Source organism: Ictidomys tridecemlineatus, chromosome 13 (genome assembly GCF_052094955.1).
Source record: "Ictidomys tridecemlineatus isolate mIctTri1 chromosome 13, mIctTri1.hap1, whole genome shotgun sequence".
Classification (NCBI taxonomy): Eukaryota; Metazoa; Chordata; class Mammalia; order Rodentia; family Sciuridae; genus Ictidomys; species Ictidomys tridecemlineatus.
Genome location: NC_135489.1, coordinates 88,800,679 through 88,942,045, shown reverse-complemented (window position 1 = coordinate 88,942,045; position 141,367 = coordinate 88,800,679). Strand labels below are relative to the sequence as shown.

The window sequence follows — 141,367 nt, the reverse complement described above, 5'->3', positions numbered from 1 at the left end:
GTTCTGAAGTCTCCATCCTTGTCAAGGTCACGCACAGGTTTGAAGTGTTTGGAGGTCATTGATTAGCCAGCAAAGTGTACGTTTGGGGCAAATGAGGGCTGGGGACCTAAAGTCTGACCGTCATTGCTACTGGAGAGTGGCCAGGGAGCCCTGCTGGCCTGACACTGAGAGGTTTCTTGGTTAAGAGACTTTTCATTTTAAAGACAGGACTCCTGCCCTGATTTTCTTGAATAAAAGTAGCAACCCTGCATTCAGCTGGCGATTGCTGCTGCCCGTGGCCAGCTGGCTGTGCTGGGCAGCACCCTGCAGCACACAGAGCTGTCCTTTGTGTGGACTCCCTATGTCCTGGCTCTGGCCCAGCAAGACTAGTTCTGCAGGTGACACGGTGCTCATCCAGGGCAGGGAAGGTGGTGCCTGCTGGTAAGTGACCAGCCCGAGATGGACACACGCAAACACGCAGAGCCAAGGCTTGGTGTGTTCTCTCCACTACCCCCAGCTCCACAGGCTCTGGGCACTCAGAATTCTAGTCCTCAAGTCATCAGAGCATTGAATATTGAAAGCAGCCTGTCCTAAGAAGAAAACCCCAACGCTTCCTTCTTACCGCTGACTCTCATCCCATTAGAGCCCGAGGCAGAGCTGCCCCTTGGGCAGATGGGGAAGCCCTGCAGAGGCCATGGATGGCCTCGCAGGACATGGCTCTCCGGGAGCTTCCTCGGGCCTGCTGAGGCTGAGATGGGCCTCCACGAGGCCTAGAGGGCCCAGCTCCCTGCTCTCTGCCCCTTCTGGATGCAAGCTCGGGAGCTTTGGGCTTTTGAGATCACTCAGCCCAGCTCTGGGAGAGGGACTGGCAGGTCCCAGGGAAGGGCTGGGAAGGAAAGAGGGCTGTAAAGGAAAGAGGGCAGCTCGTCCAGGGAAGGTGCAGAGGGCGGAGAAGCGTGCCTCGCTGCAGAGACGCTCCCTGGGGTGTGCACCCACTGGGCCCTGCAGATGCTCCCCAAGGTGTGCACCCCACTGGGCTCTGCAGAGATGCTCCCCAGGGTGTGCACCCCACTGGCTCTGCAGATGTTCCTCAAAGTGTGCACCCACTAGGCCCCACAAAGCTCCCCAAGGCATGCACCCCACTGGGCTCCACAGAGACGTTCCCCAGAGTGTGCACCCATTGGGCCCTACAGAGATGCTCCCAGGGGTGTGCACCCACTGGGCCCCACAGAGATGCTCCCCGGGGTGTGCACCCACTGGGCCCTGCAGAGATGCTCCCTGGGGTGTGCACCCACTGGGCCCTGCAGAGACGCTCCCTGGGGTGTGCACCCACTGGGCTCTACAGAGACTACAGAGACGCTCCCCAAGGTGTGCACCCCACTGGGCCCCACAAAGATGCTCCCCAAGGCATGCACCCCACTGGGCTCCACAGAGACCCTCCCCCGGGGTGCACATCCCACTGATCCCTGCAGAGACGCTCCCCAAGGTGTGCACCCCACTGACCCTTGCGGCCTCCCGCATCCTCCACACTGGCCCTGGAGGCATGCGCCTCTGACTCTGATGACCCAAGAACAGGCGCCCAGGCATGTGCGTGGTGTTGACGTCAGAGTTACACAGACTGGAGATGGTTCCAGAGGGGCCTAGACAGGGCCAGCTCTGCCCTGCTGGTGCCAGGACTGACGAGCAGGTGTGGATAGAGGTTAAGTGGCCCCACCGAGGAGGCCGCTGCCCTCCTGGCAGAGCTGGGGTGAATCCACAGGCCTGCAGGGCTGTCCAGAGAGGCTGTGTCAGGGGGACTTGCCTTTCTACAGGGAGGAAGAGATTCTCCCTCAAGCTGGCCGCAGGGTGAGGACAGGTTTTCAGGGTTCCCAAGAGAGAGCGGGAAGGCGGGGTGGGGATGGTGAGAGGAGAGGACGAGGGCTTGTTAAGAGGAGAATGAGGACAGGAGTGGGTTCAGGAGACCATGGCAGAGGCCGAGGAGGATAGCACTGAGGGTCCTTTCTCCCACCTGGCGGCTCAGGGGTCGGGGAAGCCCATAGACACCTGCTGCTCCTGGGAGACACGGTGTGGCACTCAGGTGCTCCTGAGCTTACCCCCTTGGAGGACCCAGGGGTGGGGAGACCTCGCAGCTCCTCTTTCAGTGATGTCGGCCGGGAGGAGGGTTTGGTCTGAGATGTGTTCTGAGCATTTTCTGTTGTGTTTAGGTCACCAGTGGGTGGCCTCTGGTGATTGAGGGGACTTTCTCTTCTTTTGCTGTACAAGGTTTTTGGGTTCCGTAGCAGGTAATGTAGGTGTGGTACCTGGAAACCTGGGACGGCAAAGTGATTCTGGTTGTTCAACAAGTGGAAATTCTACTAATAGAAACTCCTGTTTTTCTGAGCACAGATTAAACCAGCCTGGCCATTTCCTACAGGGGGAAAGTGGGGAGAGGGTTAGAAACGAGGGGGAGAAGCAGAATTCTGACAGCAAAGAAGTCTCGGAGGGCAGCCTCGTCCACCCCCAGGTCTTCCTTCATCTCACCTGACGCTGGCTGCAGAGAGAAAGGACTGAGGCCCCCTGACCCTCTCAGCTGGACAGGCCTGGGGGCAGGAGTCCACAGCCATGGCTCCACCCCACCCAGCCCAGGCCCCGCTTAGCCAGCTTCTCATTGCTGACAGACGACCCAGAAAAACAAGTGAAAGGAGACGAGGTCCACTTCAGCCAGTTCCAGAGGTTCAAGTCCATGTCGTCCTGCACCCAGCTGCAAGCGAGGAGGGAGGAGCAGGTGGCAGGAGGGCAGGGCCAGGGACAGCGCCCACTCCATGATGGCCACGGGAGGAGAAAGGAAGGTGTCGGGGAGGTGACAGAGAGGGGAGGAGGAGGGGAGGGGAGAGATGCCAGGGTCAAGGTGCAGCCCTGAGGGCCGGCTCCCAAGGGCCCACTCCCTCCACCAACCTCCCCCGTCCATCACTGAATCCTTCATGGACTATCCACTGGTGAGGTCCAAGCCCTCCTTGTCCATCACTTCCCCACTCTGAACACTGCTGCCCTGGGGACAAGGCCTTCAGCACGTGAGCCTCTGGGCACATTCCAGATCCAGGCCAGAGCAGGACTGCGCTGGTTCAAGGGTCTGTGGTGGCTCTCCTGTGGACGGTCAGCCCCCTTGTGCCAACAGGTGGCTCTCCTGTGGACGATCAGCTGGCAGTGCTCCAACAGGTGTTGGAGGTGGTGGGAGGGGAGGGAGTGAGGCCACAGAAGCATGTCCCTGAAGGGGACAGTGGGCCCAGTCCTTCCTCTCTCCCACCACAGGCTGAACAGCTTTCTCTGCCCCACATCTGGCCACCATGTCCTGCCTCTCTTCCCAGGCCCGAAGCAATGGGCCCCAGCAACCAAGGACCGCATCCTCCAGAACTGTGAGCTGGGTTGATAACCTCTCCTTTTCAGCTGATTGGCCTCAGACACGTGCTATATTAATGGAGCGCTCCCTGAGGTGCACTTGTACCCCACTGTTCCCAACAATGGGGAGAAGCCCGTCTCTTTATTGGGGTGTGGTAGCTACCCAGAGAACGGAGGGTTCTCGTGGAGAAGCGTTCTGCTAGAGAATGGGAAATGTACTCGGGGCTGGTTAGAGTCGCCGTGAAGATGCGTTAGACAATTTTGGTGATGATTTCTTGGACCACAGGCAGAGCGAGGAAGCCCAGACTCACAGATACTGGTAATTTGTAGTTTCCTCTCAACAAATCAACCAGTTCCTTGTGTTTCGGATGCTGCTTTGTTTTCTTAGATGTTCTAGAGCAGAGGAAAGTGGCCAGAACGAAGAAGCAGCTTTGTTTTAGCTCAGTCTTGGAAATGAGCAAAAAACAAAACAAAACAAAACAAAAACGAGCCGTGTACAGAACAGAGAACAGGGCTCTAAGCTCCATGTCCCTGGAAATCCCTCCCCAGCTGGGTGCTGGGTGTCCAAGGGGTGGGCAGGGGAGCAGGACCTTGTCTGCACTCTTCCAGGAAAGTCCCTGGCTGCTCCGTGGGGACTTGTGTCTTTCTCCACCCTCACACTGGCCTCCAGTGTGCCCAAGAATGGTGGTTCAGAAAGCCCTGGGCTGCGGGGTGGGTCTGTGTGGCCACTCCAACTGGAGCAAACTTGGAAACTTGGGGCCCAGAAAGTTGGTCTGTCCAGGCTCTGGTCTGAACTTCTGTCCTCCCTCCCCACTCAGGAGCAAATGTGAGCACGTCTCTAGTCCTGGCCCAGAGATTCTTCCAACAACCCACAGCCTTCGTGTGCAGCTTGGTGCAAATATAAATGAAGGCGACCGCAGTGCAAGCACCTTCAGGATGGGAGGGGAGCAGCGTTGGGGAGAAAGAGACAGTGAATCAGCTCCTTGGAAGTTCCAGAGGTCAAGGGGAGGCGGGCCTGCCTCGCAGAGTCCAGAACAGTCGGGCTCTGTGGGGAGTGGGATTCACGTCTGGGTCCCTGCCTGGCCAGGCGCCCACAGAACTCACCCCTTCTGCAGGCTGTGGACTCTGGCTCCCTGCTCTTGGCTTCACACCTCCAAGGTGGCTCTCGACCCACAAGGAAGAGGACAGGGCCTCAACTCTGAAGAGCAAGGTACAAACTCATCCAGAGAGGGTGTCAGACCCCGGCCCTAAACCAGCCCGGATCTGGGAGTGGTGGTCAGGCTCTTGGTGTGGTCTTTCCTGTTCCACATTCCAACACCTTCAACAAAGTTGGCCCTTTCCATGGAAATTCAGAAGGATAAAAGAGGAAGAGGCTTCTTTTCCCTTCTGCAGTGAGGCTAGGAGGCCATGCACATTTTCTTGGGGAAAAGTAACAGGATTCACATGACATGCTTTAATCCCCAGAGAGCACTGAGCCAAGAAAGGGTACCAGCCTTCCAGAGAGTGGTGGATGGTATTTGCTCATGACTGTGTCTCACCTCTGACTGGCAGGGCCCGAGTTCAGCCCCTCGGCATCTCCTGAGTGCCATCTAGACCCAGGCACTGGATGGAGGCTGAGATGAGCAGAGGTGGTGTGGGATCTCCTGTTAGACAGACCAAGAGACCGGGATCCTGCCTTGGTAAACAAACCACAGCTTTTAATTTTTAGTCAATCTGACTTTCTGATCCTGAAATCTAAAATCTAAAATCATTTTAGACTCTGATCCTGAGTCTAAAATGATTCTTAGCAACTTCCTCATGTGACAGTGGCAACCCACAGGCTGCTACAAAGGAAATGTGAGTGGTTTTGGTGGGTGGACCGCCAATCAGCTGGGGCAGGATGGACACTTGCTCCCATCAGCCCCAGGCCCCTCCCTCCTAAAGCCTTTTACAATCTTGCATCCTTCAGAAAAGAAAATGAGCTCTTCCCCCTTCTGCCTGGCACGTGGAGACTTTTCTAGGTTTGTGGAATGTCACAGGAGAGTGCCTTCCGAGCTGGCTGGTGTCACAGACAGAGCAAGGCCTGAGTAGGTGGAGACCCCTTCAACAGCACGAAGCCCCAGCAGCCGCTGATCCAGCAGGGGGCATTGGTGCCTGGGGCCAGTGGCACCCTGGGCTACGCTGGGCCCTTTTTGCACCAACTCAAGGTCCGAGGAAAGGCAGCAGTTTATGGATTTCAAGGTCGGAGACAGATGCACAGGCATCACACATCACGCACACGCACTGGCGCAGACACACGCACACGCCTTTATTCTTACAAAGGAAAGGGGAAATGGGAGCAGCAGCGCCGTCTCCACCTCTGCGTCCTCGGAGGGGAAGCAAGGCCCACGTTGACTTAAAGGATTTGAAATAGTAATTTCGTTTTCTTAAAATTACTCAAGTTCTTAAAGTGGAAATCAATTTAAAGGTCAGGTGGGACCAAAGAGGAAATGACTTAGGTATCTGTTTCTCCTTCCTATGAGTCAACGTCTCCGCGTCCGTGTTCTATTATGTCTTTGGAAATCAGAGCCCTGGAGGTTTATTTTCTTTTTATTTGTTTGTCGACTTATTTTTTGGCTGCGCCCTGGCAATTCAGAGGCGCTCAGCTCGGGCTGCAGGAAGGGCCAGGGGGAGGGCTGTTTGCTTTCTGGGTCTGAGTGAATATCTGCCAGAAGCTCACAGCCCCAGCCAGGCTCTTGTTTTTAGAGCGTGATTATTATTTTTCAGACACCTTGGTCACCGTCAGCCTTCAGCCTGAGAGGCTGGTGGCTCTCCTCATCCACACAGAGTGGCCCAATGGACTCAGTGCCCTCGATAGCGTCTCTTCTGCTGGTCCCGGGCCTCTGGGCTGATCCCGATTGGGTGATGGCAGTGGCTGTAACTGAGTGCCACTCTGGTTTCCAAGGATGGAAGGAAAGGTACAGGGACCCTCTTCCCAGAGAGGCTGTGCTCTGGGCTTTGTCCCCAGGACTCAAAACTAAATCACAGCAGGATGGACACTGTCCGGGGACAGCCCTGCACAGGCTAGCTGCCTGTGAGCACGCTGAGCCCTCACCAAGTGGGAAGGGCTTATCTGCCTTAGCAGGGCTCTCGGTCCCTTCAAATGGGAGTTAAAAGCAGTGCTCTAAGTGGATTAGGCCAGGAGATTAACTTGAGTATCCTGTGCTGAAAGGCCTGGATTTCACTCTCTCCCGAGACCTTGCCTTGGACTAAGGACCTGCCTCTCCACAACTCCCCCAGCAGCTGCCGCAGGCACCCTGCGGTTGACAGCTGGGGAGGGGAAGAGGGGCGATCCTTCCCTCTGACTGCCCCTCCAGAGCCAGCCGTCCCAGAGGGTCAGCGGGGAGGGGCTGGCATGTGAATCCTGGCCGGCACCTTCCCAGGCCAGCAGCTTCCCTACAAGAGGACAGCTGCCCGGGTCCTGAGAAAGGTGCCCCTGACCTGCGGTTCTGAAGGGCCAGGGGCTTGGCTGCTGAGAAAGCTGGTGCCCCCAGCGTTGGGTGGAAAGTTGGAGAGAGTCGTTTGATGTAGGATCAGAATAAACTGTGGGCTCTGTGAGGTCCCATGGCTCTCAGTGCCCGTGGTCACTGCCAGGGGGCTGGATGGACAAGAGGGGAAGTCACCCCCAGGGGCTCCCACAGTGAGACTTCCTCAGGGTGTCTCTTTCCTGGTAAAAACCAGGAGAGGAAGGAAGTGGTGTCTTGTCCCCAGGGAGGGGACATGCCTGAGGACAGATGCCCCTTGCCATGTGCCGAGGGTGGAAGAGCCCACTCTAGAAGCTTCCCCTCTGCCGTTCCTGCTGGCAGGGCAGGGCGTGGGATCACGCCTCGCATTCCCCAGGACCCATTGGGATTTACGCATTATAGGGCTTCTCATGCCATCAGCCACGTGTCCTCACAGCAGCAGAGGACGTTGACTCCATTTAGCAGATGATGGCATCTCAATCAAGAGGACTCCAGGAACTTGCTTCAGATCACAGACAACAGGTGACAGGGCAGCATTTGCACCCAGGACTGTCGGATTCTACCCAGGACGGGCTGGCACATCCCCCAGACTCAGCAGAGGGTTTTCCACTTCAGCTGTGGACTCCACCTTGGGCTCAGGAGAAGCCTGGCTCCTCCCCCTCCCTGCCCTGCACATGGCGGCCAGCTGTGGCTCCCGCCTGGGGTGGAGATGGAGCAGGGCCAGCAGCACACATCAAAGGCCAGGGGGGAGCGTGCGCTGCTCCTTCCTGGCTCTGGCCGCCAGTGCATGTTTTCTGGGCTGCATAAAATTAACCATGGAAAAAGGATTGGGGGATCTCGTTGCAGAGACAAAAACTGTTTTCCCAGCTTAGCGCAATCCAATTACGACTGGTGGCGGGTAGGTGGGCAGGTCGAGCACGGGGGAAGCTCGGGAGGGTCCTTTACATGAGGTCTTGTGGATTTCATAGGAAATGAATGAGTCCTAGAGCAAGAGTTAAAACTGCCTAAAACAAGAAGCAGTGACAAAAGGGCATACACTGTGAGTCATTCAGCTACATCACATGAAGGGATAACTTGACCAATTTACCAAAGAATCATAACAGTGTAAACTACACTTTAAAACTTTCTACAGAGCCAGGTGGTGGCGCATGCCTGCAATCCCAGCAGCTCAGGAGGCTGAAGCAGAAGGATTGCAAGTTCAAAGTCAGACTCAGCAACTCAGTAAGGCCCTGTCTATAAATGGAATCTAAAAAAGGGCGGGGATATGGCTCGTGGTTAAGGGCGCCTGGGTTCAATCCCCAGAACAACAACAAAAAATTTTTAACGAGAGAATACAATCACTCAGAAACAAACCTACTGAGTATCCACACCGTGCTCCGCATGAAGCTGCCCAGGGCTGCAGAGAGCTTCCAGTGCAGGGGGGATACAGATGTCAGAGCCATCCCAGTCCCAAGCAGGACCACAGCTGGAGAGTACAAAGTGCTGCCGAAATAAAGAAGAGGGGTCAAGCTGGACTTCCCCAGGGTCAGGATGTCTTAGCTGAATGCTGAGGGACGTCAGGTTGTCAGCAGGCAGAACACAGAGAAAAAGGTGTTTCAAGCTGAGAGAGAGAGAGAGAGAGAGAGAGAGGTGCAAAATTGTGAAAGCAGGAGTCCTGGCGTGTCAGGAACTGGCTGCGGGGCCATCGTCCTGGGCACCAACCATCACTGCTCATTGTATGTTGTGCAAAATTCCAATTTGTTAAATGATGCCACAAGTCTTCCCGGGGGTGTTAGGACACATAGCCTTTGGATTAAAAAAAAAAAAAACGAGTTAGAATTGTGACTCTTTCATCCTGTTCATCTGTCTGTCCCTCCGTCCACCGCCCGCTCACATCCACTGCCAGTAGTAGGTGGGTCCAGGACATACAGAAATGAGCTAAAACCCAGTAGCTGCCTGCAGAGATCTGATCACTGTGGACTCGAGGGATTTGTAGGAGGATGAAGGTGGGGTGTTCATGGAGCCCGAATGGATCAGGTGGTGGAGTCCAGTGACAAGGACAGACTTGGTGGGGAAATGGCCCCTGATGGGAGTTGTAAAGGTGAGTGAGAGCTGGCAGGTCTGAGGAGGTGGCAGAGGGGAGAGAAAGTTCCGGGTGGAGGGACAGCTCTGCAGAGGGTGATGGCGGGTAAGGGTGCCTGTGCTCCTGCGGGCCAGACTTGAGTATGCAGCTGCAGCAGGCGATGGACCACCCCTGGGCCAGGTGGAGCCTGTGTGGCCTGTGGAGAACCTGCTCTGCAGGGGCCATCCACCCCAGCTGCCCCCTGCAGTCACCCTATGTTCGTGCCCACAGGGAGCTGACCAGTCCAAGAGCTGCTGGCCACACAGTGGTGGCTGTTGGCTTCCCACTCAGGGCTGAGAACCGCGTGGGTGCTGGCGAGCCACGGGAGGGTCCTCAGTGAAGGCACAGCCGCCTGGGACCTACCTCAAGGGCTATTCCCATTGAAGTCTGGAGGAGGGGTTGAGTGTGGGAATTTGCAACAGAAAAAATGGGAAACAATTAGAAAACCAATGTCCATCCAGGAGGAGCTGGGCCTGAATCAGGGCAGCGGCTGGAGGAATGGAGATGGAAGGAGGCAGAATCAACAGGAAGTGATGCAGCTGCCAAGGAGGTGGAGGATCCAAAGACGCTCCCGGCCTGCATCTCCAGTAGGACTGCCAAATAAAGCAAGAGGCTCAGTTAAGCTGGCACTTGAGCTGGACGGTGGTGACATCTTTCAGCGTAAGTACATCCCATGCACTATTTAAGCAAACTTACACACATAAAACGATTTCCCCCTAAAACTGACAACCCTCGCCCCTGGGTTTAGGTGGGGACATTGCCTAAGCAGAGAATAAAGGAGCAGGCCACCCTGGATGGTGGGTGACTCCAGATCTGGACTGGTTTCTCTGCAACCTGCACTTGGAGGGATGGGCCGGCAGTGAGGTACAGAAGTCCGAAGCCTGCCTGGGCTCTCCAGGCCGAAGTCGCCGTGAGTTTCCAGAGGAGTTGGAACAGGGAACGAGGAGGGATTTCCTCAGAACCACTGCGTGCAGGGAGAGAGAAGGGGCTGCCCAGGTGGAACCCAGATTTCTGGGTGACTTCGAGCAAGTCATTTACGTTCTCGGAGCTTTAGTCCTCCATCGGTTAAATGCAAAATAATAAAGTCTATGTCACTTATTCAGGAGTCATGTCAGGTGAAGGACCCTGGGTGTTATGTTCCTTGTTCTGACACCATGGTGACCACTGCCCTTACTGTTACCATTGTCAATAGACATCACACGGACCCTCAAGCAGAGACATCAGTGTCTATGAAGATGAATGCATCAAAATATTAGCAGAATGATATTCTTATTAAGAAACAAAGACAAATGACAATGAAAATAACCACAAATCTAAAAACAGAGATTATGTCCTACAGTTCAAATAGCAAGAGAAGCCAGAGGATAAATCTTCTATGGCAATAATCTTATTTATTAACATATATTCTATCTATATATATTCTATAATATATTATAGAATAAAATTATATTTTATTAATCATATTTATTAATTATATTCACCAAACTATGAAGAAATTTGTTTTTTTTTAACACCCCTAATGTCACCTCATGGATTATTATCTTGAGAAAAGAGTTTACTTTTGCCTTTTCTTTTGCCTTTCTGGGAAGCACGTTTGAAGCTCTATGTGATATTCACTTTGCCTAGCAGGAAAGAGAATGCTGATAGCTCACAGGGGCCCACGGTGTGTGTAATGCCCAGACGGACCCGCACACACACCCGATCCCCTCCAAGTTTCCCTGGACATGTGTCACTGTCATGTACATACAGTCAGAAGCAGGGCCACCGCGGCATTTCTGACCTCCACAACAGGTTTAGAAAAATCCGTCTTTGCTTATCTCAAATGCTTAGGTCAAATTTCTACTTGATATATATTTTCCATTTGTACTTTGAACAAGTCACATCCCTCACCCATTCTGTCAGTCAACTTGCTAGAATGTATTAAATAACCTCGGCATATCCAAGTGTCTAGCAGTCTTGTAACAAACAGCTATCAAGAAACAGAGAAGAAAATACCTGACTCAGGTCCAGGCTCCGAGCATCTAAGATGGAGAGACAGGGGGGTGGAGGTGAAGGAAAGAGCCCCATTTTAACATGTGAAAACAGTTTCAAGATCCTTCCCTGAGAGATTGGAGGTGGGGGAACCGGTAGCAGAGGCTCATTCCCAGATCACTTGATATTCACTCGATACCAGCTGGCTTTGAAGACCAAGCAGGCGTTGGGTCCTGGGAGGCAGACGGGTAGAGTGCCAGCTTCCTATTCTACAGCGGGATGGGGCCTAACTTAATGAAAAGAACAAAGTGCTCGGAGAAGACCCGTGGATTTATTCTGCCTGGGTGGGTACCAGAAGGCTTATCCTGAATTTTCCAGTTGGTTGCTCATATAGTCTTGAATTAAGAGGATTTTGGAAAAAGAAAAAAAAATAAAAAGACCCAAGGAACCATCGCCTGATTTGTCAGGGTTCAGTGCCCCCTGGCAGAGCGGGTCCTGTAGCCCCCTCCTGTGTCCCAGCTCCCTTTGGCTGAGTTCCTTTGTATCTATCAGCAAGGAAGCTGCCTAAACCAGGGGTCTTCCCCATCCTGGCTCCCAGCACGGGCACAAGGCACACAGCAGGTGTCTCTTCCCCTCTTCCTGCCTGAGGGGGCAAATGTCACTGTGGGGCTCCTGGGGAAAACAGGGGTCCTGGGCAACATGGTGGTCCCTGGGGCAGGGATTCTTCCTCTCGCCTCTGCCCCCAGCCACACCTGCTCTTTTTGAACAAGGAGCAGCCAAGGTACCTGGAAGTCTTAGGGCCAGAATATTTGATGCCATCCGTTGCTGGCAGCTTGTTTTTCTGGAGAGGAGGAGCGGGGTGCATCAACCACAGGACAGCAGTCCGGGGGATGAGGAGCTCTGCAGGCGGGTCTGATCTCAAGCTACCGAGCGATAGGTCATTGCAGGAAGACTCGGCCCACTGCCAGTTCTCAGCATATGACCCGCTCCGTCACTAGGTGACCATCACGGAAGCCGGGAGGGCGTGAGGTGGCTCCTATGCTCTCCCTGTGGCCTCTTCCTCTACATGTTTTTTTAAAATTTTTGGAACAGGACAAACAAGTAAGCAAACGAAGGCTGCAATAATAAAGCGAGCAGCATTCCGTAAGGCCCGTGGAAAGGCAAAAGCAAGCACAAAACCCAGCTTTCTCTTTACATGTTCTGGTTTAGGGAAGCCCACTCTGAGGCAGCCTTCGGGCTCTTTGATCACGTGTCCACCATCTTTCACTCTGTTTAGCAGAGAAACCAAGCACCTGCTCTTCTGGATTGATCAGTCAAGCCACGTGGAGGAAGGCGGGATGCAGACCATGGCCGCCGCCTCTCTGGGTAACTTGGGGCTTCACTTCTCCGCTTCTGCAGTGCCCGTCTGTGGGCCAAGGCCATGTCCGGACACCCCAGACCAGAACGTCATTCTGAAGTCCAGATACCATTATCTTTTTCTCTTTCTTGCAGAGCTCAGCTTGGCCAGGTGTTTCCAGCCTCCAGACACAATCAAACTACCCTGTGCAGAGAGGGAGGATGAGGTCCACCGTGTGGTGTGTCTGACCTTCCCGGCCTCACGGACCAGGGCGAGGACTCCCTGCTCGGGCCAGGCCCTCAGCACCAACCTCTTTACACCTCCAGACACTCCACCTGCCCTCCTGTGCTCTTCTTCCACATTGAATCCCTCTGCCTGTTCTAGTCCCTCTTGTTCAAATGGTTCCTCTGGGGCTGGGCTCAGAGGAACCATTTGAACAGAGCAGCTGTGTACCACATGTGAGGCCCAGGGTTCCGTCCCCAGCACTGAGCGAGGGAGACAGGGGAAGGGAAGGGGAAAACAGAGAACAAAGAGAAACAAGCAGAAATGGCTTCTCTTCCGTTCATTGGGACCCTATTTAGGTGGCTCCTCGAATCTGCCTTTTCCTCTCTGCCCTGTGTCGCCCGCCAGAGGGCCAAGTGCCCTGTCGGTCAGGCAGCGAAGGGCACTGCTGACCTATTGGGTCTGCCTTCCAGAATCTTGGGATCAGTTTCCAAAGTCAGATGGGGCTTTCTTCACCCAGGTGTGTGTCAACGCTGCTGGATGGGCTTCGTGAGACCAAGACATGGTCAAGACATGCAGATCTTGGCTGTTCAAGAACCAGTGAGTGAATCAATGGGTGAGCCTGAGCGTCCACAGCTAATACCACCCAAAGGCAAATAGGCATAGCAGAGACTCAGTCAAATCCTCAGGACGTTTCCTAGGAGATAGGGACATTTAGTTCAGGACTGGAAATGCCTCTCATCAACAGTAATACATTTCCCAGTTAAAAGAGGAAACATCAATTGGCATACTTTCTACATGTATATATGTGTTATACGTATTACATATATGTGTGTATATATAATTCATACATATGTGTTTTTATATGTTCCATCTTTTGGAAAATAGAAAACCATTATTTTCAGGTTGCTCTTATGACTTAGTTTTTATTATATATTCACAAAATTAAGGTTTACTAGCTTTCAGATGTACTCCCATTATTTATGAAAAGCTTGATTACATCAAAGAAATTTGCTACGATGGCACAATCGCAGTTCATATTTATCAAGGCAAAATGCAACTCGTTTGCAGTCCTTTTCTTTAGATCTAAGTCTTCAGAACTGAACTTGAAAACCAGGTTTCTAATTTCACTCTAAATGGAGAGTTCCAGAGTGATGTTGAGCACGCTGGAGTCTCAGCCTAGGGAAGCTGATTACAGTGGGTGGCAATCTGTTACAGGTTTTTATGGGTTATTGGTATGTTTCCCTGGAATTGCATTAGAAGAATAATTTTCTGTTACTTGCATAGAGTAATTCAATTGTCTTGGTTCCTATGTGTTTCTAGTTGTTCAGAAATAAGTTGAGGCTGTGGCATTTATCAAAGGATGACATGTAAAACCCTAAAAGCACAGAACTGAGTGAATTTTTCTGTCTACTCTCAGGTAAAACTACTCTTTAGATCTACATATCGCTCGTCAGAAAGTGTTCGTGCAGCTAAAGACGCTTACAAAGCTCCAAGGGGTGAAGCAGCCCTGACACTGAAGAGGTGCATTTGCTGGCTCCTCCCCTCTCTCTGCCGAGGGTACGGAGTGGTTCTTCTTCCTCTGGTCTCTCACTCCTGTTGGTGGATGTTGGTGTGACAAGGGCCTTAGGTGACCCTTAGGTGACACCTTAGCATATGCGCCTTTGGGGTGCTCACAGTTCACCCGTCCCATCTGGAAGGGAACTATCTCCTCGCCCTGCATATCCAGCTGGGAGAGCCGCCTGCCCCTTGGTTACATGGCCTCCCTGGTGGTCACTAGATGCACCTGTCAATTACAGAGTTTCTGCCCCAGGATCCCTCCTGGCTTAAGGACAGCCCCAAGGTGCAAGAGCTGCAGTGCTGGTAGCTGAGATGGGCAAAGAGGAGCTGGGAAGTGTCTCCTTGAAATGTCGTCTCCCATCCCTGCACAGATGCAGGGCCGTGAGAGGGAGGGAGAGGGTGAGGGAGCTCGAGGGTGAGGGAGCTCGTTCGAGCAGCCTGGGTGACAGTGTATCTCGTAATCGCTCCTTGTGCTGTTGGTCGTGGTCATTGCTCTCGCGCCATGCCTAGCTGGTCAATAAAACTTTGCCATTGGTTTGCAAGTATATGAAAAAATACAGTATTTGCAGGGTTCAGTACTAGCTGTGGTCTCAGGCCACCCCTGGGGGTCTTGGAATGTGTCCCCAAAGAGGGGGGGACCACTGTCTAGCCATCAGAAACTGTCTTCATTGTGTCTCATTTCATTGTGTTGAATCTATTGGAAATATGTTGACCCCTAGTTTAATGAATGAGAGCGGATCACAGTGAACAGCTTCATGATGTCAGGGAGGTTGAAAGAGGTCTGAGCCCTGTGCAGGTGGAACGGAGCACGGTGGGTGTTCTTGCTCCAGCCTTAGCTCGGGCGTCTGGGCCCGTGTTAATGGTTGTCTCAAGTGTCCACACCACCCTTTGAGAAGGAGGATGGCGGATGCTTCTCCAGACAGCCTTCGCCTCTGTCTCTGGTTCCTTGGCCCTTTTGAGGTCCCCCGGGCTGAGGACAGACCCAGCTGAGTCAGAGCTGTGATTGTCTTGTGTTCTGTGGAGCCAGAAGAGCCAGGTCACGACCTGCATCCCTTACAGAGGGCCGCGGGAGGCCTGCCCAGGGACCCAGCCCTAGAGGGAGGGGAGGAATGAAAGCGACCAGGAAGGCAGCCTTGAGCAGAGTGGGGTGAACCGCGGGGGCCCTTTCCATGGACCAGGTGTCCCTGATGGTGGTGGCGGGCAGGTGGGAGGAGGCGAGACGGAGCAGAGGGGACATGTGGAGAAGAACAGCCTTAGGACCTCCTTCGAGCCCTGGGGTGAAGGCAGAGCCAAGGACAGGGCTTCCGTGTGGAGAGAGGAAGAGAAGGTGGTGCCAAGACGGGGACCGTGCAGTGCACCTGGGCCCCTCCCAGGGCCCTGTCCCCCAGGCTTGTCCCAGGACTCCACCATCTCATGGTCTGCAGAATCTGGAACGCTGGCCCTGAGGTTTCCTTTTAGGTTGGAGCTGGACTGTAGCCAGCCACGGGACAGACGTCCACTGGGGTTTCCTGTAGAAGTGGTTTCCTGTCCCTCTGAAGTGCCTGACTGTCCCCCTTGGAGGCTCGTGGTGACTCTGTGTGTTGACAACAGGCTGGAGGTAAACGGCCTACGAGGAGGAAAGGTTTGTCCTGGTCACAGTTGCAGAGGGCTCCCCCATGGTCACCCGGCCTGTTGCTCTGGGCCTGGGGTAGCTGGGCACACCATGGGGGAGGGCCTGGCCGAGGGCTGTCATCTCCTGGAGCCCCAGAGCCAAGAGAGGCTCAGGAACGGGCTCGGGTCCCACTGTCCCCTTGGAGGCACACCCCTGTGACCTAACTTCCTCCCACTGGGCTTGGCTCCTGAAGGCCCTACCACCTCCCAGTCTCATGGTGGGTGGTGACTCAGCCACATGAGCCTTTGGGGACATTTGAGTCCTAACTACAGCAGTGTGTGCGTCTGGACAGCAGTGGCCGGAAGCCATGTGACAGTCGCTCTGACAGTCTACCTCGATGCTCATCAGGTCAAAGGCTTTGAGCCTGCAGACCTGGAGGACCCAGAAGCCAGTTAGGATCACGACACAAAGAGAACCTCTTTTTCTCCTGGGTGGATGTGGGAAATGACGGGGAGGCCTAAAGGCAGAGGGCTGGCGGGACAGGGCAGACAGTGGACCCCGAGTTCCGCCTATGGACACCCCACTGCTCCCCTGTTGAAGCCAGGGGCCAGCCACCATGTGTTTGGTGTGAAATGACACCTTTTAATTTGCATTACCTTTTTGTTGATGAGGCTGGGATCCTTTTACTTATTTTGACTTCCCGGGGCTTCTTTTCTTTTCTTGGAACTGCCGACAGTCTTTACCTGGACCTCTGCTGGTCACCCATTCTTCTCTGATCCCTGCACGCGTGTCCCTTGGTGTCTGTGGGGGACTGATTCCAGGACCCTCCAGTGGCTTCCCAAATTCACAGATGCCAAGTCCCTTGCGGCAGATGGTGTCGGGTTTGTGTAGAGCCGGCGCCTCCTCCTGTGCGGGGGGTCATCTCTTAGATGACTCATGCTGCCCGACACGGGCAAGTGCCTTGGAGATGGCTTGATATGGAAGGGCATGGCCGCCACATTTTCCCACAGGTTCTCCATCCTCAGTTGAACCTGCAGGGACAGAAGCTGTAGATATGGAGGCCGCCCATCTTCAAGGACAAGAGGAGGAGGCGCTGGGGAGGAGCCTCACTCAGCCCTTGCTCAAGGGCCTGGTTACCGCAGCCACCCTGGGGGCTGGCCAGCAGCTGTCCCCTGACCAGGCTGCTCCAAGCCTCCCACTGCTGTCTGATCTCAGTGTCCCCAGAGGCCATGTGCTAAAGGCTTGGACCAAGCCTGTGGTGACAGTGGAAGTATAGGGCTGGGACACATGTCCTCAAGGGGACTCTGGATCTCTGGTCTCTCCCTCCATCTCTCTTTTGTTTCTGGCCATAAGGTGACCAGCTTCCTCTGCCACAGGCTCTGGCTGTGAAGAGCTGCCTCTCTGTAGGCCCCAAAGCAGTTGGGCCAACCCACCCTGGACTGAATCCTTTAGCGTTGAGGGGAAAGAAACATGTCTTCTATGTAAATTGACGAATCTCAGGCATTTGGTTACAGTAACACAAAGCTGCTCAACTCGTCTCCCAGGCAGATGCCGTAGGACTTGCCTGAAGCAGGTTGAATTCCCTTCCTTCCTTCTTGGCCTCCCAGCACAGGGAACTGCACAGAGAGCTTTGGGATTTGAGTGTTGTGGCTGCCCTAGAAAAACATCTGGCTCTGACTGTCCTGGAAAGGGCCGCAGAGCAGCCTTCATTTCGTCCACTGAGGTTGAATCCAGTTAATAGTTGGGGGATTTCCTGTCTGAAGGGTAAAAATGTGTAGGCTGCCAAGTGCAATGAAACACAATTTATTCACAGCACCAGTTTGTGGTCTGTGTCCTGCTGGGAAATCAGGGTTATTCCATTGAAAGCCGGGAGGGTTCCCCTTGAAGTCTCCCTCTTGCTGTCCTGGACATTTTTTGGTGGCATAATGGACTCTCAGAGCCACCTCTGAGGGGACAGACTGCTCAGCCCTGGTCTTTCTCTTACAAACGAAGGGATTCCAGATTCCCGGGGTCCAGGTGGTTTGGCATTTCTTTCCGCTTCTTCTAGAATGCTGTGCCCTCTTCTGGGACTGACCTGGTCTTCAGAGTTATTAGGTCTCTGTAAACACCCTCTGCCCCGTGCCTGCGGTGGTCAAGTGCACGTTCCTTCCCAGTCTTTCTAGACTTGAAGTAATTCAGACCATGGGACTTCAGGTGTTTCTTTGTGTTACTTTGTTCATTTATTTTAACTGACAGATAAAATGGCACAGATTCATTGTGTGCTGTACAGTGTGGAGGGCTGTTGGAGGGGCTGTGGGGGCACTGGGGGGCTGTGGGAGGGGCCGTGGGGGGCATGGGGAGCTGTGGGAGGGGTGTGTGGGGGGGTGTAGGAGGGAATGTGGGAGGGGGTGTAGGAGGGAGTGTGGGAGGGTGTGTAGGAGGGAGTGTGGGAGGGGGTGTACGAGGGAGTGGGGGGTATGGAGGGGCTTTGGGGGGGCTGTTGAGGGGCTGTGGGAGGCTCACTGAGCCAAAGAACCTTCCTATCACTTCCTGGGTGTGATGATTTTCTTAAAATGTACTCTTAAGAATTTTTAAAAATACAATTGGTTGTATTTGTATTTTTACAAATATGATTTACAAATGTGATCAACTACACTACTGTGTTGTACATAAGGTATTTGACTTGTACCCATGTTGACCATCCCCTTCTTAAAGTTTTACTCTCTGATCTTTTTTGGAAATTAAAAGTCAATCTATTCATGTAAGCTATACATTCAAACCCACGTCTATGATACAGGAAAAAAGTACATGGAAACAGGATGATCTAGAGAGGCAGGGACGACACAGGTAACCAGGAGAGATGTGTCAGTTAAAAAAAAAGAAGAAAAAAAGTCGATTCAAATGGAGAATAGTGACAGGTAGAGGCAGGGATTTTGGAGAAGGGGTGGTTGGATTTGACCTGTGTGTACTCTAGGCATGTACTGAAATGTCACACGGAACCCCATCAATGTGTGCCACTAATACATGTTAGTGAACAATGACACCAGGGTTGAGACCCAGACATTTAGGGTTGAATGAAATAAGATGAGGGCTCTGTATCAGTCAGGACAGGTTAGGTTATGCTGCAATGACAAACAACTCCCTATCTTACTGCCTCCAATTTGTGGAGGGTTATTTCTCATGCGGGGAGATTGCAATGTGCTCTGGGTGACCCTCCTGAGCTGTCACCTCCTATGTCAGGAATCAGTAATGGGTCCAGGGCTCTCTGGTTTTCACAAATAAGGTTTCTCAACAGATGAGCTCCTCTATTTGTGCATAGTCTATGGTGGTCTTGTGCAACCATAACAGGAGGCTCAGCTCACTCCCAGAGGCTCGGATGGCCCTGAGGAGGCTCAGATCATACCGAAGAGGCTTAGGTTACCCTGAGGAGGCTCAGGTCAAGGAGGCTCAGCTCCCTCATGCTCACACCCTATCAGACAGCACAAGGCAGAAGACTAACTTCAGCTGTGTTGTGGTTCTCTTTCCGACGCGTCCCTCAGAGTTCCCACGTGGGAAACTCTGTCCCTGGTACAGCAGAGCCGGGGTGATCGGGGTGACTCGTGCTGCTGAGGAAGTGGATGACTTTCTTCCAGAGCAGAGTTGTCATGAAGCCAAGTGCAGCCCTCCCTGTCCCCTGCTCTCCCACTCCCTGGCCCAGGCTCTGGCGTGGGACAGTGGCCGGATGCTATGCCAGAACTGTGGGGCTATCGCGTGGCCTCAGGCATTCTGTCACAGCAGCAGGACGCAGATCAAGACAGCCTGCGAGGGGAGTGCTGTCCCTGGGTGCAGGGCTGAGGGGCACTGGCCGCCAGGGAACGGAAGGCGTGAGGGTCACACTGGTTTCTCCTACCAGTGTGGATTCCAAAGATGGCCTCAGGTGGTCCTGGCACGGGGCCCTGATACAGCCGTGCTACTGCCCATGGACGCAGGCACAGCCCAGGAGGGATGGGAGAAATGCCGCTGCCCGTATGGGTCCTTGTTCTCCAGGGGAGGAGGATGTGTAAGTTGGGAGAGGTGAGTGCCTCGCCCTGGTGGAGAGGCCTGCAGTGGAGGACATGTCCCAGCCCAGCAAGCACCCCTCTTCCTCCCAGCTCTCTCCAGGCTGCTCCACCTCAGTGGGGCAGGGCCAGGGCCCCGTGTCACCAAGTGTGAGGCAGGGAAGCAGATAAGACGGCCACAGGGCCCAGGAGAGCAGAGACGCGGAGCCAGAAGACATGGAGGACTAACAGGAAGGACAGACAGAGGGACCCAGTGGGGACCAGGGAGATATGGATAGAGACAGAGGGACGGACAGACAGAGGGGCCCAGTGGGGACCAGGGAGAGACAGAAGGAGGGACAGAGAGAGAGGGAGATGGAGACGGAGAGACAGAGGAAGGACAGATAGAGGGACCCAGTGGGGACCAGGGAGAGATGGAGAGAGACAGAGAGACAAGAGGGAGGGGAGGGATACCACGGTCTAGGGACCCGCGGCTGTCACTTACACTGATGGGCCATTGCTGGCTGGCCTGGGTGCCTGGGAGGGGGGCTGTGGTTCACCTGCTCATGCGGCGTGTCCCCAGGGCACTGCCTGTGTGCTCTACCAAAGTCTAAGCAGGACGCTGCGGGGAGGCCCCTGTGGAAGGCAGTGCAGAATGGGAGCAGGACCCCCCTTCCTGGACCCTAGGCTGGGAGCAGGGGGCAGGGGGCCTCCTGCTGTGGCCTCACGGAACCCTCTGCAACTGCTCTTGGGGAGCCCGTCAGCCCTTCATCAAGAGCTTAGGAAGGTGGTCAGAGTCTGGCCTGGTTAGAGCAGAACCTACTTACAGCCAGGTAATTTTAAGCTTTTTTAAAACCAGCCAAAAGCGCGTAGGAAATCCTTTGCACTGATTCCCACTGCGTGCTGTTTGCTGGAATGTTGGCGGGGTCGGGGGCGTCCTACGAAGGCCTGCTCCGTTCCAGTTTCCCGTTTGTATTAGCACTATGACCTCGCTGGAGGACGCTCTGTTGGCGGTGTGCAGAAGCCATCTCAGGGCCAGTGGCGTGGCCCTCACTGCCGTGGGAAGTTCCTGGGCCGGGGCTTGCTCATCCCACACACCCACGCTCCCTGGAAACGCTCGCATCTGGCTGTGAGACTCTGGGGCGCTCTGCGTCCTTGCTGGCCTTGACCAAACCCCGAGCACTGTGCCCTTCCTTCTCCCAGCCTCTGCTTTCTCAGGGAAATGCGATCCGCATGTGTCTGACTCATCCACACTGTGCTCCCCTGTGCGTGCCGCGTGGTGAAGGCTGCTGGTGCCCTGGGAACTGCAGATGGCCACAGACTTGATGCGGCACCGGGACACTGGGGCTGTCCTATCCAGAGTCAGACCAGGATGCTTCCTGCTGTGGTTAAACCCAGACACCCATCACCCTGGACACACCTACATGTATCCTCTCTTTCCTGAGATGTGGGTGATATCTTAGGGTGTAACGGGGAAACAGGCGGACCTCTTCACCCCAGATCCCACTTCCCTTTCCTTTAAGGTAGCTCCGGGGTGCTCCCCTCGGCCTGAAGGTCCAGCCTGGCCTTGGGTTCTAGAGTGTGCTTCTGTCCCCAGGGGCACCTGCCCTCTGCTTGGGGAAGCCTGGCCTGCATCATCAATGAAGGATTGACACTCTGGGATGCCCATGCGGCCCTTCACCTGGAGCACCAACCCCTGCGCTTGATCCCTCCTGCCATGGCATGTTGAAGTGGACACCCGGGGAGCACTCTGGGGCTTCCCTGGGGGTTGATGCCACCTGGCCCCACATGCCTTTGGACACCTGCCCGAGGCTGTGCCAGGAGGAGGCTGTGCCAGGAGGAGGCTGTGCCAGGAGGAGGCTGTGCTGGCAGCATGACTGCCCCAGGCAGCAACAAGAGCCACATCCTGGTGGAACCGCTGTGCTCAGGTCTTGGAGAAGTGCACACATGTTCTAGAAACTTCCCCCACGTGGACCAGAACAACTGGCCAAAACACCTCCAAATTCAAGTCACCCTAACATGCCACTACCTCCACCATGGACAAGAAGAGGATCAGACTCCACTTATTAATGGCTTTCCAGGAGGCAGGGACCCGGCACACGAGGTCTTTAAGCTCAAGGTCGGTGTCGTTCGAGGGTGGATCATGCAGCTGAGGATGGTGGAGTCCACAGAGGTGATCAGGGCTGGGTCCCTCGAGGGGCAGGACACCCTGAGAGAGAAGGAGAAGCCTTGTCCACACACACACACACACACAAACACACGTACTCGCACACATATGTGCTTGCACACACATGCACTTGCATGCACACATACACATGCCCACATGTGCATACACATGCATGCACACCCGCACACAAGCGTACACACATGTACATGCACACACACGCACACACATGTGCACACATGTGTACTTGCACACACATGCACACACACTGTATGTGTGCACACACATGCCCTCACACACATGCACTTGCACACATGTGCACACATATGCACACACATATGCACACACACACACACTCCTTTTCTCTTGCCAGGGGACACCCTCACTGCCTCTGGGCTCTGCCAGCAGGAAGGCCATCACTAGATGCAGGCCCTTGACCTCTGACCTCAGACCAGAACTGTGAGCCAAAACAAACCTCTTTTCTTCATAAGTCACCAGTCTGCGGTGTTGTTATTAGCAACAGAAAATGGACTAACACAGGGCCAGTCCGTGGCCCTCCTGCTGGGGGTGAGTGCGGAGGCCCTGCAGGACAGCCCGTCCTCCTGCCTTGGACCTGCTGGAGGGACAGATGTTCAGATGCTCCAGGAGCACAAATCACAAGACAGGCTTCTGCACATTTTCAGCCCTCTAGGATGGGTGTGGGTTTCCGAAGAAGACAAAGAGCTGATCTTAACCCTGGATAAACCAAGGGAAGGGACCATGAATATTTCCAGCCCAATTATCTATCAATAGTAAAATAACTTGCAGGACAATTCATGGCCTGTGTGAGGTGCTGGGAGAGCCCTGGGTACATGTGGCTTTGAAGTCTCGTGTTGAAGGGGCCGGAGGATTCAGCTCGTCCAGGTGGGACAAGCCTGGGCTTCCTTCCCCTCGCCTTCCTCCTCCTCCTCCTCTTCCTCCTCTTCCTCCTCCTCCTCCCAGCAGAGGCAGCCTCCTTTTTGTCAAGTCTGTCAGAGGGTCACACAGCAGGGCGACATGATGCCATCACCCTTGTTTTCTGGACCAGAGCTGGGCTTAAAGAACATTAAACCTAGCGAGTCACCGAAACCAGGAATGGCGTGGCAGGGAGTGGAAAAATGGCCCCATGGCCACTGTCGCCAGCCTCCGCAGGAGAGTGTGCCTACCCAGCGCTGCAGGAGGTGGGTGAGTTCTGCAGCCCTGTGGGGACGGTCCTCCTCCCGCAGGTCACAGAGCCCGTAGGAACTTGTCCCAGCGCCAGGACTCGGGATGAGGCTCCTCTTGCCCCCAACCCTCCCGGTGCCCACTGAGTTCAGGGACCTGTACCTCTCGCTCCCACATGTGGGTGGCCAGTGCTGCCGGCCACTTCCAGAGGGAGGGAGTGGAAAGGACACTTGGCTGGCCCAACTACAGTGGTGTGTGTGTGAGGAGAGGTGGTTCCTGCCGTCCCCAAAGCCCTCCACGTGGTGCTCGAGCAACGTGACCGTCCCCAGCCAAGGTGATGAGGCCTGGATGACAAGACCATGTGACCAGATCCCTGGAGGAAGAAGTGAGGTGGGGATTAGAGCCCCCACACCCATGACCCTGCCGAATTGACAGGACAGTTCCTCTGGGCCCTGACACCGAAGCATAAATGCTTCTGTATTCATTCAGCAGGGCTCGGAGGCTCGGGGGCTCTGGGCTCAGGGGCTCGGGGGCTCAGGGCCTAGGGGTTTCGGGGGCTCGGGGGCTCGGGGGCTCTGGGGCTCGGGGGCTCAGGGGCTCTCTGTGGCTTTTATCACTCCACGGTGAGGAGGGATTTTAAGTGAGAAAAGATCCCTCTTGGTGATAGTAGTAAAGTTGATCTGCTCCCATCTTGAGGGGCCTCACATCTCTCCCCCCCTTGCTGGGCCCAGCTTCCCAGGGACCTCCCACTGGAGACCCGGGAGGGACCCGTGGGAGGCGAGTTCCGGGCGACAGAGGCAGATGCGGGTCCCGGGGCCGTTTCCATTTTAATTTTCTGCAGCGTGAGGGGAGCGTGTGGGCTTGCTGTGTGTGCTGATGTAGGCCACATGCAAAAAGCATGTCCCCGTGTCCCCGTGAGAGTCCAGAGGGAGGGAGGTGGGGAAGGCGAGGAGGGGTTGAAGCACAACTTCTAAGGCTCCTTTCAACTGCACCGCGCTGAGCCTCGGGCCAGGAGAAGGCTGAGTTATGTAAGAGCTGGCCGGGTGCCCACATCTGGCAATAGTCACCGTGTTTGGTGAGCAGGCCGCTCTCCCACGGCCAGCAGCTGATCTGCTCTGGAAAGAAGGCGGAGTCCATGAAAGCATCCACAGGACCCTGTGGCCACGTGGGGTACCCCGGGCTAGCAGGGAGGCGTCTGGCCATCTGGGCTCCCACCAGCCAGGTGAGGTATGTTGGGTGCTCCCTCTGAGGCCCCTCCAGGGCCATTCCAATCCTGGGCTCCTTCCTGCCTGAGCTGAAATTTACTTGCCTGATTTGGTGTCAGACTTTCTCCCAGCCTCTGACAGGATCACAGAGGAACTGAGACTCTCTCCTGTGTCTGTGACCTCATTTTTTCTGAGGGGACTATTCCCTGCCACCTCTCCACCTTCCACGACTGGTTGTCCCTGACAGCCGTGCCTGAGCCTGGCTCCTGTGCTAACTACCTTCTGCCTGTGCTGCTGGGCCAGACACCTGGTGCCCTGGACCCGGGGCCCAGGTGACAGGCACACTGTGCCCAGGTGGGCTTGGCACGCTGGGGGTTGCACCTTCCCAACATGTGCCACCTGGCCCAGTTTCTGCAGTGAGACCCACCAGCCAGCTGTGGTGGCGGCCGAGAGGCAGATGTGCATCCCCTCTCCAAGGAACTGACTCCAGAGAGCGCTCTGGGGGCCACTTCATGCAAGTCACAGCCAGGCACTGCATGCTGGGACAGAGAGGGTTGCCACAGGCAGGAATGTGCCCACCGCCAGCCGCTCTGGTGCACACAGAGGCATGCACTGTGGGGGACAGGGCCTGGGGCCCCTCCAGGGCTGGCCCTGAAGTAGCTGGTATGATCTAGACCTGTCACCAAGGCTCATTTGGCTCCTGCTAAATCAGCAGGGCTGGGATTGCGGCTCAGAGGCTCAGCTCCTCCAGGTCCTGGGGCACCTCTGTGCACAGGGGGCGACTCTCACGGCCGGCCAGCCTGCCATTTCCTTCTTCCCAGAGGGGCAGAGAGGAGGGTTGACAGAGCACAGAGACAGCTCTTGTTTTGACAGCTAATCTCAGACTTCCTGGCTGCACCCCTTAGCTGCTACTTCAAAAGACATCCTCTGCCCTGTGTCCTCTCTGCTGTCATTGTCTCCCATAGGAGTAGTTGGGAAATGTGACGGACGTGCCACCTCTGTGGGCTGAAGCACACGGGACAGTTTTAATGGCCCAGGAAGAGGTTTTGCCCCAGCTGCAGGCCCATGCAGGTGAGCCCCACAGCCAGCCCACCTCAGGGACATGTAGGTTGGGTGTGGTCTGAGTGTGCTCCAAAGCAAGACGTGGGCCTCAGTGTGATGATGTGGGACCTTCAAGAAGTGAGGCCTGGTGGCACTGGGGACACTGCCCTAGGAAGGGAGTAACACTGTGTCCTGGAGCAAGGAAGGAAACTTGTTTTAAATTAAGCCACCCATGTGCTTGGCATTGCTCTGCCCTGTTGTTACCCATCCAGGAGCCCCTGCTGGAGGTTGATCCAACAGGGCTAACAAATCTCTTTTCTTTGTAAAGTATGAAGCCTCCAGTATTTTGTTATAGCCACAGAAAATGAGAACGTCTGCCTAACACCGTCAGCTGGGCTGAAGGCAGAGGCAGGACTGCAAGAGGTGTCCTCTGCAAAACTGACCACTTCCCCATGCTTCTAGGATGCTGGATTTTAACAATTGATTTCTGTTTAACTTCGCACCTAGGAATCTTGGCATCTTAGCTACAGAAAAGCTCTGAGGGACAATTTGGTCAGGTCCAGGAGGAGCACAGCTGGCCATGTAGAGTGGGCTGAGCCAGTCTTCCTCGAGAAGTGCAGGGGCTGGGACTAGGGTGGGGTAGGAGGGTGGCATTAGGACACCAGCAAGGATTTAAGATCTTCTCGGGCTGGGGCTGGGGCTCAGTGGTAGGGCAGCTGCCTAGCACGTGCGGGGCCCTGGGTTCCATCCTCAGCGCCACATATAAAATAAATAAATAAAGGTATTGTGTCCAACTACTACTAAAAAGAAAAAGATCCTCTCTTCTGCTGGCTGCTGGTCTTACCTGGGCACTACTCCAGGAGTGGCACAGGGTCAGTCTTGTTTCCCTCCTACCTCCAGAGGGAAGAGAAACCATGTGCCGCCGTGCAGAGTCCAACCCCGGCCGGGTCTCCTCTATACCGGTGAACCACCAACCTACAGGGGAGTTGGCACAGACACAGCATCGAAGCAAAGAAACTAGAGCTCTGGCCTCCGAGTGAGCTGAGATTGGGCTGGACTCACGGCCCAATCCTCGGTAAAACCTTGAGCCTGAGTTTCCTCGTTTATAAAATGGACATCATAGTACTTAGTACCTATGAGGAAACTGACACAAAGCACAGCACTCGTTTAGTGCAGTGGTTGGCTAATAGTAAGTACCTGGTAAGCAGGGGTGAAGCTCTTAAGGGTAAGGTTATTAATGATGTTAGTATATTAATAACATGAACAAATATCTTTTCCAATATGGCCCTTAGGAAATACAAAAGAATCCGGTTAATTAGTCATCTAAAAGTCTGCCTCCTCTCCACTCAGTCACCCACTCCTGCAGAATCTTGGAAATGTGCCCGACCCACTGAAAGGGGGCCCCTGCGCAGAGAAGGCCAGGGACGTGGTGGTGGGAGGCTGGTGGTGTTGGAGGCTGGTGGTGTGGGAGGCTGGTGGTGGTGGGAGGCCGAGGCTCAGCATTTCACGGGCGTCTTCCAGATAAAGCACAAGGGCACTTGTGCCAAGGGCAGTGACTCCCGGAAGAGCACCTGCAAACTCAGAGACGGAGATGCTCCACCCGGGGTGACAGCTGGGCCTCTGGGGGTGTCCTTTGCAAGTGTGGGAAGGCCTCCCTCAGGGTAGTGGGAAGACAGTGCATCTGAGACCAGAGACGGAGCAGGGCGGCTCTCAGCGTCCTCACTAACCGACAACTGTGTCAGTGAGGTGTCCTCACGATGTCCGTGTGACCCACTGTTTGCAGCAGGTGAGAGGCTGTGATGGAAGGTGCCCAGTCAAAAAGCAGCGTCCAGCGCTCCGGCCCCAGCGTGGTCAGAGGCGGGAAAGGAGCACCTTCCTCCTCAGCTTGGGGATGTTGCGGTGCTTCGGTCCCACTGTGGTGAGGCTGTCCGGGTTCCTGGATGAGGGCTGCACCGTGGCTGGGACAGGAGGCGGCGCAGGCTCTGTCTCTCAGGTTTACTTAGCCCGGGTCTCTCCTCAGTGCTGCAGCCACACCTTGGCCATAGGGGCCCTACCCCTGCCCGATCTCCTCCTGGGGAATACGGGTCAGACATCCTCCTCCATAGCCAATTGCTTTTTGAAATATCTTTTCGTAGGTGCATTGTAATTCCTTGTCACAGTGGGATTCGCTGTTACATTTCAATACACGCAGCAGGTGCAGCGATATCATTTGGTTAATACGCAATTGTGTGGCAGAGAGCAGGGGTGACATTTAGTGAGACAGGAGAGAATCCAGGTGTGAAGAAGGATGCACAGCTGCCTCGGGAAAGGCAGCATTATCCGTCAAGGAAACCCTCCTCTCCAAACAAGGAGCCCCAGGACAACCACATTTCAACAGAACAGCCACAGCCCAAAGCTTGTGGAGCCAGGCCCCCAACTGTGCCGAAGGACAAGTGGAAATGGGGAGGGAGGTGGGCAATCGCCCTGCATCCTACATATCTGTCCAAATCAAGAGGAAGAATTAAAAAGGTCGGACCCCTTTGTCACCAGCCACAATGTAAAAACCCTTCAGTGCAGCCTGGGTCGGGATCCAGACAATGGCCGGTGGCATTATCTCCGCTCTCAGAGGCGGCTCAATCGACTGGAAAACCCAGTGCGGCCACCGCTGGGTTCTCATGGCTCCACAATAGAGCTTTCTTCCTGGCCTGCTGGACCCATAGAGATCTATTTCACTAATTAGTAAGTCTGAAGAAGGCCTGGGAAATGCTAGCAGAAAGTATTTTCCAAACAAAGCCATCAAATTGCCTTAAGTCCACGCAAAGAAGTTGGACTAATTTGAGCTTTTCATCATTTGTACTTTTGTGAAGTGAGAAGGTATGGCAGGAACTGCCCATTATCCGGGCGTCCTTTCTTCCTCATTCTTTTAGTAACAGAGCCTCCTAGGACTTTTCTGGGTGCGTGGCCGCCGGAGAGAGACTACGTTTCCCAGCATCCTAAGGAGCTGGTGTGGCCAATAGGATGGGCTTGCATTTGAAATCGCACTCCCTAAAGGAACCTCTTGATGTCCACCCCCTTCCCTCCTTAGGGAATGGAGCTGGGCCACCAGGCTGGAGGTGATGCACAAGCCCAGGTCTGCCTCCCTCTGGGGCCTTGTGAACGTGGAGGGGCAACCCCTACCTGACTTTCACTCATCTCTCAGAAGCTTGGCCTTCCTTTCACTCTTGGATGTGGGCCACAGATCACTGCACCCTGGGCAGAGCCAGGGCCTCCCACCAGTACCGTGTGACCACGGGGCGCATCGCGGCTATGGCAAGTGTCCTGAAATGTCGCCGGCACACCTCATGCACGCCTTCAAAATCTCAATTGCTACACCTGCAGCAACACTTTGTTATTTAAGATGCTGGTAAAGGAGCACCTAGGATCCATCCCATCTGATCACCTGAAAAGTCAATCTCATTTCAATTCAGTTATTATACGTTTTAAGAATTATTATATTTTATTTAAAAATGTTGTTTTGAAATGGGATTCACAGCCTTTACAAGACCACTGAAGGGAACCGCAGGGCATGGGCTCAGGAGTGCGGGCATGCACACACGTGTGCCTGCGTGCACACACCCACACCCCCACACACACATACACTCACGTCGCTCAGGAGATGGGCCAGTAGGGGACAAGCCTGGGTCCTGAGGAACTTCGTGAGATTCCGATTCTGAAGACTAATAAAAGAGAAATTCAAACTGCTCTTTCGAGGAGTTTCTAATACAAGCATTAATCTCAGCCTCAGAAGTCTGGGCAATGTAGTTTTTGGCCTCTGAAGCTCTTCCGTTAGAACAGGGTTTGCATGAATCTTGAGAAGCTAAGGGTGGCTACTGGGATTGGTTTGCCCGCCACTGTCCACTCTTCCGTCTGCCTGGGGAGAGTACGGGAGAGCACAAGCACACTGAGCTACATTGCCACTGGGTCTTGCAACTAAGTGTTGGACGTGGGCTACAGCCCTGTGCTGCCAGGGTCTGGAACACAAGGAGGCGGGCTATTTTCTTACTGTTTGGCTGTTCAGCTACAGGCCCCTTCACGTCCCTCTGCTCCCCCGTTGTTGGCTTCCAGGGCAGCATCCCGGACCCCTGAGCATCTGTGGTGGACGCAGTGGAGTTCCGGAGGACCTTGGGCTGAGGCTGCACTGCGGTGTCCTGCCTGCCGTGTTCTGAGACCTCCCCAGCACCCAGCCACAATCAGCCCTCCAGCACCTGGGCTTCTGGTGTGTAAGTCCTTGCTTGAAAAACAAAGTATGCCTCTCTCTCTCTGAGTCTCTTCCTCCCTCCCACCCTCCCTCTCTCCCTCTGCCTCCCTCCTTCTGCCTCCCTCCCTCTCCCTCCCTCCCTCTCCCTCTCTCTCTCTCCCCCTCCCTCCATCCCACTCCCTCTCTCTTTCTCTCTCCCTCCCTCCCTCTCTCTGGCTCTCTCCTTCCCTCTCTCTCCCTCTCTCCCTCCCTCCCTCTTTCTCCCTCCTTCCTTCCTTTTCCCTCTCTCTCCCTTCCTCCCTCCCTCCCTCCTTCCCTCTCCCTCCCTCCCTCCCTCCCTCCCTCTCCCTCTCTGTCCCCCACCCTCCATTCCCCTCCCTCTCTCTTTCTCCCTCCCTCCCTCTCTCCCTCCCTCCCTCTTTCTCCCTCCTTCCTTCCTTTTCCCTCTCTCTCCCTTCCTCCCTCCCTCCCTCCTTCCCTCTCCCTCCCTCCCTCCCTCCCTCTCCCTCTCTGTCCCCCACCCTCCATTCCCCTCCCTCTCTCTTTCTCCCTCCCTCCCTCTCTCCCTCCCTCCCTCTTTCTCCCTCCTTCCTTCCTTTTCCCTCTCTCTCCCTTCCTCCCTCCCTCCCTCCTTCCCTCTCCCTCCCTCCCTCCCTCCCTCCCTCTCCCTCTCTGTCCCCCACCCTCCATTCCCCTCCCTCTCTCTTTCTCCCTCCCTCCCTCTCTCCCTCCCTCCCTCTTTCTCCCTCCTTCCTTCCTTTTCCCTCTCTCTCCCTTCCTCCCTCCCTCCCTCCTTCCCTCTCCCTCCCTCCCTCCCTCCCTCCCTCTCCCTCTCTGTCCCCCACCCTCCATTCCCCTCCCTCTCTCTTTCTCCCTCCCTCCCTCTCTTCCTCCCTCCCCCTCCCTCCCCCTCCCTCCCTCCCCCTCCCTCCCCCTCCCTCCCTCTCCCTCTCTCTCCCTCTCCACCCCTGTGCTGGGGTGCATGTGTATGTTCACAGTCTCTCTGAACCAGCTGATTTAGTAATTGTGCACCTAGGGAGGTGTCCTGTCTTGCAGAGCCACACAGCCTGGATTTTTCGTGCCTTACTCTTTGGGACCCCTGCTGTCACGGGCTGCCTCCTGTAGCCCTGTGAGACACACAGGGAAAATTTGACTCCAACAGGTGAGAAAGTGGGGCACCCCAGGTGAGCCACCTGCTGATGTCCCCTGCAGGCGACAGGGTGGGAGGCATTCTGAGGGGACTTAGCCCATGGACTCCCCAGTGCAGGCCAATCCAAAGTCCACCTCCCAGACAGCTCCACAGAGGAACAGGGCTCTATCCTAGTGCTCATTGTTTATTTATTAATTTTGATTTTTTAAAAAATATTTTTAAAAATACTTCATAATGCAATAGGAGCAGTTAGGAGCAGTTAGGTCACGTTCACAGGTCAGACTCCAGGGAGTGCACTCTGGAGCGGGTTCTGGTAGATGTGCCAGGAAGGAGGTAGCTCAGGAGCTTACCCTGGGCTAAGGACAAGGGACAGGTGATCCGCAGAGCTGCCAGCGCAGACAGAGCTGACCAGTCCCCCAAGAAGCCTCTGCCTCACCCTGAAGACCAAGGTCCTGTCCCTTCACGTCTTAATGATAATGCTGTTTTATTTTGCTGGTGTGTGTACAGTTAAAAATTCACATTTCCTGTGCCCAGAGTTTCCAAAACCCCCAGGCACATGCCCTGTCTGGATGGAAAGTCCCTTGAAAGGTCCTCCTGCCCACCTTCTGCCACTGTGTGACTGTAGGCCTCAGTGACAGCCTTTGTCCAGAGCTGGACCCGCTGGTCGGGGTGGGGGAGGGTGTCTGGTGGGCATGCAGTGGTCCAGCCACTGTGTCCTGAGAGGGAAGCTCTGCCTGGACAGGTCACTGAGGGCTTCTTCTTTGGGTTGACCAGTCGCTGCTGTGCAGGAGCCCCAGGAACGAAGGCAGGGCCGTCCAGCGGAGCCCTGGCTGGCTCTCGCCTCTGGTCTGGTTTATCCAGCGCCTTATCAGAAGCACTCCTCCCTGGCGGGCTGGGGGGAAGGCTTCCCTGAGCCCCTGCTCCTCCGCCCTCCTGTCCCCACTGCCATCGGCACCTGGCAGGCTGCATCCTGCTGTCCACCCACTGCCCGGCTTATCACCGTGGGCCTTGCCTCAGCAGCCTGCAGATCAACCCGGGGCTGGGAGGAACCCGGGAAAGATGGAAAGGGTGGGGAGGAAGGAGCTCCCGCACTGACGGCCCCACCCCGTCCAGACTTTGAAAACGCCACTGTGCGTAGGACAGAAGTTGTAAGAACAATTCAGATAAAAGTTTGTAAGTACAATTCTCCCTGTTTCCCTTTGCCAGCGTGGGGTGAGGGAAGTGAGCCAGGAGCTGGAGCCCCCCGCCCCTGTGTTCCAAGTGTTGATTTCAGGGCACAGCAAGGCCGCAGGGCCCCACCAGGGCAGCCAGATGGCCTCTTGTGGCCTTGCTAGTGGCCAGGACCATGGTCACTGAACGCCCTCCTTGATGGTGGTCACTGGGCTACCCTGGGGGTGCCAGAGCCTCTGGAGGGACACCTTCCATTGGCAGAGGAGGGTGCTTCTGACCTTGATGACCTGGGCCTGGAAGGGATAGGAGACCTTGCGAAGCTCCCCGCTATGGCTTGGGAGTGGTCCGAGTGACCCCACGGGTCCGTTGTAATTAAAGTCTTCTCTCCACGGCAAGTTCCAGGCAATGGAATCTAGGGGAGGCGGGGTCTTGTGGGAGGGTCTTAGCTCACTGAGGAGATGTCCTTGAAAGGGACTTCGGCCATCTCTCTCTGACTTCCTGCCTGGCATGTGAGTTCTTCCACACAAATGCCTCCACCATTAGGAGGCTTCCCCAGCCACGCTGCTGACTCTCAAGTGCTGTGAGCTAAGTCGACCTTTTCTTCCTGTAAGCTGGCTGCCCTTGGCACTTCACTGTAGTAAAACAAGACTGACTGATGCGTCCGCCCAGAGAGCCCTGGAGTCCCGGCCACGTGTCCCCCCTGGAGGTGTGGAGTCTGCAATGGGGTGACCTCTGCTGTCTCAGGCACACTCTTCCCCACAGCCCCACTAAGCCTTCCTGTGCCCAAGGAGAGTTGATCCCTGACCCTAAAGATGGTTTCTAGGATCGCCAGTGCCTGATTGCCGGGAGCTCTGGTCTTGCTGACCGGAGGGGATATTTGGCCAGGGGCGGTGAAGGCAGCTTTGGAAAGGAAACGGAGCCGGTTGATTTGAGTTTCAGGCCAAGATCTGCAGCCCGTCTTTTGGCTCTGCCTCTTCTGGTGACTTCTCTGGAAAGCTATGCTGGTTTCCTGCCCTGAAGGATGGGGTCCTTCGAGAAGGAGCCTGACTCCGTCTGCTTGAATGACAGGAGGCTCTTGGAGAGGCTCCTGCGTCCTTTCAGACAACCCAGGACGTCTCCTCGGTCTGCCTCCACTTCCCAAAAGGCTCCGTTTGGCCCAGTTTCCCTGTAGTCTCCCTTTCAAAATTCCAGAGAATCCCAACATCTGGGCAGAATCGTGAAGGGAGGAAGGGCCCACAAGTGTGTAGAATGCCTCCTTCCCACTCACAGCTCCGCAGCCGGCTTCCTTCTGCTCCAGCTGCCACAGAAGAGCCCCCTGGCTCCCAGGCAGCCCGTGGGCACTCTCCCACCCGCCCGTCCAGGGGGCCCACCTCGGCTGGAGAAATTCTGGAGGAGGTGGTAGTGTTCTCCACCGTCTGTGAAATGAAGTGAGCAGGCTCCACGTGAAACTTCTACTCCCCCAGAAGTTTTACGACAGACTCTTTGGAAACATTCTTTGAGGAGGATGTCATGTACGAGGAAGCCCGTTCTGGATAAGGCCATAAAAAGGCTTACCTTAGCTCCCGTGCCAAGTCCTCAATCAAGGAGCAGTGTATCACTGGGTCTGCCAAGATGCGCTGGGGAAAGGCCACCAGAATTCCTCCCTGCAGGGCTATAAGAAGATGGAATCCGGTGTATTCCACACCATGTGGATGAATGAATCAGGAAGTGGAGGAACGCAGCCAGGAAGTCTGCAGCAAGTCCCCGAGATGATAAAAAGACTGCTTCTTCCTATTAATATTTTATTGCAAAGGGGTCATTGCCAGCTGGCTCATCTTGCTGCTTGAGAGAACCAAATGCTGTCATTCTAACCTCAAATGTTGCTGCTTTTAAGAAAGCCCCGGCACATGCTCTCTAAACCACTTGCAGAACAGTCGTAAGTGGTGCTCAGCAGGCAATTTTTACAGGCTAGGAAGGCCCAGCAAAATGCCTGTACTAGAAGGGAGAACAGGAAGGGAAACGGTCTCTTCCATGAAGATACTATCACAAACTCAAAATGGCAGTAAACCTACTGAAACTGGACTTCAACTCTAGAGTTTTAAGGTCTTCTAAATGGAAAAGGCAAATGTTGCATAAGAATGTCCACACTTGGATTTTTTTTCCATTTGTTCCATTTTTATGAGAAAATGGTCTAAATGGCTTAGCTCCTGCCTGTGTAGTTTAAATTCCTCAATGTGGCTTTTGGAATGTTGGCAGGGGAGTGCAGTTCACTATTTGGAAGGACATTTGACTTAAATTCTGAACTCTTGAGACACAACCACCCGGGTCCCACAGAGATTCTGAGGTTTCTTGGGTTCTGATAAATAGGTGAAGAGGCTGCTGAAGACAAGATTTATCCATCCATCCATACATCCATCCATCCACCCACCATCCATACATCTACTACTGTCCATCCATCCACTACCAATCCATCCATCTGTCCACTATCCATCCACCTATCCAGTCCCTTATCTGTTCATCTATCTATCCAACCACCATCCATCTATTTGGCCAGTGCCCATCCATCTCTCCAGCTACCCACCTATCATCCATCCATCCATCCATCCATCCATCCATCCATCCATCTATCCAGCCACCATATACCCATCAGTCCAGTGACTCACCTCTCATCCATCCACCATGCATCCATTCATCCATCTGTCCACTACCCATCCATCTATCCAGTCAGCATCCCCCCATCTATCCAGTGACTCACCTCGTGCCCACCCAACATCCACGATCTACCTTGACATTCAGTTATTCATTTATTCCTCATTAAGAGAGAATGTCTGAGGAAAGGATGCTTAGGACTGGATCTGAGAAAAATGTGTCCTAAAGGAAGTTAGATGAGGACATCGGGCAGGGCTCATTCACAAAAGAGATGGACTTGAAAGGAGAGGACAGCTCCCCACCTCAGCAGACTTCTTGGCGTACGAGTCATGGGTTGAGCACGGAACCAGAGGCTGGCCTGACACCGAAACCGAAAAAGGCTCATGACATGCAACTGCTTGAGATCAAAGAGAGTGGCCAAGGGCAGGTCTCCCCCGGGGGGGGGGGGCACGTGATCGTGAAAAGTCCTGGGACAGAGGGAACGAGCTCACAGGAAGGGTTTTGTGATTATCTTAACCACTGATTGAGGAGGGGTGGAAACCCAAAGGTTTTCCAGCAAGGCTTCAGCTCCATAGACCAACCTCACGTCAACGCTGACATGAATTGCTTCGTATTCATGAAATGATGAGACCCCAATGCACCAAAAGACTTTGTAAGAAACGTACACCAAGTACTGTCTGGTTCAACTGAGTGCTTCAAACAAGTAAACTACGCAGCCCACGGGACAGATTATTCCTGAGATACCCACAATAGGCTTTCACATCCACACAAGTCGGTCTGAAGGTTATGAATTAATTCAACAGACATTCACTCCCAGGAGAGCCCGTCTCTATGTCTCATGGGGCACCCCGTGCTGCTTCACCAAGGGGAGCGCCTTGTGGACAATGTCCAGTGGCTTCAGAGCCCACTCTGGAGTGTGGCAAGAGACAAGTCATGCGGGATTAAAGAAGCCACTGTGGTAGCTGGGATAAGAGATATCCTTTGTGATGCTCATATGGCAAAGCAGGGGTGGCCAGAGGTGAGAGATCAGGTCACGAGCGCCATGACCTAAGCCGTGGATTCATCCATTTGATGGATTAGTGACTTGAATGGATTATGGGTGGTACCTGTCGGCAGGTGGGGCACGGTTGGAGGACCTGGGTTCCTGGGGACGAGCACTTAGGGACTATATCCTGTCCCTGGCTCCTCTTTTCTCTCTCTCTCTCCCTCCCTCTCCCTTCCTGACAGCCAAGAGTCGACCAGCTTTCTTCTGCCAAGCCCTTCCGCCATGATGCTCCTCCTGGTCTCAGGCCCAGAGCAAGGGAGGCCCTGCCCACGGACTGAGACCTCGGGAACCGTGAGGCCAAATAAACGTTTCCTCCTCTAAGTCGTCTGGTCAGGTGCTCTGGTCACAGCGATGCCAAGCTGACTGGCACAGCTGCCCACAGGTGCAGGGTCCTTCACTGTTCTCTGCGTAAGGTGTGGTGATGTCAGCCGCTGCCGCCTGCAAAGCTGAGACGTCAGTGGCTCAGAACGCAGTTGGGGTGTGTCCAGTCGAGTCTCTGCTGGGCACCCCGCCTTCTCCATGCAGCGACTCAGGCCTCAGCTCTCCCCCTTGTGGAGCATCCTTTCTGATTCCCAGGCTTTCGCGGCCTCCACGCATCTGCACCAAGCCAGCCTCACGGACACTGTGGAGAAGGATGTGCAGGAAATCCTGAGGGTGACCCGCCCCGCCCCCCATCAGGACCCTGCCACACCACAGTGAGGATGCGACCCCGAGTCTGGTGCCTGTCAAGGAGGAAGGGAGTGGATTCGTGGCAGGCTCTGCCCCTGAAAGTGGGGTTTCGTGGGCCCTAACGTGTGTGATGCAGGTGGATCACGGGGAGCAAAGCCACTTGTCCCAGGTTCACAGCCAAAGAGCCCAGGACCAGGGAGAATTGAGCCTTGCAAGTTCCCAGCAGCCATTCCAGCCACATGGGGCCCACGTCTCTGCTCCCGCCACGTGGAGAACATGCTGCTGCCACTCTCCAGGAAGAGCAGAGCTGAAGACAGCCCTGGTCGCGTGGGTGACAAGGAGGTCCTGGTGCCGTGGTGAGCGTCTCCTCTGACCAAGGACACACGTGGACCCAGACACCACTGAAGAGAAGCCAGACTCCTCCTTAAAGAGCCCAGGAAAGGCCACGTCACCGTCTTCTTTAACACTCTCTTTGTCTGTGACCAGACAAATTAGGCATTTCCTCCTTTGCGCTCAGGCTTCATGTTGTAGCATGAATTCTCGTTCCTGCTCCATGCGATTGAGAACAGATGGTCCCTTTCCAATTTATTAGACGCCATAGAAGATTCACTTTTATGAAGTTTCTCCCTTTCATTCTCTTCCAGGTTAAAACTATTTCAGTTTCTTGGCCTCTGAGCAAGACCCATAGCCACGGAGGACGGTCCTAGGTCCATCTTGACGTTGCCAGAGGAGCTGGGGCTGAACACGGGGTGACGCGGGACCAGGCAGGCTGGGTCCTACGGCCACTCTGCCTCTAAATGGGTGGCCCTGGGCAAGTGACTGAACATTTCTAGACTTGAATAATCTGATCTGAAGGAGACACGAGCCTGAGAGTCGAGGTCTACGTTTCTCTGACGCAGGATTCTCATGAGTCCTAGTAATTCTGTTCCTCGTGGTCTGTCGGCTCTTGGCTTAGGGTGCACCAACCCCGCCCAGAGAAAGCCTCTCTGCTAAAGCTCTGCAGGGCCACTGGGCACCAGGCTCTTGACTCTAATCTTCAAGTCAAAATACTCATTGGCTTGGATATCCACATTTGATCTCTCTCTCTCTCTCTCTCTCTCTCTCTCTCTCTCTCTGTGTGTGTGTGTGTGTCTTTCTCAGTTGCATTTTTTGGAAGGAATAATAGAGTCATATGATTAAAAAGTCAAATATAAAAAGGCTCAGATGGAAAAATCTGGCTGCCACTCACCCCTCCCTTCCCTGTGGTCTTATCCATGCCCAGTTGTGCCAGGGCAGTGGGGTAGGTTGCAGACAAGCCAAAGAAAGTGTCTGGAGACAGCACAGGAGATGTAGGGGTTACCGGGGGACAGCGTACAGGAGATGAGAATTGTAGAGGAGTGACAGGTGGCAGCACCTTCGTCCCTCACTGTGCTTTGTCCAGGGGAGGCTGTCTGGAAGAGTGGCGCATCCCCTTCCCACCGTGCCCTCGGTTCTGTGCCCGTCCCCACTCAGGGGGTTCTGTACGTCAGGTGTGGAAGCAGTGACATCATCGGCACGAGCTCAGTGGCTTGTGTGACCAGCAGCCCTGCTGTGTGAGCAAGAAAGCTGCTTTCCAAGGGGACTCTGGCTGCCTTGCTTCCCGGGTGCTCAAGGGGAAACCAGTGCGTTACAGGACAGGACATATTGTGGCTCCCTTGTGACATTTTGGGAACAGAAGGGGACAGTCAGGGACAGGGTGTCTCACTGCCCCCTTTGCTCTGGGGATGATAGAGTCTCCCCATTACGTCCTCCTTATACTCACTGCTTCTTCAACTTCAGGCCAGCGTTCATGTGAGCGAGAGCGAAGGTCTCATTGCCCTTCACGCTGACTCCCTTTTCCCTGCGCATCCTCCACTCAAGTCTTTGACATCTTCCCACATTATACTACATCTTCGTCATTTTAATGGCTGCCTAGTATTCCACTGTATAGGCATACCAGCATTTATTCTACCAGTCTCCTGCACAGGGACACCTGCTTTGCTTCTCAACTTGTCACCACAAACCGTGCTGCAGTGACAAAGTCAGTGTGTCCTCTGGCGTGTGCAGTAGTTGCTGAGGGCCTCTTCCAGAAGCACAGCAGCTAGGCCAAAGAGCAAACGGAGCCTGAAACTCCTAGGAGTTGCCAAGTCGCATTCGAAGGCGGCAGCCTTCCCCCTGCCCTGGGTGTGGGAGCGCCTGCTTCTCCGCTCCCTCCTGGGGTGTTGTCCAGCCTCGGAACTTTGGCCAAACTGATAAGTTGGGAATCCAAACGATAACTCAGGATATTTTGTATTTTATTTCTCTTATTAAGAGTGAAGGGGGCTGGGGCGGTGGCTCAGTGGCAGAGCGCTCGCCTGGTACGTGCGAGGCCCTGGGTTCCATCTTCGGCACCACATAAAAATAAATAAATCAAATAAAGGTATTGTGTCCAACTACAACCAAAAAATATATATATATATATAAAGAAAAAGAAAGAAAGAGTGTCACACTCAACCCCTGAGGGCTGCCACAGCATCTGCTGGAAGCTGAGCCAAGAGCCATCCTTATTGGATGGGCACTCTGAGCCCCGCTGCTCCACCTGGCAACCCAGGGGAATTGCCTGGGCTGCGCTGAAGTCCCAGAAGCCTGGAGGCCGCCCCAGGCCAGGAAGGCGGAGCCCAGAACCAGCTCCTGGCCTCCTGGACAGAGGCTCTCCGGGCTGCTTCTCCAAAGCTCTCTTCTCTTTCCAGCTGCTCTCTCTGCGGCACTGGAAACCAGCTTCCTCCATGAGCCGTAGCCCAGGAGTCTTTTTTTTGTAGCAGCCATGGCTTCCTGCTTGGAGACAAAGCTGCACACAGATGCATCATGGTGTGGCGTGTCACCACAAGTCCCACGAAGCATCCACCGCCCCCCCCTGCTCCTGCCATGCCGCAGGCTTCACGGGGGGGGGGGGGGGGGGGAGCGCCAGGGGCTCGAATAGCGCACACGTTCGCACCAACATGTGTACGTAGTCACCCAAGTGAACCTGTGAAACCTTCCCTGCACCCATTTCAAAAGCATCCAGCACAACAGAGAACTGTAGCTCAGGACTTTGGCAAAGTGGTGAAACCTCTGCTGGGGCTCTGACTCAGCTTCCGGTAATGTTGGTGGCTGGAGGGGCTGAGACCCCTCCCCTCCGCCCAGCACACTTTAGGATGGATCCCAGGGGTGCTCAGGCTCCCGTGGTAAAACGCATGTGCTCCTTGCCCCACGGAAAAGGCGACTTGGCTCTTCCCCTTTCAAGCTGGGGAAGTGAGCCAGCCTCAGCCTGTGGGGTTCTTGCAGGGGACCAGGAGAGAAAAGGGGTGCTGTGACTGTCGGGCTGGGGAGGACGCTCTTCAGGCCAGAGGAGGCTACTCCCTCTGCCTGGAGCTGAAGCTTGCATTGGTTTCCTAAGTCGGCTGCAGAATTGCCTGCAGAGGGCACAAGCCAGTAACAGGCTGCATTAGTGGCCCTGCGGGGACGAGCCACCCGCCCTGCCCAGGGAGGCACAGACCTGGTTCCACCGCACGACAGCCACCCAGGTAAGGAATGTTCTTTGACAGCCAGGACCAGTGACCATCTGCCCGTTGGTGGTCCTCTCTGACATGCCCCTGGGCCAAGCAAGCAGGAGGACTGAGCTCACCAGGGATCCCAGGAAGGAAGCGAGAACTAGATTCAGAGTGTCCATCACTTTCCCTTCTCTTTCTGACTCTAAGATGGCAGGTTCCAGGCCTGTGAACGGTGACAGCCCCTCCGGGGGGAGTGGCCCTCTCTCTCCTTCACCCTGGAGGAATGTGCTCTTCCACAGACGCATCTGAGCAGGTCCAATGAGCCATGGGGACGCTGGGGGAGCCAGAGCAGCACAGTTCGGAGACCACTGAGAATGACCGTCCCAAAGATGGCCCGGCCCCTGCTGTGCTCCGGGGCTCTTTTTCCTTGGGACCCCCGCCTGCCCACAGTGAGGACCTGAGTTGCTGTCCCGAGAACTCAGAAGCTTCCTTCAGAACAGGCTCTCTATGAAGCTGTGCCTGGGAACAACACCAGAAAAGGGAGGTTTTGAACTCAGCATCCCAGAAGCCGTGGGCCACGATTTCCTTCCCACCACCCAGGCCCCAAAACGCTGTTATGGCAGAGGTCCCCGCTTTATGGACTTGCGTTCCCTGTGAAGTGGGGGAACGAGAGTCACCAGACGAGCGAGGTGTTCAGCAGCACAAATCCAAAATAGCTGTGTTCTCTGGTTTTATCTTTATTTATTTATTTTTCACCTGGTTGTTTGGGTTCCCACCATGTGAAAATCAAACTCTTGTCTCTTTGTTTTTTGTTTTTTTCCTGGTGGTGACTAGAGACACTGAGGCGTCCTGTCTGGGCCTCTCCTTGACCTCCCTGTTCCCCCGGAGCGCCCCTCGTCAGGAGGCCAGCCCTGCCTTCTCAGTCACCCCTGGCGGGCCCAGGCCCAGGCTCCTCCCCGCAGTGCGCCCCCCCTTTCTCTGTGATTACGAGACAGAAAGACAAGGGTTCCCCAAAGAGCTGGAAAACTGGGGCACAGAGACTCAGAGAGCTCAGCCGGTGCCAGGTCCCCTTCCTGCCTCGAGGCTCCCCTTTCCAGGTAGAGAAGCCGCCGAGGCCACCTGTGCCTCTCATTCCAGCCTCCTGGAGGCTCCTCTCGGCAGCCACCATAAAACCTCAGCAGGCACAGCTCCTCGTTTCAGGTGGGAAGGGAAGCGGGAGCCTCAGTCCAGCCTGAGCGAGCAGCAGACCCCGTGCCCTCCCCCAAGCCAGCTCACCCTCGCCACATTCTGCCCTGGTCTCCCCAGGGAGCCTCTCTCTTTTTCCAGCAGCCCTGATGGGGAGAGCAGGGGTGTGGGCACTCCCAGGAGGCTGGCCAGGCCCTGTGTCTCCGTGCCAGGGCTCTGGCCACCAGACAAGCTCTCCAGGGCTTAAGTTAGAGGGGGATTCCCAGAGCTCAAGCGCAGCACTTTTCAAACACGATTTCTTTCTGGAGAGAGCTGACCCTCCCTGTGGAGAGACACACCCCGGTTTTTCCAGGGAGGAGCCAGCCCCAGGCTCAGCCCAGCGGAACCCTGGCCCGGGTCCCCTGCAGGGGTGAAGGCCAAGCTTTCCCCACACCAGGAGGTCAAGACTTGACTAGCTGCCAGAAAGGTGGTATTTGGTCCGGCGTTATCTTGGCATCACAGGGGACTTGACCTCATTTGCTTTTAGTCATTGGAAACCTCCTTCCCCAAGGGATGGGTTCGTGGGAAAGAGACAGATTTCAGACACAGGAACTGCCTCTGGGAATGGATCGCCTTGGTCTGCCTGGCCAAGGTGTGGGTCGGCGAGAAAGCAGGTGCAGGAGAGCTGGGGAGAGAGGGCAGGCTCCAGGCACCCTCTGGGGCCACTGGAGGCTGGAGGACACCCAGGCCGGAGGGACCACCCAGTCAGGGCCCTGCCACGTGGGGACCCTGAGTGGCTCTCAGCAGAAGGTGAGGGTGTGAGGGTTCTCGGGGACATTTTTGATGCCCTTGGATTGATTTTATATCACTGACATGAAAGGAGCAGAATTTTTCATCTATGGAGTAAAATTTATAAACACCTGGAGAGAAATAGCAACCAAAAGATTAGCGGACGACATGTGGCCTTCTTGGAAACCACACCACGTGGTGCCGTGACAGTGTCCCCAGCTTCCACGAGGTATACATGACAAAGTTGTTGTGAAACGATTGACACAATCAAGGTGATCAACACTTCCGTCACCTCGCATAGTTGTGATCCTATTCTTTTTCAGTGTGAGAACATTTAAGATCGACCCTTCCAACATCGTGTACAGCGTTAGTACGGTCACCAGGCTGTACGGTTGGTCTCCAGAACGTTCCCCTGCATGAATAAAACTTCACCGTGTCTCCCCGCGTCCCCTCCCCCAGCCCTTGGCAATCCCGTATCCACCCCACCTCCGAGGATTAGATTTCATCAGCTCCCATGTGTAAGTGAGATCGGGTGGTATGTGTGTTTCTGTGTCCGGCTGATTTCACGCAGAGTCTTCTGGATTCTTCAGGGTCATTGGAAATGATGGGATTCCCTTCTTTCTTTCTTTCTTTCTTTCTTTCTTTTTTTTTTTAGTGGTAAATGGATCTTTTATTTTATTTGTTTATTTATATGCAGTGCTGAGGATCGAACCCAGGGCCTCCCACGTGTCAGGCAAGAGCTCTGCCATTGAGCCCCAGCCCCAGCCTCAGGATTCCCTTCTTTCCGAAGCAAGTGTTATGGTGTGGATGTGAGGTGTCCCCAAAAGCTCACATGTGAGACGTTCAAGAAGGTTCAGAGGAGGAAACGATTGGGTTGTGAGAGTTTTAACCTCATGGGTGAATTAATCCTGATGGGGATTGTGGCTTTGGGGTTATATATTTATATCTGGCAGGTGGAGACCTCTCTCTCTCTCTCTCTCTCTCTCTCTCTCTCTCTCTCTCTCTCTCTCTCTCTCTCTCTCTTGGCTTTCTGATCACCATATGAGCTGCTTCTCTCTGCCACCTTCTCCCGCCATGATGTTCAGCCTCACCCGTGAGCCCTTTATTCCTCGTGTACAATTGTTCTGGCAGATCTTCTAGTCACAGCAGTGAACAAGCTGACTAACACCACGGGATAGTGTTCCACTGTACACGCCCAGACCACATCTTCTCTGGCCATTCGTCCATTGGTAGACACTGTCTCCATGGCCTGGCCATTGTGATGAGGGCCACAGTGGCCACAGGAGTGCAGGGTACCTCTTGAGATGTGGTTTCCGTTCTCTTTGGCTCTGCCTCCGGCGGAGGGATTGCTAAAGCCTGTGGTAGCTCTGTCTTCGTTTTTGAAGAGACTCTTATGTGGTGTTTCGTAACGGGTTCACCTATTTACACCCTACCAACGGTGCACGGGGGGGGGGGGGTTCTTTTCGTCTACTTCCTCACCCACAATTTACCTTTTGTCCTTTTGATAATAGTCATGCTGACAGATGTGACCTTGTGTCTCATTGTGGATTCGGATTTGCATTTCCCTGATGACTAGAGATGTTGAGCACCTCTTCATACATCCGCTGGCCATTTGAAGGCCATGTTGGAGTGGTATCTGTGCAGTCCTTAGCCCATTTTAAAGGCCTTGCTTTTTCCTATAGTGTCGGTGGGGTTCCTCGCCTATTTGGGGTAGTAACTGTACAGACCCCTGATCAGACACAGGGCTCACCAGTATTTCCCCTTTGGGAGCCTTGTCCACTCTGCTGCTCCCTGTGCCATGCGGAAGCTCTTCTGCTTGAAGGACTCTCACTTGGGACCTTTGTGGTTGTGGCCTGTGCTTTGGGGACATATCCTCAACTCACTTCCCAGACCCATGTCAAGGAGTTTCCCTGGGTTTTCCTCTTGGGGTTTCATGTCCCCGGACTCCTGGGCCTGTCCTCGTGCCCTCGGAGCTGATCCTTGCACTTGGTGTGAGGCTGGAGCCTGCTGCTCTTCTTTGGCCAGTGGCTCTCAGGTCTCCCCAGGACCATATGGCAGCCGTCGCCCCATCAGGGCGTGTGCTTGGCGTCCTGTTGGAGAGCGACAGGCTGTGGGTCTTGGGCCGCTCCCGGGCTCTTTGCTCTGCTTCGGTGGCCTCTGTCTGTTGACGCCAACACCATTCCCGTCTCGTTACTGCAGCCTTGGGATATATTTTGAAATCAGGAAATGTGAGGCCTCTAGCTTTGTTTTTCTTGCTCAATACTATTTTGCTACTCAGGGTCTTTCTTGTTCCCATGTGAATTTTAGGACTGTTTTTGTATTCACTAAACGGTTTTGAAGTTCAGGCTTTGAACCTGTGAAGTGTTGGGTCTTATTCTGACCCCACCACTCACTGATGGTGAGAACAAGCCCTGAGCCTTTGATTCCTCATCTTTAGGAGGGGAAAATTCTACTCGGTTTATTAGACATCTGTGGGCAATAAATATGAAATTATCATCTGATAGTTTTTCAATAAATGCTGCTTCTCTTTCCCTTGTTCTCCTGAATAGAATACTTTTAAATTTACTTCCTACTTTATACTAAGTGAAATCATCTTAGCTTCTGTCCTTATTAAATGAAAATATTTCTGAAAAATACTGGTTCATTGATTCTGTCTTTCACTAATTCACTGTAAAATTTGGCATCTCTTCACCTTCTGTGTGAAGGTTTTTCTTGTGAATACTGCTCTGCGTAACTGAATATTGGAAATTGGGTGGGTGTGAGCTATAACATATTGTGCCTTTTTTATACATATTTATTTTTCTAAAACATAAGTGCATAAATAAAAAAAAGACTAAGAGTTTTTAACTTGCCTTTCAGTTGAGTTTGGTCTGACATGCCCACCCACCTCATTGACTGTCTGTTTGCTACGGTGTGTTTTGTTGTGTATATTTGGGTTATTTCGTGGCATTTGCAAACTTGGCTTGAACATCATGCCCAGAATGGGGAGTTTCAAGGCCCCTGGAGGAGGGAAGTGGGTACGTCGCGTTCTGTACCGCTGGGCCGCGTGAGCTCTTCGCCACCCAGAGCTGGGAGTCCGCCGCTCACAGGAGGGTCCTTGTTCTTCCTGAGCAGGAGCAGCATGTGTGTGGAGGAAGTGCCTTCTCCATGGGCTCCCACCAGGAGAGGCGCCCAGAGGAGCCCAGGTTGCAGTGGCAGTGGGGACATGCAGTCGGGCCAGGCCAGATCGCCGGGCTGAGTAGGTCTGGCCCATTTATGAGCCTCTGAGTGGCCCATGAGCTCAGGAGGTCTGAGAGGAGCTGAAGGGTGCTCTTCTTGTCCCATGGGTTTCCAAGTTACAGATCCCACACTGCAGGAGGGTGACAAGACATCAAGAATGTGGCGACTGTGTAAATGAACAAGCAGACAACAGCTGAGTGGCTCTCCTATCCTGTGATGAGGCTCAGTGTGACGCCATGAAGTCTTCACTCCAGTGGTGGGCCTGAGTGTGTGTGTGTGAGTGTGTGTATGAGTGTGTGTGAGTGTGTGTGTATAAGTGTATGAGCGTGTGTGAGTGTGTAAGTGTGTGAGTGTGTGTGAGTGTGTAAGTGTATGAGTGTGTGTGAGTGTGAGTGTGTAACTGTATGAGTGTGTATGTATGAGTGTGAGTGTGTGTGTGTAAGTGTATGAGTGTGTGTGAGTGTGTAAGTGTATGAGTGTGTGTGAGTGTGTAAGTGTATGAGCGTGTGTGAGTGTGTAAGTGTATGAGTGTGTGAGTGTGTGTGAGTATGTAAGTGTATGAGTGTGTGTGAGTGTGTAACTGTATGAGTGTGTATGTATGTGTGTGAGTGTGTAAGTGTATGAGTGTGTGAGTGTGTAACTGTATGAGTGTGTATGTATGAGTGTGTGTGAGTGTGTAAGTGTATGAGTGTGTGAGTGTGTAACTGTATGAGTGTGTATGTATGAGTGTGTGTGAGTGTGTAACTGTATGAGTGTGTATGTATGAGTGTGAGTATGTAAGTGTATGAGTGTGTGTGTAAGTGTATGAGTGTGTGTGAGTGTGTAAGTGTATGAGTGTGTATGTATGAGTGTGTGTGAGTATGTAAGTGTATGAGTGTGTGTGAGTGTGTAACTGTATGAGTGTGTATGTATGAGTGTGTGTGAGTGTGTGAGTGTGTGTGTGTGTGAGTGTGTAACTGTATGAGTGTGTGTGAGTAACTGTATGAGTGTGTGTGTAACTGTATGAGTGTGTATGTATGAGTGTGTGTGTGTATGAGTGTGTGTGAGTGTGTGAGTGTATGAGTGTGTGAGTGTGTAACTGTATGAGTGTGTATGTATGTGTGTGTGAGTGTATGTGTGTGTGAGTGTGTATGTATGAGTGTGAGTGTGTGAGTGTGTAACTGTATGAGTGTGTGAGTGTGTAACTGTATGAGTGTGTATGTATGTGTGAGTGTGTAAGTGTGTAAGTGTATGAGTGTGTGAGTGTGTAACTGTATGAGTGTGTGTGAGTGTGTAACTGTATGAGTGTGTATGTATGAGTGTGTGAGTGTGTAAGTGTGTAAGTGTATGAGTGTGTATGTATGAATGTGTGTAAGTGTATGAGTGTGTGTGTGAGTGTGTGTGTGTGAGTGTGTGTGTGTGCGTGCACACACGTGTGTCCCAGGCCAGGGCATCACACAATTCTTAGTGTAGTCAGGGCCGGCGAGCTGGGAATAGATGCCTCGGGTAAGCACTGTCTTCCCAGCAGAGGTGGCTGGAATGACCTGCCTCCTGTACAAACCACGAGTGCTAGGTGTTTTAATGTCAGGCTGACCTTGAACAGCATCCCTCCATCGAAAAAGCGGGGAGGAAGACCAAACAGGCAGGACCCTGCTATCCATGAGGACACTCAAAGCTAGCAACCCAGACCCAGGGGACCTGGCAGGTCACCGTCCTATGTCCTCTTGACTGTCGGCCAGCCTCCTGGGACACACCTCCCCACTGCCCGAATGTCCCAGCTTTCTTTAAACTAGGGCTCACCCTTCACCTGGCAGTCAGGGATGGTGCCGGGCCACTCTAGCTTGTGGCTGGCCATCTGCCCACCCCACACCCCTTCCCTGTCCCTGAGCCCTCCCGTGGCCACCCTTCCGGTCTGAAGTGAAGTAGGTCTCCTCCTGTCTAGGGACAGCGAGCCCGTCCACTTCCTCTCCTGTGTTCTTCCTGAGTGTGGTTTAAAATATGGGTTCATTCCTGTCTCCAGGGCAAGATAAGTTCCTGACGCCTGGTAGTAATGGACACCTAATTGGTAACACATCGAGGCCACATGTTCTGCTTCGAGGGTTGAATAAATGCCAGGGCTGACTTCACTGGGGTGGAATGGAGGCAGTTGTCTGTATTTACAAATTATTTAGAATCGATGGGCCCTCTTTTGAACCAACCCTCCCTCTGACTCCACATCCAGTCAGCCCCCTTCAGTGTAGACAACACCAAGGCTCTCGGCTACGAGGCGTGGAGAAGAGGACCTGCCAGTGCCACCACGTGCCAGCCTGACGACCCCTCACGTTGGTGTGTCTGACGTGGGAGAGGCCGAGGGGCTGTTGGAGGCTGACCTCAGATGACTAGCAGTGCCCTGTGGACTTCACACTTGGCTAGCGCTGGCCTCTAGTCTGTCTGAATTCATAGAATAATTCCTTGAGAACCTGTTGCCGGTCTTCACGAGGCGCTACATACGATCGTCTAAAATTCACAAGGGGGAAACCGGGTCAGTAGACTTATATATACAAAGAGAGAGATCTGCGCACACTCAAATGGGGTGCTTATAAAGGAGAAAGACGATAATAAATGTAATGTGATAATGTAATTGTGAGAGAATTAGAAAGCCAGACCCTAATGTTACAAAATCCAAATAAGTTTTTAAAGGGCCCAAGAAGACTTCGGGAGCTTTGTGAAGGTTCTGGGCTCTGGCTTGGTCTTACAGACGGTGAAGTGTAAATCTCTGGTGGAAAAAAGACAGACCGCAGGCACATCAGAGGTTTTCTAGTCTTTGTCACAGTGGGATGTGGCACCATCTTTCCGTTGGTCAAGAAGGGGAAAGAGAGGCTCTGGGAGACCAAGGACCTGCCCTGGCCTTGCTGCAGCTGTGCCCGCCACACAGGGCTCCTGTCCCCAAGGTCCTGGCACACAGCACAGAATTCAGCAGGACAGGTGCCCTGGCCTGCACATGACTCCTGAATATTTCCTGGTTTTCCAGCTCTGACAACCTGAACTGCTCCCCACCCACCGTACCACGGCCCGGGGCCAAGGCTGTGTCCTGCCTCCCCCTTTTTGGACCCTCAGCCAACACCCTCTCCAGCCCCTCAGGCTGCCCCACCCCATCCCTGTTGGGGACCCTGCTTTGTTCCTGAGGCAGATCTCAGACGCACTGGATTTAGAAATCGCTGCTTTCCCCTTCTGCACGACCCTCCAAGAGGGACAACAGGGCGTTGCCTGGCAGGGGGGTGGCCTGGAGGTCTGTGGTTTGTCACTTGGCTTCCAGCACCAAGCCTTAGGGACATGTTTGCTGTTCCTCATCTGCTTTCACAAGACAGACCACGCAACAAATGAAATTGCCCAAGAGCCACTGAAGTGGAAAAAAATGCTCTATTTCTTTATTTTTTCTAAATTAAATAAAATATGACTTCATTTCCTACTCTACAAACTTAAAGAAAAACTCCACCTCAGTCATTTTCAGGCCTCTTTCCCCTCCCTGTCCTCTCTCTCCACCCTTAGATTGTGCAAGGAGTGGACACGTGTGCGGGCCATCCGATGGCTCACCCTCTGGGAAAGCTTGCCAAGCTTCCTGACCCATTTGAAGGCGAGAGTCCTTGGGACGCTCCTGGCTAGGCCAGGGGGGACCCCTCCACGGCCCACGACGTGAAGGTCAAGGGCCTGGGAGCAAATTGGCATGGTGGCCACCATCCAGAGTGGCTGCAAAGCCCCAGTGGCCCCTCAGACCTGCTCTGTCCACTAGAACTTACTGTGGAGATGGAAGTACCCCACATCTGCACTGTCCTCTGTGACAGCCACTGGCCTCCTGAGACGGGGGACCTGAATTATCATTGTACTCAATGTTATTGAATTTAAGCGTAATCAGCCACAGCTGGCTGGTGCCACGTTGGGCAGTGCAGGTCTATACCCCTTTCTCCTCCTAGAGCCGTGGAAGGCGTAACCACAGGCACAGCCTCTGGGGTGGACAAGGCACACAAGAGTGGACCTGCTCACTTCAGCCTGGTCACTCTGAGTTCTGGAGTCTCCAAGATCTCACTTTCTGAGGTTTCGGTTGCTGATGGTCACCCAAACTCTAAATGCATCCGATGGAAAATTCCAGAAAGAAGCAATGCCTAAGTTTTAAATGGTGCCACTAGAAACACCTACATGTGAGTGTGGTGATGAAGCCTCCAGCATCCTGCTCCCTCCCGCTGGGGCGTGAACTGTCCCTTGTCTTCATCATGTTCACACTGAGTGTCCCTCCTGACCGTCAGTCACAGGGCTTGGTTTTCAAAAAGAGTGGTGGCCCCCCATACTTGCATTCAAGTAACCCTATTTTACTTCATCATGACCCCAAAGCTTAAGAGTAGTGATGCTGACAATTTGTGCCAAAGAGAAACTGAAAATGTTTCCTTTAAGTGAAAGTTGAACGTTCTTGACTTATTTTATAAGAGAGCAAATTGTGTGCTAAGGTTGGGGAGATCCACAGCAGGATGGGACAGCGGGGGACGCGGGTTCTGCTGTCTCTGCTCATGGACTTGCATTGCCCTGTATCACTGTGGTAGTGCCTACTGGCTATGGGTTATTATTGCTGACCTCCTACTGCGCCTGACTCGCAGGCCCATGCATACAGTAGAAGCACAGTCTGCATAGGGTTTGGTTCTCTTTGTGGGTTCTGGTGTCCACTGGGTTCTGGGAATGCATGCCCTGCAGACAAGGGGGCTGCTGTGCAGTTTGCCCAGCGAGGCCTGGCCGAGCCTGCCTCCTGTAGCCCAGGCTTCACAAGATCCCATATCACTGTCGCAAGCAAGGCCCCTCCCAGCCCGGGGTGCAGCCCGCGCTGAGCCCTGGACTCAGGAGCCCACACTGTCTGCCTCCGTTCTTAGCCCTCCTGCAGTCCACTGTGCCCTGCTCTCACAGCTGGGCTGCCGGATTTTCAATGGGCCTAGGCCTTGGGGCATAAAAAGGCTGTTTTGTTTTTTTTCTCCGAGGCCTTGCCTAGCAACTTCTCTTTTATTCAGGTCTATTCTTCCCAAATGAGTCTGCCACCGTGAAAAACAAAGCACCCAATTTCTCAATAAGGACTGTGGCACATTAAATATGAATACATCATCTGGCTGCAGTGGCAGTTACAGAGCTCTGGGAGCAGAGATAAGGGAAGAAGTTATTTTCCTTTATTCATGCCAAGTTGGCACTTTCGTCCAAAGCCTGGGATCCTGGCATGAGAAATTCCACAGAAACAATTTATTTCCAGCCTAACCCAGCTGGGCAGGCCACAGACAGCTCAGCTCCCACTCCACACCCACCAGAGTCCCCAGTCGGCATCCCACAAAACAAATGCCGTCCCAGTGTACAGGCGGAAGGACAGATTTTGCCCAAACCTACAGCACAGTTTCTTAGATGGAGGAGAAAAGGCCCAACTCATACCTCCTAAGCATAGCTCCCCCAAAGGTCTGTGTTGGCCCATGGCTTCCCCTGGCCCAGCCCCCTCCTCCCTGCTCCTCACAGTCTCCAAAGTCCCCTCACCATGCAGCTCTGTGTCCCCTGCAGTGTCCCTAAGTTAACTCATCAGACACAGATGTTTTGTCCCAACACCCTGGAGAAGGGGGACACAGCCACCACCTGCCACCAGGAAGACACAGGTGCTACCACGGCATTGTCTAGAGGGAGCCTCCGCTTTGACAAAGCCTGGCCATCTGCCTTTTCTTCCTCTGAGCTGCCCAGGGTCACTGTGCCACATGAGGGACCCCTCTCCTTGCTAGCCGCTGCAGTGAAGTCATCGGAGCCCTGAGGTCTTGTCCTTTGAAGGGGGCCTGGCTTCCTGCACCAGCCCGTTTGTTCTCCCCAAGCCAAAACACAGCTCCTGCCAGTTCTCTGGCCTCCGTGAACCCTGGGCTTTGACTGCAGCTGGGTGGAAGGAAGCTCCTCTGACCAGCGCGATTGTTCCTCGTCAGTTACCACAGGAGCGTTCAAAGCAAGAGCCTCCTTCTGCTCTCGTTTTGGAGTCCCGAGTGTTTTCCCATCCGCCTCTATTATCCCAAGTGCCTTATTTTTCCTCTTGATCCAAACCAAACAGTGTTTATCAGTCATAGGAAGGACTTTGCAAGGTCTCTGCCCTCAGAGCAGCGTGATCCACAGGGCTTCCTGTGCAGGGGTGGCCCTGCTCCAGGACAATGGAATCAGCCTGCAGGGTGGATCAGAGCCCTCCGTCTGGCAGTCCGTGCCAGGGCCCTCGGGACATGTGCAGCTGGTCCCCAGAGAGGGCCTCAGATGGAACTTCAAAGCCCAGGGGCCACCATTCTTTCTCAGCGAGGACGCAGATTGCAGGAAAAGAACAAGAGGAGTGAACCCGGCTGAGCACTTGGGAGCCGTAGACATGTACCCAGGCCAAATATCCCTTACCCAAAACACTCGGGGCCAGAAGTGCTTTGGAAATCTCTCTTTTTTTTTTTTTTTTGAATATTTGCATAGACACAACGAAGTGTCTTTGGCATGGGACCCAAGTCTAAACAACATACGCCCTCTGCCCACAGTCTGAAGGTAATGTTGTACCATAACTTTAATAATTCTATGCTGGCCAAAAAATTTCATTGTGTGGAATTTTCCACTGGTGACATCAGGTTGCTGTCAAAGTGTTTCAGATTTTGGAGCTTTCGGATTTCTTATTCTCAGAGTGGGCACCTCTACCTGTACCTCTGAAGCCACGTGGAGCATGGAAGAGTTGTAGCCATGCCCCAGCCTGCAGAGTCCACGGGAACTCACGGAGGCTGGTGTGGTCCTGGCTGTGTCCTTGGTGATGGCTGGGATGTGGACAGTGTTCTGGCATGAGGAGACCTCCTTCCCTGCTGGAGCCCCCTTCACCAGCTCTCGAATGTTCCCACCCCTCTCACCTGCCAGGTGGGTCTCTGAAGTTTATTAGTAAGTGTGAATCCAGGAGGCCAGATACAGACTGGGACCCCGTGAGTGACCATTACAGGGCCTCTGTCGGGTGCCTCCTAGATGGGACAGAGCCAGTGCATGTCGGCTGGCTTATCAAGTGATGGGTCTCTGTGGGCCCTGGGAAGACAAGGACAGCCTCAGCACAGCCCGTGCCTTGGCACAACTCATTCTCTAGGAAAGGGAACACACGAGCAAACCGACGGCTCTGACCCAACGTGCAAGAGTGTCCTGCAGGAAGACCCTTTGAAGCGTTGACAGGGCCACAGGGAGCAACCAGGTGCTGCCCAAGGACCAGGTGGCTTTACAGAGGTGTTTGAGCTGTCCCTCCCCAACAGAGGAGGTGAGGGGGACAGCGGGGCCTGCTGTGAGGAGCGGGAATCCCCACATGGAGCCTGTGCTTGGAAAATGACCATCCTATCCCGGTCATGGCCCCTGCCGCCGCAGAGCCCCAGCACTGTGCCCTTGCTCACACTGACTGTGCCAGGGCTGTCTGATGTCAAAGCGGCCAGCTTGTGGCTAGTTCTGTGACTCGTGACCTTGACTGAAAGATGAGAGAGCCAAGCCAGTCGTCGCTCAGGGGTTTAGAATCAGGAACAAGACACTCTTGCCGTTTATCTGGGGGAGCTGGGAGCGAGTGTGCGTGCAAGGAGGGGCTGAGGCCGGGGCTGAGGGTGAGCTGTGGTGTGCAAAGTCGTGCGTGAGCCACGGGGGAGCAGAGGAAGTCAGATGAGCGGGGAGAGGCCTGGGCAGGGTTCTGCCGTTATCTGCTCCTCCCTGTGAGACCTCAAGCCTGCCACTTCCCGGCTCCCCTTCTCAAGAGGGCCCCTTGGTACACTGGGATTCTTTACTTTCTTTGGGTTTTAATCTTATAAGTAAAAATTATCATAATTGTAAAGGTGAAATTTCAACAGACACCATGGAGCCATCACTCAGAATTAGCAAATGCCAGAGATCTGTCGCTTTTGCTTTAGTGACAGTCATTATGAAAGAAAGAGATTGCACCTAAAAGTTGAAACTGAATATTTCCCCTTCTCGTCCCTCATTCTTGTCACAGGAGCAACCTGCTAGGGATTGGCAGGGATCCAGGAGTGCTGCGTGAAGGGCCCAGGCCTGTGGCTGTGACGAGAAGGATTCTCAGGCCCCCTGCCAGCTTCCAGAGGCGTCTCCCTCCTGGAATCGGGAGGCAAGATAGGAGGAGGCTGAAGGTGGGAGAGGCTGTCATTGTGTAGCTTGCTTTTGGTTTAATTTGTTGTGTTGCTTGGAACAAGGACTGACTCTGCTAAGATGGAAAGAGAGGCTGTATTTTGGGTGAAAATGAGCTGGATCTGCAGTGAGATCCGGTCCTCCCTGGTCTCTGCAGGGGGGCTGGTCCCAGGCCTGTGTTCTCTTAACTCCCCCGGCTTCCTCCCCCATTAACTGCTCTGAACTTGAATCCTTATTTCTGACTCCTGGCAATTCCTTTTTAAATTTCAAACATGTAGAGAGACCAAAAAGTTTCTTTTATTACATTTCCCCAGAATTCCATACTTTGGGGCCAGAAGTTGGTCTGAGGCTTTGCAGTGGACAGAGAGGCCTGGTGTGCATGGCTCAGGGTCTTGCCTGTCCTGGACTTATGGACACTCGCAGGACATGTCTCCTTCATGAATCTAGCTGCAGCAACTTTCCATGCCTTGCAATCAGAAGGGCAGTCACCAGCACAGACAGGAGGTGGTTGGGGAATGAAGAGGAACAGGGCCTAGATGAGGAGCTGTTATCTGTGGGGTCCAGCCGGAGCTTTCAGCCGGGTGCGATGGGACTGATTTGAGAAAGGCATGGGGTGCAGTGCTTCAAAGAAAAAATAAAATAAAGAACCCCATGGGGTGGGGCAGGGAGGGGCAGGGAGGTGGAGGAGGCCGTCACGTGGCCGCTGCGGTAATGCAGCTGGGAACTGCCCACGGTGCTCCAGGGTGGTGGAGTGTGGTTGTGCTGGGAGGAAAGACCCAAACTGGTGAGCTTCTGGCTATTTCCGGTGTTGCATATTTAATCAATATCCCTATTTTACAGATCAGAAATGAAAACCCGAGAGATTCAGTAACTAGGTGCAAACCATCTAATTAGTAAGTGGTTGAGTCCGGTTTTGAAATTAAGTCTCCGCACCAAAGCCCATGCTTGTTCCTGCCTTTGCCTAAAGCACCTGTTAAGGTGAATTGGGGAGACCTTGTACATGGAGCGGGGGAAGTGGGTATGTGCCCTCTACAGAGGATGCCAGGAGCGAGGGAGGGCATGCAGGCTGGTGGGGACGAAGGCACCGGCCTATCCAGGGGGCATTTCCACTGGACAGCTGGAAACATGGGGCTGCAGCCAGAGAGAGAGCCGAGCTGGAAGGAGATCCCTTGACGTCACTGGCTAACTGCTGACTGTGGAAGCCCCGGGAGAGCATGGATTATTTCCTAGCTGCTTTGTGCAGTGAGGGTATAGTCAGCGCCGCAGCACGGAGACTCCATGCTGTGGAAGGAGCCCGGGAGGAGCCGCGGGGAGTCCCGAGGAAGACAGGCAGGGAACCCACGGGAGCAGAGCCTCGGAAACTGAAAGAAGAGAGAGTTTTTAAACAAAGAGGGAGCATTCAATGCTAACGTATGCCAAGGAGATTGGACGACTGGAGGCTGGAGACCCTGGGTCTGCCAACCACGAGGTCATCACTGACCTTTGGGAGGACAGAGAGGAGGACTGTTGAGGTCTGCCTGGGGCGGCTGGGGCAAGACTTCAAAGGAGGGTTGACATTTGAGTTGGACCAGGAAACGTTGGTGGGCTCTTGCCAGGAGAGAAGAGGGGCAAAGGCATCTCAGGCAAAGGGAACCTCATGCGGAGACAACTCAAACCGAGTGATGGGCTGGATTCAGTCCCAGCTTCGGATCTTCATGAGCAAAGTCAATTGGCAGCACCCGCCTGTTGAGCCACGGGTTGTTTTCTACATTGTGGAGAATCCTGCGGCTTCTCTTCCACTGTAGACTGATAACTGAGATTGGGAAATGTGATCCGTGTCCAAAGGGACACAGGGTTCAACCCTTTACGAAAACTGAGTTCTCATGAAAGAGGGTCAACATAGGGCCCCACACAGACGTCTCATAGAGGATGTCATGATTTGGACGGGTAATGAAGATGGCAGCAGCCCTTAAGACCTCAGAGACTCGAGGTGTTCGAAGTTCACCTCTCCCATGGAGCTGGGTGGTGTCCTGCAGCTCTCCTGGGCAGTGGAGGGGCCTTTGCTTCCCTCACATCCAGCACTGGTGAAGGCTCCCGGGCGCTGAGGGCCACAGAGGCTGACCTCCATGTGGCTCCTTGAAGCAGCTGGGGAAGGGAGGCTGGGTGGGCAGGAAGGGCTGGGAGACTCCACTAGGCTCTGTCCCCACCTGGCCTGCAGCCCCCGGAAGCCACTAGAGGGGACCGCAGTTGTCTCCCCTATGAGCTGAGGAGGGTGGACTGTGCCCGGGGAGGGGGAGTCCACCAGCTCTAATAAATCCTGAGGCCTTTAAACAGGGAAGAGATGTCTGAACCACCTGCAGCAGTTCCACTCCATCAGGCCTCCTCGGGAACAAGAGCATGGCCCAGCACCCTTCCTCTCATTAGTTGCAAAATCCAATCTTTCTATAATTCAAGTTAATTTCTGTAACTTGTGCAGAATTCGATCTTCCTGTAATTTCACCTGGAAAGGTTCTCTTGGAAGTGTTGTTTGTTTTTGAAAATGATGGTGAAAGTTAGCTGATCGCACATGTCCCGGAGCGCATCCAGAGTCCCCCACGCAGCATTTTCAAACAGTCAGAAGCAGCACAGCAGCATAGGGCTCTGCCCGGCCTCAGGGTATGCACATGGCCTGCAGCCCCAGCCAGGCCTTCGCTGGGGCTGGAGGCAGAGCCTGCACACGGGAAGGGAGGAGTCACGTTTTGGACATCTCCAGCCAGCCTCTGGTCACCAGTGGGCCCTTACCTGGTGCATCTGAAGTCAATCCTTGCGGAATCCCTCACTGGTACTCTCCCAGTGGACCTCCATGGGGGTCCACCCCTGCTCATGAGCTCTGCATGCACAGAGGCTTGAGTGTGAGCCCCCCCCCCCCGGCACCCCCCTCTCCGCCAGTCTCAGAGGGACAGTTGGGTTGAGCCAGGTTGCTGAGTTCTCCTCTGGCACTCCTGGTGCACGACACAGGCCCCGGCTGCACTGCCTCCCCTCCTCTTTCAAGCAGAGCCATTTACCGGATTTGTCTTGTTATTCTGTCCGGTTCATGAATCCTCAAGGGGATAGTCATAATGACACTTGGAATTTTTTCCTCTCCCACAAAACACTTAGGTAAAAATCTGAAGCTGAATGTTTCCAGCTAGAGGAAGATAATCTGAGATTGCTGAACACTTGGAAGCCTCTTTGTGAACCACTGCCTTAAGGGGAATCTTCTAGAAGGCCACCCCAGCTCCTTGAGCCTGGCCAGCAAGACTGACAGCTTTGCTCCTCTGTTTGTTATAAACACAAGAGTACTAAAGCATCAGGCTTTAAAATGTAATTCTGCCACCCCATGTTTTATTGGCATGTGATCAATATTTCCTTAGCAGAGAGTTTGCATCAATTAGCAGTTGGCAAGTTGGAATTCCCTGGAGTTTTGAAAGATCAAGTTTTATACTAGATAAAATCTGTTTGGATTTCCTGAGTCTGACATCAGAACTCCATTAGAGTCAAACATTATTTGAAGCAGAGAACTGCTGTTGGAATAAATTGACCTCTTTGTGAGGGTAGCACATGGCCCGGTCAAATGTGAAGGTGTGGATGTGACCTTGAACTATGCCACACTCCTGTCCTTCCCCCTTCCTGGGAATGGATTGCTTACTCCAGAGAGAAGCTGCTAGGAACTCCTTTTTGGTCAAGAGGATCCTCTTTCTTTATTTCCTTACAGTTCCGTGGTGCTCCAGAATCCTAGCAAGCATCTGCCGCTCACGGACTGAGGTTGGGTGAGCAGCCATCACGTTAGGATCATTACAACTCTCTACTTCATGAGGTCTGTTTGGGGGTGGACACAGGCTCTCAGTCTGTGTGAACGGCTGGCTCCCTGGGAGGAGGGAGGGAAAGCACTTTCTGCTGGTTGGAACTCACCTAAATTCCAGAGAGCCTCCCCAGACACAGCTGAACACCACTGAGACACATGTCAATCAACGCCTCCTTTGAACTTCTGAATAAAGATAGACAGGCGCGGTGGCTGCTGTTTTCATCCCACTGTGGATATCTGGAGCACTGAGTTTCAGGAGGTTTAGAGACTTGTCCCTGCAGCAGGTGGAAGGTCAGAAAAAAGGTACTCAGAACAAAGGGCATCTTTTAGGGGAAAGAGCTCCCTGGAGAGATGGGCCCAAATCACACAGAGCCTCAGGCCTTGGAAGTGACTCTCCACTTACTGGCTGTCATTCTGTCCCTTCTGACTCCCTTTCCCCATCTGTAAAATGGAGATAAGGGTACTCCATCTGTATCAGGCCTTCTTCTATTTCTATAACAAAATGCCTAAGGATGGGTGCTTTATGTATGTAAAAAAGGTTCAGCTCAGTTTGGAGGCTGGAAATGAGCAAGGCAGTGGCTCTGGCAAGGGCCTCTTTGGCTACACCAGCTCTTGGCCAATGGCAGCACGTAGCAAGTGTGTGTGTGAGAGGGAGAGATGACACGGGAGCCAGGGAGCTGCAGAGACCAGCAGGGGCCAGGCCTGCTCCTTCATGGCAATGCTTTCCCAAGCACTCAGCAGAGTCTCACGAGGACCATGTCAAGGCCTTCCCTGGACAGCACCTGGTGACTTCATCACCTCCCACTAGGCTCCGCCCACTGAAGGCCCCCTGCCTGGGTCACTTGGAGGACCAAGCCTCTGCCTCAGGAGCCCTGGGAGGACATCCCAGCCCCGTGAGCCACAGCCCCATCTCAGGTCCGCATGGAGACAGCAGTGGACGGCCACACAACTGGAGCCACGCCTGGGTCCTCAGGACATCTGTGGAGAGCAAGAAGCTAAGCGTCCCCTAGGAGGAGGGATGGGGAGGAAGACCCCGCGACCCTGAGGGTGCAGAGGTGGGTTTCGTCTTCCCTGATTCCCAGCTGGACTCTGGTCCAGTTCAAGAAGGCGGGAATGCACTAACCTCTAACCCCAGCAGCTGTTCCAGAGCTGGGGAGGGTGGCCAAGCCCTGCTCCTGGGGTGACCAAAGCAGCCGATGACCAGAGTCCAGAGGCAGCCATGCTCACGGGGTGATGGCTGGGAGGACTGACCTTGCAAGACAGCTGTGAGCACAGATGCCTTTGGCGGGCTTGGTGGGTCAGGTCCACCCTGAGAGAGCGACTGTCCTCACTGGTAAGGTGTCTCTAATGCTGGGCACAGAGGGCTTGCGCAGGTGGTGGGCAGCGGTGCTCTAGTTTCTCTCTCTCTCTCTCTCTCTCTCTCTCTCTCTCTCTCTTTGTTTTCTGCTCCCAACTCTTCCCAGTGCTAAGAGAAGTCCCCAGTTGATGAGTCTCTGTGGGAAGCAGCCATCTCCCACTTAGAAGTAGAAAATGGCAGATTGTCACTGTCCCTGGCTTCCTGGGGCTAGAACAAAACAAGTGTGCACCTCGGGATCCAGTGGCCCTAGGACCCAGGGTAGCCAGGTTAGCAGACAAGATATGGCACTGCGGCTCCTTGCCAGTGTGGCCACGGGACAAGCCCCAGCTCACGGTGCCTGTCAGCGAGGACTGTGTGTGCTGGCCAGCCACGTCTGGGGTCTGAGCTGAAGTTTCAAGAGTCCATCTGCTGCTCCGACAAGCCGATCGGCTTCTGTGTTCGCAGTGGGCAAGTCTGACCAGTCATGTCTCATCTAATTTAATTGATGATGCTCTTCTCCTTTTTCTCTGCACACCTCCTGGGGAGTCGGGGCTGGGGTTGTTGCCGGTCTTCCTTTGCTTTGCTGGTGATGGGATGCAGGGTCGCGCCCACGCCAGGCAAGACACTGCCTCTTGCAAACCACTGATTTACACCTTTGCACTTCCTTGGTGTATTTGTCTTGTATTTGCAGTCAAATACTTCCAGAAATCGCGCGTGTTTTGAGTCACACTGCACTTGGAGCCGGCTGAGCTCAACTCTCCCCCGGGAGAGGTCTAGGGAAAATCTGACCCCCCACCCCCTTCATGCTGTCCTTGGTACCAGCCAAAGACTCAGCTAAAGGAGTGTGATTTGGCTATGGTGGGTTTGCATCTCGCCCGGGCAGAGCCCCTGGGTGTGCCACGCATACTGATTAGTTGGTTCTTCCTTGTGATGTGACATCTGGCAACCAGAAATCACAGACCAGAGTCGGCTGCTAACATTTTTCATTTCATTGAGTTATCTGAGGAGCTGAGTGGAGAGTTTTAGAGTAATTCAAAATGGATCAGAGACTTTCCCATAGACATTTAGTGACCTTACCAGGAGAAAGGCCCAGACAGGTTCTGAGCTCTTACATCTCTCGACAAGGTCCAGCAGACTTCCTGGGCTCCCCCTGGTCTCGGCACTCACCAGGCCAGTCCCCTTCCACCTTCAGTGAATTGACATGCACGGCGACAGAAACATGAACCTGTGCACGAGGCAATGGGCACAGACCTCCTGAGGCTGCTCCAACAAACTGGGAGAAGAATGTGGCCCCTGGAACATGAGCCTCCAGGGGACTTAAAAGCCAAGCTGGGTTTTCCCTCCGCCTTTGTGTTTTATGAGGGCTGAGGAAATGTTGGCTGTTTACTAATTATCAAAGCTGTTTTTATGACTTCCCCAAAGGAAAACAAAAAAGGAAGGAATCCAAGAGTATCCCCTCAGGCCTGGGATGAAAGCTTGACCCTCGGTGCTCTTGGGGAGCCGAGGAGTTTGTAGTGTTGGAAAATAAAGCTCGGAATGCATGTTCAGGAAAGCAGGGAGCTTTGAAGTTGGAAGCCAAACAGGAACCACTGTCGTGATTGGTGTTCTGCACTCTTGGCCTGACCTGACAGGCCTGTCCCACGCACTGTCCTTGTGGCCGAGGGGATGGCTGGGGAGCAGCAGGATCCCCTTTTCCCAGGGGTGTCTGCTGGGGTCCCCTGAGCATTCAGCTTCTGATTCACAAAGAACACAGAAAATAAGCCTGAAGGCCACAGGCCACCTCTCTTGCTGTCTGGCCATGTGTCCCCCACCAGCTCGGTGGAGGCTCATGATACCAGGAAAAGAGAAGCAGAGAACGTGCCGTGACTGCCGAGGATTTAATTAGGACAATTTAAGGCTGTTGATCAAATCTGACTGTAACAAAAACACTTCGGGCTTTGTAAGCTCCTGAGGCCCTGGAACCCGCACCCAGCGGAAAGATGTTTTCTTCATGGAAAATTTTATGTTTGCATTAGGATCTACATATTAGGTGAACATGTCATCAATTGTCACCAAGAATTTGCATAAAGCATTTTTTTCCCTTGGAGAGGATGTGACAAATCTCTGAGGTTGTCAGTGACCATAACCACTGGGCTCCAGGATTAATTTGCATTCTTACTTTGGTCTCCTTTCAATGGACAGGCCTTTTACGGCTTCCTTCCTGTTTCCATCAGCGGAAATTGAACAGTAAAAATGGTAAATAACTTAGCACTATCAGTTCCCAAGATTTAGATTCTTTCTTTTATATATTCTCTTAAAAGTCAATTCAGCTATGGAACTTTCTAAAAATACCCTTCAGGCCTGCATTTATTGTTCTTCTAGCTTTGTGTGGACTCGTTTGAAGACTCTGTGACAATGTGCTATTCCCACTGAGCACGGCAGGGTGGACATTCTCCAAGGCCCGTGAGTTTGGGTTTGCAGCACAGAAGGGTTTGGATTTGAAACTTGGTTCACCGGACGTGTTCTCCAAATGCAAATTTGCCAACAGGTTTCTTCCAAAAGCACATTCTGCATCTAGATTATTTTAACACTGGCCGCCATGTTTTTCTTCACCACAGCCGTGGGGTATTGGATGCCATAGTCTTAACCCAGAAGGAAGGAAATGTTACCAGGGATCGGAAACCCCAGGCATGGAAGCTGTTTTCTGATGAATCCAACAACAGCCATGATAACACACCCATATGACAGCTGGGCCCCTGTGGCGGCAGGGCTCCGAGGCTGGAGCCACAAGGGAGTGGCCTCGTCCCGTCACTGCTCAGGAGAAGCTGGGCAGACCGTCTCAGCCCTTGTTGCTGTAACTGAAATCCAGGCTGAACAATTCATAAAGTAAGGTTTTATTGGTCTCTTTGTCCTCAAGCTGGGACTCCCCAGAGCCGAGGGTGGCACCTGGTGAGGTGCTTGCTGTTGATGGGGACTCAGAGCCCCAGCATCACATAGGACATCGTGAGACAGGAAGGAGAGTCCCTGCTCAGATCTCTCCTCCTCGTCTTATGAGGCCACAGTCCTGTTTGATGGGGGCCCTGCTGCCGTGCTTCATGTGACCTACGAACCTCCCAGAGGTCCACCCCAAGTACCCAAGGGAAGTTTCCCCACTCTTCATGCCTCAGAATTAAATTTCAGCATGGCTTTCGGTGGGGACGTTCAGATCCTAGAAAAGTCTGAGTTTAAGGCTGTGAGTTACTCTTCCCTAAAGGCCTTCCGTGTCCCCATCTATCCTGCTCTGACTTGACCCAGGGGCCCGAGGACCCAAGTCACTCAGAGCCAAAGCCATTAAGAGGACCAAAGGGAAAGTAGCCATCTATAAACCAAGACCGTCTTTAGGACACTTTGTCACTTATGGAGGACTTTCATGTGTATCCTCTGATTTACCCCCAAGAAAGTCGGAAGGGCAGGAATCATTACCAAGGGGAGAGGAGTTGGGCACAATGGCACACGCCTGTGATCCCAGTGGCTCGGGAGGCTGAGGCAGAAGGATGGCAAAGTCAAGGCCAGCCTCAGCAGCTTAGTGAGGCCCTGTCTCTCTATAAAATACAAAAAAAAAAAGGGCTGGGGATGTGGCTCAGTGGTTAAGGGTTCAATCTCTGATACCAAAAGAAAAAAAAAAAAGGAGGAAGTAGCCCCCAGAACATTCACTGCAATGGTTTGCCAAAGGTCCCCAGCTGTCATCCAGAGGTGACATGGTTGTTCACCGTTTAAACAAACGCCTTGAGATGGGGGAGGGTGGGCAGTGGGCACTCTCAGTGACCCCTTGTGACTAGAGGCCAGCGTTCCTGGGCCCCCTGCCAGCTGGTGTGTGTTTCGCAGGCCTGCTTGGGCAGGGAGAGGTGCAAGACTCGTCCTCGGGGAGGGGTCACCACCCCAGTGTGAGCCAAGGACACCAACCTTTCTCGTCGGGGGACCAGCTTGGAGCCTGCTAGAGAACCCCTGCAACCAGGCATTGCCCACGCTGTGTCCCTTCCTGGGGACGGGGTGGGTTTTCTTATTAAAAAAAAAAAATTGAACGTGGTGTGTTGGAAGCAAGACCCTCTTTCAAAATTAAGAAAATGAATATAAATCAAAATGAGAGGTGCGCCAGGACAGAGAGCAAGACCTCGGTGGAGGCCGCTGGGCCTTAGCAAAGACAGCCCCTGCCCACCCTGCCCGCGCCTCACTCCTGCTCCCGCCCAGGGGCTGTCTCTTGGGGCATCTCAGTCCAGGCCGCAGGCTTCAGGCCACTTGGTGGTTCTCCCCCTTAGAAGGGTCCTGACGAAGGGCTCGCTTCCTGCCCACCCACGTCCCTCGCTGTGTGCTCCCTCCTTCGCCCTGTGGTGTGGGCTGGGTATCCTCCTGTGAGTGGCTGATCTTCACTGTCAGGCGGAGTTGATCTCTCTTCCTTCTGCTTATGTTTTTCCCTCTTCAACTAATAATTCTCTCACTTCCTTTGTTCCCCGAGCTTTCTAAATGCCCAGCACTCATTCACTCCCCAGACCTTCTACAGAAACGACGCTCTCCTTTGAGGGCACCCCAGCCCGTCAGGGGTTGGATCAGCTCCCACGTCCTGGCTGGTTTGGGGGATTCCTCAGCAGGGCCGCGGCTGCCTGCTCTGGCCAGTCTGGGCTGTCGCGGAGGCTGCTGCTCAGCTCCCCCTGGGCCTGAGCGTGTGACATCTCTCCCTGACAACGCTGCCTGCCTCCTTGCACTTCTGGTCCTGGCTGCATCTGCCTGTGCACCTGCTAAAGTCCCCCCTGAGGAGCACCTGGGAGACTGGCTCCGAGGCCGCCCCGCTGGGAAGACACCTACTGCATCTCAGGCTCCTCGAGAGGCTCAATGAGGTGCAAGACTCTAGGTTGGAAATCATCTTGCCCCAGTTTTGAAAGTGTTGCCTCACCGTGTGGCCATCCAGATGCCAGATGACATTCTGTTCTCTGAGCTTTTCGACGAGGCAGGCTGAGTTTTCCCTCTGGGAGGTCTCGGGACGTTTCTGAAGTTTCATGGGCCAGTTGCCACCATGGGGCAATGTTGTGTTCGCTGGAAACACACCAACCACCTCAGTTAAAAAATGCAAGCTGACAGCACCTTAGACGACTGCGTGCAATTCCCTACACCCAGAGTGGGTTGGGGAAGCAGAGAGGCACCCCAATTCCCAGGGTGGCAGGAAGGCGTGAAGCCATCCTCTAGCCTTAAAGGGCCTCGTGAGTGGGACTAGGAGCAGGGGGTGGTGACCTGCCTGGGCTGAAGAAGGAGCAGCCAGCTGGGAGCTGTGTGGAGATGGAAGGGCACAGATGGCTTTGTGCCCAGTTTCTTGGCACTATGCAAAACCTCTAGCATTTGTACCCAATCTCAGGAGAAAAAAGGAAGAATAACAAATTTATCAGGAATAATATCCTACTAATATGGAAGAATGGGGACTTAAAATACAAAATTAAATTTAATAGTAGAAAAAGCAATAAAGTAGCATTTCTTGCACATCTAAAATGCTAACAGAGATTTTGCTTGCTATAAACGATGTGGTAGGGACTTGAGAGGCTGAGGCAGGATGATCACAAGTACAAGTCCAGCCTCAGCAATTCAGGGAGACCCTGTCTCAAATTGAACGGTGATTCTGGCCTGTGATCACATTGGCCTGGTGCGTTTGGTGGAGTCTCTGGGGCCCAGGCATCGGCCCAGGCTGCTTGCCCTTCTGGGTGGGCCCAGAGTCCAGAGCAGCCTGGGAAGGTCTCTCTTCCTCAGCTTCCTCCTGGGCACCTGCCATGGCATGGGCCTTGTGCAATGGAACAGTCCGTGCTGTGGACGTGGGTGGCTGGTTTTGCTGCAGGAGACCAGGGTGGTGTGGCAGTGTTCCCACTCGACAGCTCAGGTCTCTCGAAGGACCCCAAATGCCTTCCAAGCACCCCATCCCTGCAGTCTTCACGGAGCACCTCCAAAGGGAGCAGAGCGCTCAAAAAGCACCTGGCCCAGCGCTGGCTCCTGACTGACCACGCAGCACAATCTGCTGGGAATTAGTGCTCTACTAGACCAGAGGACCCCGCTCCTTCTCCTGGTGGCAGATATGGCCAGTCTGGGCCCCTCCTCTGACTGCGTGCTGCCCCATCTGACCTTGAGTTTTACGTAATGTGAGAACAGGCTGCTTCTGTCTCCTGGGAGAAGGCCACCCCCACAGACCCAGAATCTGCTGCTGACCTGTGGACCTGGACAGTGAGTCGGCCAGGTGGCCGGGACTTTCCTGCAGAGGAAACTGTGGGTTGAAGGATGAAGGCCAAGGGGATCTGGCTGCGGGAGCATTGCGCCTGGAGGATCCCGGAGGAGCTCTTGCTCTGACCTGCACCCTGCAGGACGGGCGGCCAGGCCAGTGGCCATGCCTACGCAGCTCGCCGTCTCAATGCCGCCTCCTTGAGACCCGCCAGGTACTGCTCCTGCTCGATTTTGGTGGACAATCTAACACGGGGCAGCAGATCTGCCCACTGCCCCCACCTGCGGTTGCTTCCACCTATGGGGGTGGGGGTTCCGTCCAGGTGCCTCCTGAGGCTCCTTCCCCCTGCTTCCAGGACTCTTCACCCCTCTGCTGACCAGCCTGGGGACTTGGGAAGGGTGTTCCATTGAGTAGGACACCAGTCCATAGAACTGATGTCTCTCGGATGGTGTGGGGACTCCCCAGGTGAGTCTTCCTCTTCGGATCCCATTGTGGAAAGCTCCTGTGGCCACCCAATGGGCAGGGCCACTGAAGACAAGGCTATGGACAGATCCAGGAGGAGACTGGGCGACTGCGGAGCGGGAAGTACCGTCTCTTGACTCTCCCAACCTCCCAGGAATCTCAAGACCAACTTCCAGTGGATAACTGGCGTAGCCGCTGTCCGTCTTGCTAGGAAGGGCTTCATCATGGACGTCAGGCAGGGAGCCCAGGATGATGCTCCCTGGGACAGCTATGCCAGCTTGCTCAGTGCTTCTGTGGCTCACGTCCACGCTGTGATCTGAGAAGGGCACTCCCTGCACATGACCTGTCCTGCTGTGTCTCAGAGTGTTTACGAGCCCTGCCACTGAGTTAAAAAGGAAATTTTATCTGGCAGAAGATGTTAGAAGCACAATCAGGGACTAACCTGCAACTTAAATCTACCTGTTCACCCATAGAGTGGAGTAGGAAGAGCGTGGGGGATTTTATGTGAATAAGGACTCCAGGGAGTGGAGGCTTGGGAGCGGGCACACGCACTAGGGCAGGCTGTGCCTTCCCCGCCCTTCCTGCCGGATAGTGATATGCCTCCATCCCTCCCCATGGCAACGGGAGGACCCCAGGGACGGGGAGGAGTGGTTAGGGAACAGCCATGACAGGCTGAAGCCAGGGCTTTGCTGGGAAGTTCAGGCTGGGCAGGACTGAGCTAGGCACACCAGGCCTCAGGAAGCACAGTGAGGGTTACAGGAGCAACGGGACACCTTGTTTAGATGCCACAGGGGCTTCCAGAAGGAAGCCCAGGTCTGAGCTGAAGTCCTGTTGGAGTGTCCACACTCTGGGGGAGACAGAGGGCAGCCTGGAGCAGAGGGCCCGAGCCCTCCCTGCTGCCCCTCCCTGCGGGGCGGAGCTCATGTGCCGTCCAGGAGCCCGTTCATGCCAGGCGGAGGGAAAGGAGTCACCCTGTGCCCACAAGAGGGCTCCAGGGCAGTGAGGGGAGCATACAGAGAAGCAGTCACCTCGCGAGCAGGTTCAGAGGGAGGGGGCTCGTTGTCCAGAGGGGAGGGGCTCAAGCACAAGGCCCCCTCAGCCACACGGGTCCTCGTCTTCTGTGTGAGTGGCAAAGGAAAACAGTCCCTCAGCAAGGGAAGTGTCTCTCAGTGCCCTGCCACACAGCCGGTCTGCACTCAGTCTTTTGTCACTGTCCCTGTGCCGGGTCCTGCTCCTGGAGGAGGTCAGTGTGGCCACTGACTTGAGTGGCAGTAGGGTGCACACCTGTGACCTCAGGAGGACTTGTGGACGGCTGTCTCCATGGCACATGGGTGCCCGTCCATGCAGCATGGCCCTCCGTGGAGAGGACCCTCCACAGCTGCCTTGCAGAGCAAGGAGGCCACAGAGAGCTGTGCCTGGCACTTTGCCACCCTGCGCCTTGAAACAGCTTCCACCTGTCACTCCATTTGGGGGAAACTGAAGGAGGTCACAACCCTGTCTCTTGAGCTTCTAAGATAGAGTCAAGTTACAGAAAGCCCTGGCTGCTGTGCCCACTGGGCAGGACTTGCCCATCCCTCCTCTCTCACATCCGTATCAGGAGGCCAGTCTGGGAGGTGACTCCAGGTCCCACTCTAGTTACCCTGGTGGTAGCTGAGTGCTAAGTGCAGTGGCCACCAGAGACTGGTGCAGGGAAGCCGCCCTTCATGCTGTTCAGCGAGTTTTCTCACCATTTCTAATACATGTCCACCGCAAGCAAGATCGGGAGCTCCTGAGTGGCCGTGCTGCGAGGGGCAGGCTCCTCCACCAACCTACTCCACAGGGTCTGAGTTTCACAAGGAGGAGGTGTGGGCCTCCCTGTGCAGGGCCCCTGGCTGCTTGCCTCCAGCCACCACAACTCCTCTGGGACTGCCCAGAGCCTCCCAGCTGAGCCCGTGATGACTGACACCTCGGGAAGGCCTCCTCTCTCCCTCTGCCTCCTAGACATTCAGCTCAGGTTCAGTCACTCACTGGAATCAGAATGGGCCACCTTGTCACTTGCTTGTACAATGCAGTGTCTTGGGACAGGCTCCTAGAAACCCCTGTCCATTCTCAAGAGCTACAGCACATTATGTACACTCTGAAAAGATGTCACAACAGTGTCCCAAAGAACTCAAAACACACTTATCATATTAGGACTCTGCAAAAACATCTACCTACTTAAACAGCAGAGGGGACATCGCTGCCTTTTACAGGAATGACCCATGCGTGGTGCAGCCCTGGGCCAGGGGTCCCAGGTATTGACAGGCAGTAACCTGCTCACCCAGGGTGAGTGAGGGTGCAGAACACCCAGTGCGGGCAGCACCACCATGAGGCGTCCCTCTTTCATAGCCCTGTGACCTTGGGCTTGAGTTTATGTCACCTGCTGTGCCTCTCTTTTGTCACCTGCAAATGATAGTTACACTCTGAGTTAGCTGGAAAGCCTGTGCCCATGCAGCAGCTGCAGTGCAGGTACAGGCCTGGCCCCCATGGCACAGTGAGGCCCCGGGGCTTCAGAAGCCAAGGGATGGGGTCCTGGGTCCTTCACCTGGTGCCGACCCACGCCTGCTGGCAATGCCCTCAGGTCATGCTGCCATGACCTTCTGTAGTTTCAGATCCAGCCTGTGGGTAACATTAGCCAAAGCACCAGTTCCAATTAGGACCCAGGAGCTGCTCTAGGGGATTCGTCACGAACTGTCACCCTGGACACTGCAGGCCCTGGGTCCTGCCTCCAGCCTCAGTGCACTCACTTCCTGGAGGCAGAGCTCCCATCTGTCCTGCCCAGATTGCTGAGGTCCTGTTCAGACTCCCTCTGGCCCAGCTGGGACAGTCTCTGGTCCCCAACAGTGATCAGAACTGAGGGTAAACACATATGTGCACACACACATGCACACACACCCAAGCACACATACACACATGCACATACACCCAAGCACCCATACACACACACACACCAAGCACACATGCACACAATCTGCACATATACATATACATGTGTGCACTGACACACACCAAGCACATGCACACACACCAAGCACACATGTACACAATCTGCATAAGTACATACACACGTGTGTGCTGACACATACCAAGCACACATGCATACATATAAAGCACACACACACATAATCTGCATATATACATACACACGTGTGCATTGACACATACCTGCACACACACATATGAATACACAGACCGGCCAGGTGCACACCATGCTTGTGTGTGACAGACCTGCGAAGTGTTCATCTTTATTTATAAGGTGCCTCCACAAGCTTGGGAGCCACCCAAGGCCCAGGGCTGTCTCGGCCGTGGAGGGCGTCCATGAACGACCGATGTATCTCATGCTTCTTCCTCTGAAGTCTTCAAGGAGGAGGCCTTCGCCTCCTGTAGGCAAAGAACTGTCCGATAAGGTGAGGAAAAGTAGGATTTCTGGAATATTCCCTGCTTTAAAACCCTGGGTGTTTTCACCAACACATGCTATCACATGATAGTTCATTTCTGAAGGAGGGGGTTTGCAAAGGCCCTGCCCAGTGGTTATCTAGACTTTGACTTCAGCTTTGCACCCAGTAGGACCGAGCTCCCTTGCTGGAAGGGGGGATGTGAGTCCCTGGGGACGGGGCATGGGCAGGGGGAGTGCTGGTGAAGGTTAAGGCCACTGTTTCTGTGCCAGGAGGAAGCCCATCTACCCCGAGGGCCTGGAGCCTGCAGAGCCACGCGGGGAGGGGCGCGGGGGTGCTGCTCCTGAGGCAGCGGATGGTGAGCCAAGGGGTGGGAGTGGGACATGCAGATGGCACGTCCCCTCCCTGTGCCAGAGCCTCGCCCACACGTCCACCCCGTGAGCTGCAGCACCACGGGTGCCTTCTGGATTCCCTCCACAGTCCTGGGGCCCTGTGCCTTCGCAGAGGTGAACCCACGCTGGAGGCAGGGAATTTGGGAGAGTTTTTTTTTTTTAAATAATTCACGGAACACTCCAGCATCTATTTGAACAAGGTCAGAGCAGTGGACGAAGCACAGGAGCAAGAATGTTAGAAGGAGGCTCTAATCTTTGCCACTGTGTCCCCACACAGATCAGGTAAGCCCTCTGGACTGCATTTTTCCTTGCAGGGAAAAAAAATGAAAATATTAAGTTTCAAATATCTTTGCATGAGCGGGATTCTGTGAAATGCAGCATAAGTTGAAAGCCTGCAGGAGAGCAGCCAAGGGCAAGGATGGTGACTACGGGCCGAGCCAAGGCCCCATACATCTGACCACTTTCCCCCCTGAGAGGCCATGGGGTGCCCCAGCCTCAGGAGAGTTTGAGAATCGCAAGCTAGCCAATAGTGGGGTCTGTGTGGCACTTGGCGCTGTGAGTCCGTTCATGCCCACAGGGACCCGGGAGGCAGCACTACAATCTGCACACAGGGAGGTGAAACTCCAGGGCCGTGTGGTCAGCTCTCTGTCACTACGACGTGGCTGAGAAGACTAACTTATGGATAAAAGATTTATCTGACTCACGTTTCCAAGGCTCATGCCCATTAGCGTGTGGATCAGGACTTCATTCCTTCCCATGTTTGCATAATACTCCATGGTGCGGATACACCAGGCTTTGTCTAAGGAGTCATTGGTTGATAGACATTTGGATCATTTTTTGGTTTGGATTGAGAGCAATGCTGTTAGGACACTCACATACAGGTTTTATGTGGATAGTTTTCACTTCCCTAGATGGAGGCCTAGCAATGGAATTGTTGGGTCACATTGTAACTGCAGGTCAGCCTTTTGAGGGACTGCTATGCTGTCTTCAGAAGGCCCTGCCTCGTGGTGAATCCCACCAGCCACTTCTTGCTATTATTTGTTATCATTGTGATTGTTTTCTCTTATTGTCTTATGTCAGCCCTGAATGTCAGTGTGAGTCTTACTGTGGATTCCCTTAACTATGGTTCTGAACTCCTTGTCATGTGCTTAGTGAGTGTCCATGTACACATGTTCCACATGATGAGCAGAAGAATATCTATGCAGAAGTTTTCCCCATGTTTAATGGGTTGTTTTTTATTTTTGAATTGTAGGAATTCTTTATAGGTTTCAGAGTGGACCCCTCTTGACATATGACTTGCATGTATTTCTTCCTGTTTTGAAGTTGCATTTTTGCTTTCTTGATTGGGTCTTTTGAAGTATGAATTGATTGGATGAGATCAATATACTTTTTTTTGCTTATGCTTCCTGCATCATATTTTTTTTTAAATCACTCCCTAATGGAGAGGCACTAAACTTTACTCTTAGGTTTTCTCCAGAAAGTTTTATATTTTAGATTTAAAATTCTAGTCTACAATCCATTTCAAGTTAAATGTTGTATATGGTGTGAGGTAGGGTTGAAGCCACCTTTTCTGCATGTGATATCTAGTTATTCCAGCACTTGTTGTAAAGATTATTCTTCCTCATTGAATTGTTCTGGCATCTTTGTCAAAAATTAGTTGACTATAAATACAAGGGTCTATTTCTAGATTCAGTTCCGTCCGCTTGCTCTCTGTCTGTCCCTATGCCAGGATGGGAATCAGAAATCTGGTACTTGTACTTTGGAGTAAGTCTTAAAATCACAAAGCATGTATCCTCTATCTTTATTTTTTCTTTTTCCTCTCAAGATTAGCTTGGCTTTTTTGGGCCATTTGCATTTAAATATGAATTTTAGGATTAGTTTTCCAATTTCTGTAAAAATAAAAGGAAAGAACAAAAAAGGAAAAGGCAGCTTGTATTCTGATATATATTTGTTGAATCTCTAGATCAGTTTGGTGAATACTGTATCTTAAGAATATTAATAGTTCTAATCCATGGGCATGCTATATCTTCCCACTTATTTAGGTCTTCTTTAATTTTTTTCAATACTATTTTCACTTTTTAGCACACAAATCTTGCACTCCTTTTGCAGTATTTATTATTTATTCCTATTTTCTGCACTTTGGGTTCTTTCATTAGGCTCCCAGGTTTTCATGCAGTGTCTGGTGCTGCAATAGGAACCCACGCACTCTTGTCTGTACTTACTTGAGGAGCTTTTGTGGTGTCAAAGGTGTATTGCCCCCTTCTATATGCAAATGTGACTTTTTATGATCTTATTGGTGCACTGTAATTATATATAATAGTTGGGTTCATTTTGACCTAATTATACTTGCTGGGAATTTACTTTGCTCCCTTTTGGTCCCAGTGTACCCCCTACCCTCCTCCCTCCCTTCCTCCTAGTCTACTTCCCCTATCTACTGGTCTTTCTTCCACTCGTCTGTTCATTTATTTCTTTTTAGTTGGTGCAGTAGAGATATACATGAAAGTGGGATTTATTATGATATATTTATGTATGCACACAGCATAACTTTGTCAAATCATTCTGCATTTTCTCTTTTCTTGTCCCTTCTCCCATCCCCAAATCTCCTTCTTCTACTCCACTGATCATTCATATTCATCCACCCCTTTTCTTCCCCCTTACCTTGCTCTAGCTTCTGCATAGGAGAGAAAACATTTAACTTCATTTCATGAGTCTGGCTTATTTCAAATGCCATAATTTCATTCTTCTTTATGGCTAAGTAAAACTCCATTGTGTATATATAGCACTTTTTTTTTTTTGTACCAGGGATTAAACTCAGCGGCACCTAAGCACTGAGCTGCATCCTCAGTCCTTTTTTTTTTATATTTTATTTAGAGATAGGGTCTTGCTGAGTTGCTTAGGGCTCACTGAGTTGCTGAGGCTGGCTTTTGAACTTGCAGCCGTCCTGTCTCAGCCTCTCAAGTTGCTAGGATTATAGGCATGCCCAGACTATAGCACATTTTTTAAAACCATTCATCTATTGTCTTCCACCTGGGTTGATTCCAAAACATCTATGTGACTATGTCCATAGAGTATGCTGCTTTTACTTCTTTTGGATGAATACCAAGGATGGTGATAGCAGGGTTTTATGATGGTTGCGTTCCTAGTTTTCTGAGGACTCTCCACACAGCTTTCCAGAGTGGTTGAACTAATCTGCAGTCCCACCAACAACATACAAGTGAACCATTTTGCCACATCCTTGCCAGCATTTATCATTATTTGTATTCTTGACAATTGCCATTCTAACTGGAGTGAGATAAAATCTCAGTGTCATTTTTTTGTGACTGCAAGTGATGCTGAACTCAAATGGGACTTTTTTTTTTTTTTTTTAGTCTGACTATCAAGAATCTGACGGGATGGCAGCTGGGACCACGGACACGCAGCTCAGGTCCTCCTTTCCTGATGCCTTGTTGGTGAAGATGGTCCAGGCTGTGCGAGGGGGTCTGCTCTCCTCACGGCTTCCTGTGCTGCCGGTTCACTCTCCACCCATCCACCTTCCACATGCCGAGCTTTTGTAGCCAATTCTGAGGATACGAAGGTGAGTAAGAAAACATTTGTCCTTGAAGAATATGACAATCAAATCAAAGGACGTGTGCACAGAGCGGTGACATGAGAGATGATATAACGCCATGTGGGGTGAGAGAGTGAGAAATTTATGTCTGTGGATGTGACAAAGTCTCCATGGACGTGCAGGCATTTCAGCTACACCGTGAAGAAGGAGAAGAGTGTGAGCACTGGAGGTGATATTAGGAGTGGAAAAGGGCGTCTGGGTGGAGATGTCCACCAGGAAGGAAGAGGCTCTCAGCCGTGCTGGACATCCAGAGCACAACAGAGCTGTCAAGATGTGCACCTGAGGACGATCACCACAGAAACAGGACTCTGAGGACAGACACCAGCAGATACGGGTCCACCTGAGGACAGTTACCACCGACATGGACCCATGAGGATGGTCACCAGCAGACAGGGTCCCCTGAGGGCGGTCACTAGCAGACTGGGTCCACCTGAGGATGGTCACCAGCAGACATAATTTCCCTGAGGATGGTCACTAGCAGACATGGGTCCTAGAGCTTCTGTGGGCCAGTGTCGTCCATTCCAGACTCATCTGCAGTTTACGTGCGCATCCTTGTGGTCCAGGAGAACTTCTTGACCCCTCCCATGGGCTCCCATGGCAGCTGGCTTATCTTCCTGCCCAGGTTGTTCAGCTTTATCGTTCCTTGCTGAAGGTGTGCCTTTCCCAGACACACGACCAGGGCTTGGACAGTGACCTGTGGCAGGAGATACCGTGTGGCACTTCCAGTAGTCTTCAGCAGAAAGCCCTGGACTTTTATCCTCTGCCCTCCATGGCACCACCTTGAACATGGAGAGAGACTATGCCCGGAGCTCTGGCAGCCGTCTTGCGCCCCAGGGGGAAGGCAAGTTCTAGATGGCAAGGTGTGGACTTTGGCAAGGGGTCTGGCTTGCTGATGGCTTTGGGGAGCTCTTTCGTTTTCTTTCTGAAAAAAATAAATAATTTAATCTTGTTCTTGCTTTCTTTCCTTTTAGTTTCCCTACCATAGGCAGCTCAACTTAACTCCAGTTGATAGCAGCAACGTAGCCAAGACGTAACGCAGGTGCTGTGATTCAGGTCCCGTGGGTTCACCCACAGCCAGGAAATGTTACTGTGTATGTGCCGAGCATTACCTGTGTTTAACTCAGGTTTTAATAATTCTTTGGAATATAAAGCTCATATGGAATAATAGAAAGCTACAAGATTTTGGAGAAATACGGCACTATTAAAACCATATTCTCTTTGGAGGAGATACTTGTATATAAAGGCATGGGGTATGTGTAGGAGTGTCTGGTTAAATCTCTCTTTTTAAAGTGACATAAAAAGTAAGATGATTTTTTATGCAGAAGTCTGATGGGCATGTGAAAAATATTCTGACAATTACGCTCTAACTGCTAAGCCCAGTAGACTTAATTAAAATAGGGGTTTATGTTACCGGACAAGGTTTTCTCTCTGGAAAAAAAAAAAAAATCAAACATAAGACATCAATTATGCCGATGTGAAGAGTGCTGAAGAGTTTAGATCTTCCCCTGAGGATTGTTGACCTAGTTAGACAACCGGATTGCCACCTCAAGAGAAGTCCACGTTCTGCCGCAGCATTGGGACCCGTGTCATTGGCACCAAAGACACGGACCGGGCCCTGCTGCTGGCTTCACCTCACCTTGTGGCCCCAAGATGACACGTCCCTCTGCTTTCCTCCCTCTTTCCTGTTTCTTAAACTGCAAAAGCAGTAAATGAACTTTGTAAAACATGCAAGTGTTTCCAGATTGCCTTTGAGGAGGGGATAGCATCGAGGTGGATGCTGCGCGTGGATGACCAAGAGAGCGTCTCAGGTGCCTTCACAGGAAGAGGGCACAGCTCTCCGGGTTATACAGAGAGGGTTCTCTGCGCCTGGGGCTCCGTGGACCGCAAGGGATTTGGCACCCAGCTAACACAGGCTCGCTCATCTGGCAGAAGGAGTGTTAGACCAGGAGCCTCTGGCTCGAGAGCGAGGAGGAAGCAGCAGCCACATGTTCCCACCCAGCATCAGACAGCCACCATTGTCCTCCACACGTCATTCTTCATTTCACAAATGCTTGGGTGGGGACACACCGCAGACATGACGCAGATACAGTTGGAAAGGAATGGTTCCTTCTATGAAAAGTCAGTGGCCAGCACTTCCTTTCCAAATCCCTGGACCTGGGAGAACAAAGGGACAAGGGACGCCTGTCCTGGCGGAGATTTGCGAGGGCTCAGCAGTGTCCAGTGAGGGGAGGCTGGAGCCGAATGGTTGAAGGCACCACAGCCTCACACTTCCTGGTGGGTTGGTAGATACAGAAGGGGCGCGTCCCTCCTTGCAATCAATGCCAGTGAGTTACTTCCTGAGGTTTGGACATCCTTCGGCCTGAAGACCTTTAGTCATAACAAACACTTCTGGTCGCTGGGACTAAAAGACCTGAGAAGAACAGCCAAGAGCAGGAAAAGCTTATTTTAGTTCATGGTTTCAGAGGTTCAGTCCATGGACGGCCGACTCCATGGCTCTGAGCCCGAGGAGAGGCAGAACCTCATGGCGGAAGGGCGTGGTGGAGGAGAGCAGCTCAGGGGCCCAACAGCCAGGAAGCAGACAGAAAGAGAGCCCTGCTCATCAGGGACAAAATTTGAACTCCAAAGTCATGCCCCCAGGGACCTGCATCCTCCAGCCACACCCAGCTGCCCATAGTCACCATCTACAGCAGTTTTTCCAAGTTCTTAAGCCACCAATGGATTAGTTCACTGATGAGACTACGCTGCACCACCTCATCAGCCTCGTTTACCTCACGAGGAAACTCCCCCGTCACGAGGGAGGCTGCACAGGTGGCAGGTGACCACAAAACTTGGCCACTTCCAGGTCACCTCAAACCATCATGGAACTGTTCCCAGTGAACCTGAAGTCTTCACCTCTGTGGCCAGTACCAGAGAGAGCAACGGGCAAGCTTCCTGGGGTGTCCCCAGATGTTGTTTACCGCAAGGTCGCGGAAGTCACGGGAGAGTGACCGTTCCTGAGCTCTGCTGGTACTTCTTCTGTCTTGTTTTCTTAAAAGCAATCCTGTGATTTGGAAAAGAAAAAAAAAAAAAAAGGTTTGGTGGAAACAAAGCTTGCCACGAGCGGAAACACTAGAGTCCTGCTCTGGACGCCAAATGTGCCCTGTGGTCCAGGAGGCCAGGCGTGCAGGAGGAGGCCCAGACACACGTGATCAGCTCATTATTTCCAGTTCAAATAATGAGGCATGATTCATAGAGATTCCACTGGGTGTGGACGCTGGAGCTGCTGTATTGTCCCCAGGCTCTGCTTGTGGCCAGAGCTTGTTCACAGACCCCAGACTTCTCCTGGACCCTGGCCTCCTACTCCATCTCTCTGGCTCCTCAAAGCTCTCCTTTCCTCTAGGGTGGGGTCCTGGGGGTGGGGAGGGGCTTCCAACATTTCTGGTTTTCTCAATTTTCTCCTGACTTCCAAAATGAGTCGTTGTTGTGCCTCGGGAATTTAGGCCCAAGACAGCGTTCTTTCAAAGAATGTGACCTGAACCACGTTTTATGCACCGTCTCTTCCCCTAAAGGTCTCTGTCTCTCTCAATCCAGGGAGAACTTCACAGCTTCCATTCACAACCAGGCCCTTCGCTCAGGTGAAGATAGCACCTTCCCTCACACACCCAGCCAGTTTTTATTGAACACATGCTATGTGCTAGCCCCAGGCCTGGGTCTTGAGGTGGCTGCAGCAAATGGGACGTCCTACTACAGAATTTCATCAATGATCACTTAGGAGAGATGCCAGATTACAGGAATTTAGTGGACAAAGTCTCCCTCAAACTAGAGCCAACACTGTGACACCCTCGTTCTTATTGCCTTGCCTGAAGTCATCCAGGATAGCCATGTGCCACATGATGACGTTTGGATCTACAGAGAACTCCACATGCAATGGTGGCCCCTTGTGGGTATCTCACCTGGTGCCTGCGAGTGCACCCTGGGGTCTCTGCACAGGGTGAAACCACCCAGGGAGCACCCCCTGCTGCTGAGCGGAGCACCTGCAACCTTGAGCCAGCTCTGCCCAGCTGTTGAAGTAACCCCTATTCTGAAGCCAGTGTGCAGCTTCCCGTCCAGCTCACGTTACTGGAGGGCAAGTGGCAGCTGCCAGTGCCCTGTAGATATCAACGGGCCATGGCACGTCTCTCTGATGAGACTGGCACGTCCCAGCTAGAGCATGACCTGTCACCTGGGCCCCAAATCAAAGTGCATGAGGAGTGACCAGCATGGGAATAGTTAAGGTGAAGGACAAGCCAAGCTCTGTCCCTGTGGGCCAGCGAGCCACAGGCAGGTTCCACCTTGCCGTGCCCCCAACTTCATTAGGGTACAAAAATGACCAGTGTCCAATCAGAAATCACGCTGTGAACTGCAGGTGTGGGTCCTTTCCTGGTGGTGATTAGCAGCACGACCCTCCCTGATGCCAACCGAGAGTATTTGCTGTTTCCATTAGAACTCAGCTGGATGCTTTGCAAAGACTCAGTGAGGCAAGTCGCTGCTCACGCTGCAGGGAGCTGAGGAGGGGAGAGCCCTAAAGGCCTAAGTGTCCTAAGACTGGAGAAGCTTTGGGATTCCAATGGCTCCTCAAGTGACTTTATTTTCTCGTTCCACTTTAAAAAAATCAAATTAGGAAATCGTAAATGCAGAGTTATGGGAGTAGTTTATGCCGGGGGTGGAGAGATTGGGGTGGGGGGGCACGGGACTCCAGGCAGCAGCCATCACCAAAAGAAGGCCTCAGAACCACCTCAGAACATTGGCAGAGGAACGCATGGCCGTGTGCACCAAATAAAATAAAGGTCTAAGGTGAATGGGTGCCATTTTTTTTATGATTTCCCCTCTTTAAATAACTTTCAATGAATGAAATAAGAATTGCAATTAACATGGGTGTGTGACCATCTATGAGACACCCCGTCTCCTACACAGTAAACCCTGGGTGATCGGTCTGTGTCCCAAGATCCCCTACTCCGCCCTGCTCTGCTCAGCTGCCCAGCTGTCTTGGCAAAGGCAGCTCAGTAGGCCCCAGCAGTAGCCTCTGGCGGGCAACTCCTGTCAATCATTATTCTCTCCTCCTCCTCCTCTCCTCCTCCTCCTCTCCTCCTCCTCCTCTCCTCCTTCTCCTCCTCTCCTCCTCCTCTCCTCTCCTCCTCCTCTCCTCCTCCTCCTCTTCTCCTTCTCCTCCTCCTCCTCTCCTCCTCCTCCTCTCCTCCTTCTCCTCTCCTCCTCCTCCTCCTCCTCTCCTCCTCCTCCTTCTCCTCTCCTCCTCCTCTTCCTCCTCCTCTCCTCCTCCTCCTCTCCTCCTCCTCCTCCTCTCCTCCTCATCCTCTCCTCCTCCTCCTCCTCTCCTCCTCCTCCTCTCCTCCTTCTCCTCTCCTCCTCCTCCTCCTCTCCTCCTCCTCCTTCTCCTCCTCCTCCTCCTCCTCTCCTCCTCATCCTCTCCTCCTTCTCCTCCTCTCCTCCTCCTCCTCTCCTCCTCCTCCTCTCCTCCTCCTCCTCTCCTCCTCCTCCTCCTCTCCTCCTCCTCCTCTCCTCCTCCTCCTCCTCTCCTCCTCCTCTCCTCCTCCTCCTCCTCTCCTCCTCCTCCTCCTCTCCTCCTCCTCCTCTCCTCCTCCTCCTCCTCTCCTCCTCCTCCTCCTCCTCCTCCTCCTTCTCCTCTTCCCCCCTCCTCCTCTCCTCCTCCTGTCCTCCTCCTCCTCCTCTTCTTCCCCCTTCTCCTCCTCCTCCTCCTCTTTCTCCTCCTCCTCCTCTTCCTCCTCTTCTTCCCCCTTCTCCTCCTCCTCCTCCTCTTTCTCCTCCTCCTCCTCTTCCTCCTCCTCCTCCTCCTCTTCCCCCTTCTCCTCCTTCTCCTCCTCCTCCTCCTCCTCCTCTTCCCCCCTCCTCCTCCTCTTCCGCCTCCTCTTCCTCTTCCTCCTCTTCTTCCCCCTTCTCCTCCTCCTCCTCCTCTTCCTCTTCCTCCTCCTCTTCCCCCCTCCTCCTCCTCTTCCCCCTTCTCCTCCCCCTCCTCCTCCTCTTCCTCCTCCTCCTCCTCCTCTTCCCCCTTCTCCTCCCCCTCCTCCTCCTCTTCCTCCTCCTCCTCCTCCTCTTCCCCCTTCTCCTCCTCCTCCTCCTCCTCCTCTTTCTCCTCCTCCTCCTCTTCCTCCTCTTCTTCCCCCTTCTCCTCCTCTTCCTCCTCTTCTTCCCCCTTCTCCTCCTCCTCCTCCTCCTCTTCCCCCCTCCTCCTCTTCTTCCCCCTTCTCCTCCTCCTTCTCCTCCTCTCCTCCTCCTCTCCTCCTCTCCTCCTCCTCCTCTCCTCCTCCTCCTCCTCTCCTCCTCCTCCTCTCCTCCTCCTCCTCTCCTCCTCCTCCTCCTCTCCTCCTCCTCCTCTCCTCCTCCTCCTCCTCTCCTCCTCCTCCTCTCCTCCTCCTCCTCTCCTCCTCCTCCTCCTCTCCTCCTCCTCCTCTCCTCCTCCTCCTCCTCTCCTCCTCCTCCTCTCCTCCTTCTCCTCTTCTTCCCCCTTCTCCTCTTCTTCCCCCTTCTCCTCTTCTTCCCCCTTCTCCTCCTCCTCCTCCTCCTCTCCTCCTCCTCTCCTCTCCTCTTCTCCTCCTCCTCCTCTCCTCTTCTCCTCCTCCTCCTCTCCTCTTCTCCTCCTCCTCCTCTCCTCATCATCCTCTTCCTCCTCCTCCTCCTTCTCTTCCTCCTCCTCTTCCCCTCCTCCTCCTTCTCCTCCTTCCCTTTCTTCTCCTCCTTCTCCTCCTCCTTCTCCTCCTCCTTCTCCTTCTCTTTTTCCTTCTCGTTCTCCTTCTCCTCCCTTTTTCCCTCCATCTCCTCCTCCTCCTTCTCCTTCTCTTTTTCCTTCTGCATGATGAAGATTTCTGAGCCCACCCAACTACTATCAAGTGTTGGGGTGAGGCCTGAACCATCCACAAGCTGGGTAGGTTCCCAGAGCATACTCAGGAGCACAGAATGCACTCACAAAGGAGCCAAGCTCTTGTCCCAAGCACCATGTGCTCTAGGACATGTCATTTCCACCTCCTTGATCTTGTTTCCTCAGTTACAGGATAAGGAAAATGGGCCAGTGGTCACTGAGTGTCCCCTGTGCTCTGAGTTTTATGAATAGTCCCACCTGTCTGGGATGTCCATCAGCCACTTCACTGTCACCTCCTGATTTGTCACTGTTGGCTTCATGATTGGAAATGGAAAGCTGCTCCTCTGCTTAGTGACACATGGCCACCTTCTGCCTCAGCGCTACGGAGGAGTCACATGGGACCCGATGCGAATGCACCTCCAAGACCCTGATGTGCTCTGCAAGGAGCAGGTGTTGAGCTCTGGATTTTGGAGGTGATAAGTCAGCACTTTGGGTTTCGATTTGCGATTAATGCTTTAATAGTAATTAATCATAAATGACTGAGCTGGCACTCTTGAAGGAGGTGGGTCTTCAATCTGTCAGGTGCACCTGCTGTAACATCACGTGTGCCGTCGGATCAAATCACAGAGAATGGGCAGCACAGGACGGGAGGACCATTGCAGAATCAAGGACACCAGGGTGGTCACACTGTAGAGTCCAGGTCAGTGACATTTCTGGTGCTTTTCCAACAGCCAGTTCCTGTGATCCTTGTTGGATCTGCCAAGATATTCTGCGATGAGGACACAGGAAAGTCAGCCCCTCTGTGTAAGCGTGAAGAGAACGTGCCCAGAACCAAACCCAGGCAGGGACACGTGGCATTTTTCCGCGTCCATATTCCTGCAGGCCACTCCTGCCCACCCCCTCCCTGGCAGGGACCATGCAGCACCATGCAGTTCCTCTTCAGGCCCCATTTTTTCTTTGAATGGAAAAGTGAGATTGAGTAAATCATGAGCATGTTCCTCTGCAGCCTCAAGACCAGAAGGAGGTGCTTTGCCAACAACCAGTTTGTGAGAGTCCGACACAGAACTGTTCTGAACGGCATCCCAAATTGTGCCTTTTAAGTCGTCTCTCTTGATTTTCATCAATTACATCGAGATTTCTTATTGTCAAGATCTTAAAATGGATTTCTCTTATGCCATAAAATTATTTGTTAATGTTCCTAAACACCATTTCCCAGATGACGGGTTGTGCTGGTGAATCAGCCTAGTTCAAATACACAGAATTTACACCTAACTGTATTCGACCTTTGGACCTATTACAGAATATTGGTAGTGAAGTACTCTTAGTATTAGTGTGGAGTAGCTCAGCACAGACTCAATTATAAACAAGTGAGATAGCTGAATTCTCTGTTGTAGCCTTTTACATATTCCATTGTCATAATAAACTCAAAAAAGAGAAGAAATTGAAGTATCATTACATGCAGTTTTGAATATTTGTTTTGTGCTGGGGATTGAACCCAGCATCTCTACCTCTGAGCTGCACACCCAGCCCTACGTGCAGTGTTACATATGTAGATGAAAACTTCAAAACCAGCAGAAGGCAAAAGCATTATGTTGAATATACTTAAAGTCAGGTAAACACTATGTCCATTTTATAAAATTTTCTTGCTAAGTATGTGACTATCACATATTCTGCCTAGTTAGGTAGCAACTAATTTCTTGGATTTGATTTTTTAAAATCTGCATTATCATAATTACATTGAAAATTGACTGTACTATTACATCTGTGGATAATTCTTGAAAATTTCCTTCCAATGATGCAGCAATTATCATTTCATTATTCACAAATGAATGAGTAATTTTCAGATTTCCAAAGCATAAGGCTTCATATGAAATGGTAATTTAAAAATTACTTTGATGTATTTGGAAAAAAAATTCTTGCACTGTATTTTATTCCACAGTAAAGTAATTGACAATTCTGAAAAATGAAGGGGACATTTCGTAGTTAATCTTTCATGTGCATTTCAAAAACATTTTAACTTTTTTGTGTCAGTTTTATTACAGAAATGGAAGACAAGTTTTGGTGCTTTGAAGACTCAGCTCATTTCTAAGTAAAAGACACATCAATGTGAGTTTTGCAATCCATTCTTCTAAGAATATTCAACCAAATTTTGATTTTTAAGAATTTTCAGTTTGAGGGATAATTAAATGATATTTTGAAGAAATGTCCTTCCAAGTAAACCAACTGTATCTGGCATTAAGTAATAAATGCATTCTGTCTTTTTCAAGAGAAGGGTCAACGTGTGTCGATTAGCTCTTTCCTGAGTGAAGTGCGTCCTCACAGAGGCTACGTGGGACCTCGTTGGCTGCTGCATGGTTTGCAATGACACCATGTGTGTGTGCCACTCTGCCCGCGGGAGACAGCCACTGCCCTTCCTAATGCAGATGTTCTTACAGTAAACAAGTGCATTCCAGATTCGAGGTTTCAGAGATGTGAAGTCAGGGCCAAGGACCTCCTAGGCCACTCGTAGGCCACTGTGGTGGCTTCTTGCCCAGCAGTGCCATCGTTTCTACATTTCAACATGTTTGGGTCAGGGTAGGTCAACAGGGAGCTCTGACAGACAGCCGGCCTCCTTCTGGAGCCCAGAGGTGGGCGGGGCTGGCGCCCACTCCACTGAGATGCTGGATGGCAGAGGAACAGGTGGGTGACGTGCTCAGCTAGTCAGTTGTGCTGTGAGTGTCACCAACCTCAGAGCAGGCTTGTTTTTGTTCCCAGAGCTGCAGGAGCAGAGTTCCACACTGGGAGGCTCAGACAACAGAGGACTGGAAGCCCAGGGTCACGGTGCTAGCCAGGTCAGTCTCCTCTGGGTGCCTCTCCTGGGCCGGTAGGGCCGGCTGCTGGCTGAACCCTCCTGTTGTCTGTCTTCTGTGGTTTTTCTGTGTCCAAATCTCTTCCTTTAAGGAAAACAGTGATAGTGATTTGGGTCCACTCTCTTGATCTCTGTAAAGACCCGATTTCCAAACACAGTCACTTTCTGAGACCCTGGAGGTTCAGACCACCGTGAAATTGCTGGGGCACAATTCAGACCATGGCAAAGGTCAGCAGTGAAGGTCTGTAGAATGGTAAAGTCCGCAGCAGAAAACTGCCCACGCCATCCAACACCCCAATTCACAGATGGACAGCTGAGGCTCAGAGGCCGCATGTTCAACCCAGTTACATGTTAATTTGTATCTGAAATTAGGCCACAAAAACCTGGTCTTCTTTGAGAAGCATTTAAAGCATCAAATAATTTATAACAAATTTGATCAGCTTTTGACATTCTCTTTTTCTTCAAATGCACTTAAATCATGTATGGCTGCTTCTCCACTTTAAAACCCGTTAGTTTTTTTTTTTTTTTAAGTTAAATGGATGGTGGTGTCTGCTTGCTCCATTTTACCTAGTTTTATGTCCCAGTGATTCACTGACTTGCGGATCATCCCGCCCTAATGATGGTGCCAGTTTTCTGGTGTGGAGATTCGAGCACCCAAAAGAGCACCCAGTGTGGGCCCAGCCACAGGGAGCGTGGGGCTGAGGAGCCTGGGCTGGGCAGGCGGGTTGACCTCCTTGGCCTCGGAGTCCCCTATGAAGTGGGAGGATGAAGGTCCACGAGCCTGTGAGAGGCCATTGAGTCAAAGCGCCACCTGACACGGATCACACAGTCACCAGGGTCACTGTGCGCTTGCCACCTGCATATCCCACACTGAGGTCCCCCCACCCCGGCCCTGCTGCTCCTTGTGGAGAACGGGCTCAGGCCGCTGGATGGCTTCTCACCCCTCAGCCCCAGACAATGCTGCCATTGGAACGTCCTGGCCTTAGTCAATGGGGCTTTGTTCATTGGGGTTTAAACTATCCTCAGTTTTCCTCTAAGGACTTTCCCTGTGCACTAGGAACTGAGCGGACTCGGAGTTCCACCTCGACACCCCAGGCTCCTGGCTGGACCCAGCTGTGTGTCTGCAGGAGAGGGGTCCACAGACCCTGAGCAGTGCCATGTTGTCACTCGGGCTCCTGACCTCGGAGGGGTCGCAGGAGCTTAGTTTCTTCACCAACTACCATGGCCATTCGTCCTTTCCATACTCTCATCTCTAGAAATAACATTTTGCATAGCTTGTATCACATTTAATTATCTTCATTCACATTTCTATTTCCTCTTCTAAAGTATGAGCTTCCCCAGGGCTATGGCCATGTCTTAGTTGCCTGTTCCTAGCACTAAATAGGCACCAGATATATAGTAGGTGCTCAAAAGAACTACCCAAGACTAGTGCATGGGTAGATGTGGTCCTGCCTATTAATTACAGTCTTGCAGTAGACTTCTAGGATTGGCTTTTGCTGTCCCATAAGGAGACTCTGATGTGGACAGCCTCACTGGACATGTCGACCCAACGTCTTGTTGCCCAGGGATTAGTTGACACCTGGTTCTGGAGACGAACCTCAGAAGTGAATCTAGGCAGCAGGCGTCACTTGGGCAGAGGCTCAGAGGAGCAGATGCTCTGTTTCAGTGCTCAGCCAAGGGCCAGAAGCAAGTCACCTGGCCTCCTGGGGAGCGGGAGCATCAGCCGGTAAAGCGACTACTTGAGGTCACCGTGCAACCTTCCCTGGATGTTCAAATGGCAGTCATGGAGGCAGAGACTGGATTGGTCCCAGTTTCCTCCATGTTGCAGAGGTAAGGATTGTGACGCAGACCTTGGTGTAATGTTGGAGACAGCACTGGGGGACTCCTCTTTCTCAGAGCAAGGAGCTGGGCTCAGCAGCACCCTGTCCTGCCCGTGACCAGGGATGGCCTTGCTGTGGCAGAGACCCATGTGGGGGCATGGGTGAAGGTGTCCCACTCACATGTCTCTAAGACCAGAGATGGCAGGGTAGCCTTCCTAGTTGGGGATTTCTGGTTCCACGACAGAGCAAAGAAGTGGCCCCGGATACAGGAGGTGGCTGATGTCACCACCCCAAACCATATTACATCCCTCCACCGATGACAAATTGCTTTGTTCCTTGAGAGAGAGAAGCAGTCTGTAAAGGAGACTGTCATAACATGTGCTCTCTACTTCCTAAGCTTATTGGAGGCCTGACCCCGAATCCTTGAGATGTTCCTCATTGAACCTCTTCTCATTACTTGGTGAAGGAGTCAGAATTAGTAATGGGGACACCCCCCTTTGCGGGCCCACTTTCAATTACCAGAAGATTTAGAGGACTCGGGGGGTCTGCTCATCTCTGCTGCCCTGCGACCTCTGACTCTGATTCTTTTATCTCTCTCTGGACGTCCCCCATCCCGGCAGGCCACACTGCGCTGGCTAAATAAACCCTGCAAATCTAGCTTTTGTGTCCCGCTAATCCTTTTATTTCCTAAATCTGATTTAATCCGAAAGGCTTCCTTTCATCTCCCCAACTGTCCACTGGGTCACTCTGCATCCCATAAGCAGTCCTTGCAAACCCCAGAGTGACCTGCAAAGCTTCCCAGTGTCCCCCTGATTCTCATTAGCGCCTGGGCAGACGAGGTAACACCTGCCAAGTGGCATCTTAGAGAAAGGCCCCTTGGAGCCATGGCGGCCACTGTGCCCAGTGAAAGTCAAGACCTGCACATCCCGGCTCAGGAGGATGCCCGTCTGCCTGCAGCAATACCAGCCCTCTCCCCTGACATGCCCAGGGCTGTGGAGAGAGGAAGAAAGGCTGAGATTCTGACCTCTAAAACCCTGGACCACCGGCAGAGAACAAAGTTGAGTTGCGTTCAGGGAAACAGAAGGCCCAATTCATGCTAAATAAATTTTATATAGTTTGACTTAAGTGAAGATGAGCCTTGGGTTTGGGGGAGGGATCCTAGTAATGAAGACAATTTCACTGCCGAGAGAGTGGCCATACAGCAAATCCCGATATTATCTAAGATGGACATTTCTATTTCAAGTTCTTCTAAATTCCCAGTCGTTACATTTATAACTTGCATCATGAAAACCTGATATCAAACTGCAAATCACTGATATCAAACTTGATATCAGAGATTTGCAGTTGCACCCGGGATGCCTCTGTCCTGAGCGCTCCTGCTCCTTCCTGGTAGACTCGCACTCCTGGGCGTGTTCCTGCCTTGTCTGGACTGACTAGTTCCGAGAGGAGCTGAGGGCGTCCTGCCCACCTAAACTGCAGCTTCCGTGTGCCTTAGGAGGCTGCACAGGGTGCCATCACAAGGACAGCGCCCTTGCCATGAGCTTGACAATGAGCGTGGAACCGCTCCAGGGCCGGTGTGGTCAGCAGCTGGATTCTCACTTGATTAGTCAGTATGGGGACAGGTCTCAAGAAAAACGCTCTTGCAAGAAAAGCCCGTGGGGTGGAGAGGAGAAGGAAGTGTGGAGGCAGGTGGGCCCAGGAGGCCTGGCTCTCCCTAAGCTCTCCCCGTGGGTGGCCAGTTTCACTGCTGTCTGCCATCTGGCTGCCCCTGGCTCTAATCCCACCTGCACAGGCAATCTCCAGACCCCCATTCTCTCCACATCCCTCGTGACTGACAGGGTGCCGCTTGGATGGTGGCCCGTGGAGCACGTTCTTCCTCCTAGGAGGCTAGGACTGCTGGTCGGGGCTGCTGTGTCGCCATCTCTGGGGGTAGGCTCCTGGGAGTCCATCGAGGACAGCTCCTTTCTGTGCTCTCCAGACGAGGACTGAAGCAGGGCCTTGCGGGGCCCTTCGGTGGCACCACCTCCCTCCTGGAGTGCTCTTTAGACTTCAGGGAATAGAATCTGCTGCGGGTTTCCCAGCCTTTCCCACCAAGTGACCAGTGCAGTGTTTACACATTGACAGGAGCGCAGACGATCCATTGTAGAGAATGCAGACGTTTCTGGTTTTTATAATGTTATAAGATGACCCAGGATGTCCTGCCACTGCAGAACCCTGGGCTGGACGGATTGATGTGCCATGTCCTTCCTGGTGTGTGCCCAGGCCCGCCTGTCCTGAGAGGTGCTGGGGCCCACATGTGGCACAGGTCTCTGCTAGGCCCCCTTCCCACTGTGTATGTTCCTAAAGCTCCACCATGCTACTGGGACCAGTCCTGCTCCTCATGGCTTTCTAAGTAGTTTTCCATCCACTTCCAGCTCCCCTAGACTGTCAGCTGCCTCAAAGGCCAGGGCCCCATCATCCCAGAAATGCCCTACACAAGGCCAGGCCCACAGCGGGAGCTCAGCGCATATTTAAAAAAAAAAAAAAAAAAAAAAAAAAGGCCACTACCTGAATGTGCTCCCTTGAATTTCTCTGCTGAAATCTGCTTCTGATTTGTTGGGTGGGATGTCAACCCAGGAGAATGTGAAACTTGAAAAATGCCATATGTCTAACCTATAGGATTCCTTGAGAAATACTTGATGTTTATTTTTAGGGTGAAATTTCCACCAACAGCGCACAGTACAGTGGGCTGTGCTCTCTCCACCAAAAAACAGAACCTCCTGTGGTGCTTGGATGCTGGAAGCCGTGAGCTGAATGGAGTTCTACATCCCATAGAACAGGAGGACCAGGGACACCCAGCTCCTCAGGATGCACTGCAGCCCAGTGCCCGCGGCCCCCACGCGTGACACACGGCATCCTCGGATCACGTGATACCTAACCCTGCGGGTGATATCCTTGGTGCCGTGTGGCTCAGGGAACGAGGACCATGATGGGTAGGCTCAGCACAGATGAGGTTTTTTAGGTGCCTTTAATCTGCAGCGGGTTGGTCCCTGCACTGGGGCCACGGGGACCTCTCTCCACCTACAGCCCAGGACAATCTGAAGAATGGGCGGGTCGCTCCAGGCGTCTGGTTGTCCTGTGCGAACAGACCCACCCACCGCTTGAACATTTGATTTGAATATTTACATTGATACTTGCCAGCGAGTGTTTGAACGTCCGTGTGTCTAGTATTTTGAAGGTTTTAATGAACATTTTCCTTAAGAAGTAGGTGGCTTGTGTTTGTCTAATGGTGTTTAGGCAGCATTTAGCTCATGGAATGCACTGTGTCAAAAACAGAGAAAAAGGACATATGGGCGCCATCCCCAAAGAACTTACTGCCTTAAACACAGAAGGAAGAAGGCAGGCACCAAAAAGAAAAAAATGCAGAAAGGCGCCCCCAGGAGCCCTGAGCGTCCACTGGAGCACAGCGGCATTGGAGATGGACACACCCCAGGGCCCGGCCCGACCCGCTGTGCCTGTGAGCACGCAGCTCGTCCCCTGAGGGTAGGTACGTGGGTGTGCAGAGAGGGCCCTGAAGTGGTGGGGGTTGCCCACTCCAAACTCCAGGAGCAGAACTGTTAAGTGCCCTCAAAATATTCAACAGACACAGCCTGCAGCTCAGGGCAAGAGCAACCAGCACTGGCCGCCTGGAGTACAGGACCCCGGGCCTCACACTTGAGCAACAACACGGAAGAGGGCAAACAGTCCTCCGCATCCCCAAAGTGAACCTAAACCTGCTTCTATTCCAGAGTCACTTAAATGTAAACAAGCATTAAGTTATGTAGGGTCCTCATGTTCTTCATCAGTGCTAAAACCCGGGCGGGGGCGGGGGGGGGTGACTACAAGACAATTTCTAGTTTCAGGAGGAATGGTGGCTCAGGGAAAAGCTCAGTTCTGGAGATGTAAGGCTGTAAGGTTGTGTTTCTACACACGAGATGATGGGATTCTGAAAAGTACCTGTTCTAAGATAGTCAGATAGGTACTTGACCTATAAATCAGGTCAGGTGCCCAGCCACAGTGGTATGGGTGCCCATCATTGTTTAGGGAACTCTGCTTCCATGGAGGTCAGAGCCTTTGGGTCCACAAAGAAGGAGGGAAGCACAGTTGGTGGAAAGAAGGCTTCACCTAGGTCTCCTGGGTTCTCAAGCAGTGGACATACCCTCAGGTGGGATATTTCTGTTCTGTGAGAACTTCCTAAATGCCAACTTTCATTTCAATGTACACCTTGAAAAATCACTTGGGTCAGTGGATCATTCTCCAGAGGGACCCCTCGAGCAGGTGTGGATGGAGTGAGGGTGCAGCAGGTGGCTCCGGAGGCCCCATCTTCCGAGGGCAAAGAATTCTTTCTTTTAGGGAGACATTAGCCTTCTCTGTTGGTGAAATATGTAACCAGGAGGATTCCATGGGGTGTCAAAAGGGTCCCCCATATCAGAAATATTTCCTGCAATTTCAGGACCCCAAACAGATGTTTGAGCTTGAGTCTGCACGTGAGGGTCCCAGGGCCAATAGGGAGCCCAGGAGCAAAGGCCAAGACCCATGAACAGGTGGCCACTGGTCCAGCCAGTGCCTGGAGGCGTGGGCAGCAGGTGGGGACCCAGTGCCTGGCCCCAGGTAAGATCCCCTGAAGAAGATGAGGGGAGTGGCAGCGAGACTGTGAAACAGGAGCCAGTGTCACCACTGCAGCCAAATCAGTGAGGCCATCGGACACCAGCACGGCCCTGTCCTAGCTCCTCTCTGAGGCGGGTAGCCCTGGAGGCTCAGTGTAGCTGGAGTCCTCAACAAATGATCCAACGACTAGTTCCTGCTGGCCCCGATGGCCCTGAACTTGCATAGCTCAATGACACACAGATTAGAGACTTGCGGGCACATTGCTCCCACCCCTTCAGAGATGACCGCTCCTCCCCAACTCTTCCTCTCTAAGCCTCCCCAACAGGTGACACGTGGCTGGAGGGGGATATAGTCAGTGTCCCAGTGCGAGAAGTGTCCTGGTGACGCCTGCCTCATACTTACCTACGGTTGTCACTCAACAAGCAACACAATGATGATGCAGAAATCACATGGCCACTCAGCGGAGCCAGGCCCTGCCTTCCTCCCTGGCCAACACTTCCCTGGCCTTGGGTTTCTGAGCTGCAGAGCTCCAAAGAGGCTGAGCGCCCTGCAGCTGCCCCTGGGATGCAGCAGGCTCCAGAGAAGTGCCACTTCCTACGGCCAGAATCAACATTTTCTGTTGAATGTTTAGAAGGCAAAGGCCATTGAGAGGGTACCCAGAAAGGCCCTCCTGCCATACAGTGTCCCTGTGGCCTCAGCTCACCAGGACTGCAGGAGGAGCATAGGGCTGGGGACCCAAGCAGCCGAGTCAGGGAGCACTGGAGTGAATGTGCCCGGCTTGGAGCCCACAGGAAGGGCTGGAGGTGAGGAGCAGGCCCGAGGGAAGGGGAGGAGCCAGCAGAGCCAGCAGAAGCCCACGCAGGCCACATGTCCGTCACTCTCCCGGGGTCCACACTCCCGTTCACGGGCCAACGTCTGGATCTGGTGGTGACGAGGCTGCCCCAGGACGCAGTGAGTGGTCATGCTGACTGCCCAGTGCCCCAGCCACGTGGCTGCCCCTTATCCCCTGCAGGTCACCTCGGGGACACCAAGCACCCTGCCAGTTGCGGCTCTGCTTGTGGTTTTCGTCCTTCAAACGTGTGAAGCAAACCAACGTTGAGACAGATGGACGCGAGCACGTGGGTGAGATTCACGGCGCAGGCTCTGGACGAGACGTGTCTGTTGCTGTGACCCTCAGCTCAGCCTCCCAGAGCTGGGGGCACAGGGTGCTTCACTGCACCCAGCTTGAGGTCACCTCTTTTCTAGTGGCGCCACACCATCGAGAGAGACAGCAAACGTGTTAGGTCACCGTGGTGTGTAATTCAACCAAACAGACTCGCCTTTCCTCCGGCCACGTCATTTGGTGTCATGGTAAGAACAGCAGGCTGGTGTCAGAGAGCGGGGTGCTCCCGTCCCTGTGTGAGAAGGATGAATTGGTCCTGTCCCCTCCACACCCTGAGAGCCCTCCTCGTCTTCTGCTCACCGTAAAAAGCAGGGAAGTGGGCACTTGCCCACTGCAGCCCCCAGGTCCCTGCAGGCGAGGGACTGCACCGTCCCGAGCAGCCTCTACCCACTCGTGTTTGCAGTGCTCAGTGCGGCCGCTCCCGAGCTCTACCTTGGCCTTTCGCAATCCCACATGCTCTTACTAAGGAAATCCCTCTGCCACGTGTGAGTCACCAAGTCCCACTCATTACTCCAGCCGAGACCCTGCTCCCGACTGTGCTCTCTGCCCAGCTCGGACCCTGTCCTCCACTGGACGAGGCCCCGCACCACGCACTCAGCAGGTCCACAGGGGGAGATGGCACCTCTTGGCCTAAGTCTTCTCGGATGCCACTGCGTCCTCCTGGGCTCCTCCTTCCTGGAGCCTGCCCCCTCCCATCTCAGCTCCTCTGCAGCTGTCCGGCGTCCCCCCACCCCACCCCCTGCACACTCCTGGGTGGCACACTGGCCCAGACATGCCAGCCTTCCGCTCTCCTCTGGGTGTGGAATGCAGGCTCCTCTGCCTTCCCCCTGCTGCCCGTGCTGGCCAGTGCCACTCTGGACTAGCTCCTGAGCCCTGGGCTCCAGTGCTCTGGTCACACAGCTGTGACCCCGGGACCCCAGGGCTTCTCAGAGCCCTGTGTGCCCTGCCTGCATGCAGAGAGTCTCGTGGCGAGTGCTCGATGCCCGTGGCTGATGTGAAGAGCAGGTGAGTGGGGAAGGTGGTGAAGAAATAGGCAGGGACAGGAAAGTGACCGTTCCAGGGGACACACACATGGACGGAGCCTCAGGAGCTCCGGAATGTGCCCGTAGGAACTGGATCCCAGGCGATCTGGATAGGAGCTGGAGCCCTAGAGGCCAGCAGGCTCGGGGGTGGTGTGCTCACAAATGGGGTTCGTGCCTCATGAGGGAGGCCACAGAGAGCTGGGAGGCCTCTGTCATGAGAGGACCCAGGGAGAAGTGCCGTCCATGAACTGGGAAGAGGCCTCAGCAGACACACAACCTGCCGGCACCTGGCCTTGGACTTCCAGCCTCTGGAACCGTGGGGAACGCGCTCCGGCTGCTGGTCTGCCGCCCTGTTTAGAGTATCGTCACAGAGCTGGGTGGAGAAACAGGCAGGAGGGTTAATGTCATCATCATTTCTATAATTAGGACTCTTTCGACTTCTTACTCAGCTACGTCTGTTTTAGACCAGGGCCTCTGGCATGTGGGCAAGTGCCCTGCCCCTGACACTCCTGAGGGCTCCCTCCTGCCAGCTGTGCCCACCCGAGGCAGCACTGGACGAGACAGAGAAAGCTGCCCTCGGGGGAATTCCAGGTCAGGGGCCCAACGAGCCCCGAAAGCCTAAAGTACCCCACGAAGTGACAAATACAGAGGGGACGCTGAAGATGGGCACAGGGACTACGACATGGGCAGCAGAGGTGGGTGGCCTAGAGCTGGCCCCTGAGTGACGGGCAGCAGAGGTGCCCCTGAGTGACGGGCAGCAGAGGTGGGTGGCCTGAGAGCTGGCCCCTGAGCGATGGACAGCTGAGAGTGGGTGGCCTAGAACTGTCCCCCTGAGTGAAGACGGTCAGGGGCGATCCCTATAAGGAGGAGCCCCCCTCCTGCTGCGGGCACATTCCAGGTGGAGAAACAGACTCGGGTCCTGCTCTGGGACCAGAGTGCAGGTTACAGAAGAAGGCCACTTGTCACCCCAGTCCTGCAGCACGTCAGAGCAGGCCTAAGTGCAGAGGGACCCATCCAACCTGGCTCTGGGAACAGAAAGCCTTCAGGATGGGAGGGAAGAGAGGAGCTCAAGGACAGGGAGGGACTATGGGTGCCCGTGGGGAGCGGCCACCCCTCTCCTGCCTCGGTACCGCCACACCTTGGGTTTCCAGCTTCCTGCTGGGCACTCTGCGTCCGCAGGGCTGGGTGACCACCTCATTAGGAATCCTGCCGAGCCTGGCCTCCCCTGCCTGAGGGGCTGGCTGGCCGCAGGCTCCCTGAAGTGCTGGCCAGAGGCCAGCAGGCGTGTCCCCGACTCAATCGGGCACTGTCCATGCACCCAGGTCACCCGCACCCTGCAGGAGCTGTGGAGCCTCAGACAAGAGGGCCTCAGAGAAGAAGTTGGCCACTGGCCCCGTGGTACCAAGAAGAGTCTGAAGGGGGTTCTTTCCAGTAAGAGGGAAGTGACCCTAGAGATGGGCTCACAGCCGAGGCTGCACCGTGCGGAGGCTGCAGCAGAGTGTGGGCACTCTGCCCCAGGGCTCACCTCCTGCATGTTCCTGTGCCGCACCTTGAGTGCTCGCCAGTCCTGATGGCTGGTCCTCAGGCCTGCCCTGCACCAGGGCCTAGAGAGGAGGTGCATCTGAAGGAGCCATGGCCCAGGGGACGGGGGACAGGGACTTCACAAGCCCCCAGCTCTCCTGAGCAGCCCTGTGGTGCCCACGCCATGCCACCTGCAGCAAGCCCACCCCTTCCCCTGCTCCATTCCTCACGCTCACCGTCCCCCTGTTGAAAAGCTAACCCTGGGCCACCTCAAGGCCCATCTGTCCCCACCAGTGTGAGTTTGACTCATGGGACTCTGTCCTCAGCTGAGGCAGTGGGAACTGAAAAGCCTGATGGGAAGGAGAGGGACCTGAACAAGCCGGGTGGCCAGGGCCCTGATCCTGGGACTCAGCAGGATGCCCGGGCTGTGCACTGCACCCAGGGCCACAGGGCCACTGTCCGTGGCCAACAGAGCAGACCTGGAACAGAGGGTAGCAGTGTGGGGTCCCGAGTGGCCTTCCAGGGCTCACCCTGGCTCTCTGGTCCTCAGAAGCAGTGAGGTGCCTGAGCTCCTTGAAGTTGAGGTCTCCCCACAGGCAGGGCAGTGGGCTGAGAGGGGATGTCTGGGGACTTGCTGCAGTCCTTTGCAACCTGGCTCCAGGTGACAGTGCCATCTAGACTCAGGCCCCAGGCCCATAATGGGTGGCAGTGGTGACATTGAGCCAGTCCACACCATAGCCTCCTTGCCTTGTGAGGTGAGGCAGAGCTGGCCTCCGGGGCAGAGGGATTGTCCAGCCTGGGTGCTGATCACCTGTGGTGGGCAGGGAGGCTGCCCAGCACCAGGCACCAGATGTATGGGACCCACATCCACTTCTTCCCACTCCTGGAACCATCCAATGTCAGCTGAGGACGACTGACTAACTTTAGACACAGTGAGTTCACAATGTGAGGCGAAGTCCCCAGGACCTTGGTACGTGCTCTGCCTTACGTATCCCAGGATGTTCACAGCACGTACAACATGTGTGTACACAGACACACTCAAGCAATGACACACACGTAATACACAAGCCTACATGACTCACACACCCGAATGCTGAGACACACAGGTCACACACAAGTACACACTCACACCAACACTGACACACACTGGCTGTGTACACTCACACCTTCCTGCACACTGGAGCTCGCCTTCACTGCTGCACAGGCCGGGCGGGGAGCAGTCTGAAGACAGAGGCTCTGCAGAGGGAACAGCCTGATGGGAGCCACCAAGCCCTCGGGGTGTCGGGAAGCCCTGGAGCTAGGAGGGACTTTCCGCACCACAGCCCCCAGGCCCAGCCTTGCAGGCGCTCCCCCCAGCTCCCCCCACGGCCACCCAACTCCAGCCTGTCAGGAGAGGTACTTCCTTAAAGCAGGGCTGGGGACAGACTTGCCACTTCAAGACGCTCTGTTCACCGGAGCGATGCGGGATTCCTTCCCAGGACACACACCCCAGGGACGCCGCTGGCCTCCCGGTTCACCTGTGTTCTTGTGGACACCTGGGAGAGGAACGCTCCTCCCCAGGCCCACCTGGAGTCCAGCCTGGGCGCTGCCTGCTGGAGTCCGGGTCAGGTTGACCCTGGGCTGTCAGGAAGGCTGCCAGGGAGCCGTCTGGCCTGCCGCCCGCTGCACACCTGAGGCTGCCTCCCGCCTGCCGCTGTCCTGGGGTGGAATCCCGCCCTGGGTTCAGCTGGTACCGGGTCAGCCTGCACCCTCTCCAGGGAGGCCTGCGGGACCTGGGGGGGGGGAGGACGGGGTAGGACCCCCTCCGTGGTCCCCTCTCTGCCTGTGCCCGGGTTCCAGCCCTGGTGTAGACCGGGGAAGCGCCTGGGGTGAGGTCCACTGATGTCCCAGATGCCACCTCTGGCCCTCTGGCTTCCGCCAGGCTCACGGTGTGGACATGCTCCATGCGGGATTCTGATATGGCTTGTCCAGGGCTTGAGTTCAAGACGCTGGCTCACACAGGAGGTGCGCGTCCAGGGACGAGGGGAAAAGGAGAGCGACTCCCACCATGAACCCGCTCCCAGGTCCCTGACAAGGGAGGCCGAGGCGCCCGCTCTCTGCAGCTGCCCCCCTCCACGTCCTCTTCAACTCCAGACAACCTGTCGGTGTGAATGAAATTGGTCGACAGTGCATACCAGTTCACTGCCTCGGTTGTGACCGGTGAAGGTCTCTGAACTTAATGAAATATCCCTGGGCTGGGCTGGGGCTCAGTGTATAGCGCTTGTCTCCCACACTCAAGGCCCTGGGTTCCATCCTCAGCACCAGATAAGATCAATAGATCAATGAACTCTGAGAGCTGGGAGAGGTAGGGGCGTTTCCTGTTCCCATGGAGCCAGTGGATGTGGATTCAGCCGTCAGTTCTCTGGAGATGAAGAGCCGTCCTCTGCCAGCCCCTGCCCAGCCCCTGAGAATCCAGCAGCGAGGAGAAGAGACCAGAGTCCCACCTTCCAGAGATCCTAGATGGGGCTGCCACAGGTGGCAGAGTGACAGCTTGGGGACACCCATGCTTGCCCTCCTCGCTGTGCGCTGACCAGTGCAACAACTTGGTAAGCCGAGCTCGGAAGGCCTGTCTGAGAGGAAGTCGCTGAGGCAGGCACAGATCGATGGCGTTTCAAAATTGTGGAGATCCCAGCAATTTTTGTTAACTCTACCATTTTCCAGACAAGGGAACTAAGCCAGGGATTTGACCAACCTAGTAAATCGCAGCAAAACCCAAACCCGCAAAACCCACAAACTCGTGTGCACAACGAAGCAAAGCTCATTTCTCTCCCCAGGGCCAGTTGACAAGGCGGACTTTCTGGGTGGGTCCCCGTTACAGGTGCTTTGTTCTTTTCCAGAGGCTCAGTTAAAATGTCTGCCTCTAGATCTGTTTTTATTCCCTTATTAAGGTTTATAAAAAATAAACTCCTAAGTCAAAAGCGGTTCCCGAGTGAGCACGTTGGGATTCTCTGGTCAGGCCGCGTCCTTGGTGTACGCGGTAGTCACCATGGTCACGCTCCTCTCCTGAGGACGAGGTGGCTGTGGCTTCAGAGCCTCGTCCCTTGTCCTTGCCAGTGTCATCAACGCACAAAGCTTCTGCTTCTCTCAGAATCTTTAATTACTCCGTGCTTTTCTCAACCCCTTCATTATTACAAGCAATTAAACTGCAGAGGTAACGTCATCGTTTGGACATCTGGAAGAGATTACACCATTCTCATTTCTCTCCAACCAAACCCCCCTAAGAGCCAGGCAAAGACCCCCAGGGCTGAGGTGGGCGGGTGCCAGGCAGGGGGATGTGTGGGGTCAGCCCAGGAGATTGTCCCAGCTGATCCCTGGGTCTCTGGTGCCTGGACACAAGTTACCCAACCTCTGGGGACCTCAGTCCCCACCTGTAAAGAGGCCTGCTGTCCAGGTCACGGAGACGCTTAAACTCATGGGTCTATGAAAACACTCAAGAAGTGCTCTACAAAGTCCGGCAAAGCCCTTATTTGATAGAGATTCAAAGCGTTCTGATCTTATTGAGGCAATCAGATTGACAAGACAGTAGGACACCAAGTTTGCATGAGTTTTAAAGCGGAAATAGGAGTTTTGAACAAATTTCCTGTGTTTGGTGAAAACCTGGGGCCAGATCCAGGTATCCTGGGCACAGGACCCTCAGACCTTGCAGGACTCCCCGGCTGGGCTTCGGGGACACCAGCAGTCTGCTCGGCTCTCAGGCTGAAGACTGCGGAGGAGGCTGAGCAGTCTGGACACCCCAAGAAAAGGCTCGTCTTGACCATGAACAGCTGCCCAGAGGGCCTCCCAGGCAGGCGGCCCTTTCATGTCCACTGAGATCCCGATTCCAACCCCAGCCCACCCTGAGCAGCCCCTGGTACCTGTGAAAGGCCCAAAGGAGCCTCTGGGTCCCCTCCACCCTGTGCCTCCTTAGCCACCTTGAGTAGATTCCAGCAGCTCCCCTTGCAGAGCCATAGAGTTCACGGGTCAGCAGGGGCTCAAAGGAGGCACCAGTGGGTACCCCTGGACCCTGGGCCACTCCAGTGCTGGGCCATGTCCCCTCACATCCCACAGTCCTTGGCCAGGGGCAGTTGGCCACCAGGGGTGGCTACAGTATGGGCATGACCTGCTGGTATCAGAAGGAGGACAAATATGGCAGCCGCAGCAGCTCCCCAGTCCTCAGAGCTGAGCCTTGTCGGGGAGGATGGGGCGAGCTAGAAAGACCAGCGGAACTAGGGAGAGGTGAGGAGGGTGGCCCAGCCCCCCAGCCCTCTAGCCCCCCAACCCCCCAGTCCCCTGCCCCACAGCCCCACAGCCCCCTGCCCCACAGCCTCCCAGCCCTCCAGCCCTCCAGCCCCCTAACCCTCTAGTCCCCCAGCCCCACAGCCCTCTGCCCCACAGCCCTAAGCCCTCCAGCCCTCCAGCCCTAAGCCCCCCAGCCCCCTGCCCTCCAGCCCTCCAGCCCTCCATCCCTCCAGCCCTAAGCCCCCCAGCCCCCTGCCCTCCAGCCCTCCAGCCCTCCATCCCTCCAGCCCCCCAGCCCCCCAGCCCTCCAACCCTCCAGCCCCCCAGCCCCCCAGCCCTCTAGCCCCCCAGCCCCCTGCCCTCCAGCCCCCCAGCCCCCTGCCCTCCAGCCCCCCAGCCCCCTGCCCTCCAGCCCTCCAGCCCTCCAGCCCCCCAGCCTCCTGCCCTCCAGCCCTCTAGCCCCCCAGCCCCCTGCCCTCCAGCCCTCCAGCCCTCCAGCCCTCCAGCCCCCCAGGCCCCAAGGCCCCCTGCCCTCCAGCCCTCCAGCCCCCAGCCCCCCAGCCCTCCATCCCCCATCCCCCAGCCCCCAGCCCTCTAGCCCCTCAGCCCCCCCAGCCCCTCAGCCCTCCAGCCCTCTAGTCCCCCAGCCCCCTAGTCCCCCAGCCCCTCAGCCTCCTTCCCTCCAGCCCCCCAGCCCTCCTGCCCCCCAGGCCCCCTGCCCTCCAGCCCCCCAGCCCTCCAGCCCCCCAGCCCCCTAGCCCCCCAGCTCCCCAGCCCCCCAGATCCCCAGCCCCACAGTCCACCAGCAATCCAGCCCCCCAGCCCTGGGAGCAGAGCTGCTCTGCATCTCCTCCAGGTGCAGGAGCACAGCCTGCAGTTGACCAGCTCCACACGCGGTCATGGGTGTCATGCTGGTGCCATTGCAGGTGGACTGGACTCCTCTCTGTTGCCTGAGCAGATACCTGAGCCACCTCCCCATCTCTGCACGTGCTGCTCTGTAAGCTAGAACAGAGGGAGAGGGAGGGAGAGGGGCTCTGTCTTCCTGAGTGCTGATCTGGGGTGCTGAGCTGTAAGCCTGGGCACCCTTATCCTCCCCTGGGTGACTCCAGAGGCCACGTCCTTCTGTGCCCCCACACCAATGTCCGGCCTGAAAGCAGTAAGAGCCAGACTAGTTCCCTGCTCCTGTTCACCCACAGGACGTTTTGATGGGACATCAGCTTAGCTGCCCTCTGGAATGATGCAGGGCAGTGTGACAGGCAGATGGCAGCTTGCGGGAGGGCAGAGGCCAAGAAAACACCCCAGTCCATCAGGAAGTGTCAGCAGTGCTGGGAGGACCAGGCCGGGAAGGAGACCTGGTGTCGCGGTGGCTGGAGGGAAGCGTCCCCCTGCAGTGTCACTGGAACGCAGCCCTCCAACTGCAAAGCAGTTAACTAGGTGGAGGGGGTGGGAGGGACGTGTGGGGACAGCTCTAGGCAGAAGGACAGCATGCCGAAGGTCCCAAAGTGTGTGGGCCTTTGGAGAATAGAGATCATGCAGCTGGAGGAGGGATGGGCAAGATGGGGAGGAAGCAGGCCAGGTCACCCAGGAGCGGACCCTCCTGAGTGCTGGGTGACATATATATATGGTACTAGGGGTGGAGCCCCCAGGGCTCAGAGAATCTGAGGAGAAGGCCCTGACTCTCCTGCTCTCTGCTTAACACCCTCGGAATGCTTCCCAGCCTGACCAGCTCTTCCCTGATGGGGTCCCTCTCATTTGAAAGAGCCATTATTCCTTAAAGAGAAAGAGTCGGGCAACATTGTCTTGGTGCCAACTTTCCTGAATGCAAGTTGCTGCTGGAAGTGGGGAGGGGGGTGGTGAGTGTCTCTGGAGAAGCCCCACGGCTGCGGCTTCCCACGAAGGGACCCCAGGTTCAGGCGGAGATGAGGAGGGACGTCGGGGAGCCACTGCACACCAGCCTGGCTCTCTGTACCCCGGGTCTTCCCAGACCCCTTCGAGTGGTTCAGAGCAGCCCCGCAGATGCCACCGGGCAGCAAAGTCAGGCCACCAGGAAAGGAATCTCCTGAAAGATCAGCACGGACCGAGCACCAGGTCCAAGGACACTCACTTGCCTCCCCAAATCCACACTCATAATAATGAGAGGGGAGAAGAGTTCAAAGTCACCACTTAGGATGCTCTGGAATGTCCTCTTCAAAGACCCTTAAAAAGTGCTCCCCCGAGTTCAAAGGCCCGGGGGGAGGGACAGGGGGACTGAGAAACGGCCTTTGCAGGATAATGAGGAGCAGAGTAGCCTTCCCCTCTGCTGGGTGACTTCACATTAAAAAGAAGAAAGAAAGAAAAGCAGCTTTATTTCGGCGGTGGCATATGGTTGGCACGCAGCACGTGTTTATTAATAATAATGACTGGTGGGTGCCAAGCCCCCTCCCGAGCACCCTGTCCCCGGTCCAAGTCCCACAGCCAGCCAAGATTTCAGTGCCCTGGCAGGAAGCTGGAGGGACCTGGAACAGTTTGCACATGCCAAAGCTCCCGCTCCCAGCGCCACCCACCCACCCCTCGGCCCACCTCCCACCCACATCTGGTGACCCTCCGCCGCACCTCTGGTGACAATAGAGTGTTGCTTCTTCTCGTTGTCACCCAGCTGTGCTTTCTTCACCAGATAAGCAGAATTCTAGCCTGATCGTCCTCCTGGGAGCAGGGGCAGAGTTCATAAGGGAACGGCACAGGGGGGTGGACACAGGGGGCTCAGGACCTCCTCAGGGCCACTGTCCTGGCCCCCTCCGGGAGCCTGGATCTCCACCCGACTGTCCAACTCAGCATCCAGCACTGAGGGTGCAGCAGGCACCAAACACCCTTCCCTGCGTGGGTGGAGGAGCGGACGCAGGCCACGGGCCTCTCTTCCTTTCTGTCTTTCAAAGACAGATGCTTTGGGGTAACTGTCCCTCGAGGGCCCATGTGCTCAGAGCTTGGTTCCAGCTGTGGCAATGCCAGGAGCTGGGGGACCTTCACACAAGGCCTGTGGGAGGACCTTGGGCACTAATTCTCTGAGGGCAGGCCCTGGAAGGGGATCTTGGACTTGGGCCTCTGCTCTCCCTCTCCACTTCCTGGCCACCCGCTGAAGGACTTTGCTCTACCCCGATTTCCCAACCCTGAGGTGCTGCCTTGCCACAGGCCCACTGATGGTGGCAGGAAACCTTCAGGTAGACCTCTCTATTTTGGGGATAGAGGAGGAGTTGTTTTGTTTTTTGGTTCTGAGGATCAAACCCTGAAGCACTTTACAGCTGACCCACATCCCCAGCACTGTTCATGCTTTTATTTTGAGACAAGGTTCCATTCAGTTGCTGAGGCTGGCCTCAAACTTGTGATCCTTCTGCCTCAGCCTCCTGAGCCACTGGGTTTAGAAGCGTGTGCTAAACCATGCCTGGCTGAACCTTTCATTTTTAAAAAATGTGATTTGTCTCTGCATCTGTGACAGTAGCAGGAAGCTGACTGACACAAAGGTCGATGCCAGGTGGCAGGCACCCCACCTGGGGGGGGGAGGCTCAGCCACCTCCACTGTGGATAACACCTGTGCAACTCCAGAAAACTGCCCCCTGTTCCCATCTGATCAGCAATACCTACCTTCTCCTCTGGAAAGGGCCGGGGGAGAGCCCGCTGTCCCTTGGATTGCAGACAGTCATGGCTGGCCAGCTCCAGTGCATTTCCCCTCAGCTATCCACACCCTCCCAAGGAAACCCACCCAGGCCCCCGACAGCATTTGCCAGGGTGGGAGGGGCCGAGGCTCTTTTGTTCATAGGTACAAAAGAGAAAAACAGTTTGTTTTGTTTTTGTAATTGTTATTTGAGTGGACTTTTTATGGAGCTCTGTTGCATATTAACACACTGGAGCAATATGACAGTAATAGCTTGCAAGAAAGGAATTTCTTTTTTTTTTTTTTTTTTTTTTACAGATGGGATTCAATTTATTTCCCAAGAAGAGCTTGGCTCCAAATCCCCATGATGGTCAACAAAGTCATTCAATAAGTTATGTCCCGAATGTAGGTCAGCCACCTGCAGCACCCTGGAGACGTGCTAGTGAGCAGCTGAGATGCCCCCTGTCCCTGGGCAGCCCACAGCCAGCTTCACAGCAGAGACCGAACGCAGTCCAGTGTTCTAACTTTGATCTGGTGTGGGTCACATGGGTGTATTCTATTTGTGAAAATTCAAGAATGGCACAGTTATTAAAAGTACAGACACTCTCTGGCTTGTGACAGGGCTACCTCCCAGAAAACCCGTCGTTAGCGGTTAATGCACCCCACCTACCAGGCAGCACAGCCCCGGCAGAGTAGGAGGCCGCCCCTCGCAGTGGCGATCCTGGGGGGCTGTGGCTCACTGCTGTGACTGCCCCCCCCACCAGATGGGACCGTGTCGCGTATTGCCAGCCCAGGAAAGGATCAAGGCTCCAAACCCCAAGTGTGGTCTGCACTGAGGACGTATTGCTTAGGCATCGTTGTCAAGTCAAAAACTGACAAGGTGAAGCCACGTAAAGTTGGACCATCCAAAGTCAGATCACCCGAGTGGGGGTCACCTTTTCTTGTCTCCAGGTGAAGACTGCATTGTGTGAAGATGATGCATCATCTTCACGGAAAGGGTGCAGAGGCTTCTTAGATGTAAGGCCCGTGACTGGCACAGGGTGCATCCCAGCCACCAGCTGGGTAGACGTGCCGGGCAAACCCAGGAAAGAGGAAACACCCATGGGACGGCCACACGTGACCCTGAAGCCATCATGTGTGACATCAGTGAACCCAGGAAAGCATGGTAACGGGCACTTCTGGGCACTTCTGGGCAACTTCTAGGCATGCCTCCCTCGGAGATTAGTCCACTGGGTGCTTTTTATTTTTGTACCAGGGATTGAACTCAGGGGCACTTGGCCACCAAGCAACACCCCCAGCCGCATTTTGTATTTTATTTAGAGACAGGGTCTCGCTGAGCTGCTTAGGGCCTCACTGTTGCTGAGGCTGGCTTTGAACTCTCCATCCTCCAGCCTCAGCCTCCCGAGCCACTGGGATTACAGGTATGTGCCGCCGCACCCAGTTCCTCTGAGTGCTATTTAAAAGAGGATGTCTGAAAGCAAGACGTCCAGGGACTGAGAACAGGGAGGGGTGACCGGCACTGGGCAGGGTTCTGCTCCCCGGGAGGGAGGACTGGGAGGCCCGCGTCTTTGCCACAGAAGCTCGCTGACCAGGATGGCCAGGTGATAGCAGGCAAAGCTTCTGGAATCCTGCCATGGCTCAAGGAAGTACTGGACCCTCAAGAACGGAGGCGTGAGACGTTCAAGGGGCAAGAGGCTCTGGGTGCTGTGTGCAGAACTTCCTGTTCACAGGGGATCCCGACCAGAGACTGCAAGCTCAGGGACACCTGGCAACGCAGGGCCAGTGTCCAAAAGGAGCAAAGGGAGATGTGAAGGTGCAAGTAAAAAAGGCTCCCAGTCCTGAGAGGGCAAGGGAGAGACCAAGACAACAACCTGGATCCACCTGACCCGACTGGGCAGCAGTGCGGGCTCAGGCTCCTGCCCAAAGCCACTGAGCCACTGAGCACAAAACCTGAGCATGCTGTCGAGAGCTTTCACAGTGGGCAGCACAGGGGCGAGATCCCTCAGCTAAGAGCCCAAGTAGACAAGTGGACCACGGACTCCCTGCTCATGGAAACAGAACCGCCCAGGAAGCCACCTTGCCACCACGGTGACCTACCCAGATGTCATCTACCAGCTACAGCAACGGGTGCAAAAGGTCAGCCTGCCGTCCAGAGTGGCCAGCCTGACGTGCCAATCTGCCATCCAGAGTGGCCAGCCTGGGGTGCCAACTGACTGTCCACTGTGGCCAGCCTGAGGTGCCAACTGACTGTCCACAGTAGCCAGCCTACGGTGCCAACCTACCACCCTGGAGTCAAGACAGTGATGTCTAGCAACCACTCCACGAAGCCCAACAGTAACCTCCATAATGGATGTCCCAAAGTGAAGAGGACTTAATGGATAACTGACCACTTCTCTTACCTTATCTCCACCTCTGACCTAGCACCACCTGAGAAGGCCAGTCTGTACCTCCCACTGCCCAGTCACCCATTCTGCTGGTCCGCCTTTGGGTCCCCAGGCGTTCAGCCTGCGAGTCCCCAGGTGGTCTGCCTCTGGCTGCGGCACCTGCTCTTCTCCAGTGGGTGGTGCTCGCCTGTTTCCATCTAGAGGAACACGGGGCCCCTGACACCCCCTCACCACCTGTAGAAAGCCTGCCCAGGGCAGCCAGGGAGGTGGGGTGAGCTGGACCCAGAGCACAGCAGACAGCCAGAGTCAGGGGTGAACGCGGTGGCTGGAGTTGACAGAGCTGGATCTTGGGGAAATACAGCATCAAACCAGCTACCCCATGGGAAGGGGCAAATGGCATTCACGTCCTGGGGACGTCTGGAGGCCAAAGAGAGCCCACTGCAGAGTTCCCTGGCCCCACTGACCAGGACTGCAGGTGGCTGAGGGCTGCTGCCCAGCACCTCGGGCTTGCTCTCCCTCCAGGACAGGAGAAAGCCCAGGAGAACCAGAGAAGGCTTTGCCTTTCTGACCAGGCATGCCGAGTTCCCCTTCTTCCACCGCACTGGCCTCGACGGAACGCGTCCGCACACCCTGGGAAACACCCTGCCGCTGGGTTCCACTGACGCTGGGTCACATGGCTTCACCCTCCAGTGGCCGGCATCCCTGACTCCTAGGAGGACGCCAGCTGGCTCCCAGGGATCGCCCTTTCCGCATGGCAGGTTTCACGTGTGCCTAAAATGTGCCTGTGCATTTTACCGTGTCCTGTGGAGTGGGGGCCATGCCCACCACCGGGCGGGGCTCTCCAGCCTCCGTCTGCTCACCAGGGCACCTGCTGGAACCTGCAAGGCTCACGTTACCCTCGGGCTCTTGTTGTCTGCGCACCCCGGTCCTCAGGCGGGACCAGGCGGGACCAGGCGGGAACTGGTCTCTTCGTTCCTGTTCCCTGAAACTGTGCGTAAGATGGGTGACAAGGGACGTCCTCTGGTCCTGGAGGTTTGGACAATGGTATACTTACAAATTCAAGTTCTTACTAAAAAATAACATTGTTCTACTTCTAGATCTGCGTTTTCCAAATTGTATCTTTATATATCTATATTAGGGATTGAATTCAGAGGCCCCCAACCACGGAGCCCCATCCCCAGCCCTGTTTTGTATTTTATTTAGAGACAGGGTCTCACTGAGTTGCTTAGCACCTTGCCGTTGCTGAGGCAGGTTTTGAACTCTCCATCCTCCTGCCTCAGCCTCCCAAGCTGCTAGGATTACAGGCGTGCGCCACTGTGCCTGGCTGCAAATGGCATTTTTAAGGAATAGTATTTAAATTGAAAAATATTAGTAGAATTATATTTTTATATGACTGAAAGTTGGCAAATGTTACAGACTGGTGATCATAGCTTTTATTCTGTGTGGCTGGGTGTTCTGTCCAGGGACTGCCGAGGTTTGGAACAGTAAAACAACAAAGACCAGAATCATACTAGATGATTGTGTGCTTCTTTCATGCAATTGTTTTCTTAACTTGCTCTCCACGAGGAAACTAGCTATGGTTTCCTAATTAAACATTTATATAACTTGTATTTTGATAGTAATCCTAAATGAAGCAGATTTTCTTGAGTCAGAATAGTGATTAGACTTATTTTAATTAGTTCCAATTTGGAGAAACTACTTTGCTGCGGAGAAGCAAGTAGAATTGTCAATAAAGTTAAAAAATGTTTAGATTCAGAAATAAGCCATAAACCTGACATATCCTGATGCATGTATGATATCGGGTCATTTGTGAAAAATTGCCTTTACACAAAGATACAATGAAATATTGCAGTTTTAATTATGGCGCTCAGAATGTGACTTTTGCCATCCATATCTGTAAAATATTTCACTTTTCCTTCCCAGTTTGAGATAGTAAAGCAGTTACAGAGAGCAGTTCTGATGTTCAGTGTGTTCAACTCTCTTCAATTAGGGATATATTTCACCTCGATCTGTAAAGGTCAAAAATACCCTATAGAAATAACTTTTCTTATTTAGGGTTCTTTGTATGTGAATTTTCCTTTTTATTCAAGTGAACATTTCATTTTTGTTTTAATTTCCTTGTATTTTATTGAAATGTAACTCCTTGTGCGAATTTCACAAGTAGTTTCCTTTCTGTTCCAACATTTTGTTGCATTTTCATGGATATGAAAAAGTTGAAAGAAGTTTCCGTAAACATCTGTAGACGCACCACCTCAAGCCTGCCATTAGCACTTAGCTAACACGGGTGCGCACCCCCTCAACCCTGGCCATCTATCAACACAGCTTATTTTTTGATGCATTAGGAAGTCAATTGCAGAAATCACAACACTTTCCCCCAAATTCGTTGAATCCTAAAAATTTTCTTTAATTTTAAAAGCATTTTTTTTCTGAAATACTGTTAACGGCTTGTAATATTTTTTAAAGTTAACTAGCTAAGTTGGTCGTGTGAAGAGAACATTAATAGTAAGCAACTGTCCCTGCAAATATAACTACCAAGAACAAACTTTAAAACTGAAATCCTTTCAGCCCAAACCCCAAGAGCTGGATGATTTCATGTTGTCTTTCACCCACCTAGTGCCTGTCATGTCTTGTCAAAGCTGAGTCTAACTCTTTAAAGCATTTGGTTGCTACTCCCATCCTGCGCCCCAGTCACACGGTCACAGTGTCACATTTTACGTGTTTCATGGACGTGTTCCTCGTGGGGCAGATGGAAATCGTGTCGTAGATCATCACTGAACTGCTCTGATGAGCAGCATCCTGGGCATCCCCCCAGGGGAGACCCGGTATCCTTGGAAACCAGTGCAAGCTGGATGCCTAGGTGCCCAGGAATGCATCTGAACCTCCACCCGCAGTTCTGGCTCTCCTGTTTGCTTTAACCTGTGTGGTTCTGCAGCGCCCTGGGCTCCCCTGGAAAGTCTTTTAAATCAGTGCTTGTTGCCGAAAGTGTTTGTTTTTTTCTTTCAGCATTTTGTATAAGTCAAAACTACACATTCTGTCACAGGTGTGAGACGGTTGAGGCACGTGTCACCTGGCTTCCCTGGAGGGATTTTCGGTAGCTCTGCAACCCGTGGAACACACTGTAGATGTTCAGCGTGACTTTTTCCCCTGGTACGATTTGCTTGAAATAAGTAATATTTCATTTACAGATAGTGTGCATGAGTTTTCTCTTCATTCTACTATTTCTTAAACTATTACTCTTATTTTAAATTCTCCATCCTAAAAAGTAGTTTTTATTTTATGGTTTTATCTGTTAGTCATGTACAGTGAACATCAAGTTCAGAAGCTGTTCCTATCACCCCTCTAAGGGCCACATTACACTCAGCAAATACTCTGTTGCTATTGACCTGAAAAGCAGCACTGTATTTATTTAATTCCTTCTAGTTATTTAATTATTACCTCTATGTGTAGCATATGCAATGTTTTGGTATGCAAATGGCACTTTTTGCTTTATTATTTTTTTTAATCTTGAGACAGTGGCTCCCTAACCTGCTGAGGCTAGGCTTGAACTTGAGAACCTCCTGCCTCAGCCTCCCAGATCACTGGGAATATAGGCCTCCGCCATGAATCAGGCTACTTCCTTCAGCAGTTTTAATCAAAGGTCTCAGTGTTTCCAGCTACAAGTAAAACCATTGGCCAAAGATAAACTTGAAGTTTTGTTGTAAAACATTTTGATCAGAACACCAAAATACCTTCCTTCAGCCTAACATATTGAAACTACATCCCCCCTCTGCCGCCCGCCCCCCCCCCCATTTAAAAGATTTTGGTTTAAAATGAAATCTGTAAGACCCTGCCCTGGTTAACCAGCCGGCTTTGGTTGGTTGTAGTGAATAGCGTCTGTTGACACGTGGGTGAATTTCCAGGATTCTCGTTGGTGGAGCGGAGTTCCCTTGTCCCATCTCCCCCATCCTAGGGGCCGATTTTATCTCTAATGCACAAGTCAGAGTTGAATGACTGCCCTCAGGTTGACTTTTTTACTGTTGTTTTCAAAATCAGCAATTAAATTGTCATTTATGAAGATTATGAAATTGTAGGAGTTTCTTGTGAACTTATTGACTTGTGGATTGGATGGAGATAATCTAATTGCTCATATTTCTTTCTAAATACAAGATCAAATGTTCATGAGCTAACATGCCTAATGCTTTATTCATGTTCCATGCAAACTCATGTTCAAGAGAAATCTGCTCATTTTTATAGTTTCTCTTTTTAGACATTTGAATGGGCCCCCTTTTAGAAAATGTTCTTTATTATATTTTCTTTCTGAACTCTGGGTTTTGGCATTTTTATTTCCACTATGATCTCTGCAATGCTTATTTTAACTAAATGAAATTTTTAGTAAATGGGAATGTATTTTCATCAATGTTATCATAAATGTTGTTTTTTAATAAAATATTTAAAATCTCCCTGAAAATCCAAAAGCAAAATAAAGATAATTTATTGAAATTATTAATAATAAATATTATAAATACAAATCCATTTCATTTTCTGAAGTGCGAATCTTAAGTACTCTTATAATTCTAGCATTCAATCTTATCTACCTGCTAATATCATGTGTAGATTAACATATTTATAAATTTAGAAGCAGTACAATTTTTTTTCACATTGCAAAATGTTCCTTGGATTTTTCAGCCCAGCTGGATGGGCACAGGCTGGCTTGGAAGGGCCTCAGCACCACCTAACTCACGGTCTCCAAATGCACCAACTAACAACTAACAGGATCAAAGCGAGAAATGTTGAACTTGACCTGTTTGTTTGCTTACTGGGGTCAAACCCAGGGCCTCGAGCATGCCAGGAGGGCTCTCTGCCCTTGAGCCAGATGGAACCCAACACTCACGGTCGGGGCTGTTGATCTGTTCTCTTCAGATTCTCTGAGATCAGGTGGAGGAGGATGGTGTCAGGGACGGAAGGCCTGAGGAGAACCATGGTGGATCCTAGCCTCACGCACAGACAGGGAAGCACACTTTACGTTGAGCACGGAGGGAGCGTTCACCTTCCCCAGCCGTGATGTAGGCTGGGGTGACGCGGGTTATGCACACGGTGTTTTAAACATAACTGGGTGAAGTAGGATCAGCCACCCGGCAGGCAGCAAGTCCCCTGAGGGCACAGGCTGAATGCTGCAGATCACCAGCTGGGCTAGAGCCCCATGACACTGTGCTGCCAGGCACGCCCGCGGCCCCGGGTTTAATTCCCAGCTCTGCAAAGACACAAAACCAAACAACATCACTAGTAACCTAGGCTCAAGAGAAAATTGTAAGAGAAAATATTGGAACACCTTGGGACGGTGCTCTGGCAGAGAAATAACCTGTTCTCACTCCACACATCCATGTCGATGTGGATCATCAAGGTCCCCCAGAGCGTCATATGCTAAAGGCTTGTCACAGCCTGTGGGCTTCTGGGAGTGGTGCAGCTTCAGGAGCTGGACCTAGTGGGAGGCCCCACCAGGTATTCCTCTTTGCTTCCTGTCACTATGAGGTGAGCTGCTCTACCCCACCCTACCTTGCTGCCAGATGTTTCTACGGCACACAGGCCCAGAGGACAGGGTCAACCAACCATGGGCTGAAACCTCTCAACCCATGAGCCCCGCAAAATCTTTTCTTCTCACAAGTTTATTTAATTCAGGTATTTTGTCACAGCAACAGAAATTTGACTAACACTATATCCAAATAATTGAGAACAGATGAGGTAAGGATTCAACTTAAGAAACTAGAAAAAGGATAGCAACACCCACCCAAAGAAACTTTAATAAAGCAAAAATAAAAGCAGAAATGTATAAAAATGAAGGCAAAGATTCAAAAGCAAAATTTAAAAAAACAAAGACTGATTCTTTGAAAAGCAAGTGAGTGGGATTGCTAGCAATAATGACAAAGAGGAAAAGAGAGATGAGATAAGCCAATCAAATCCAGAACAAGAGAGGAGGGATGATCGTAAGACAAAGAATGCTTCAGAAAAAGACTACCCAAGCATGGTATCAACAGCCATCCCTGTATCTCAAACCTGGATAAAATCAATATGATTTTGGAAAAATGAAGGAGGAGAAATAGAAACTACAAGTAGGTCAGATTAGTTGGACTGGTAATCAAAAATGTGTACAGTCTTCCCTGGATAAAGACCTTGCAGCAAGTGCTTGATCTTGGTTTTACAAATAAAGTCTATGAAACATTCAGGTGCTGATCTGTTCCAAGATGATGCCCTTTTCACAGTGTGGGCCCTGAGATCACAATCCCGTCAGGACCACACATAGAGAATAGTATAGGCTCCCCATGCTCAAGGAGCCGCAGTAGGTACAACGATCTTAAATAAAGTACTAAGGGTAACAGTTCACACCGAACACCCTGACTGAGATCCAGGAGACGGGGTGAGGAAAGCACGTACCTGGCTGGATCTCACCATAGGGAAAAAGAGGAAGCATGGCAAACTTCCAGTCGGAAAGAACTATTCATTTACAAAGCAAAAAGAATCAGAATAGCAACAGTGATCTTCCTTCCTAGCACTGGTTTCTGGATGATGGTAGAAAAACATCTCAGGCTTAGAACAAGTCAAGTCTTGGAACCAAAGAATCCTAAGTTCCACCCAAATACCATTCACTTGGCTCTATTCCTTTTATGATCTTGAACAACTTCATAAGGAGCTGCTATAAAGTTTATGTTTGCTAATTTCATGTTTTGGTCATCCTGATGTCGGTATTTATTGAATTTTTTTAACTGAGTATGGCTCACAATTTATTTTTGCTTCTTTGTAAACCTACTAAATGGTTTTGAATATGAATTTTATGAATGATGTATTAGAAACCCTGGATTTAGTTATATTCCTCTGAAAAGAGTCAAATTTTGCTCTAGCAGGTCTCCAAGCTGCGTCTCCTGTATTATCCAGTGGCTGAAGTTTGGGCTTCCAGCTGCTCTGCTTGTAGGGCCTCTTGAAGTCTCCTGGGGTCAGGGGCAGGTGCCTGGTCAATGGTCAAGAGAACACTATTGGGTGAAGTTTATATGCAGGCTATGGTTCATTCCCGCAGAAGTTTCCTTCCTTTGAGGGTTTTCCTCCCAATTGTCCAGTTACCTTGTCAGAGCTAAACTCTGAGTACTGACTCCTTAAACTGGTGAGGGTATCCATACTTGCAGGGCACCTGAGGGTGTGGCTTCCTGGCAGAAGCTCCACCCTCAGAGCCTACCATGGCCCCAGATTCCTGCCCCAGCCTCTGGGCCCTAAATGACCTCCTGCTCTGAGTATGTGACAGCTGCGGCTAGGTGAGGTTTCAGTCCCTAGGGGAGGTTACCATGTGGGGAAGGGGAGGGGATTTTGCAAATGAGCTTAGGCACCTGACCAGTTGACCTGTGGTTAATCAAGGAGAAGTCCATCCTGAAAGAGCCTGACTTGCCCAGGAGCCCTCGAAGAAACCCAAGCGGCAAGACCTGCCAGCCTCCAGCCTCAGCCAAACCCTGCTGACACAGTGACCAGGAAGAGGACCCCAGCCTCACCGGGCTGGCAGTCCACTGTCACCTTCATTTCAGCCTGGTAGACCCTGAGCAGAGGACACCGAGCTGGCCCCGACTCCTGCCCTGCAGAAGCTGCGAGGTTACGCGAGGTCCCGCTCTCAGCTTTATTGTGTGGCAAGAGAAACCAGTGTTCACCGGGTCCATTCTCACCTCTCAAAGGCCCAGTTCCTCCAGTTCCTGCCTGCTGCTGGGGGCGGCTTCTAAGTGCCTTCCCGAGGTAGCCTTTTGCAAAGGTCACCTGGAGGAGTGTTCCTCTGGCCAGTGTTCCAACCAGGGCTGGGAGACCACTCTCAAGATGGCCTCGGCCATCTTGAACAATCCTCTCTTTCAATTCTATGTACATGGAAAACGTGGAGAACCTAAGTTATTTGCTTTTAGATTAACTGACCTTACGTGTATAAGAGACTTTGAGAGGCACCTGAAGACGGGAATGAGGGATGAGGCGGAAGAATTTGCCCTAGTTTCTGATGCCTGGGAAATTTTGAGTTCTTCCAAAAGGAACAACAGTTCCCCGTGAGCTGCACCTTCCAGCTGAGCCTCTGCTGGCTCCCCCCCCCCCCCAACAGGAGCCCATGCTGAGACCAGGTGAGCAGAGATACACAGCATTTCCCCTCCCAGGAGACGGCAGTGGCTTGTCCATGAACCACTTAGGAAAGCTGGTTCCCCACAACTTCTTCAGAGTACAAACCTGAGAGGTCATTTGTTTGTGACTCTCTGGAGTTTTGCAGGACAGGAATTGCAGTCAGCAAGGTTTAACGGGCTAAGAGACGGAAGGCAACTGACACACGAAGCTAGTCTGGCATGGCTCGGCAGTCACGCAAGCGTGCTGATGGTGAGACTCCTGGGGGACACATGCATGGGGGAGGGCCCTAGGAAGAATGTGGAAGATTCCAGAAGAACTGTAGAGTTTGGCTTCGTGCTTTTATTTGTGTACAGTAATAACGCTCTTTGGCATCTGCTGGGAAGCTTCTCCCCCAACCTCTTCCAATCCTGCAGAATTTAATGAATTTTCAAAGACAAAACGACTTCCATTTCTGCATGTGGAACAGCTTGTTTACAGCTCTTCTGGCAAAAAGGAATCTGGAATTATTTATTGGTAATTTGCACGTTACTAAATAACAGATGGTCTGCAAAAAAAAATAAATCTCTTTGCAACTTAAAAAATGGTTGAATTTCACATGGTGAATGCAGGAGTTTTGAGTTCTACAAAAGTCCTTCAAGGGACACCAATACTGCAAGGCCTAGCAATGCCCAAGTCCCAAAGGAGCTATTCACACACGGGACCCTCTCAGTAGGTGGTAGGCGGCTCCGTGGCTTATGCCCCCCCACCCCCACCCCCCAGTATAGTAAAATAGTCATGATGTCCTCAGAGCCAGGGCCACCACTGTTTCTTCAGAACAATTGCACAACAACAGTGACAATGACAACCAAATTTAATTTGAGTTCCGTGGATGTGCTGCATCTAGGAGAGAAAAAGGAATGGGGTGGGGGCTAGCCCAGTCCATGTGTCCTCACCAAGAGCTGCAGGATGCCGAGAGCCACCTCCATGGTCTTGGTGGCTTGCATTTGCTCCCTGGGGACTGCGGAGCCTGTGCCCTGCTCCCAGCCAGAAGCCAAAGCCTCCTTGCAGGTGAGGACCCCTCATCTGGGTGCCCAAACCATAGTGACAGAAGAGGGCTATGGGAAGGCAGAAGGCCACCTGGGGCAGCAGAGTGCCCAGGATGGAGCAGCCCAGCACAGGACCTGCATGTCCTGCAGAGCCAGGAGTACTGCAAGCCTCTGGGTGCTGAGTGACACCCAGTCACCTCTGGCTAGGGCCCTGGGTCATCCCCAAGCCCAAGCTGATGGGTGTCCTGGGGAGGGAGGGGACAGGCGGGAGGAGGGGGCGGGAGTTAGACAGGAGACAGAGGGAGAGAGGGATGGGGAAGTAGGAAAGCAAAGGGGGCGGAGGAGGAGAGAGGAAAAGGGGGAGAGGAGAGGAGGGGGCAGGGGAGGGGAGGGGAGGGAAGGGAGAGACCCCCAGGGCTCCCCACCCCTCCCTCTCCCAGCCCACTCCCCTTGTGTTCAAGGCTCTTGGGGGCCCTCCCCAGGAGGGTGCCGTGCTTCCCATGGGTGCCAATGGATTGTCTCCCTCCAGCCCTAATCCTCCTCCACTGTGTCCCTTGGCGGGGCCTGCTGGCTCCAGCAGCTGTCCCTAGCACCTGGCCCCTGGTCAGCAGGGCAGGAGTCTGTGTCTTGCCGGCCCCTACTCAGGGCTCAGACAGATTTAACCAAATTAAGGATTATCTTGGCCCTTTCCATGCCGGTGGGGGAGGGCAGGCTAGGAAGGAGGGGAGTGCCATTGGCTAATGCGTCCCTCATTGTCAACCTGGGTAAACAGGAGCTGGACTTGGCACAGAAGGAATTTAAACTCAGCCCGAATGGAGGTTTGGGGATTATCTGTGGATTTCCTTTATTTGTTCTCTTCCCTTTGCCACAGCTAATCCAGATTTGATGGGAAGGGGCATAAGCTATTCCAGAGACCTCACAGAGTCCCGGTGAGGCGGGGTCATTCCTGGCCCCTCTGGCCTTCAGGTCCCCTGTGTGCGTCCCTCTAGTCACTGCCCGTGGTGCCATTTCTTGTCCCAAAGCCAGAGCCACATGGTTTTAGTTTTGAAGGAAGCCACTCCTGTGGGTCCAGAGCTCAGCTCCTCCCAGGCCTGAGGAGCGGCAGGGCTCCGCCTCAGCAGGGTGTTGGCCGGAGGGCAAGGCCCCTGCACCCTGGGAACCCAGGCTCAGGACCCCAGGGGTCTTCCTGAGCACCCGTGGCCCACAGGATCTCTGAAGAAGAAGAGTGACCCAAGCAGGAATGAGTGCGGGTGCACCATCACCCAGTGGGCAGGCAGTTAGCAGGGCTGCACCTCAAAACAGCCAGGACAGAGGAAGCTCCAGACCCCCGCCCCCCGCAGACACGAGGTGTGTTTGAGGGGTGGGTGTGCTTCTGGTTTCATCATCTGCCACCAGACCTGGAGCAGAGCATCATGCTGCACCCCGCCAACGTGCAGGACCACGATGTGTCAGTGCTCCCCGTCCTGGCACTTTGCTGAGAGCTGCCTCCTGCTCCCGTGACCTTCACAACTCCAGGGTGAAGCCCCTCCTGCAAGAAGCGTCTGCATGGGGGCGGGAGGAGCCCCTTGAGTTTTCCCCTGAACTTGTGAAAGCTGAGGTCGAGGGTCGTTCCCACTGGTCCCCCTCAGTGCCTACGTCCAATCCCTGACTTCAAAGTTCCCCTTCCTTTTTAAAGGGGCTCTGTATGAGTCACCGTGATTTATGATGTTCAAACTTTTCTTTAAATTGTCAGGAAGTCGAAAGGCAAGGTTTCATATAAAAGAAAACACATTTTGCTAGAAATTTGAAAGTTAGATCTGTGTCATTCACGAATAAAAGCTAATCACTCTTTTCACAGGGGGTAGGGAGGGCTGATTAATGGAAGAGCAGACACAGGAAAAGGAGTCGTTTCTCTCCTAACGCATGGAAATGGACTGTGGCTAAAATAAGCCAGATGGCCAGCAGCACCGGGGTGTACTCTGCCTCGGTCCGTGGGTGGTGCGGTCAGCTGAGCCTGGGGCCCGGGTGCAGCCCCGTGGAGGGGAGGCTGCAGGCTCTGGGGAACTGGGCTCCTGACAACTTTTTTGGTTTTTTTGTTTTGTGTGCTTGTTTTTCAGATTCTGGGCTCTCAGACTCTAAGAACAAAAGTTTTCCAACTGATTGTTTGAAGCCAAGTTTTCCAGGACTTGCACTAGAAGAAGTTTCAGGAAAGATGGGAGACTTGGGCTCCCCATACAAATCCGCGAGCTGAGGACCCAGTGCGGACCTCAGATCCTCATAGCCGGTCACTCTGCCCAGGCCGGGCCAGAAGGAAGCAGTCTCTTTAAGCTAGTTTTCGGTGGACAGATTGAAATAATTAGCAGTGAAGTCATTGTCTTCCCCATCCCCAAACACGAGGCCCTTTTTCTTTGGGGAAAGGAACAAAGGGAAATTATTCAAGAAGCAACGCAGGGCTCTGTGGAGATTGTAGTAGCCAATGGAGAATCTGCAATGGGAACACATCGCACGTGGCTTCGAGCCTTGGACCTGAGTCCCCAGTGTGCCTGAAGTATGTAGTAGTGGCCTCCCACCCACCGCCGCAGTACCTGGGGGTCTGCATCCTGGCTGCCCACGGGTTCTGCTAGTTCTCCAGTGGGTTGTTATAGAAGGACAAGCGGCCCCTCCCAGCGCTGAATCTTCCTGTCTGGAGATCTGATCTCCTCCTCCCACACGTGCCTCCACCATTGTGATGCCCTCCACCATGAGGCCACCACCCAGCAGAGGCCTGCTCTGTGCCCTTGACCTCCAGACTGGGAGCATAATCATCCCCTTTTATGTATAAAGTAACCCAGCCTTGGGTGTTTTGTTATGGTAATGACAACTAGAGCAATATAACTTGTCATTGCTGGGCCCCAAGCGCTGGACAGGACCACAAGGAAAGATCGAGCCTATTTTCCAAAACTAATGAAATGACTGCTCACTATTTCCTGACTCCCCACCCCCAGATACCAGGACCCTGTCAAGCGGTAGGCCACTGAGCAGGGGCAAAGCTGGGCCTGCCCAAGAGGCCGGGCAGTGGACCACACAGTTAGAGAGGCAGTCAGGATCACTGCCCTTGGTCTGAACAGAAGATCAGGACTGACTTCGGGATTTCCACGTGAGCAGCTTTGGAGCGGAGTCTGAAGTCCAGACTGACATGTGTCACACCAATTCCAACCACCCATCAACTGGGCAGGAAATTAAAAAGAAACCAACTCTCAATAATACTGAAGCCGTACATAACCTGACAAGAAAAGGAAGATGTTGTCGGAGAGTCAGAATACACAGATTTCTAGGAAACAGAAATTCAGGGATAGAAGAAAAAGTCTCTATTTAAGTCCTGTGTGTAGTGAACCCACAGACTCTTCCCGCCATCCCCCTGCACAATGCCCTGTGACAGTGTGCTGGCTGCCCTGGACACCTTCTGCTCTGACTCTCCTGGACACCCCATCTGACCTCCTGGCTCTCTCAGCTTCCCTCTATGCTGGCGGCTGGCGGCCCACCTGCACAGCCCCCTGCACAGGCCACACCGGGTCCCTTTTGCCCTGCGCACAGCCCGTCCCCAGCTGCCCAGCGGTGTTCCCGAGGTCCTCCTCTCCGTCCCGGGCACAGCTCGCACCCCGTGTCCTCCTGTGGGTACCAAAGGAGCTTTCTCTAGCTGATCTTTCTGGTGGGATCACTGTCCTCAAAGCCATCATGTCCGCCACTGCCCGAGCAATCCTGCCAAGGGTGGACACGTCAATCTGGTGTCACGCTCCCAGTGCTCACTCCGTGACCTTGAAGGCGGATGCTGAGGGAGAGGTTTCTTATTTCCCATCCCGTACCCTGATCCAGTCTGGGAGCCTTGGTGAGCAGGTTGGAAATGTCCCCTGGAGTCCACTCAGTGGCCAAGGCTGCGTGGTGGGACCTGAGGCGTCCCTCTTCTCTACGGCTGGTGCGGAGTCACACGGGAGGGTACCTCAGGCCACCTCCACAGGGAGCCCGCGTGGCTCCCAGACCTGGGGGCAAAGATGACCCCAGAGAAAAGACATTCCAGTTCCCCTTCATCCCTTCACTTCCGGAACCAACCTGCCTTTGTTTTGTGACTCAGTCTTGAAAGGCCAGACTCCCAGAGGCCTGACCCCGCCCACGCCCCGGCTGGGCATGATCGCTGCCCATGCTTTGACTGGGTGTGACCCCTGCCCACGCTCCAGCTGAGCATCATCCGGAATCCCTCGGCTGCCTGCTCTGGGTGGGCCACAAGCATCAGGAGACGCTGGCTGTGGGGTTTGTGGCCTGGCCAGCACCAGCACTTGGGCCGCAGCAGTGGGGCGGGCAGGGACGCCACCTGGCTGGGGGACCGCCTTAGCCGGGGCTTGTGACTTTGCTCTGTGGAACTCAGTTGCCTCCCTGGTGGCTGCCAAGCATTGCTGCGGTTGGAGCTGCTGACCCTTTAGTGAGCTTGACGTGCTTTTGATTCCTTGCTAGGAGTCCTGTTCTAAATATCCACACAGAGCCCGCCACTCATTTTGCCCCAAGGGAGACCGCGCCTCCACGGTGCGGATCTGACGTGCTGGAGGCTGACAGGTGGCACACAGGGCCATGGACCAGGGCCTCCCAACCTGGGTGCTAGACCCATGCCCCATGTGACCGCTCCACACACAAGAACGAAGAACCTAGAAAGTGCAGACAGCGGGAGTCTCTGTCCCAGCTCAGCTCTGCGGCCACTGAGGTGCACAGGTAGGCACAGCGACCCTGTGAAGGGGTGTGCAGGGCAGAGGGCTCGGGAGCGTGGGTGCCAGGAGCCTTCCTTGGAGCGCTGGCATTGAACCTCACGCCAATTTCCACATGCCATGAAGGGCTCTTTGATTTTCTTTGCAGCCATTCAGAGACGTAAGAGCCATTCTTAGCTCTCAGGAGTAGGCAGTGGGCCAGAGCCGGGAACCCCGAGGTAAGTGTCAGGGCTCAGATTCAAACCTATAAACTTCACAGCTAACTGGGAGGCCAAGGCGCTCTGGGGAGTCGGCGTTTCTGGGCTCTGTTCCCGCATTTCTGCCACCAGGTACCTCCTGCACAAAAGCTTCCAGACGTCTGCCTCAAGGTCAGGGGTGCAGGGCACGGCCAGCTAGAGAGTCAGCACTCTCACCAACTAGACAGATGCCCTATGTGTGTACGGGTGTCACGGTGCTGACGATGGGCTTCGGCATAGTCATGGTAACACAGGAGGTAGGTGGGCGGGTACCATCCACCCCCATGTTGTCAATAAGGAAAGTGCATGCCCAGTCCCGCTGCTCAGTAAGGGGGCCACCATCCTGACCCCGGGGTGCTGGGCCTGGTGCTCTTCATTCTCCTGGGCAAAGCCCTGGGGTCCAGCAAGGCACTGCTCATGCTCTCTCCCTCAGAATCGTCCTCTGCCTTGGGCTGCCCCTTAGTACAAAGTAGGGAAGAAGTCCTCACGGTGAGATGAAGGAGCAGTTCGGGCGTCTCAGGCCAGAGTGGAAGCAGGTTTGCAGGTGGCTCTCCCCGTAGCTTTGTGCTGCTGACGCAGGCCCGACGTGTGGCGGGCTGCAGGCCGTCCCGTGGTAATTTGATTTGTACGGGAGAAGCTGAGCTGATTCAATTGTCCCTCCGGCTGCCGCGGCCCAGAGCCCTCCCCACCTGGGCTGTGCACCCACAGCCTTTCCCAAAGAGGAAAAGTGCTGGCTTCTCCCACCTGGGTGCCCAGGGGCTTTCTGCCTTGGAGAGTCCCCGTCTCCTCCAGGCCTTGCACCCATGCCCTCCTCGCACCAGGGCCAGAACCCGTGGACACGGGCCTGATCATGCCCCCTGGGCCCTTTGCTTCCCACTAACGAAGCGTAAAGCACACAGGTCTGCTCAGCCCCACACCTGCTCCCTGCTCCTTGACAGGAGACGTTTGCAGCCTTTCATTTGCATGGCGATTACTTAATTGTCTGAGTCTCAGTTTGCCCCTCTAGAGAATGGGGAAGAAGATGGTGGTGGTAGCCAACTTTCCATTGCTGTGACAAATTACCTGAGATAATCAACTTAGAGAAGGAAAAGTCTGTTTTGGCTCATGGTTTCAGCCCGTGGTGGCCAGCTCCATTGTTTTGGACCTCTAGTGAGGCAGAACTTCATGGCATGGAGCAGAGCTGCTCCTCTCATGGTGGCCAGAGAGCAAGAGAAGAAGGGCCTGGGGTCCCTATGTTCCACTCAGTCCCACCCCTTAAAGGGTCCACCACCTCCCAGGAACGCCACAGGCTGGGGAGCAGATCTGTAGCACATGGGCATTTGGGAACCTTCCAGATCCACACCCTGGCAATTCTTCACGCAGCAGACTCTGGAGAGGACTGGCGGAGGCCATCAAGGTGACCCATAAAACAATCACTGGCAGGTCAGAGCTGTGACATAACTCTTGTTCCCTCTCTCCTTGCCCTCTCCCCCCTCCACCAGCAGACACGTGTACGGATACAGATGCACTTGACTCACCCCTTTTCAGCAGCCCAGGCGTGGAGGCAGGAACACCTCTCAGACCTGCTGGGAGGTCCACCTTGCCTGGCTGGCTCTCAGCCTTCTCCCTCTGGGGCTCTGTCTCCTCCTGGGCTCAGCCACCTGTTTCCAAGTGATGCTGCCACACACAGCCCTAGGCCAGACACATGCACCTTAGCTCAGGAGCCCGGGGTGCCCCTTTGAGGGAAAAGGTGAGGTTTCTGACGTGTCCTTACTGAGGTTGCTAAGACTAGCACCACAGTCAGGTTCTAAGACAGAAGCCTCTTTCCCATACTCCCATCGCAGTGTAGTGCTCTAATCTCTCCAGGGCATTCCTAGTTGTTATCCATCTTTCTGCCTAATTTGTGGACTACACTGTATCCTAGGTGAGTGCTCATGGGGGAAACAGTGCACACAGGGTTCAGTCCTACCTGTGGTTGCAGGAAGCCACTGGGGCCTGGAATGTGTCTCCTGGGGATTCAGAGGGACTACTGTACCCCATCCCTTGGTGGGAAATCCCAGAGTCACGGGAAAGGGTGGTGGCTGGGAGAGGGGTGAAGAAGAGCATAATGCAGCTGGGGGTGGGGGGGGGCTTGAGTGCAGCTGGAACCAGGAAAGCAGCTGGGGGATGAATGCACCTGGGGGGTGTGAATGCAGCTGGGGGTGAATGCACCTGGGGGGGGGTAAAAGCTGAATGCAGCTGGGGGTGAATGCACCTGGGGGGGGGTAAAAGCTGAATGCAGCTGGGGGTGAATGTAGCTGGGGGGTGAATGCAGATGGAGGTGAATGCAGCTGGGGGTGAATGCACCTGGGGGGTGAAAGCTGAATGCAGCTGGGGGTGAATGTAGCTGGGGGGTGAATGCAGATGGAGATGAATGCAGCTGGGGGTGAATGCACCTGGGGGGGGTGAAAGCTGAATGCAGCTGGGGGTGAATGTAGTTGGGGGGGTGAATGCAGATGGAGGTGAATGCAGATGGAGGTGAATGCAGCTGGGGGTGAATGCAGCTGGGGGTGAATGCAGCTGAGGATGAATATAGCTGGGGGTGAATGTAGATGGGGGTGAATGTAGCTGGGGGGTGAATGTAGCTGGGGGGGTGAATGTAGCTGGGGGGTAAATGTAGCTGGGGGTGAATGTAGCTGGGGGGTGAATGTAGCTGGGGGTGAATGCAGCTGGGGGTGAATGCAGCTGGGGGTGAATGCAGCTGGGGGGTGAATGCATCTGGGGTGAATGCATCTGGGGGTGAATGTAGCTGGGGGTGAATGTAGCTGAGGGGTGAATGCAGCTGGGGGTGAATGCAGCTGGGGGTGAATGCAGCTGGGGGTGAATGTAGCTGGGGGGTGAATGTAGCTGGGGGGGTGAATGTAGCTGGGGGGTAAATGTAGCTGGGGGTGAATGTAGCTGAGGGGTGAATGCAGCTGGGGGTGAATGCAGCTGGGGGTGAATGCAGCTGGGGGTGAATGTAGCTGGGGGTGAATGCAGTTGGGGTTAATGCAGCTGGGGGTGAATGTAGCTGGGGGATGAATGTAGCTGGGGGTGAATGTAGCTGGGGGTGAATGTAGCTGAGGGATGAATGTAGATGGGGTGAATGCAGCTGGGGGTGACTGCAGCTAGGGGGTGAATGCAGCTGAGGGTGACTGCAGCTAGAGGGTGAATGCAAGAGGGGTGGTGGTGAATACAGCTAGGGGGTAAATGTATCTGGGGGGTGAATGCAGCTGGTGTGAATGCAGCTGGGAATGAGTGCAATTGGAGAGTGAATGCAGCTGGGGGTGAATGCAGCTGGGGACGAATGCAGCTGAGGGGTGAATGCAGCTGGGTGTTGAATGCATCAGGGGTGGTGGTGAATACAGCTAGAGGGTGAATGCATCTGGGGGGTGAATGCAGCTGGGGGTGAATGCAGCTGGGGATGAATGCAGCTGAGGGGTGAATGCAGCTGGGTGTTGAATGCAACAGGGGTGGTGGTGAATACAGCTAGAGGGTGAATGCATCTGGGGGGTGAATGCAGCCTGGAGCGGTGAATGAAGCTGGTGGGTGAATGCATCTGGGGGGTGAATGCACCTGGGGGTGAATGCAGCTGGGGGTGAATGCAGCTGGGGGTGAATGCAGATGGGGGGTGAATGCAGATGGGGGGTGAATGCAGATGGGGGGTGAATGCAGATGGGGGGTGAATGCAGCTGGGGGTGAATGCAGCTGGGGGTGAATGCAGATGGGGGGTGAATGCAGCTGGGGGTGAATGCAGCTGGGGGTGAATGCAGATGGGGGGTGAATGCAGCTGGTGGTGAATCAGGCTGAGGGGTGAATGCAGTGGAGGAGGCATGAATGAGGCTGGGGGTGCATGCAGCCAGGGGAGCCATTACAGGAGCTGTTCTGCTCTCTTTCCCTGCTCCCCCCTCAGCACCTCATTTCAAAACAGGTTTAAAGCGCTCTCCATAAGCAGGAATCAGTTTGGAAGGAGTAACAGAAGTTTAAAGAATTATCCCCTTAGTAGCATTTAAAATTTTAACTGGGGACAAATTTTGAGGAAAGGAGGTCATTCCAGAGGATTCCGAGTGCAGAGAGGCGCAGTTGGGAGGACTGAGGGAGAAGGGAGCCTGCCTCCGTTTCCTCTGGGGGCAACTTAGGTGGTCCCTACTTGGCCAGCTGGCAGCAGGACTGGAAATGGAAGCTATTTATTCAGGGAGCTCTGACCGCAGCACTATTAAAATCCCTTGGAAGCCTGGACATCTCTCCACTCTGCTCCCTTACCATGGCCGAACTCCTGCCAGCGGGTGGGCAGGGAGCAACCTCTTCCCCTCCTGTTCCCACAGTAGAATTTTGCCAACACATACACCTATCCTGCAATTGTCGTGGAACTCACCGACTGAGAAAGTCTCCAGGCACTCAGTGCACCGATTCTTTTCAAACAGTCTTCTTGCATGTCTGTGTGCTGCTTTGAGGGCCAGCCGTCACGCTAGAGAACATCCATCTGTCCACACGGCCCACTTCTACATAGACCTCCTCCACCTTCTGGGGTAAAGTTGCCGCTTTTTGGCATCTCCGTGCCCAACGACGGGAACAGAAACCATCGCTGAGGAATTCTGTGCCCACACCTGGGAGACTGTGTGATGTTGCATGACTTTTTGCTGGTGTGACTGAGAAGTTTGAGGGACCTGTCCCTGTGTTTCTCCAACCCACCCTGAGCATTTCATCATTCCCATTTTTATCCACTGCAATTGAGGGCACCTTCTCTGGTGCACCCACGGGAGGGGTACTCTGGCCCCAGAGTAAGGCCTAGATCCACACACACATGTAAAATCCCCAAAGGACAAAGATGAGGGAGAGACTAATGCTGGTGGACAAATTAAGGACTTAGTGGAGTTCCACAAAGCTTTTGGAACCCAACTGATTGTTTCCTTTCGTTAGAGTCACTCAAACACACCAACGTTCATGTAAACATCAGGGTTTTTCTCAGTGATTCTGTGGGATTTCTAAAATGTGCATCTATTTAGTCTGAGATGAAACACTGCTTTTAGGATGAAAAAAATTAAACACGCATTCCTCGGCTCTCGGACGTCAACCACAAACTCAAGTCCCCCAAAGTCATTAAATCACAGTGTTGCTTAAAATAACAAATTCGAAACAAAAAATGTTCCAAGACATTAAACTTCAAAAAAATGACCTCCGCCTGGAAGCCCTCTGAACTTGGGTCTGGACATCATTAGAGTCCCCTGAAAACAACAAGGGAGAGATGGGCAGGCGGGCCAGGGACGGCACGAACAGGCCTCCTGAGAGGGGCAGAAGCAGCGGGCCCTTCGCTTCCCTTGGGAAACAGCATTCCTAAAAAACGGTCTTTGTGTGGACCTTGGGGTCCAGAATCACCTTCAGAAACCCCACTGATATCTTCTTTTTATTCCTAAAGGTGCTATGAGAGCGGATCTAAATAGGTTCTCTAGGTCTCTTTGGAACCCAGGAGGATGAGGTGCATGCCTTCCAGGGGCAGAGCTGGAGCACAGGTGCTCAGCTCTAGAAAGAGGTGTGTGTCCATCGAAGGTACCTGCGCACCTCTTCAAACTGCTACCCTCTGCGCCTCTGGAGAGGGGGCCTCTGGCCTGTGAGAGCCTCTCTCTGAGACCCTGCCAAAGGCAGGTGCCAGGGGGCTGTGCGCTGGCCCTCTGCAGAGAAGGCATGTGACCAGCGTCCACACAGCTGAGACCCTACCTCTCTGCCCAGCCCACTGTCCAGTCATAACTGGATCAGCTGCATTTGCCAAAGCCGGGAATATGGTATTCAAAACGGATTCCTTTCTGACGTCTCTGGTGGCTGGATTGTCACATTCTATCAGGGGAGTCCAGAAGGACCAGGCTGAGTCCAGGCAAGGCAGAGCAGAGGGGTTGGGCTGGTTGGCCACTCCTGCGTCTTTGGAGAAAGGTCTATTGGGGTTCTTACCCCATTTTCACTTGTTTTACTTTGTCTCTTTGCTGGTGGGCTGTTGGAGTCCCCCAGCATCCTGGATGCTGGCCCGCTGTCTGACCCATGGTTCCCAAGTGTTTGCCACCGTCCTCTGGCACCTGGTCATCTTGCTCATTGCTTCTGCAGAGTTTGATGCAATCCCATGAGTCTGATTTCCTTTGGGTGAACTATGCATAATCCTGCACCAAGGCCAGCTACCAAGGAGTGTCCCCCTGTGGTTTCACGGTCTCAGGCCTTGGTTTTGGTGCCTAGTACAACACGAGGGTACAGCTTTCTTCTTTTGCAAGTGGACGTCCCGTCTTCTCACCACCATGTATCCCTATTGTGTCCTCTTGCAGCCTGGTCAAACCTGGGTGGGCTGTGTGTGCACAGGTTGGCATCTGGGCTCTCTGTTCTGGTCCATGGGTCCACGTGCTGTTTGGTTTTTAACCAGTACCATGCTGATTTGATCTCTGCTGCTGAATCATATAATCTGAAATCAGGAAGTGTGATGAGTCCAGCTTTGTATTTTCCTCCAAATGCTCTGGGTCTTTGTGGTTTCATGCAAATTTAGCACAGTCTTTCTACTTCTGTGAAGAATGCCATTGGCATTTGGTGGAGATGGTGTTGCCTCTGTGTATGGCGTGGGCGGTGGGGCCTCAGTTCTTCCCGTCCACGGGGAGCGCTCTCCACCGTGTCCATCTTCTTCCCTCCTCTAGTGGTGTGTCCTGTGTTCTGCGCAGGCCCTTGCACCTCCCAGGTCACGTGGGTTCCCGAGCGTGTCACCGTGTGTGCTGTGGACCTTCCTGTGTGCAGGCCACACATGCCTGACTCTGTTTCTCGGGTGCCTTGCTGAGGTCCCTGGCATGCACTCCCCGAGGTGCCTGCTCAGCCAACTTCCCCTCTCGGTCGCTGTTCCCACGGGCCTGCGTCCCTCAGGGCCCACTGTCTCCATGCCATGACTGCTCCCCATTGTTGATTCCTGTCATTTCCATTACACACGCGAGGGACTATCTTGCAGAGATTCCAACTGAGGACAAACACTCGGGCTCCAAGGAAACTCGTTCCTGAAGGTAGGTAGAATTAGCTTTGCTTGTCACCTAGTCTAGTTTCAGAGAGGGTGAGTGGCTACCCTGGGTCACACAGCTTCTCAGCTGCAGAACCAGGATCAGCTTTCTGAGAAGCTACTGAGTTAGTTCAGTTTCATGACCCCTCGTCACTCTGCAAGCCCCTCCCAAGGCTGCAGAAGAGCCTTGTATTTTGCATTCAGAACGGATGGGAAGGTCCTAGCACATAGAGTGGAACATGAGCACTGCTCAGAGCTGAGGCCCTCAGCCCTGGGATACGTGTGAGCTCTTTGCACACCGCACGCTGGAGAGCCCAGTGCCTGCTGCAGGCGTAGCTCCTGTCTGCACAGGGTCAGTGTCCAGGGCTCTTTTGACTGACTTCCTTGCTTGGTCCTCCTCCCCCCCACCAAGTGGGTCAGTAGAGAAGGCAGGAGGCTGGGGCATGGGATGGTCGCTCCTCTTCTGACCTCTCTCCTTCTCTAGCACCCCCTGAGTGAACAGATGTTCTTACTCATTAGTAGCACCAGCCTGGGCCGGTGCAGGCTAACTGAAAGGCCCGAGCCTTGGCCACAGGGCCACCTCGCTCCTGGAGGGCAGTCTGCGCCTGGCCCTGGGCTCCCCTCTCTTCCCTCATGCCCACTTCTTCCTGTGGTAAGAAGGGACGAGCCAGGAGTGGGTGACTTCCTAGGGCCCAGGGAGAGCCGGGGCATGATTCCCCTCCTGTCCTTGACCCCTGGGTCGACCCTAGGGCACCTTCCCTGCAAGAGCCTGGTCCTGGCTGAGCAGCACCCTCCGCCCCGGGCTTCCTCATCCACAGAGCAGGCGGGAGCCCCTGACTGCTGGGTCCTAAGTGCTAAGCAGCCTCCACCAAGCCGAGGGCCGCTGCCCTGCCGCTGGTGGCCCACGATGGCTCTTCCAGCCCTGGCCACGAGGACCTGAGGCCCCTCCACCCACAGGAGCCCTTCTCTGTCTGCCTGCCGACCATTTTAGCTTCTTTTCTTTGTGACACCTGCTTATGACGTCACCAGGATCCTGGGGGGGACACAGCTGGAGGAGAGAGGAGGGGCAGACGTGACTGACAGCACTGGGCGATGTCTTCGGTCATTCCTGGGGCCTTCGTGGCCATCAGCCATGGCCTGCACCCCCATCGGGCCAGGCCTGGCTGGTGAAGCTGACTTGCTGGTGTCCGTGAGCCCTGAGCCCTGTCACGGACCTATGAGAGGCACCGATCCCTCAGCCCACGTCCATCCTCTGGCCCTGAAGGACACAGGCACCCATGGGGACTGTCTCACCCTGCCCAGGACCACTTCTGGCCCCAACTGGTGCTCTGGACAGCGGGTAACTGGCCAAATGAAGCAAAGACCACTGCTAGCTGGGAACGTGTGGGGCAGGAGGCGGAGAGGTGTGACCGCACAGGACAAAGCGTCTGGCTGGGGCCTCGGGAGCTCATCAGAGTGTCCAGGCTCTGCCTGGATCTCTCCTAGCAGCAGAGTCACCCAGGAGCCCCCGACTTTCTCCTTCTTCTTATTATTTTAAATACTTAGACTCAAACCTCGCTGTCCTTTGGTGAGCGCCTGCCTTGCCCAGCACCTGGGAGCAGCACCTTTCCCCAGAGGAGCGCCTAGGGGCTCAGACCTGCCACTCCCCTCCTCCCTGCCTCCCTTCTTGCCCTCTGCTCTGCCCCTCGGCTTCCTCTGGGGTTCCTTGACACCTCAGTCAGCTACTACGCATCCAGTTTTAAAAGCAGAAAAGCCGAGTCCGGAGACTGAGCTGGACACAGGTTAGTTAGTAGGGGATGTGGAATATCTGGTTTCTTGGCGTCTGTTTAAATATTCTTTTCAAAAAACCTGTCCTTAAGGATCCCTCGCTCTGGAGCCTCGGGTCTTGGAGCGCTGGGACGATGACCTCTTTGACTCTCGGCAGAGCTTTGCTTGGTCCCCACACCCCCCAGGCAAAGAGGGACGGAGACTGGAGGAGAGCTCAGGGCGGGAAGGCGGAGGTGAGGGCCAGTCGGCAGCTTTCCAAGACCTCTTCCCTCTGTGGTCCGGGGACGTCTCTCTGTGCCCGAGATGAGGCCACCAACGTGGACTCTGGGGCTACTGAGGCTGGAAGTGACCCTGTGAGCCACATCTGAGCCTTCTAGACATCTTTGCTGCATGGGAACTCGTCTTGAAAGCAGAGCCATCTGAAACGTGCCCTGGTAAAGGACGCTGAGGAAGAGCCTGTTTTCTTTTCTGCTGTGTGACGAGCAGGTTGAACCAGGTCTGGGAGCGACTCACCCACATGAGAAGTCCTGCAATCTGGGGATTGAAACGTTGATCGTTTCTAGAAACATTAGTCATTCACTTGCCATTTAGTCAGTTCATAAAACTATTTTTCCTACAAAGTCGAATTGGATTATAACATTTTTCTTTTGGATAAATGATAAAATCAGTATACCATGGCGATACAGCCACATCCATGTTTATAGCAGCACCATTCGCGATAGCCAGAAATCATGGAACAAGTCCAGATGCTCATCAATAGGTAAAGAGATTTTTAAAAAATATGTTAAATCTACACAATGGAACTCCTGCCCTCACTGCCCAGAGTGGGGAGGGGAGGCCACTCCTAGCCTGTCCAGGCATCTGAAAGCCGTCCTCCCCGCCTGTGGGGGGAGGTGAAGGTCCGTGACACGCGTGGGGACCTCGCGCTCTGAGCCGACTGGCGCTCTGAGCAGACACGCGCTCTGCAGCTCTGACTTCTTAGCATAGGGACACGCCGTGGCGGGAAAGCCGGTCCCTGGTTTCGCCTTTGTCATTTTTATCCGTAACTCGGGGTGATGGCCTTGGAGAGAAGCACAAGGCACAGCAGAGCTGGTGTTTGTTCCACTAAATACCAGTCTTGGAAACCACCAAGGAACAATTTCCAATCCAATGGTTTCGTGGGCAGGCCCCTGGACGTCTGGGACCACATGTCAATGAGGAGCCCTGAAAGCCATCCCGCGTCCCAGCCAACCCTTGCTGGCTGAGTGGCTTTGAAGAATCACATTAAGGCCTATTCATTATTTTGATCCTGAAAGCCAGCTTCTCACAGGCTCGTCCACCCAGGGAGCCCTCGCTGTCAGCTGGGAAAGCCAGGAGGGCAGGCGGCCCCGCGCACGGCTGGGAACCAACCTGAGGTGGCTGGCAAGTCGTGGGAGCCGGCCATCTGTCTCCCTGGGGCCAGGAGGGTGCCCTGCGACCAGCTCTGGGCTGCGTGAGTCCTGAGAGAGACGTACTCACACACCCGTGCACACGCAGGGCGCTCACAGGGAGAGCCGGATGCCCACGGGGAATCGGATGGACTTCTGATTCCAGACTCTGAGTAAATGAAAGCCACTCCTGTGTACAAGCAGGCGTAAGTGTCAAAAGAACTGGCATTTGACATGGTAAAGTCAAGTTCATGGACTACTTTCACACGTAACCCTTTGAAAGAGGGAGCAGAGGAATCCCCCGGCGTCAGGCACAGCAGTGAATACCTGGCTGTCCTCCCTCAGCCCTGCTCCCAGTAAGGAGGCTTTGTCCCGTGAAATCGCTGAAAGCCACAGCCAATTCAAAATCAGCTGATGTTTAGGTTTGAAATATAATAAAAATATCCATTTCTTTTCTTGGCAACATGCGTTGAAGATCTATGAAAATAGGAAATATCGGTGGTTTCTGACTCCCCCTATTTTAAGCAAGAATATGGAAGAAATGAAAATCTCGAGATCTGGAAACCTCTAATTTCTCTAGGTTTTAGTTGGCTTGACTTCTCTCTCTTCCTCCTCTCTCCTTTTCCTACCATCAAGTGAATCCTTTGGGGAAGAAATAGGCTGCAGCTGGACCTGCCTGCCTTCTGACTGGTCTGTCTGGGCTCAGGGTGACGGCAGATCCCACGGCGCCTTTCTATTCTGCATTCCAGGGGGATCGGGCTGGGAGCTGAGACAGGTTCTGTGACTCACAGCCACACCGGGCCCGGGGGGATGCTGGAACATCCGGCCGTGGACCCCAATCCCTTCGGCTGCCCGGCAGCACCAGCATTGATCTGGAACCCTCTAGGATTCTCCACACTTGAGCTTCTGCTGGCTTGCCCAGCGACCGCCTGACGTGTGCACTTGTGAATGTGGATTCACACGTGTGCCCTGGGCACCAGCAGTCAGGGCAATCAAACTACTGAAGTCTGCTAACTGGCCATGGTTGCCTCCCTCCTGTAGAACAAGGTCCACCCCCTGCCCCCAGTGACCCCGTCCCCTGATGTGTCCTAACCCGCTGGTCCCGTCTCGTACTCCGGAGACGGGAGGTCCTGCCGTCCAAGCCCTTGTCCATTTCCAACAAACCAAGGACCAGCAAGGCTCTGCATCTCCCCTGGGCGCCCCTTCCACTGAGCTGGCCTTTCCTCTCTTCCCCCCTGGGGCTCATCCTCCCCAGTGGTCCACACCTAAGTATTAAGCCTGGTGATGACATGACCCTCTCGGGCGGGCCTGCCTGCAGGGTGGATTTCAGGTTAGGAGGCCCTGGACGCACAGACCCGTCGTGCCCCTCGCACACACCACAGAGGAGGAACAGGCTCCCGCCTGAGCTCCTTCATCTCTGCAGAGGCTGGGGAGACTCCCGGGCAACGTGGCCGCTGGCATCCACGAGGCTTTGCAGGCCCCAGAGCGCAAAAGGCTTCTCTTTTTTTTAGGGATTACAGGCAGGCAGAGAAGGAGCAGCCTGCACATGTGATGTTAGAGCCTACGTGTGGCCAGCTGGGCAAGCGGGCACTGGGGTCCAGCCGGTCTACCACGGGGTCTGACCTCACAGGGCTCTAACAGGGATCGGCCCGCACCCTGCGGCGGGAAATGCGCTGTGTGGACGCGCATCAGATTTTCTGATAAGAGCTTTGTCGAGTATTATCTTATTCTAACCTTTATTTTATTTGTCTTTTAAAAATTGTTATCTTTTAAAGTTATTATTATTAGGTACCAGGGACTGAACTCAGAGGACCACTGAGGCACTTCCCCAGCCATTTTTATATTTTATTTTGAGACAGGGTCTCTCTGAGTTGATGAGGGCCTCCCTAAGTTGCTGAGTCTGGCCTTGAACCTGCAATCCTCCCACCTCAGCCTCCCGAGCCCAGGGATTACAGGTGTGCACCGTCACACCAGTTTAGATCATTCTTCACTGATACAGAGGAACACAAGGCCTTCCCTCTCGGGGGGGACTGTGTATCTACCCAGCGACTGCCTGGCGTGTGCACTTGTGAATGTGGATTTACACGTGTGTCCTGGGCACCAGCAGTCAGGGCGATCAAACTACTGATGTCTACTAACTGGCCATTGGTCAGTTTAAACCAGGTGACCACACCTCCTAGACCTTTGTCATCTCTGTATAGTGAGAATGTTCAAGATCCTTCTCCGAGCCGTCAAAGGTACAGTGCGTCACTGCTCAGATACCCCACTGTGCAGGGCGGCTCACCAGACCCACCTGCTCCTGTGGCTTAGTACCCATTGCTCAGCCCCCCTGCCCGCCATCCCCGGCCTCTGTGACACATTCCACACTCAGCTTCTGTGGAACTAGCCCCTGAGACTCCACCTGGATATGAGGCCGGGTGGCCCTTGTCTTCCCGTGCCTGGCCTATTTCATGTAACGTGGTGACTTAAACCGCCATCAGCATTGCTGGGAATGACAGGATCTCATCCTTTTCGTGGCTGAATAGTACTCCATGGTGTATCTGTGCTGCATTTTCTCCGTCCATTTATCACTTGTTGGGCGCTGCAGTCCTTTCTGCTCCGTGGCCACTGTGAACCGTGCTCAATGAACATGGGAGTGCAGGTGTCCCTTTAGCACACTGATGCCACCTCCTTTGGACATGTTCCCAGCAGTGGGATTGCCGGATGACAGGGTAGCTCCACTTCTAACTTTTGAGTAATCTCCTTGTTGTTTTCCATAATGGCTGGACCCATGTACATTCCTTTAGAGCAGCTTCAACATCCGTCCCACTGGCCCGAGAATGGGTGCAGGCCACAGTTGGATGGGGGAGTTAATGTACGATCCACAGCACAGCGGGCAGCTCAGGGGTATCCCAGGGCACAGCGGGCAGCTCAGGGGTGTCCCACAGCACAGCAGGCAGTGCAGTGGGTCAGCTGGTTCATACATTTACAATAGTTAGAAGCGTTTGAAGGCAGAACACACAGAAATGACAGTGCTTGAGGAGATGGAAACACTAAGTGCCTGACTTGATCACTATAGAGTGAATACAGGTATCAAATTATGATATCATCCTCCATCAATAAGTACGAATATCATGTCAATTAAATTTTTAAAATAAATCTAAAGAAGTGTCTTTAATCCACCTTCTGTCTCCACGCCCATGCGCCGAGTCCTCAGCAGAACGAGGAGCCCAGGCCATCAAAGCTACCCCTTCCTCTAGTCCCAGAGACTCGGGGCCACTAGAGAAAACGGGGAGCCTAGGAGGGTTAAGAACCCCCTGGGGGGCCGCTGCTGAGAGCCAGGAGGACAGCACAGGCTGAGAAGCCTCAGGTCTTGCCTGTCACTTCTCGTGCCTGCAAGTCCGGAGGCCCTTTGGGAAAGTGAGAGGGCGGGGGTTGGATTCCAGTTCCCCGCCACGTGTTACCAGTCCCCCAACTTCTCCTCTTGTCCCCAATGCAATCACCAGTAAAAACAGGCTGAAAACGTGTCACAACTCCACAGCATCTTGAAATAGAATGATATTTGCCAGCACCGTCGCTTCATTCATGGCTCTAAACTTACAGCAGAGTTGAACTCCACAGCATCACCTACTGGGGGGCCGGCAGATGGAGGCTCTCACTTGAGACGTGAGGCCATTCCACGTCATCCTCGGGTTCAGAGTGGACTTCAAGAACGTGCGTCATCGGTGAAGGGAAAGTGAGCCGGGATGCGAAGGATGGCAGATCTGCATCATGACACGGTCCTTCTTGTCACGGCCACGAGTGTGCCACCACGTTCCAGTGTTCACGTCTGTGCACGCTCACTGCCAGATGATGGCTGTGACCATAAGTTTTATCCAATGAAACATTCAAACACGACACAGAAACTACGGGTGGCATTATTGTTCATGACCAAGAGACTGGGATAAAACAACTCGCGGTGGACTCTCATGAGCACTCTCGGTCACCCGCCTGTGTCCACTGCTCCCTGGACACGTGTTCTGGCTGCCAGAGCAGAGACCCCACCCGCATCCTGGGAGCGCAGGCCCAGGCCCTGCTCTGATGGCGGAGGCCGCCCACTGAGGCCCGCGTCTGGAACACGTTAACAACTCTCAGTTTGGGTGGATTCATCGTGTTCCCCAAATTCAGATCAATTATCTACTGAGGGCAAAAAAAAATGTTTGAAATCATTGAACAAAGAGGAAATTACTAATGGCCAAGAAAGAGGCCCGGAGTGAAAGGACATCACTCTGGGCGGTCAGGACGGGGGCCACACCCGGTGGTCATGACGAGGGCCACACTGGGCAGTGCTCCTGCAGCCCCGGGAGATGAGGAATTCCGCTCCTCCGTGTGCAAGAAGCAGCAGGGCCAAGTTCCCGTCGACACAGACGGTCAGCGGTTCAGGTTTGTGTCCTGGCCATGAAGCCAGGTTTCTGGGATGTTCTGTCCACGAGGGACGCTTAAATGACTCTTAAGAGCTTCCCTGAGAATGCGACCCTGCTGCGGCTTGGATGTGCAGTGTCCCCAGAGGCCACATGCTGAAGGCCTGGTCCCCGCCTCCGGCTCTGTTGGGAGGTGGTGAGCCCTAGGAGGTGGGCTCGGGTCCTTGGGAGCATGCCAACCCCAGAGGTGACTCCCGGGTGACATTCTACCTCACCACAGGTCCCAAAGCAGTGGGAACAAGACACCACAGATTGAAACCTCTGAACTGTGAGCCCAAATGAGCCTTTCCCACAGACGCTGCCCACGGCACCACCTCCGATGAACCGTCTGACCTGAGGGCTGAGACCCATGTCACCAGGAGGCCTGCCTGCCCCCCATCTGCCCACCGACCAGGGGGACACCGACTTGGGTTGCTTGTGCAGAGGCAGAACTGGCTCTTGGAACGGAGCCTTAGACACGTGAACTCAGAATTTGAAGTCCTCCTTGTTTCTGAGCTGGGATGACGGCCCCCTCTTCCCTCTCCCTCCACTCCTAATGCACAGGTGTGCACCCAGCCACGTGGACACAGGGTGCAGTGTCCAGCAGGCGGCCTCAGGCAGGAGGGCAGGAATGCAAAGCCAATGGGGCGGGGGAGTGAGAGAGGGACAGAGAGAGAGATGAGGAGGGAGGGAGAGAGAGAGAGACTGAGGGAGGGAGGGGGAGAGGGAGGTGTGGGGGAGGGAAAGGTGGGGAGGGAGAGAGAGACAGAGAGAGAGATGGGGAGGGGGGAGGGAGAGAGAGAGGGATAAAGAGAGAGAGTGAGAGCACGCACATGAGCTGGTGCTTGCTGTCAAGAGATCTTTCTTCCCGTCCAGCTGCAGGGTCCTTCTGCTGGGGTGGCCAGGAGATGCCAGCTAGGATCTCAACAGAGGCACCTGCCATCCTTGCTACCTATGTAAGTGCCTGCCACAGCGAGAATGACCCCATAATCTCCTTGACTTTATTCAAACAGAGCCTGGCTTTGAGGCACTTTGAGGCACTTTTGCTCTTCTTCTGCTCTGTCCCTGAACCTCCGGCTCAGCCCAGCCCCACAGCTCCACCCCGGGTGTCTCAACCCCTCCAGCAGCAGGACCCTCGCTCCATGCCGTCCTGCCATCAAGGACTTACTTGGAAACACCTGCTGGGAGCTCTCCTCTGTCCCCTCAGCCCCTGCAGCCAGGAAGCAGCTGAGTCTGGGGTCCTCTGTTTGCAAAGTCAGTTCAGAACCCAAACTCAGGTTCCCACACGCAGAGGAAGAAAGAGGTCCTCCCTCGGGCACCCCTGGACCCCAGCGGATCTTGGACGCTCTCCTGCCAACAGCCCCTGCCCTCACTCCCCTTTCTGCTCCCCCATCAGTGTCCTCCTCAGCAGGTAGAAGTGGTTGTCATGCGCCTGACCGATTCAGAACACTGCCAGTCGTGCGATGCACCAAGGCCCATCAGGGGCCTGTGACACACCAAAGGCCATCGGGAGCGCCCCTGCTTCAGCTCTTCTGTTGCTTAATGTGCAAAGCTGGATTCATGGCATAGGACGGCATAGCCCGCCTAAAGACAGGTGCACTCCACTGTGCCCAGGACACCTGACACCTTCCTAGATGCCATTTACACAAAGAAATGAGTTAGAAGTCAAATGGCCACCCATAGGAGTGCACCCTGAGAGTATCAGGCTGACGGAGGACATCCAAGCTTAAAGAACCCAGGTATCATTATAAACCTAACCCAAAACATGTAAAAATGATCGGGGTGGGGGTGTGGCTCAGTAGTGAAGCACATGCTTAGTACACATGAGGCCCTGGGCTCAAGCACCAGCACCCGCTAAAAATGGGCAAGCCCGGTGTTTGTGGGGTTTTTTGTGACTAGATCATTTAATTTTGTGTGGCAATGTGAATTGTCTCTGCATCAGAGGAAATTCGAAGTTCTGACCTTGACGTTATTATTTCAAATAACTTCCCACAGAAATAACCTCAGGAAAAAATTATATCCCTTGTGCAAAGATAAAGAAAAATGGAAATCAACTTTTAAATTCCTCCTAGCTATTTGCAAGAAGGTAATGTTTTAGAGCGTCCAGCGTCCTGACAGCCGGGGTGGTGGCGAGGGGCTGCGTGTAGGTGAAATCATGCACCAAGTCGGGAGATGTCTCTTTGCAAAAGGAGCCACACCAGTTCCCAGCAAGGTGCCCTGAGCACTTGGAAGTCACTGTCAAAGTTTCCAGCACCCGAAAAGGGGAGGATTTCCCACCCAGGAGAGTCCTCGCGGCCCAGAGAGTGATGCAGAGGCGGCCAGGGTGGACCTGGGTCCCAGAGGCCTGGTGTTGAACCTGGGCTTCGTCTGCTCGCTGTGTGACTTGGCCAAGGGACGTGACCTCCTTGTGTCTCAGTTTTTATCATCAAAAAAATAAGAATGATAACAGTTCCAATCTCCCAATGATTAGTAAGGACCAATGAGTTAATATTCATGAAACTTCTAAGAAACGTCTGAGCTTCTGTTATGGGCTTACTACAAACAGTTTTGGAAAAAATAAGCCATATGAACACGCACCAGCCAGGCCCTCCCAACCCTCCCGTGCCCTGGAGGAACCTCACTGGCCTTGATTGAAGGAGATGCCCAGGTTGGCAGAGAAGACGTGACTGTATGCTGAGGAGAAGGCTCTGTAAGGGAGGGGAGCAGGTGTGGAGTGTCAGGGCCACAGCCAGAAGTGTGGGTGCCAGGACACTGACAGGAGCATGGGGGTCACCAGGGGCAGGTGCCTGCATCAGGAGAATGGCCTGTCCCTCCTGCACTCTTCTGTGCTCCTTGAGACCAGTGGCTGAGCCGGGCCTGAGGCCGGGTGAACAGCCAAGGGATAAAAGAGGGCTCCTACTGGGTGTAGACAGGTGTGGGGACAGCCAGGCCACAGTAGCACCTGGCATGGGGACCACCTCCTTCGAGGACATACCCACTGCTAGGCTCACTAGCCACACCAGAGGCCAGAGGCCACCCTGTAGCGGCAGAGGCTGGCCCTAGCCTGGTAGGAGAGCCCAGCAGTTCCTACAGCTCTTCTTTCTGGGGCCGACTGGTGCGTTGGGTATGGCCATTCTTGCCCGGGTGGCTTGAAGCAGAGCTCTGGAACCCACTGGAAGCTGCCAGGATGCCTGCAGACTCCAGAGCAGCTCAGGCTGTTGGGCTAAGGCTATTCTGGTGTGACTGGAGTGGACTGGCAAGCTTCTGCAAAACAGGAGAGTGAACATGGAACTTCACAGACCCCTCCACAGATCCCAAGGCTTGAAATACATGGTGCCCACGTTCCATCCGACAGTCACGACTTCCAGTTGGCTATTACTGTGTCTCCTGTCACAGCTCAGGCAAAGGGAGCACAGAGCTGTGACGCTCCAGGCTTGTAAAGGTGACCACTTTAAGTAGATCCACTCTTGGCTCCGTGTTTTATGACCCAGAGTTCAAGTTCTATAGACACACTTCAGGGGCTGTGAGGAGATGAGGAGCAGCGTATACGTGTGAAATCATGTTGATTAGAGAAGCAAACTTGACGGGAGGCGCACCCTGTGAAGACAATTGCTGGAAATGAGGCTCCATGATAATTTTTTTTTTTTTAGAGAGAAAGAGAGAGAGAGAGAGAGAGAGAGAGAGAGAGAGAGAGAGAGAGAGAGAGAGAGAATTTTTTAATATTTATTTTTCAGTTTTCGGTGGACACAACATCCTTATTTTATTTTTATGTGGTGCTGAGGATCGAACCCAGCGCCCCGCGCATGCCAGGTGAGTGCGTTACCGCTTGAGCCACCTCCCCAGCTCACTCAATGATAATTTAACTAGCTCCTGTTAAAAATTACGTCGATTCACCTCAAATGAGTGTTTGTGTAGGAGCTTGCCCTCCGTGGACATGGTTTAAGAATGGTCCTGCTATTATTGATTAGTTTGCCTGGATTTTCTGGTTTTCTCACTTTCTGTGCAAGTATGAAATAGGAATTGATGTTCCATTTGAAAAACTTCTCTCTCTAGTTGAGGGGCTCAAATTCTCCACAGTAACGACACCTTCATGCCAGTACTTTTTTTTTTTTTCCCCAAGAAAGAAAACCGTGAAGCATGCATCTCATCACACAGTATGTCACCAGATCCCCTGCCTTTGCCCTCCAGGGGAAGAGAAGCCCATGTGATACCCTGGAGAGAACTTGAAGGTCATCTGTTCCCAGGGTCCAGGCTTCTTGCCCTTGTGGCTGACCTACCACTCAGCAGTACATTCCCAGTTGGGGTGGCTTCGGCCAAGCCCACTCAGAGCCTCACATTCCTGCAGATGGGCAGCTGAAGGGCTTCTCAGATGCCGACTCAGAGTCTCAGAGACAGGTCTCTAATGGGAGTCACACCAGGTTCTCCTTCAGAGCCCACGGCCGTCTTCCGTGCTCAGTCAGACTGAGGGCAGACGTCAGCTCTTCATTGCTACAGGGCAGGGATTCTGCTTTGTGGCTAGCAAGGCCCAGCTACTAGAGGTCACCCACAGTCCCACAACACAGGGACCACAGATGGCACTGGTGACTCAGATCTCCAGAGCGCCCCGTTCTCCCGTGGCAATTCCCCCTGGGAATGAGAGTGTCTGGGGAAGATGGGGTGCCCGGCGGCCCCGCCCCTCTCACCTGCTCACCACTGAGCTCAGAGGGAGACGAGGCTGAGATGGAGACACTGTCTATGTGCCAAGGGACTGGGGAGGTTTCAGAGAACCTGGGGGACTTAGACCCTGGGTTGGGAGGTAGCCTCCCTACGGGGCCACAGCAGAAGAGGTAAATAAGGGTGTTCTCCGAAACACACCCACTTGGCACCGTGTGCATGGAGGAACAGAAGAGCATCACCCAGCTCTGAGGTGTGTGGTCCCCAAGCCTGCACCGGGCCAAGGGCTTCCCAGGGGTGAAGGCAACCAGGCTCCGCTGCCAGGCACTGTCCCCTGGAAACAGGATGGGAGCCACACTCCCTGCAGTTGGGGAGCTCTGGGGCTCAACTCCACTCCCTTACCCAAGCTACATCCCCAGCCTTTGAGGAACTCTTCCTCTGCTCTCCAAGGGTCTGTGCCGATGGTCCCCGGTGATGAAAAGAGCCTGGGTCGAAATTCTCCATCCTTCCCTCCATGACCACACCTCACCCTGGTCCCAGAGACCCGTAAGGACTTCCACATGCACCCACCTTGGTGGGGATATGCAGCTGCAAGCCACCAGGGCCAACTCCGGCTCTTCCCTCCCGTCCAACCCCGGAGTAAGAACAGGGAATCCCAGGGCTGGATCACCCTGCTGTCACTCTCTCTTGTTCTTATAGGCAAATGACTTACCATGTTGTGAAATCAAGCTTTGGCGTCAGGTGGATTTAGGTTCAATCCCATGTGTTAGTCACCTTGTCATCCCTGTGACCAAAACACCTGACAACAAGTTGGAGGAGGGAAGATTGGTTTTGGCTCACAGTTTCAGAGGATTCATCCATGGTTGGCTGTCTCCAAGACAGAAAATCATGGCGGGAGGGTGTGGCAGAGGGAAGCTGCTCAGCTCATGGCCACCAGGAGGCAGAGACAGGGTGGGGGACAGGGAGAAAGGGAATCCTTCCAGGGCACACCCCCATGACCTGCTCCTCCAACTAGGACCTGCCGTCCAGGAGCCTGTTCAGGTAGCAGTGGATTGGTCCACTTGATGGGTTAACCGAGTGGTCATGGTCAGGGTCCTCACGGTCCAATCATTCCTGAAAGCCCACCTCTGAACCTTGCTGCACTGGGGACCAGGCCTTCCACGCCTGAGCTTCTGAGGGGACATTCAAGAGCCAAACTCTAATGCCCAGGTCCCCTTTTCTCAGGTTGCGTAAGGCAAATTGCTTGCCCTTTTTATACCTTGGTTTCTCCCACAGAAATGGAGAAATTCATGGTACTGACCTAAAGGGTCATTGTGACTATTAAATAGGACTGTGATAGTGAATTCTATGGGTCATCTTGCCTAGACTAAGGGACGCCCAGGTGGCTAGTAGGTCTTACTTCCAGCATGTCTGAGCATTTCCTGATACATTGCAATTGGTGCCCTGGGGAAAGCAGGTGGCTTCTTCACAAGGTGGGCCTCACCCAGTCCATGCAGGGCTGGACTGCCCTACTCGGGAAGGCTCAATCTGCTCTCTCCTGACTCCCAGTCTCAGCCTGGCTCCTACACCGTCAGCTCTCCACCTCTGAGCTCCTCCCACTGGCACTCCAGGTGCCCAGCTTACAGAGGCAGAACCCAGAACACACCCAGGGGGGCCAATACCCTGTAAGAATCTTTCTGTACATGCGCTCTTGGATCTTTTTATCTACAGACCCTAAATGGTGCACAGGGCCTGGAGCTCAGTAAGTGCTCAATAAATATCACCAGCCACATAGCAGTGGAGGCCCCGTGAGCCCAGCCACACTGGCCTGCCCGCTGGTCTGCTCTCGGGGCATGGAGTGGGGTGCCTTTCAGGACCATATCCCTGGCCCCTGTGTCACGGAACGGTGTGCCTTGGGGACTATGTCCTGTCCCTGCCCCTTCCTCTTTCTCTCCCCACTTCATGGCTACCATGAGATGAGCAGCTTACTCCACCTGCCCTTCTGCCATAAAGTTCCGCCTCATCTCTGAGCCTTTAAAGGGCAAAAGTCACAGGGTGTCACCAGCCTCATGGTGTAGTCTGCAGAGTCAAGATGAGAGAACCAGAGGGCCCACCTGGCCGGCTCTCAGCCGTCTGCGTGTGGCTGAAACTTACATTAAATAAGCCACTGGCTGACGGAGGCTAAGAAGCGTCCAGTGACTGTTTTAATCTGTGCCTGACGGACAGCAGCACTCCTGGTCAGGGAGGCCCTCCTCGCCCATGGAAGTCAGCTCGCACTTGTTCACACCTCGGCCGCCACCCTCTGAGCGCTAAGTCCCCCACCGTGCCGTGCCTGGGGGGATCACCGGCAGCATCCCTCAGGCTGCACTCCTGTCACGGCCAGTGCCCTCAGAGGGCAGGAAGGCGCCCACTCAGAGGCTCAGCCAAGCCAGCCTCGCCAGCCAGAGGCCCTTCAGCGTGTCAGGATGATACGGCAGAGGGTGCCCGTGTGGGCTGGTTCTGGAATGTCACGACTCCAAAACAGAGTAGATGTGACAGCACCAGCTGTGTGCTGGCCTTGCTCCAAGCACCTCGCATGCGCTGCCACGTCTACTCCACGGCACAGACTAAAGAGGAGCCGGGTACCCGCCTGAGCTCCCCAGTGCTGAGCTGTGAGACATGACAGGTCTGGGGGTCACGGCCCCCTCCACAGCCTTCCCATGCTCCACAGGGCAGGGGACGGGGTAGGGACACACAGTTCCCTGTGCGTTAGGGCTGACTGTGTGTGTGTTCCCTCACACGCCTTCAGAGGTGGAGAGTGCCGCCCCGCACACGGCCCCAGCCCACGCACACCTGGTCTTCGGGCTTCTTTCCACCTACCACTCTATGGGGTGTACTTGACTTAGCCCCTTCTCTCCCGTTTAGAATGCAAGCCGCAGGCCCACCCCTTGTCTCCCACTCCTGGTGGCACGTGGCATACAGTTGGTGCTCCTGAGAGATGTCAGGCGAGCACTTACTGTATGGATAAGGACAGCAGCCCAGCGTCACTGCTCCACCTGCGGGGTCACAGAGCTCGGAAATCAGGCTGGACCCTGATGGCCTCCTCTTTCCTTCTGCTCTTGTTGTCAGAAAGCACTCCGCTCACGTGGAGCAGACCTCCTCCAGTACCTCTGCTCCCCCCCCCAGATGCTGTGCAGAGAGGGATACAGGCACGCCCCACGCCCTGCTCTCTGCCACCCTCAACGCTGAAGCGGTTCTTGCTTCCTCTCAAGGAGCCCCTCCTTCCACAAAGCAGCTTTAACTCTCTCCCCTGGGCACACTGTAGACTGTTCTTCTAGAACCAGGGTGCCAATCTCGCCCCTCAGGGGCACGGAGGTGGGAGAAGTGCCAGCCAAAGGGCAGTTCTGCTGCCCTGCTCCAGGGGTTCACCTGTGCTCCCTCCCAGGTCTGCCCACACTCCATCCCAGCCCCGACCATGGCCTGCCCAACCCTTAACCCACCTTGCCAGAGGCCATGGTGGATGCGAAACCTCAAGCTAGGCAGGCACGTGCTCCATGGAGGCAGGGTCACGTGGGCAGACAGCAGGGGCACCACAGGGGCACAGCCAACCGCCCCAGCCCTCCAAGCTCAGAGCAAGACCCAGCAGGCCTGCGCTAGCGTCCCAGCCCCTCCGTGCTCAGGCTTGGAGATAGTGCATTCCTTGCATAATTCCCGCCCCTGTGCCTGCCAGGCCTGGCTGTGTGGGAAGGCACCCTCGCCTGAGGATCGTGGCCACAGCCAGCACCTGGCATCCACGCCCCTGGGGAACATAAAAGGTGGTCACTGAAATGGAGTAAAGAGAAGTGTGAAACGAGCCGCTCAGTCAGGCCCCAGCCCAGGTCTCCAGCCCACCCGCCATTCCCACCTGCAAGGGAGGCTGGGGAGCTTTCCCCAAGCCAGGTGGCACCCTTAGGTTTTGCTGGTGGCCAGGTCCCCACGGGAATCTTCTGCAGAAGGTACAAGGCAGGGCTGCCAGCGCAGCTCATGGAAAGGGTGGGCTCCTGAGCTCAGAGCTTCCTGCTGATCCCCTCGTCACCAACGTCCCAGGGAGAATCACACCCACATGTTCAGGTGCTCTGCCTTCCCCCCAGTGAAGAACTGCTTTGTCCCCTGCAGTCAACTGCCACCCACGGTGACTCTGTCTGGAACAGGCTGAGTGACATGTGAGGCCTGTGAGGCCAAGGACTTCCCTTCTGATGGTAGCCTTTATCTTCAACCCTTGCCTTTTTAGAGGTGACTTACATGGCTTTAGTAAGTTCAGGGTCGGAGAGATCTTTCATCTGGAACTCTCCAGAACATTCTGTACACTATCAAGCCTCATGGAATGCTGGCCTGGCAGACATTAAAATATCCATTTTTCAAACAGGGGAAGCAGGTCCTTTGAAGTTAACAGCATTCAGAGGCATTCAGAAGCATCTTGGAAGTGGCACCAAGGCAATTATTTTAAGTACCGTGGGCTGTTTTGATGTTGGGGATCACCTGTGAGGCCCGGGCAGCCACCCTGCAGGCTGGCCAGCAGTGGAGCGCGGATGAGTGGCTGCAGGCGGCTTCTGCTTCTGCAGGGCTGCAGAGCACCATGCTCCTTCTGGAGAATTCTGCTGGTGGGATAGAGCAGCCCAGGGACGCGGCACTCTCCAGTTTCCCTCAGGGGCGCTGGGCTCCTGTTATCAGGTTGCTGGAATCTTCCGAGGCCACTGCCTGGGCTTTCCCGTGGAAGCCGGGGACTGAATCCAAAGACACCCACAGGAGACAGAGAGAACTTCCACCTCTCAGCCAAGGAGAGCATCTGCTGGGTGGCCGCAGCCTGGCGTCCAGCTGGGCTGCCTACTCCCCCTGCCTCTCTGGCCTTTGTCCACCGGCAGCCCAAGCTGTTTCCAGTGTGTTTTCTCGTGCCCTCACTCGCGTTCAGGTGAAGGACAGTTCAGATTCCAGGCCCTCAGTCACAAAGTCCTAGACACTCCGGCCACCTCACCTTCTACTCCCTCCTGGACCGGCCTTTCTTCCCTCCAAGCCCTGAGCATGTGCCCGCTTCAGGGCCTGCTCCCTTGGCCGCAACGCTTTCCCCTCATTTTACATATTTTGAGTTGATTTAACTGACACTGATCTATCAAAGGATTTGTGGCGGCCCTTTGAAAACACGAGCTCATCCTCCCTGGTCTCCTGTGGTCACTCTGCCTGCTTCTCAGCCCAGCTTCGGGGTGACTCCTCAAAGCGGCCTGCCAGGGTCACCTTGTGAACCAGCCTCCCCATCCCACACCCGTGTGCCACTCACCTGCCGGCTGGGTCCCTGCCTTTCCTTTTCTTTTTTTCTTGTTATGGTCTCTCCCAAGAAACAGGTCCCTGTTATACCCTTCAGTGCCAAGGCAGTGCTGGGACATGTACTCGGTCCCTCGTCTGAAGAAGGAAGGACCATTACAGATCATTAGAAGCATGTCCCCCCAGATCTCAGTGCACGTCACACTCTCGACACAAGCACAGTCATCTGCTTGCAAACCTACAGGAATGTCAAATCTGCCTGTGACGGTGAGCTCGACCCCCGCAGGAACGGACCTCCCAAGCCCAGTCTGAGACCAGTGGGACCCAGGAGTGGGAAGTGTGTTCCTAGGGTGCAATCACAGGACAGCCTTCAGGTCCACTGGCTACTCTCGAGGATGTCTTGCTAGATGGGCAATTCCTTCCAACCTTATGAAACAAAGCATCTTCTATGACAAGACTCTCATTCCCTAAGTCATTGTGCATCACTGGAGACCCAAAAGGTATCTCAGTCTTAAATATACAGATATCTGAGGAAAAAAAGAATTTTCAGGTCTTAAACTGTCATTAAACATATCATCCAC

The 141,367-nt window shown here is 53.8% G+C and overlaps 2 long non-coding RNA genes across 13 annotated transcripts; both read left to right on the top strand.

Annotated features, from left to right (window-relative positions):
• The first annotated feature begins 23,668 nt into the window (after window positions 1-23,668).
• LOC120884649 (uncharacterized) lies at window positions 23,669-38,501 on the top strand. Of its 3 annotated transcripts, XR_013429844.1 has the most exons (6): window positions 23,669-24,185; window positions 25,129-25,234; window positions 26,105-26,279; window positions 29,288-29,442; window positions 30,457-30,582; window positions 36,727-38,501. It is a non-coding gene; the product is annotated as an uncharacterized LOC120884649 (long non-coding RNA). The 3 variants fall into 3 exon arrangements; XR_013429843.1 differs by having other exon boundaries at window positions 23,674-24,185; window positions 29,288-29,438; window positions 30,457-38,501; XR_005727091.2 differs by having other exon boundaries at window positions 23,674-24,185; window positions 30,457-38,501.
• A 521-nt stretch (window positions 38,502-39,022) lies between these two features.
• On the top strand, window positions 39,023-94,916 carry LOC120884633 (uncharacterized). Of its 10 annotated transcripts, none has more exons than XR_013429834.1 (10): window positions 50,879-51,285; window positions 51,418-51,642; window positions 52,739-52,889; window positions 71,869-72,074; window positions 80,989-81,788; window positions 83,472-83,635; window positions 86,318-87,147; window positions 88,097-89,054; window positions 89,264-89,373; window positions 89,497-94,916. It is a non-coding gene; the product is annotated as an uncharacterized LOC120884633 (long non-coding RNA). The 10 variants fall into 10 exon arrangements; XR_013429842.1 differs by having other exon boundaries at window positions 88,097-89,373; window positions 89,497-89,601; window positions 90,900-94,916; XR_013429838.1 differs by having other exon boundaries at window positions 88,097-89,373; window positions 89,497-90,418; window positions 90,900-94,916.
• Window positions 94,917-141,367: the final 46,451 nt, after the last annotated feature.